At 45.2% G+C, this 144,179-nt stretch overlaps 1 long non-coding RNA gene across 1 annotated transcript; it reads left to right on the top strand.

Moving 5' to 3' along the window:
* Positions 1-50,683: 50,683 nt before the first annotated feature.
* Positions 50,684-117,686, top strand: LOC138283800 (uncharacterized). The gene is made up of 3 exons (XR_011201307.1): positions 50,684-50,854; positions 57,189-57,252; positions 116,920-117,686. It is a non-coding gene; the product is annotated as an uncharacterized lncRNA (long non-coding RNA).
* Positions 117,687-144,179: the final 26,493 nt, after the last annotated feature.

Here is a 144,179-nt window from a genome sequence, read left to right as displayed (position 1 = left end):
TAGAGCTACCACACAATGAGAACGGTGGCCATTTATAAATGGCGATCATATATCGTGTATCATTCTTACACATGCCTCTAGTGCAGAATGCCATTGAAGCAATAAGATTCCGAATTGGTGAAAAGATACAAATTAGATCTATTTGATGCATTCTAAGTGCCTCGATCATACTCCAAAAAAAAAAAATATATATATATATATATATATATATATTTTTTTTTAATTAATTAACAGCAAAAACAAACTTATGCCTATCCATTAGAACCACGGCAGCCATTTTGGAGTGGTTCGTATTCGGTAAGAGCTACCACATAATAAGAGCAGCGGCTATTTAAAAGATGATTATCATATATCGTGTATTATTCTGACATATACCATTTTTGCAGAAAGCTATTAAAGTAAAGAAATTTGGACTTTGTAAATAACTATAACTTAGATCTATTTGCCAACAAAAAAACAGGAAAGATAAAATTGTCACCCGTCCAGTGTCCTGATGACAACGAAATTCTTAACCCAAATATGTACAAAAATATATCACATAAGTAAACATGCAAAGCAAAGAGGTACCCCCAGCATGTAGAGAATACAGCAAAGAAAAGTAAGACCCCTCCAATCTGTAACAGATTAGGGTATGAGATGTCTGTCAACAAAATTAGTAACCAATCTCATATACGTATTATTCTTCATCCATAATGTGCCAAGTAAATACATTCAAAGGAAATGGTACAATTCGTCATCCAAATTCATACCCATTTCGATTGTTCTTAATTTAATGATCCATTTTGCTTCATTTTTACGCAAATCCAATGTTCTATTACCACCCCTAGCATTCGTTGGGATATGATTTATACCCATGTATTTTACTAATGGTACCTCCATTTCTGGATGTTTGTCTTTAACATGCCGTACTAGCGGTGATGCTGTGTCATGATTTCTTAGGGCTCTGATATGTTCTTGAATACGTTCCTTCAAGGGCCTTATTGTACTGCCCACATATATCTGGCCACATATACATTCCAATAAATATACCACAAATTTCGTATTGCAGTTGATAAAAGTGGAAATTATATACTTATCACTACCATTATAGCAGAATTCAGTAGTTTTATGCATTGCCATACTGCACATATTGCAATTCCCACACTTATAAAAACCCGCAATTTTATTAGGAAGCCATGTTGTTTTGCTTTCCATCAACGGCGGTAGAAAACTCTTGCAAACTTCATTTCTAATAGTTCTACCTCTTTTGTGGATCATTTTAGGTTTTTTAGGAAGAAGAGCAGCAAGTGTCTCATCTGTCTGTAGAACATTCCAGTGTTTACAAAGAATGCAATATATATTGGGACTGTTCTGACTATATGTAGTACAAAAACTCATTCCTCTATATGAAGAGCTGTCTTGCATCTTCGTCTTTTGACCCAATAGGGTAGTTCTACATGTTTGATCAATCTTTTTCCTAGATGTGTTAATGATACGTTTGGAATAGCCTCTTTGTGCAAACCTGTTTTCCAATTTGTTTAGTTCTATGTTACATACATTTGGATCGCTACACTTTCTTTTCAGTCTAGTCATTTCCCCAAAGGGAATAGCTGAAATTTGACTTTTGGGGTGCGCACTTTCCGCATGTAATACAGAATTACAGGCTGTTGGTTTGCGGTAGACTTTTGTATGGATCAGATTGTCTGTGATGGATATCTCTAGATCCAAGAAACAGACTTTGTTCTTGCTAAATTCATACGTCATTTGAATATTAAAGATATTACAATTGATATATTCATAGAATTCCATTATTAGTTGTTCAGATCCAGTCCAAATCATTAAGACATCATCAATATATCTTCCCCAGAAGAAAATGTTATCGGTAAATATAGCAGGGCCCTTCTTCCAAACATGTATTGCTTCAAAGAAACCCATATATATATTTGCATATGATGGAGAGAACCGTGAGCCCATGGCTACTCCTTGTGCTTGCTTGAACCATTGTCCCTCATGTAAAAATACATTATTTTCCAATGTAAATTCAATCATACACAGTATCATATCCGTGTGTTCCAAATGAGATGCTGATCTTCCAGACAAAAAATGCCGCACTGCTTGTAAACCTTTGTCTTTGGGGATACATGTATAAAGAGAAGATACATCTAGGGTGACCAACATCATGTCTGGAGTCCAATTCACGTCCTCCAGCTTGCGAAGAACATCCTTCGTATCCTGTAGATATGAAGGAATGTTTTTCACAACCGGCTGTAAATAGCTATCGATGAACTCGGAAAGTCTTTCCGTAGGCGCTCCTATCCCCGATATTATGGGTCTGCCTGGTGGTGAAGTGGCATTTTTATGTAATTTGGGTAAAATATATTTACATGGTGATGTAGGATAAGGATTGAAGATATATTTGAATTCCAAATCGGAAATTAAACCATGATTACACCATAAGGATAACAATTTCTCCAGTTCATCAACGATCATTTTAATGGGGTTACATTGCAATTTTACATATGCACTACTGTCCGCCAATTGTCTATCTATTTCTTGAACATAGTTAGCTCTATCCAGGATCACAATGTTTCCCCCCTTGTCTGCCTCTATGATCACTATATCATGATTACTTCCCAGTTCCTTTAAAGCCAATCTCTGTTTTTTAGTTATATTGAATGATTTGTGAAAGTTGCCACACTTGATTTGTTTTTGAAGTTTAGACAAATCTTCTTTCACCAATCTCCCAAACACTTCTATGGCATTATTACTAGGTAACTTGGGGGTAAAACTAGATTTAGGTTTGAAGCCACTGTTTAAAGATGTATCCTGAACAATTTTAAGGTCATTTAATAAGTCTAACCTATCCATGTTATTATAGTTCATATTTTCCAAGGTAAGTAAAAGCTCAATGTCTCCAATATCTTTGATGGTGTAATTACTAAGTATAGTCTTCATTGTGGTATCGGGTATTGCTTCTGTATGTACTTCAGTCTTATCTGCAAAATATTTTTTAAGTTTCAGTTGTCGAAGAAATTTTAAAAAAAAATCAATATGTACTTGTGTCATATCACAAAGATTAGACACACAGAAGCCCAATCCTTTCCCTAACACCTTTAGTTGTTCTTCAGTGAGAATATGTTTGGATAGATTCACAATTGAGATGCTGCTACACTCCTGTGCAGCATTTGTTGACTCTTTATTAGATGCAGTTAATTGTTCTTGATTTTGTTCCTTGCTGCTCTGGTCTGCATCCCTATGGCTGGCTGATTTTTGGCTTCCTCTTCTCCTTTTGCCTCTATGTGTTTTGGCCCTACTTTTTGAAAGGGCTGGTTGTAAGCATACCTCTTGTTTCCTAATCTGTACCTTTTTGCTTCATGTAAAAAACTATTAGTGGGTATTTGGTCATCATTGGGATTTGAGTTGGTATTGTCACTAGATATACTCGTGCTATCTGATTCATCTGATGTAATTGAGAAATCTGATTCATGGGTCATAACTCCCAATGTGCCCTTCATATTTGTAACTTGTCCTTTGTAAATGAGATTATCAAATCTCCTGGCGAACGTATATATTCTGCCACTTTCGTAATCTCTATCATCTCTTCGTAATTTTGACAATTTTTTATTCTTGATATACATTTGATGTTTGTCAAGCATTTCTTTCAAAATCTTATCATTTTTTGTCTTGACATCTGACAAATTTAGAGCCTTAATTTCATTTTCCAATTCCTGTATATCTTTTAGTAGTTTTTCCCTTTTTTCCTCCGCATGTTGTATTAAAATTGTCATCATACCCTTCGAAGTCTCAAAGAGCAATTGTTCCCACTCCAGCATGTGTTGTACTGATAAATCGTCAAAAGTGGGAAATATAATTACTCTCAGGCCTCGAGGAACCTTTTTTTCTGTGATATATTTTTTTTAAACCGTGGCATCCCACCATCGGGATAATTCCTGTTTTTTAAGTTTTTCTAAACGTAGGTATTTAGATTTCATACCTTCTGGACAGTTGCCTGTACCTTGGGAAACATTACTAGTATTTGGATTATGTGAAAACATCGCATGAAAGATCTTATCTCTCTCATCTTCAAACATCGCCATTTTTTGGAGTGCTTATTCAGCAACCCCTACAATATTGAACTAGTCCTTGTCGAAGTGCAAATAGTCAATATGAACATATACAATCAACAACAAATGGCAACTCATTACTTGAAATTGTGGTGCTCCACTATGGAAATAGGCCCAAAGGTCCCCTTACGCCTGCCCTGACCCAGGCTTTAAAAAATGGGGAAAAGCAAGCTTTTCCCCACTTTTTGACCCCTCCTACCTCCCTTGCACCATTTTTGCATGGGAGTATAAATATGGCGTTAAGGCCATAGACTCATTTTTTGCACGGGAACGCCTACCTTGCATCTCATTAAGGCAAGGTAGGATTCGACTTCCAAAAAATGTCTTTCATTCCATAAATTTGGCGCTAGACGGGTCTAGCACCAATGTATAAATATGGAGTTAGTTTTGCACCGAATTAGAGTTTTAAAAAATGACGCTAATTCAGTGCAAACAGAGTATAAATATGCCCCTTAGCGTCAAAATATGACGCTAATCTGGTTAGAGTAATTTATTTTGACTCTAACCTGCCTAACATCATTTTTTTTTACGCTAGCCTACCCTTTGCACCGGCTTGCACCATTCCATAAATATGGTGCCCAGCTGGTGCTAAAAAATGGTGCAAGCTGGTGCAAAACATTTTGGTGCAAAACTGCGTTAGTGCAGTTTTGCACCAAAAATTATAAATAGGGCCCCTAGTCTGTTAATATTATTTAATTTTCTAAGTAGTCGCAGATCCCCTGAGTAGGCTTTGCGGACCCCTGGGGGTTCCCAGACCACAGCTTGGGAACCACTGCTCTACACTGTTCTGTCCTCGATCATCTTTACATGTGCCCACAAAGAGCACCTTCTCAATCTATCTCAATGACCAGCACGGCTGATGTTCCTCCCTTCACCCAACACCTGGCCATGGAAACTTCCAGCTGCAATACCAAAATATAATCATCAGGGTATTTTACTGTTCATTTTGCCACCATTTTAGCTATAAAAAAAAAGCATACATATCAGGCAGAAAGTGTATCCTTGACTACGGGAGGGGCTTGAATGGGGCACAGTGATTTGTAGGCTTGTTTCTGTCTGGGTGGCGGGGGGGGGGGAGAGGGAGGGTGGACATAGGCCAGGCAATGCTGCTTCCTTCAGCCTTCGTCCTGCAGCCAGTGGTGTAAAGCAAAATGATGGGGAACCTTGCGGAATGTGATGAGGGGCCCTGAGTATCCCATATCTCACAGGTATTGATTTTTTGCTCAATGGGAGCCCTCTAAAGGGGAAGAGGGCCTCCTAACACAGTTCCCTGCTGCAGCGCAGGGCTGCAGGGAACTGTGTTAGGCCCCCTGTCTGCAGCAGTTCTTGGAGGTCTGGTTATCTGAGTTTTCAAACTCGCGAATTCTGGGCCCTGACACCCTTATCACTTCGCCCTGCTTTGTTTCACCTGTGAAATAACACAGCCAGTAAGAAGGACCACAGTGAACCCGTCCTCTGTGTAAAAGGTGCGCTTTTATGGAAATATATTTAAAGGCCGAGCCCCATAGACCTGGGACCTTAAGCCTGGCTGCAATAAAGTTTTGCAGATAATACCGACATCCCGTAATCGTGGAGATAAGGTGCGCGCGCGCCCCCGCAGCGGGGCCAGCGCTTTTCTTCTTCTGCCAGCCGTGCACTGTAATAACAAAAATGCCCTCATAAAACACAATTACTACATGATAACACGGAGCATAGAACACTCCGCAGATGCTAATTTGATGAAAGCCACAAAGGAACCGATCTGTGGTGCATCTGAGCAAAATATATGGTAATCTCCTGCTTTTAAATGTAAGTGCAGCCTTTCAGCTTGTAATTTAAACCCGCGCGCTCAGTTAAGTGTTTGTGGGTTTTTTGTCCCGACATCGGAATCAGCTCTGCATTTCATGTCATCTGGAAGGATGTTGCCAGGGAGGCGAGTGGAATACGCTAGTGGCGGACCAAAGATCCCTTAGGCCTGAAGGGGCAGCTGCTACCCGGGGGCTTTGTCATGGGCACACTGTTGGCAGTGTGGATTCAAGGCTCGCTGAAACCAGCAGGCCCCAATGATCTCATGCCATTGTGGCCGGGGCGAAGATTTACTGCGCAGAGCAGGGCGCCCATGCCACCGGAGCGGTCTCCTGCCACCTCCCGATTCACATGCACAACAAACAGCGCTTTCAGCGTGCTGTCACTTCCAGTCCCTGGGCATCGGCCTGACAATGGCCCCCGCTCCGCGCGCCACCGAGCCCGCGTGCCTCGTGCTCGCAGGCCCCCTTTGATCGTCGTCAAGCGCAACCTACAGCAGAGCTTGCTGGGCCCCCGTGTTAACCCGTGCCTGCTGTTAGGCCTGGCTTACATTGTCTACACGTGCAACCTGCCTGGGCCTGCTGTAATGTCCAGCTATATACATCATCATCAAACGCAACCCACGGCAGAGCTTGCTGCGTTCCTTGTTGAGCCTTGGTTATTTCATGCCTGTTGTTAGGTCTGCCTATACATTGTCTTTAAGCACAACCTACCTCTGCCTGCTGCAATGTTCTGGCTATGCGTCATCATCAAGGGCAACCTGCCTGGGCCTGCTGTAATGTTGGGCTAGGTGCAACCTAATGTCCAGGTATACATCATTGCCAAGCGGTACATGCCTGTGCCTGACATCATCATCAAGGGCAACCTACGTCAGAGCTTACTGGATTCCTTGCTGAGCCTTTGTTAACTCATGTCTGCTGTTAGGTCTGCTCTACATTGTCTCTAAGCACAACCTACCTCTGCCTGCTGCAATGTTTGGCTATACATCATCATCAAGGGAAACCTGCCTGGGCCGGCTGTGATGTCAAGCTATACATTATCATCAAACGTAACCCACGGCAGAGCTTGCTGCGTTCCTTGTTGAGCCTTGGTTATTTCATGCCTGTTGTTAGGTCTGCCTATACATTGTCTTTAAGCACAACCTACCTCTGCCTGCTGCAATGTCTGGCTATGCGTCATCATCAAGGGCAACCTGCCTGAGCCTGCTGTAATGTTGGGCTAGGTGCAACCTAATGTCCAGATATACATCATTGTCAAGCGGTACATGCCTGTGCCTGACATCATCATCAAGGGCAACCTACGTCAGAGCTTACTGGATTCCTTGCTGAGCCTTTGTTAACTCATGTCTGCTGTTAGGTCTGCTCTACATTGTCTCTAAGCACAACCTACCTCTGCCTGCTGCAATGTTTGGCTATACATCATCATCAAGGGAAACCTGCCTGGGCCGGCTGTGATGTCAAGCTATACATTATCATCAAACGCAACCTACGTCAGAGCTTGCTGGGTTCCCTGTTGACCCTTGGTTAATTCATGCCTGCTGTTAGGTCTGCCTATACATTGTCTTTAAGCACAACCTACCTCTGCCTGCTGCAATATCTGGCTATACATGATCATCAAGGGCAACCTGCCTGGGCCTGCTGTAATGCCCAGCTATACATCATCATCAAGGGCAACCACCTGCCTGTGTCTGCTGTAATATCCAGCTATACATCATCTTCAAGCACAACCTACCTGGGCCTGCTGTAATGTCCAGATATACATCATCATCAAACGTAAGCTACATCAGAGGTTGTTAGGCTCCCATGTTTACCCGTGCCCCCTGTAAGGTCTGGCTGTACATTGTCTTCAAGCGCAGCCTACCTCTGCCTGCTGCAAAGTCTGGCTATACATCATCATCAAGCACAACCTACCTGGGCCTGCTGTGATGTCCAGATATACATCATCATCAAACGCAAGCTACATCAGAGGTTGTTACGCTCCCATGCTAACCAGTGCCCGCTGTAAGGTCTGGCTGTACATTGTCTTCAAGTGCAGCCTCCCTCTGCCTGCTGCAATGTCTGGCTATACATCATCATCAAGCGCAAACTACCTGTGCCTGCTGTAATGTCTGACTATACATTGTCTCCAGGTGCAACCTACTGTGCCTGCTGTAATGTCCAGATATACATAATTGTCAAGCGGTACATGCCTGTGCCTGACATCATCATCAAGGGCAACCTACATCAGAACTTGCTGGGTTCCCTGCTGAGCCTTGGTTAACTCATGCCTGCTCTAAGGTCTGGCTGTACATTGTCTATACGTGCAGCCCACCTGGGTCTGCTGTAATGTTCAGATATACATCATCATCAAGCGCAACCTATAGCAGAGCTTGCTGGGCTCCCATGTTAACCCGTGCCTGATGTTAGGTCCGGTCGTACATTGTCTTCAAACGCTACCTAGCTGTGTCTGCTACTGTAACCAGCTATACGTCATTATCAAGCGCAACCTATGTCAGAGCTTGCTGGGTGCCCTGTTGAGCCTTGGCTCACCTTTGCCTCCTGTAAGGTCTGTCTGTACACTGTCTTGAAGCGCAACTTACCTGTACCTGCGGCAGTAACCACCTATACATAGTTCTCAAGCACTACCAATGGCAGTACTTGCTGGGCTCCCCTTTGAGTCGATGTAAACATGTGCCTGCAACAGTGTCTGGCAGTCCATCACTGTGAAACAGAGCCTACAACACTGCTTGCTGGCTGCCTGTTGAGCCCATGTTCCCACGCCTGTCGTAAGATCTGGCTATACATGGTCTCCAAGCAAACCTACCGGTGCCTTCTATAATGTCTGCTATATATTGCATCATCATCAATGCTGGTTATGACAGAGCTTGCTGGACTCTGGGTTGAACCCATGCTAACCTGTGCCTGGTGTAATATCTGACAATACATCACCATCAAGTGCAACCTTCCCGTGTCTGCTGCAGTCCATCATTCTTTTGTGTTGTTAATGTCGCCCTAAGTGGGAAGGGTATGCCCAGACGTGGGTCCCGTGCTTCCCATGCCACTGGATTCAAGCTAGCCTGGCTGATGAGGGGTGAAACCCCGAAACCGGTCCCAGGATGCTTGTTTCCAGTCCAGGGAAGACCTGGCCTGGCAGTTCGGGCTGGACTGTTCCCATGGGGAACAGGGTCAAGACTGATTTGCATATGGCTGGGTCCAAACTGGAATGGCATGGGCAGCAAAAAAACGATGGATTAAACCCAGATCTGTGACTGGGGGAGAGTGTTTGCATTGTCAGCCCTCCGTCCATCATTCTTTTGTGTTGTTAATGCTGCAGTGTCCAGCCATACATTATTATCAAGTGCAACCTACCCGTGTCTCCTGCAGTGTCCAGCTATACATTATTATCAAGTGCAACCTACCCATGTCTGCTGTAGTGTCCAGCCATACATTATTATTGAGTGCAACCTACCCGTGTCTACTGCAGTGTCCAGACATACATTAATATCGAGTGCAACCTACCCGTGTCTGCTGCAGTGTCCAGCCATACATTATTATCGAGTGCAACCTACCCGTGTCTGCTGCAGTGTCCAGCCATACATTATTATCGAGTGCAACCTACCTGTGTCTGCTGCAGTGTCCAGCCATACATTATTATCGAGTGCAACCTACCCGTGTCTGCTGCAGTGTCCAGCCATACATTATTATCGAGTGCAACCTACCCGTGTCTGCTGCAGTGTCCAGCCATACATTATTATCGAGTGCAACCTACCCGTGTCTGCTGCAGTGTCCAGCCATACATTATTATCGAGTGCAACCTACCCGTGTCTGCTGCAGTGTCCAGCCATACATTATTATCGAGTGCAACCTACCCATGTCTGCTGCAGTGTCCAGCTATACATTATTATCGAGTGCAACCTACCCGTGTCTGCTGCAGTGTCCAGCTATACATTATTATCAAGTGCAACCTACCCGTGTCTGCTGCAGTGTCCAGCCAAACATTATTATCAAGTGCAACCTACCCGTGTCTGCTGCAGTGTCCAGCCATACATTATTATTAAGTGCAACCTACCCGTGTCTGCTGCAGTGTCCAGCCAAACATTATTATCAAGTGCAACCTACCCGTGTTTGCTGCAATGTCCAGCCATACATTATTATCAAGTGCAACCTACATGTGTCTGCTGCAGTGTCCAGCCATACATTATTATCAAGTGCAACCTACCAGTTTGCTGCAGTGTCCAGCCATACATTATTATCAAGTGCAACCTACCTGTGTCTGCTGAAATGTCCAGCCATACATTATTATCAAGTGCAACCTACCTGTGTCTGCTGCAGTGTCCAGCCATACATTATTATCAAGAGCAACCTACCCGTGTCTGCTGCAGTGTCCAGCTGTACATTATTATCAAGTGCAACCTACCCGTCTCTGCTGCAGTGTCCAGCTATACATTATTATCAAGTGCAACCTACCAGTGTATGCTGCAGTGCCCAGCCATACATTATTGTCAAGTGCAACCTACCCGTGTCTGCTGCAATGTCCAGCCATACATTATTATCAAGTGCAACCTACCCGTGTCTGCTGCAGTGTCCAGCCATACATTATTATCAAGTGCAATCTACCTGTGTCTGCTGCAATGTCCAGCTATACATTATTATTAAGCACAACCTACCTGTGTCTGCTGCAATGTCCAACCATACATTATTATCAAGCGCAACCTACCTATGTCTGCTGCAGTGTCCAGCCATACATTATTATCAAATACAAACCTACCCGTGTCTGCTGCAGTGTCCAGCCGTACATTATTATCGAGTGCAACCTACCCGTGTCTGCTGCAGTGTCCAGCCGTACATTATTATCGAGTGCAACCTACCCGTGTCTGCTGCAGTGTCCAGCTATACATTATTATCGAGTGCAACCTACCCGTGTCTGCTGCAGTGTCCAGCTATACATTATTATCAAGTGCAACCTACCAGTGTCTGCTGCAGTGTCCAGCCATACATTATTATCATGTGCAACCTACCCGTGTCTGCTGCAGTGTCCAGCTATACATTAATATCAAGTGCAAACTACCAGTGTCTGCTGAAATGTCCAGCCATACATTATTATCAAGTGCAACCTACCAGTTTGCTGCAGTGTCCAGCCATACATTATTATCAAGTGCAATCTACCTGTGTCTGCTGCAATGTCCAGCTATACATTATTATTAAGCGCAACCTACCTGTGTCTGCTGCAATGTCCAGCCATACATTATTATCGAGTGCAACCTACCCGTGTCTGCTGCAGGGTCCAGCCGTACATTATTATCGAGTGCAACCTACCCGTGTCTGCTGCAGTGTCCAGCCCTACATTATTATCGAGTGCAACCTACCCGTGTCTGCTGCAGTGCCCAGCTATACATTATTATCAAGTGCAACCTACCCGTGTCTGCTGCAGTGTCCAGCCATACATTATTATTGAGTGCAACCTACCCGTGTCTGCTGCAGTGTCCAGCTATACATTATTATCAAGTGCAACCTACCCGTGTCTGCTGCAGTGTCCAGCCATACGTTATTATTGAGTGCAACCTACCCGTGTCTGCTGCAGTATCCAGCCATACATTATTATCAAGTGCAACCTACCTGTGTCTGCTGTAGTGTCCAGCCATACATTATTATCGAGTGCAACCTACCCGTGTCTGCTGCAGTGTCCAGCTATACATTATCAAGTGCAACCTACCAGTGTCTGCTGCAGTGTCCAGCCATACATTATTATCAAGTGCAACCTACCCGTGTCTGCTGCAGTGTCCAGCCATACATTATTATCAAGTGCAATCTACCCGTGTCTGCTGCAGTGTCCAGCCATACATTATTATCAAGTGCAATCTACCCGTGTCTGCTGCAATGTCCAGCTATACATTATTATTAAGCGCAACCTACCTGTGTCTGCTGTAATGTCCAGCCATACATTATTATCAAGCGCAACCTACCTATGTCTGCTGCAGTGTCCAGCCATACATTATTATCAAATACAAACCTACCCGTGTCTGCTGCAATGTCCAGCCATTCATTATTATCAAGTGCAACCTACCCGTGTCTGCTGCAGTGTCCAGCCATACATTATTATCAAGTGCAACCTACCCGTGTCTGCTGCAGTGTCCAGCCGTACATTATTATTGAGTGCAACCTACCCGTGTCTGCTGCAGTGTCCAACCGTACATTATTATCGAGTGCAACCTACCCGTGTCTGCTGCAGTGTCCAGCTGTACATTATTATCGAGTGCAACCTACCCGTGTCTGCTGCAGTGTCCAGCTATACATTATTATCGAGTGCAACCTACCCGTGTCTGCTGCAGTGTCCAGCTATACATTATTATCAAGTGCAACCTACCTGTGTCTGCTGTAGTGTCCAGCCATACATTATTATCAAGTGCAACCTACCCGTGTCTGCTGCAGTGTCCAGCCATACATTATTATCATGTGCAACCTACCCGTGTCTGCTGCAGTGTCCAGCCATACATTATTATCAAGTGCAATCTACCCGTGTCTGCTGTAGTGTCCAGCCATACATTATTATCATGTGCAACCTACCCGTGTCTGCTACAGTGTCCAGCTATACATTATTATCAAGTGCAAACTACCGGTGTCTGCTGAAATGTCCAGCCATACATTATTATCAAGTGCAACCTACCAGTTTGCTGCAGTTTCCAGCCATACATTATTATCAAGTGCAAACTACCGGTGTCTGCTGAAATGTCCAGCCATACATTATTATCAAGTGCAACCTACCAGTTTGCTGCAGTTTCCAGCCATACATTATTATCAAGTGCAACCTACCCGTGTCTGCTGCAGTGTCCAGCCATACATTATTATCATGTGCAACCTACCAGTGTCTGCTGCAGTGTCCAGCCATACATTATTATCAAGTGCAACCTACCCGTGTCTGCTGCAGTGTCCAGCCATACATTATTATCAAGTGCAATCTACCCGTGTCTGCTGCAATGTCCAGCTATACATTATTATTAAGCGCAACCTACCTGTGTCTGCTGTAATGTCCAGCCAATAATTATTATCAAGCGCAACCTACCTATGTCTGCTGCAGTGTCCAGCCATACATTATTATCAAATACAAACCTACCCGTGTCTGCTGCAATGTCCAGCCATTCATTATTATCAAGTGCAACCTACCCGTGTCTGCTGCAGTGTCCAGCCATACATTATTATCAAGTGCAACCTACCCGTGTCTGCTGCAGTGTCCAGCCGTACATTATTATTGAGTGCAACCTACCCGTGTCTGCTGCAGTGTCCAACCGTACATTATTATCGAGTGCAACCTACCCGTGTCTGCTGCAGTGTCCAGCTCTACATTATTATCGAGTGCAACCTACCCGTGTCTGCTGCAGTGTCTAGCTATACATTATTATCGAGTGCAACCTACCCGTGTCTGTTGCAGTGTCCAGCTATACATTATTATCAAGTGCAACCTACCTGTGTCTGCTGCAGTGTCCAGCTATACATTATTATCAAGTGCAACCTACCTGTGCCTGCTGCAATGTCCAGCCATATATTATTATTAAGTGCAACCTACACGTGTCTGCTGCAGTGTCCAGCCATACATTATTGTCGAATGCAACCTACCCGTGTCTGCTGCAGTGTCCAGCCATACATTATTATCGAGTGCAACCTACCCGTGTCTGCTGCAGTGTCCAGCTATACATTATTATCGAGTGCAACCTACCCGTGTCTGCTCCAGTGTCCAGCTATACATTATTATCAAGTGCAACCTACCTGTGTCTGCTGCAGTGTCCAGCCGTACATTATTATCAAGTGCAACCTACCAGTGTCTGCTGCAGTGTCCAGCCATACATTGTTATCATGTGCAACCTACCCGTGTCTGCTGCAGTGTCCAGCTATACATTATTATCAAGTGCAAACTACCGGTGTCTGCTGAAATGTCCAGCCATACATTGTTATCAAGTGCAACCTACCCCTGTCTGCTGCACTGTCCAGCCATACATTATTATCAAGTGCAACCTACCAGTTTGCTGCAGTGTCCAGCCATACATTATTATCAAGTGCAACCTACCTGTGTCTATCAAGTGCAACCTACCCGTGTCTGCTGCAGTGTCCAGCCATACATTATTATCGAGTGCAACCTACCCGTGTCTGCTGCAGTGTCCAGCTATACATTATTATCCAGTGCAACCTACCCGTGTCTGCTGCAGTGTCCAGCTATACATTATTATCAAGTGCAACCTACCTGTGTCTGCTGTAGTGTCCAGCCGTACATTATTATCAAGTGCAACCTACCAGTGTCTGCTGCAGTGTCCAGCCATACATTATTATCATGTGCAACCTACCCGTGTCTGCTGCAGTGTCCAGCTATACATTATTATCAAGTGCAAACTACCGGTGTCTGCTGAAATGTCCAGCCATACATTGTTATCAAGTGCAACCTACCCCTGTCTGCTGCAGTGTCCAGCCATACATTATTATCAAGTGCAACCTACCAGTTTGCTGCAGTGTCCAGCCATACATTATTATCAAGTGCAACCTACCTGTGTCTGCTGCAGTGTCCAGCCATACATTATTATCATGTGCAACCTACCCGTGTCTGCTGCAGTGTCCCGCTATACATTATTATCAAGTGCAACCTACCTGTGTCTGCTGCAGTGTCCAGCTATACATTATTATCAAGTGCAACCTACCTGTGCCTGCTGCAATGTCCAGCCATATATTATTATTAAGTGCAACCTACCTGTGTCTGCTGCAATGTCCAGCCATACATTATTATCAAGTGCAACCTGCCTGTGTATGCTGCAGTGTCCAGCTATACATTATTATCAAGTGCAACCTACCAGTGTCTGCTGCAGTGTCCAGCCATACATTATTATCAAGTGCAACCTACCCGTGTCTGCTGCAATGTCCAGCCATACATTATTATGGATTGCAACCTACCCGTGTCTGCTGCAGTGTCCAGCCATACATTATTATCAAGTGCAACCTACCTGTGTCTGCTGCAGTGTCCAGCTATACATTATAATCAAGTGCAACCTACCTGTGCCTGCTGCAATGTCCAGCCATATATTATTATTAAGTGCAACCTACCTGTGTCTGCTGCAATGTCTAGCCATACATTATTATCAAGTGCAACCTGCCTGTGTCTGCTGCAGTGTCCAGCTATACATTATTATCAAGTGCAACCTACCAGTGTCTGCTGCAGTGTCCAGCCATACATTATTATCAAGTGCAACCTACCAGTTTGCTGCAGTTTCCAGCCATACATTATTATCAAGTGCAACCTACCCGTGTCTGCTGCAGTGTCCAGCCATACATTATTATCATGTGCAACCTACCCGTGTCTGTTGCAGTGTCCAGCTATACATTATTATCAAGTGCAACCTACCTGTGCCTGCTGCAATGTCCAGCCATATATTATTATTAAGTGCAACCTACCTGTGTCTGCTGCAATGTCCAGCCATACATTATTATCAAGTGCAACCTGCCTGTGTCTGCTGCAGTGTCCAGCTATACATTATTATCAAGTGCAACCTACCAGTGTCTGCTGCAGTGTCCAGCCATACATTATTATCAAGTGCAACCTACCAGTTTGCTGCAGTTTCCAGCCATACATTATTATCAAGTGCAACCTACCTGTGTCTGCTGCAGTGTCCAGCTATACATTATTATCAAGTGCAACCTACCTGTGCCTGCTGCAATGTCCAGCCATATATTATTATTAAGTGCAACCTACACGTGTCTGCTGCAGTGTCCAGCCATACATTATTATCAAGTGTAACCTACCTGTGTCTGCTGCAGTATCCAGCTATACATTATTATCAAGTGCAACCTACCTGTGCCTGCTGCAATGTCCAGCCATATATTATTATTAAGTGCAACCTACCTGTGTCTGCTGCAATGTCCAGCCATTCATTATTATCAAGTGCAACCTGCCTGTATCTGCTGCAGTGTCCAGCTATACATTATTATCAAGTGCAACCTACCAGTGTCTGCTGCAGTGTCCAGCCATACATTATTATCAAGTGCAACCTACCCGTGTCTGTTGCAATGTCCAGCCATACATTATTATGGATTGCAACCTATCCGTGTCTGCTGCAGTGTCCAGCCATACATTATTATCAAGTGCAATCTACCTGTGTCTACTGCAATGTCCAGCTATACATTATTATTAAGCGCAACCTACCAGTGTCTGCTGCAATGTCCAGCCATACATTATTATCAAGCGCAACCTACCTATGTCTGCTGCAGTGTCCAGCCATACATTATTATCAAATACAAACCTACCCCTGTCTGCTGCAATGTCCAGCCATACATTATTATCGAGTGCAACCTACCCGTGTCTGCTGTAGTGTCCAGCCATACATTATTATCGAGTGCCACCTACCCGTGTCTGCTGCAGTGTCCAGCCATACATTATTATCGAGTGCAACCTACCCGTGTCTGCTGCAGTGTCCAGCCATACATTATTATCGAGTGCAACCTACCCGTGTCTGCTGCAGTGTCCAGCCATACATTATTGTCGAGTGCAACCTACCCGTGTGTGCTGCAGTGTCGAGCCATACATTATTATTGAGTGCAACCTACCCGTGTCTGCTGCAGTGTCCAGCTATAAATTATTATCGAGTGCAACCTACCCGTGTCTGCTGCAGTGTCCAGCTATACATTATTATCAAGTGCAACCTACCTGTGTCTGCTGCAGTGTCCAGCCGTTCATTATTATCAAGTGCAACCTACCAGTGTCTGCTGCAGTGTCCAGCCATACATTGTTATCATGTGCAACCTACCCGTGTCTGCTGCAGTGTCCAGCTATACATTATTATCAAGTGCAAACTACCGGTGTCTGCTGAAATGTCCAGCCATACATTGTTATCAAGTGCAACCTACCCCTGTCTGCTACAGTGTCCAGCCATACATTATTATCAAGTGCAACCTACCAGTTTGCTGCAGTGTCCAGCCATACATTATTATCAAGTGCAACCTACCTGTGTCTGCTGCAGTGTCCAGCCATACATTATTATCATGTGCAACCTACCCGTGTCTGCTGCAGTGTCCAGCTATACATTATTATCAAGTGCAACCTACCCGTGTCTGCTGCAGTGTCCAGCCATACATTATTATCAAGTGCAACCTACCCGTGTCTGCTGCAGTGTCCAGCCATACATTATTATCAAGTGCAACCTACCCGTGTCTGCTGCAGTGTCCAGCCATACATTATTATCGAGTGCAACCTACCCGTGTCTGCTGCAGTGTCCAGCCATACATTATTGTCGAGTGCAACCTACCCGTGTCTGCTGCAGTGTCCAGCCATACATTATTATCGAGTGCAACCTACCCGTGTCTGCTGCAGTGTCCAGCTATACATTATTATCAAGTGCAAACTACCGGTGTCTGCTGAAATGTCCAGCCATACATTGTTATCAAGTGCAACCTACCCCTGTCTGCTGCACTGTCCAGCCATACATTATTATCAAGTGCAACCTACCAGTTTGCTGCAGTGTCCAGCCATACATTATTATCAAGTGCAACCTACCTGTGTCTATCAAGTGCAACCTACCCGTGTCTGCTGCAGTGTCCAGCCATACATTATTATCGAGTGCAACCTACCCGTGTCTGCTGCAGTGTCCAGCTATACATTATTATCCAGTGCAACCTACCCGTGTCTGCTGCAGTGTCCAGCTATACATTATTATCAAGTGCAACCTACCTGTGTCTGCTGCAGTGTCCAGCCGTACATTATTATCAAGTGCAACCTACCAGTGTCTGCTGCAGTGTCCAGCCATACATTATTATCATGTGCAACCTACCCGTGTCTGCTGCAGTGTCCAGCTATACATTATTATCAAGTGCAAACTACCGGTGTCTGCTGAAATGTCCAGCCATACATTGTTATCAAGTGCAACCTACCCCTGTCTGCTGCAGTGTCCAGCCATACATTATTATCAAGTGCAACCTACCAGTTTGCTGCAGTGTCCAGCAATACATTATTATCAAATGCAACCTACCTGTGTCTGCTGCAGTGTCCAGCCATACATTATTATCATGTGCAACCTACCCGTGTCTGCTGCAGTGTCCCGCTATACATTATTATCAAGTGCAACCTACCTGTGTCTGCTGCAGTGTCCAGCTATACATTATTATCAAGTGCAACCTACCTGTGCCTGCTGCAATGTCCAGCCATATATTATTATTAAGTGCAACCTACCTGTGTCTGCTGCAATGTCCAGCCATACATTATTATCAAGTGCAACCTGCCTGTGTCTGCTGCAGTGTCCAGCTATACATTATTATCAAGTGCAACCTACCAGTGTCTGCTGCAGTGTCCAGCCATACATTATTATCAAGTGCAACCTACCCGTGTCTGCTGCAATGTCCAGCCATACATTATTATGGATTGCAACCTACCCGTGTCTGCTGCAGTGTCCAGCATACATTATTATCAAGTGCAACCTACCTGTGTCTGCTGCAGTGTCCAGCTATACATTATTATCAAGTGCAACCTACCTGTGCCTGCTGCAATGTCCAGCCATATATTATTATTAAGTGCAACCTACCTGTGTCTGCTGCAATGTCTAGCCATACATTATTATCAAGTGCAACCTGCCTGTGTCTGCTGCAGTGTCCAGCTATACATTATTATCAAGTGCAACCTACCAGTGTCTGCTGCAGTGTCCAGCCATACATTATTATCAAGTGCAACCTACCAGTTTGCTGCAGTTTCCAGCCATACATTATTATCAAGTGCAACCTACCCGTGTCTGCTGCAGTGTCCAGCCATACATTATTATCATGTGCAACCTACCCGTGTCTGTTGCAGTGTCCAGCTATACATTATTATCAAGTGCAACCTACCTGTGCCTGCTGCAGTATCCAGCCATACATTATTATCAAGTGCAACCTACCAGTTTGCTGCAGTTTCCAGCCATACATTATTATCAAGTGCAACCTACCCGTGTCTGCTGCAGTGTCCAGCCATACATTATTATCATGTGCAACCTACCCGTGTCTGTTGCAGTGTCCAGCTATACATTATTATCAAGTGCAACCTACCTGTGCCTGCTGCAATGTCCAGCCATATATTATTATTAAGTGCAACCTACCTGTGTCTGCTGCAATGTCCAGCCATACATTATTATCAAGTACAACCTGCCTGTGTCTGCTGCAGTGTCCAGCTATACATTATTATCAAGTGCAACCTACCAGTGTCTGCTGCAGTGTCCAGCCATACATTATTATTAAGTGCAACCTACCAGTTTGCTGCAGTTTCCAGCCATACATTATTATTAAGTGCAACCTACCTGTGTCTGCTGCAGTGTCCAGCTATACATTATTATCAAGTGCAACCTACCTGTGCCTGCTGCAATGTCCAGCCATATATTATTATTAAGTGCAACCTACACGTGTCTGCTGCAGTGTCCAGCCATACATTATTATCAAGTGTAACCTACCTGTGTCTGCTGCAGTATCCAGCTATACATTATTATCAAGTGCAACCTACCTGTGCCTGCTGCAATGTCCAGCCATATATTATTATTAAGTGCAACCTACCTGTGTCTGCTGCAATGTCCAGCCATTCATTATTATCAAGTGCAACCTGCCTGTATCTGCTGCAGTGTCCAGCTATACATTATTATCAAGTGCAACCTACCAGTGTCTGCTGCAGTGTCCAGCCATACATTATTATCAAGTGCAACCTACCCGTGTCTGCTGCAATGTCCAGCCATACATTATTATGGATTGCAACCTATCCGTGTCTGCTGCAGTGTCCAGCCATACATTATTATCAAGTGCAATCTACCTGTGTCTACTGCAATGTCCAGCTATACATTATTATTAAGCGCAACCTACCTGTGTCTGCTGCAATGTCCAGCCATACATTATTATCAAGCGCAACCTACCTATGTCTGCTGCAGTGTCCAGCCATACATTATTATCAAATACAAACCTACCCCTGTCTGCTGCAATGTCCAGCCATACATTATTATCGAGTGCAACCTACCCGTGTCTGCTGTAGTGTCCAGCCATACATTATTATCGAGTGCCACCTACCCGTGTCTGCTGCAGTGTCCAGCCATACATTATTATCGAGTGCAACCTACCCGTGTCTGCTGCAGTGTCCAGCCATACATTATTATCGAGTGCAACCTACCCGTGTCTGCTGCAGTGTCCAGCCATACATTATTGTCGAGTGCAACCTACCCGTGTCTGCTGCAGTGTCCAGCCATACATTATTATTGAGTGCAACCTACCCGTGTCTGCTGCAGTGTCCAGCTATAAATTATTATCGAGTGCAACCTACCCGTGTCTGCTGCAGTGTCCAGCTATACATTATTATCAAGTGCAACCTACCTGTGTCTGCTGCAGTGTCCAGCCGTACATTATTATCAAGTGCAACCTACCAGTGTCTGCTGCAGTGTCCAGCCATACATTGTTATCATGTGCAACCTACCCGTGTCTGCTGCAGTGTCCAGCTATACATTATTATCCAGTGCAACCTACCCGTGTCTGCTGCAGTGTCCAGCTATACATTATTATCAAGTGCAACCTACCTGTGTCTGCTGCAGTGTCCAGCCGTACATTATTATCAAGTGCAACCTACCAGTGTCTGCTGCAGTGTCCAGCCATACATTGTTATCATGTGCAACCTACCCGTGTCTGCTGCAGTGTCCAGCTATACATTATTATCAAGTGCAAACTACCGGTGTCTGCTGAAATGTCCAGCCATACATTGTTATCAAGTGCAACCTACCCCTGTCTGCTGCAGTGTCCAGCCATACATTATTATCAAGTGCAACCTACCAGTTTGCTGCAGTGTCCAGCCATACATTATTATCAAGTGCAACCTACCTGTGTCTGCTGCAGTGTCCAGCCATACATTATTATCATGTGCAACCTACCCGTGTCTGCTGCAGTGTCCAGCTATACATTATTATCAAGTGCAACCTACCCATGTCTGCTGCAGTGTCCAGCCATACATTATTATCAAGTGCAACCTACCCGTGTCTGCTGCAGTGTCCAGCCATACATTATTATCGAGTGCAACCTACCCGTGTCTGCTGCAGTGTCCAGCCATACATTATTGTCGAGTGCAACCTACCCGTGTCTGCTGCAGTGTCCAGCCATACATTATTATCGAGTGCAACCTACCCGTGTCTGCTGCAGTGTCCAGCTATACATTATTATCCAGTGCAACCTACCCGTGTCTGCTGCAGTGTCCAGCTATACATTATTATCAAGTGCAACCTACCTGTGTCTGCTGCAGTGTCCAGCCATACATTATTATCAAGTGCAACCTACCAGTGTCTGCTGCAGTGTCCAGCCATACATTATTATCATGTGCAACCTACCCGTGTCTGCTGCAGTGTCCAGCTATACATTATTATCAAGTGCAAACTACCGGTGTCTGCTGAAATGTCCAGCCATACATTGTTATCAAGTGCAACCTACCCCTGTCTGCTGCAGTGTCCAGCCATACATTATTATCAAGTGCAACCTACCAGTTTGCTGCAGTGTCCAGCCATACATTATTATCAAGTGCAACCTACCTGTGTCTGCTGCAGTGTCCAGCCATACATTATTATCATGTGCAACCTACCCGTGTCTGCTGCAGTGTCCAGCTATACATTATTATCAAGTGCAACCTACCTGTGTCTGCTGCAGTGTCCAGCTATACATTATTATCAAGTGCAACCTACCTGTGCCTGCTGCAATGTCCAGCCATATATTATTATTAAGTGCAACCTACCTGTGTCTGCTGCAATGTCCAGCCATACATTATTATCAAGTGCAACCTGCCTGTGTCTGCTGCAGTGTCCAGCTATACATTATTATCAAGTGCAACCTACCAGTGTCTGCTGCAGTGTCCAGCCATACATTATTATCAAGTGCAACCTACCCGTGTCTGCTGCAATGTCCAGCCATACATTATTATGGATTGCAACCTACCCGTGTCTGCTGCAGTGTCCAGCCATACATTATTATCAAGTGCAATCTACCTGTGTCTACTGCAATGTCCAGCTATACATTATTATTAAGCGCAACCTACCTGTGTCTGCTGCAATGTCCAGCCATACATTATTATCAAGCGCAACCTACCTATGTCTGCTGCAGTGTCCAGCCATACATTATTATCAAATACAAACCTACCCCTGTCTGCTGCAATGTCCAGCCATACATTATTATCGAGTGCAACCTACCTGTGTCTGCTGTAGTGTCCAGCCATACATTATTATCGAGTGCCACCTACCCGTGTCTGCTGCAGTGTCCAGCCATACATTATTATCGAGTGCAACCTACCCGTGTCTGCTGCAGTGTCCAGCCATACATTATTATCGAGTGCAACCTACCCGTGTCTGCTGCAGTGTCCAGCCATACATTATTATCGAGTGCAACCTACCCGTGTCTGCTGCAGTGTCCAGCCATACATTATTGTCGAGTGCAACCTACCCGTGTCTGCTTCAGTGTCCAGCCATACATTATTATTGAGTGCAACCTACCCGTGTCTGCTGCAGTGTCCAGCTATACATTATTATCGAGTGCAACCTACCCGTGTCTGCTGCAGTGTCCAGCTATACATTATTATCAAGTGCAACCTACCTGTGTCTGCTGCAGTGTCCAGCCGTACATTATTATCAAGTGCAACCTACCAGTGTCTGCTGCAGTGTCCAGCCATACATTATTATCATGTGCAACCTACCCGTGTCTGCTGCAGTGTCCAGCTATACATTATTATCAAGTGCAAACTACCGGTGTCTGCTGAAATGTCAAGCCATACATTGTTATCAAGTGCAACCTACCCCTGTCTGCTGCAGTGTCCAGCCATACATTATTATCAAGTGCAACCTACCAGTTTGCTGCAGTGTCCAGCCATACATTATTATCAAGTGCAACCTACCTCTGTCTGCTGCAGTGTCCAGCCATACATTATTATCATGTGCAACCTACCCGTGTCTGCTGCAGTGTCCAGCTATACATTATTATCAAGTGCAACCTACGAGTGTCTGCTGCAGTGTCCAGCCATACATTATTATCAAGTGCAACCTACCCGTGTCTGCTGCAGTGTCCAGCCATACATTATTATCAAGTGCAACCTACCCGTGTCTGCTGCAGTGTCCAGCCATACATTATTATCAAGTGCAATCTACCTGCGTCTGCTGCAATGTCCAGCCATACATTATTATCAAGCGCAACCTACCTATGTCTGCTGCAGTGTCCAGCCATACATTATTATCAAATACAAACCTACCCGTGTCTGCTGCACTGTCCAGCCATTCATTATTATTGAGTGCAACCTACCCGTGTCTGCTGCAGTGTCCAGCCATACATTATTATCAAGTGCAACCTACCCGTGTCTGCTGCAGTGTCCAGCCATACATTATTATCGAGTGCAACCTACCCGTGTCTGCTGCAGTGTCCAGCCGTACATTATTATTGAGTGCAACCTACCCGTGTCTGCTGCAGTGTCCAGCCGTACATTATTATCGAGTGCAACCTGCCCGTGTCTGCTGCAGTGTCCAGCTATACATTATTATCGAGTCCAACCTACCCGTGTCTGCTGCAGTGTCCAGCTATACATTATTGTCGAGTGCAACCTACCCGTGTCTGCTGCAGTGTCCAGCTATACATTATTATCAAGTGCAACCTACCTGTGTCTGCTGCAGTGTCCAGCCATACATTATTATCAAGTGCAACCTACCCGTGTCTGCTGCAGTGTCCAGCCATACATTATTATCATGTGCAACCTACCCGTGCCTGCTGCAGTGTCCAGCTATACATTATTATCAAGTGCAAACTACCGGTGTCTGCTGAAATGTCCAGCCATACATTATTATCAAGTGCAACCTACCAGTTTGCTGCAGTGTCCAGCCATACATTATTATCAAGTGCAACCTACCCGTGTCTGCTGCAGTGTCCAGCCATACATTATTATCATGTGCAACCTACCCGTGTCTGTTGCAGTGTCCAGCTATACATTATTATCAAGTGCAACCTACCTGTTTCTGCTGCAGTGTCCAGCTATACATTATTATCAAGTGCAACCTACCTGTGCCTGCTGCAATGTCCAGCCATATATTATTATTAAGTGCAACCTAGACGTGTCTGCTGCAGTGTCCAGCCATACATTATTATCAAGTGTAACCTACCTGTGTCTGCTGCAGTGTCCAGCTATACATTATTATCAAGTGCAACCTACCTGTGCCTGCTGCAATGTCCAGCCATATATTATTATTAAGTGCAACCTACGTGTGTCTGCTGCAGTGTCCAGCTATACATTATTATCAAGTGCAACCTACCAGTGTCTGCTGCAGTGTCCAGCCATACATTATTATGGATTGCAACCTACCCGTGTCTGCTGCAGTGTCCAGCCATACATTATTATCATGTGCAATCTACCTGTGTCTACTGCAATGTCCAGCTATACATTATTATTAAGCGCAACCTACCTGTGTCTGCTGCAATGTCCAGCCATACATTATTATCAAGCGCAACCTACCTATGTCTGCTGCAGTGTCCAGCCATACATTATTATCAAATACAAACCTACCCCTGTCTGCTGCAATGTCCAGCCATACATTATTATCGAGTGCAACCTACCCGTGTCTGCTGTAGTGTCCAGCCATACATTATTATCGAGTGCAACCTACCCGTGTCTGCTGCAGTGTCCAGCCATACATTATTATCGAGTGCAACCTACCCGTGTCTGCTGCAGTGTCCAGCCATACATTATTATCGAGTGCAACCTACCCGTGTCTGCTGCAGTGTCCAGCCATACATTATTATCGAGTGCAACCTACCCGTGTCTGCTGCAGTGTCCAGCTATACATTATTGTCGAGTGCAACCTACCCGTGTCTGCTGCAGTGTCCAGCTATACATTATTATCAAGTGCAACCTACCCGTGTCTGCTGCAGTGTCCAGCCATACATTATTATCAAGTGCAACCTACCAGTGTCTGCTGCAGTGTCCAGCCATACATTATTATCATGTGCAACCTACCCGTGTCTGCTGCAGTGTCCAGCTATACATTATTATCAAGTGCAAACTACCGGTGTCTGCTGAAATGTCCAGCCATACATTGTTATCAAGTGCAACCTACCACTGTCTGCTGCAGTGTCCAGCCATACATTATTATCAAGTGCAACCTACCAGTTTGCTGCAGTGTCCAGCCATACATTATTATCAAGTGCAACCTACCTGTGTCTGCTGCAGTGTCCAGCCATACATTATTATCATGTGCAACCTACCCGTGTCTGCTGCAGTGTCCATCTATACATTATTATCAAGTGCAACCTACCAGTTTGCTGCAATGTCCAGCCATACATTATTATCAAGTGCAACCTACCCGTGTCTGCTGCAGTGTCCAGCCATACATTATTATCAAGTGCAACCTACCCGTGTCTGCTGCAGTGTCCAGCTATACATTATTATCAAGTGCAAACTACCGGTGTCTGCTGAAATGTCCAGCCATACATTATTATCAAGTGCAACCTACCAGTTTGCTGCAGTGTCCAGCCATACATTATTATCAAGTGCAACCTACCCGTGTCTGCTGCAGTGTCCAGCCATACATTATTATCATGTGCAACCTACCCGTGTCTGTTGCAGTGTCCAGCTATACATTATTATCAAGTGCAACCTACCTGTTTCTGCTGCAGTGTCCAGCTATACATTATTATCAAGTGCAACCTACCTGTGCCTGCTGCAATGTCCAGCCATATATTATTATTAAGTGCAACCTAGACGTGTCTGCTGCAGTGTCCAGCCATACATTATTATCAAGTGTAACCTACCTGTGTCTGCTGCAGTGTCCAGCTATACATTATTATCAAGTGCAACCTACCTGTGCCTGCTGCAATGTCCAGCCATATATTATTATTAAGTGCAACCTACGTGTGTCTGCTGCAGTGTCCAGCTATACATTATTATCAAGTGCAACCTACCAGTGTCTGCTGCAGTGTCCAGCCATACATTATTATGGATTGCAACCTACCCGTGTCTGCTGCAGTGTCCAGCCATACATTATTATCATGTGCAATCTACCTGTGTCTACTGCAATGTCCAGCTATACATTATTATTAAGCGCAACCTACCTGTGTCTGCTGCAATGTCCAGCCATACATTATTATCAAGCGCAACCTACCTATGTCTGCTGCAGTGTCCAGCCATACATTCTTATCAAATACAAACCTACCCCTGTCTGCTGCAATGTCCAGCCATACATTATTATCGAGTGCAACCTACCCGTGTCTGCTGTAGTGTCCAGCCATACATTATTATCGAGTGCAACCTACCCGTGTCTGCTGCAGTGTCCAGCCATACATTATTATCGAGTGCAACCTACCCGTGTCTGCTGCAGTGTCCAGCCATACATTATTATCGAGTGCAACCTACCCGTGTCTGCTGCAGTGTCCAGCCATACATTATTGTCGAGTGCAACCTACCCGTGTCTGCTGCAGTGTCCAGCTATACATTATTGTCGAGTGCAACCTACCCGTGTCTGCTGCAGTGTCCAGCTATACATTATTATCAAGTGCAACCTACCCGTGTCTGCTGCAGTGTCCAGCCATACATTATTATCAAGTACAACCTACCAGTGTCTGCTGCAGTGTCCAGCCATACATTATTATCATGTGCAACCTACCCGTGTCTGCTGCAGTGTCCAGCTATACATTATTATCAAGTGCAAACTACCGGTGTCTGCTGAAATGTCCAGCCATACATTGTTATCAAGTGCAACCTACCACTGTCTGCTGCAGTGTCCAGCCATACATTATTATCAAGTGCAACCTACCAGTTTGCTGCAGTGTCCAGCCATACATTATTATCAAGTGCAACCTACCTGTGTCTGCTGCAGTGTCCAGCCATACATTATTATCATGTGCAACCTACCCGTGTCTGCTGCAGTGTCCATCTATACATTATTATCAAGTGCAACCTACCAGTTTGCTGCAATGTCCAGCCATACATTATTATCAAGTGCAACCTACCCGTGTCTGCTGCAGTGTCCAGCCATACATTATTATCATGTGCAACCTACCCGTGTCTGCTGCAGTGTCCAGCTATACATTATTATCAAGTGCAACCTACCTGTGTCTGCTGCAGTGTCCAGCTATAAATTATTATCAAGTGCAACCTACCTGTGCCTGCTGCAATGTCCAGCCATATATTATTATTAAGTGCAACCTACATGTGTCTGCTGCAGTGTCCAGCCATACATTATTATCAAGTGTAACCTACCTGTGTCTGCTGCAGTGTCCAGCTATACATTATTATCAAGTGCAACCTACCTGTGCCTGCTGCAATGTCCAGCCATATATTATTATTAAGTGCAACCTGCCTGTGTCTGCTGCAATGTCCAGCCATACATTATTATCAAGTGCAACCTGCCTGTGTCTGCTGTATCGAGTGCAACCTACCCGTGTCTGCTGCAGTGTCCAGCTATACATTATTATCAAGTGCAACCTACCCGTGTCTGCTGCAGTGTCCAGCTATACATTATTATCAAGTGCAACCTACCCGTGTCTGCTGCAGTGTCCAGCCATACATTATTATCATGTGCAACCTACCCGTGTCTGCTGCAGTGTCCAGCTATACATTATTATCAGGTGCAACCTACCCGTGTCTGCTGCAGTGTCCAGATATACATTATTATTATGTGCAACCTACCTGTGTCTGCTGCAGTGTCCAGCTATACATTATTATCATGTGCAACCTACCCGTGTCTGCTGCAGTGTCCAGCTATACATTATTATCAAGTGCAACCTACCTGTGTCTGCTGCAGTGTCCAGCTCTACATTATTATTAAGTGTTACATATGGCAGAGCTTGCTGGACTACCTGTTGAACCCTTGCTAACCTGTGATTGGAGCAATGTCTAGCCATAGATCATCATCATTAAGTGTAACCTACACCTCTCAGCTGCAGTGCCCACCTATATATGCATCATCATCAGTCACAGCCTATGGCACAGCTTGCTGGGCTGCCTGTAAAGCCCATGCTAACATGTGCCTCATGCAAAGCGCAGCTATACATATGTTTTAACTGCAACCTAAGACCGCTTGTTGGACTCCCTGTTGAGGCCATGTTAACCTGTGACCGCTGCAAAGTCTGACTATACATCATGGTCAAGGGCACCCTATCTGTGTCCGCTGCAGTGTCCAGCTATACATTCAGGGCTACCTGTGGTTGGACTTGCTGGACTCTCTGTTGAGGTCTTGTTAACATGTGCCTGCTGCAATGTCCTGGTATATATTTCAGGGCTTAATTTGTAAACAAAAACGTGCCAGTGCTCAAAGCCCTCTTTTTAAACACACGGCTTCTGTAATTAAGGGCCAGATGTAGCAAGAAACCAAATTGCGACTTGCAATTTGCGAGTCCGTGCGACTCGCAAATTGCAAGTCGCAATTTGGTATGCAGAAAGGTGTCTCAGACACTTTCTGCAACTCGCAATGGAGTCGCAAAGACCCACCTCATTAATATTAATGAGGTGGGTCGCAGTTTGCGACCCCATTGCGAGTATGGGCACTCACGGGGATGGTGGCCTGCTGGAGTCAGCAGACCACCATGTCCGTGACTGCTTTTTACTAAGGCTTTTTTTTTTTTCCATCTGCAGCCCGTTTTCCTTAAAGGAAAACAAGCTGCACTTGGAAAAAAAAAACGAAACCTTTAGTTTCGGTTTTTTTCAGGGCAGGCAGTGGTCCATTGGACCACTGCCTGCCCTGAATGTCTTTTTTTTTTTTCAATCACAAAGGGGAAGGGGTCCCATGGGGACCCCTTCCCGTTTGCGACTGGGTTACCATCCACTTAAAGTGGATGGTAACTGCGATTCCATTTGCGACCGTTTTCGTGGTCGCAAATGAAATTGAATCACATTGCGAGTCGCAAATAGGAAGGGAACACCCCTTCCTATTTGCGAGTCGGAAATGCATTTTGCGAGTCGGATCCGACTCGCAAAATGCATTTCTGCATAGCAAAGAGGCTTTTGCGCCTCGCAAACGGCGTTTTTCGCTGTTTGCGAGGCGCAAACCCTTTGCTACATCTGGCCCTAAATGTGGGAACACGGAATACTGAGGCAGCGTAATCCTGAAGCCACCCCGGGCCTCTTCAATCTACATAAAGCCACTCCCTGCCCCTTCAGCTCATTCTAGCAGCTTTCTGTTTTCTCCCTTTGTGAGGCTTTATCTATTTTTCCCTTCCTCCGTCTTTCCCATATGTGTCTTTTGCTCGCAGCAAATTCTTGAGGCAGAAGAATAAGCCCCAGCCCGCAAAAATAAGTGCCGGTGCTCAGCACCGGATACAACAAGCACAAATTAAGCACGGATATATTGTTGTTAAGCGCTATATATAGCAGACCTTGCTGGTCTCCCTTTTGGGGCCATGTTAACCTGTGACCGCTGCAAAGTCTGACTATACATCATGGTCAAGGGCACCCTATCTGTGTCCGCTGCAGTGTCCAGCTATACATTCAGAGCTATCTGTGGCTGGACTTGCTGGACTCTCTGTTGACGTCTTGTTAACATGTGCCTGCTGCAATGTCCTGGTATATATTGCAGTGCTTAATTTGTAAACAAAAACATGCCAGTGCTCAAAGCCCTCCTTTTAAACACACGGCTTCTGTAATTAAATGTGGGAACACGGAATACTGAGGCAGCTTAATCCTGAAGCCACCCCGGGCCTCTTCAATCTATGTAAAGCCACTCCCTGCCCCTTCAGCTCACTCTAGCAGCTTTTTGTTTTCTCCCTCTGTGACGCTTTATCTATTTTTCCCTTCCTCCGTCTTTCCCATATGTGTCTTTTGCTCGCAGCAAATGCTTGAAGCAGAAGAATAAGCCCCAGCCTGCAAAAATAAGTGCCGGTGCTCAGCACCGGATACAACAAGCACAAATTAAGCACGGATATATTGTTGTTAAGCGCTATCTATAGCAGACCTTGCTGGTCTCCCTTTTGGGGCCATGTTAACATGAGCTTACTGCAGAGTCCTGCTGTACATCGTCGTCAAGCGCTTCCTATGGAAGAGCTAGCTGGACTCCCTGTTGAGCCCAGGCTAACCTGTGATTGGTGCAATGTCTGGCCATACATCATTGTTAAGTTGCATTGTTCAGTTGCAGTTGTCAGTTGCATTGACTAGCTATACATCATCATCAAGCGCATCATCAAGCGCAACCTGTGAACTTAAGTTGACCCATGCTGGACTCAAGCTGAGGCCATGAACCACGCTGGACTCAAGCTGTGACCATGCAGCTAACCTGTAGCTGTGTAATGTCTAGCTATACATCATCATCGAGCATTTCCAAATGCAGAGGTTGCTGGACTTCCTCTTGAGCTCATGCTAACCTATGTCTGCTGCAAAGTCCAGCTACATTCTCATCAGGTGCAACCGCAGCAGATCTTGCCGGACTCCCTGTTGAGCCTGGGTTAACCTGTGCCTGCCGCTCTGTCTGGCTATACATCATCGTCAAGAGCAAGCTACAGCTTGATGGACTCCCTGTTGTGCCCAATTTAACCTGTGCTTATTGCACTGTAGACCTCTATATAAGGGCAGCCTACCTGTGCCTGCTGCTGTGTCCAGCTGTATCTCCAGGGTACGGTGAGATCTCATCCAGTTCTTTGAGTTCTAATCATCCTACTTGCAGGCAGGATGAAGGCAACCAGCTAGCGGCTGCTGTGCTGAGACAGACCCATGGTCTCTCAAGTACTGAAAAACCAAAGACGCAATGGCAGTCCATGTTTCTTGGCTTTATGTCATCACAGTTTGCAAGGAGTACCAGGCAAAGGACTTGCTTGTTGACTTATTATTGGTCGGAAATAGGCTTTTTGTTGTGCTTAGCATATTATACATGAACAGTTGGTACCACCTTGGAGGAAGCCAACATCCAGCACTAAATACCAAAGAACAAGAGCACAATTTTACTTAAATTGGGTAGTTCTGGGCCGGTTCTCTTCTAGATCCAGGAATAGTCTCAATATTTACCTGGGCCTAGTAGTTTTAATTAGGTCTTGCATGATCTCTCATGTGTACAATTCAAGTTTCCTCACATATTTACAGTAGGTATTTCATTTAGAAACAAAGCCTGAAAGTGAGGCACTTGAGGATGCTTTTTTGGGGTCATAAAGTAGAATCTGTAAGAGAGAACTCCTCCAGCGAATCCCATCAGGCCTTTCTGATGAAGGGGCACGTGAAATTCAGCAGTAAATTATGAAAATAAGGTACGTGTGAATGTGGTGGGAGGCAAAGACACAGAGGGGGTCATTCTGACTCCCGCCGGCCGCGGTAACCGCAGGGCCGGCGGGAGCCGCCAGAATACCGCTGCGCGGTCAGAAGACCGCCGCGGTTATTCCGAGTTTCCCGCTGGGCGGGCGGGCGACCGCCAGAAGGCCGCCCGCCCGCCCAGCGGGAAACCCCCTTCCACGAGGATGCCGGGTCCGAATGGAGCCGGCGGAGTGGAAAGGGTGCGACAGGTGCAGTTGCACCCGTCGCGATTTTCAGTGTCTGCATGGCAGACACTGAAAATCTTGGTGGGGTCCTGTTACGGGGGCCCCACGACACCCCTTACCGCCATCCTGTTCCTGGCGGCCGAAACCGCCAGGAACAGGATGGCGGTAAGGGGGTCGGAATCCCCATGGCGGCGCAGCAAGCTGCGCCGCCTTGGAGGATTCCCCAGGGCAGCGGGAAACCGGCGGTACACCGCCGGTTTCCCGTTTCTGACCGCGGCTGTACCGCCGCGGTCAGAATGCCCAGGGATGCACCGCCAGCCTGTTGACGGTGCATCCGCGGTCCCCGGCCCTGGCGGATTTTACCGCCAGGGTCGGAATGACCCCCAGAATTTCTTTAAAGAGTCAATGCTGAGTAGAGTAAAAGATCAGTCCCTTAGTAGTCCTGCATCTCTGACAATAGTTATTCCAGAATGTTGTTTTGTGTAATGACGTCCGCTTGGGTTTTGAGATCACTTGTGACATCATTCACCGGATGCCCCCTTTAAAAAAGTTAATTGTCAATGGACAGTGTCTGTTGAGAGGCAACCACGGTAAAGTCAGCGGCAGAATGGAGTTTCCAGGTGCTACAAAATAAGTACAAAATTGTCTTCTTTCAGCCACATTTTGCTGGGTGTGCATGTGTCCGTACATGTATATGCAATGTTGACCCATTTTGGTGGTCAACGGAATCCATGTGTTTGTGTTGTGACAATGGAATAACAGTATGGATAAAACAGGTGAATAAGGCCATCTACTCTCTTGTGAGCAAAGAGGTTGACATTTGTGGTTTTCTGGGCACACTAGTGGGTCCTGAACCCTCTCAGGGGGACCAATTTTAAGCCGGACTGAGGCCATCCAATGATCAAGAAGAAGTTATATCTGCCAAGAGTGGGCTACTCACTGAGGCAAGGTTGGTAAATCAGCTACTGTAATGTACTGGCAATCTGACTGATGTAAATAAGGTTAGCGTTAGTTCCTTATAAGGCCAAAAAATGGGATAGACATAATAACTTCAGTCATCTCATTATTCATAAGCAATGCACTTAAATCTTTACAGGTAATGTACCAAATAAATCGTATTGTTATTGTTGCTTTTATTGAAACACCAGATATTCACAGCCAACCATACAGTTGTATTTCCGTGGTAAGGTTTTCTGTTACACAAGTATACTATGTGTAGAAGCACATTACAAGCATATGGTGGGTGCCCACCGCCTTGTGCAAACCAAGTACCCAAGTGTGACAAAAACCTTATAATATATATTTGTGTGAAACTCAAGATTGGACTTTCCTTTAGGTGTTAGGAGTAGTTTATTAAGCTACATGGATGAGGGTAGAGCTAAGGATTTCAATATAAAAGAATCTTATAATTTCAAAAATATCTTACGGTACCATTTGTTGATCACTCTCTTGGTAAAGTTTGCTGACGCTATGTGGTTGAATTCCATAATGACTACTATTCACTTTATGTTCACTAGGATATTACTTGATTTTCCTGATGTCCCTGATCTCCCAGTATATTTGAGTGTGCCTTTTCATTATGAAAGAGGGCTTGGATTCCACAAACTATCACTGTGATATCTCATATTTTTATCTGAAAAGCCTCCTATTAACATAGTGCTCAGTGGGTTGTCTGGTGGTTGCAGTCCAATTGGCTTTCTCTTTCGCTTTGGCGCTTTGACAGAGTTCTTAGTGTCAGGGGGTCTAGAAAATGTCTTCTTGGGCAGTGTTCTGGAATTATCCTGAAAAGGTATCTCACCACTTTTTGTTGCCCAGGTATGGATCCCATGCTTATTGTGCCACCGTAATCAAGCTATACCTCACTACTCCTGAGGAGATGCTCTGCTCCTCTTATTTTTATCCATGATCCTCCTTCCTAGTGGTGTTCCAGGCCACATGCCTGCCTATCTTTGGTGACTTACACACTCAGTTGAATGCAAAAACAACAGATAATGGACAGAATGCAGAACAAATCAAACATTCACCCAGATTCACTGATTTAGGATTAATCCATCAGTTTTTTTTGTCTGCCATGTCATTCCAGTTTGGACCCAGCCATATGCAAATTAGTCTTGACCCTGTTTCCCATGAGAACAGTCCAGCCCAAACTGCCAGGCCAAGTCATCCCTGGACCAGAAACAAGCATCCTGGGGCCGGTTTTAGGGTATCACCCATCCTCTGCCAGGCAATATGGCTAGGTCCAAATTGGGGTGGCATGATGAGGAAAAAAATGTATGTGTTAAACCCAGATCTGTGACTGGGAGTGAATGTTTGATTGGTTCCGCATTCCGTCCATCATTTGTGTTTGTTTGCTTTTGTCGCCCTAAGTGCGCCAGGTATGCCCAGACATGGATCCCGGGCTCACTGTGCCACTGGATTCAAGCTAGCCTGGCTGATGAAGGGTGATACCCTGAAACCAGTCCAAGGATTCTTGTGTCCGGTCCAGGGAGGACTTGGCCTGCCAGTTTGGGCTGGACTGTTCCCATGGGGAACAGGGTCAAGACGGATTTGCATATGGCTAGGTCCAAACTGAGGTGGCATGGTGAGCAAAATAATTGATGGATTAAACCCAGAACTGTGACTGAGGATGAATGTTTGGGATGTTCCGCATTCCATCCATCATTTGTGTTTGTTTACACTCAGTCGAGACATGACAGACTGGCTCTTGGAGGTGCTGTCAGATGGTGGGTGTAATAAACAGTGTCAGTACCACTCAGGGCTGGCTTCAGCGCTGTTGGTGCTCAGTGCAACAATCTTTTTTGTGCCCCCACCCATTACCTTGTCCTCAGATTTTTTAGATAACTTTCCCAGTAATACGCAGTGAGGTGCAGACAATTAACACATTTTCAGCTTCAATTGTGTTTAACAGTATTGTAAATAATTAAGCTCGTTTTTGAAAATTATCTAATGAGATTTAATTGATATGAATTGTAAAGTTTAGTATTATGTGTCTATGCGTTGCTGTTGACTATATATGTGATTTTTTCCTTCTCGTTTTTGGTTCTTCCTAGTTTTTGCCCCTCTTCTCCCCTCCCCCCCCATTTTGAACAGCTACATAAATTCTAATACCCATTTAAGCACTAAAGACCCATCCAGGTCATGCTGTAGGCATCAAACACAGCTTGGAAGCCACCTCACTAAGATGCGTTCTCCTTCACTTCCTTCGATGAAGGGTGGATGGCACTGCCTTGAGCAGCTACAAAATGTCTGCCTATGGAAGTGGTGGTTGTCAGTGTGCCATGGTGTAACCTCTTCCATTTATACAAATATTGGTTCTGATGTGAACACCCATGACATTGCGGTGTGGTGCGTGAATGGGCATGGGGGTTTCTGTTTAGGGTGGAGAAGTGTGGCACAATGGTTAGAGCAGCAGACCCTGATGCAGAGATCTGGCCCAGGACCAGGGTTCAAGCCCCGCCTTGGTGGGTCTTGGGCTCAATTCCTTTGAACCAGCTAATTCTCGCCTCGGTGCCTAATCTAATTAATGGGTCCCACTCTGTAACTCTGGGCAATAGCTTGCTTAATCTCCACAACGGTCCTCACAGCACTTGGATGCCTGGCTTCACCCTGGAGCTGTCCAGGAGTGAGCACCTCACAGGGAAAAAGCCAGGAGGGGTTCCACAGCGGTATGCATAGAGTGCCTTGAGACCCTAACAGGTGAGTAGTGCGCTATACAAGTGCGAAGTTTACAGTGTACCACCTGGGAAAAGTAACCCTCATCTCTCCATGGGCCCTCTCTTACATACATGCCATTTGTTTTAAAGCACTGGTAAAGTCTGGCTTTACTAATCCACTCTGCTATCCACATAGAATACAGATCAGTTGTTTGCAGCAGGCGTAATAACCCTCTGAACTACATTATGGTGAGTCAAAGTGCACCTAAACAAAAGTCAGATATCTCTGTCTAGCAGGAACATTAATCACAAGAGTTATATGCAAATGTATTGCTGCCTGAAAGCTAGACGCACAAGTGTCTACGTTTTAAATTGTAAGTTATTGGTAAACACCCAGGCCAGTGACCCCCCCTCCAGGTCAACACCCAGTGGGTCGCACCAGTCGCACCGCCCCTAAAGCCCTCCTTACAAGGCTCATCAGTACTTCCCTCAGGTGTGGGAAGGTGTCCTGGGATCTTTAACACAACGCTGCGGTCATTCCTTTTCACTTCTGGCTCCCACACTTTGATACCCTCTTCCATCCCAGATATGGAAGGTATCTTCTCTGCTCCTGTATAGCATAGGACTCAAAAGCTTACCTGTAAGCTTAATTCCCCTCAAGTCTAGAAGTACTTATTACTAGAAGTACTTAATCATAGATATGTTGTTCATATGCCACTTTTATCAAACCACTTCACCTATGTACAATTATAAGCACCCAATCGAAATTAATCCTCATTTTATTAAAGTTGGAAAACTAAGTTTCAGAGTCAGCTGCACCAGGGTTGAGAATTGTGCTGTGTAGATCACACACGTCAGCAGTGAGAGATGAAGGTGGCAACAGAAAATCATCTGATTTGTGGAGGAAGATTCAAGCCCAGAAGTAGAATTTCCTCCATCAGACTATGGGTCATGGTGCTGTAAATCACTGTATTATTCCCTACATTTATATAACAATTACAGCACTACCAGGACCTTGCACGCTTACCTATATAATGCATTTCTGTTCTTATAGGGTGTTTACAGAAAGGCACCATGTGTCATATGTAGCATAACATGTAGCTGCTAACCTTACAGATATTCATCAGAGAGTTACTGGGTTTTATGCTTTGACTCCAAGATCAAATACTTAATGACTAGGGTATGTGCACGAGTGAATGGGACATGTTTGTGTTGGACGGTGGTGCCAGGGAGCCACATACCTTTCACGCTCAGAACGTCCCACTGTGGCCCTTTAACAACTCACGCGCCCCCTCTGTATCCAGACCCTTCTGTTGTGCGCATTTTATTTGTCACGAATTTGATATCACCTTGTCTGTGACAGACAGGGGGGCTGACGTGTCTTGTAACACTTACCTAATGAAATAAAAGCTTTTCCTTGGCACGGGTGGTGGTGTTTAGTTAACCTTGCCGCCACACGTGCACTTTGCACTGAACACTTGTTTTTTTGGCTGAAGTCGAAAATTAATCATTTCAGTTTGCGCTACTTTTTCATTGTGTATTTAAATGTGCACTATATACGCTGTATTTAATATATTATTTCTGTCTAGGTGTGGACATGCTATCAGGCTGCACAGTTATACTCCGGAGCAAAGCTCTGAACAATTAAAATAACCCCAAATGAGTTACGAAAATAAATATATTTATATATGTTTGCAGAGGCTTGAACTGGGCGTGGTCTTTTTTTCGCTTACAAGTTTTATAATGTTCGCCCTTTTCGCATGTTGAACTGCCACGATATTTGCATATTTGCATCTTAGCTCTGTTTTGGAAAAATATACATAAATGCGTTTTTCTCTGCAAATCTACATTCTGCCAAGATGGTCTATTCTTAGTAGCATTGTGGAGGAAAATAATGCCCTGCCCTTAATTCCACATCTTGCAATTAACCAGCAGAAAAACAAGAATACTGATATACCATTACTATATGGTAAAACAGTCTGTGAAAACATTAGTTTGTGGAAAAATCACATCTAGGTATATCTTTGCTTCTGTACTCAGAATTATTACATGCAGGTTACTGTATGCAAAATTAGTACAAACTCAAATTTCGCAACCCCCAATATCTCATTTAGTAAAATAACATGCGGATTGAACAGCTAGAAATTACATCTCCAAACTTTAGGGTGCTAGGAAAGTGTGTTTTTGGCTACAACCGTGCTGTGCTTAATTTGTAAATAACAATATGCCGGTGCTCAAAGCCCTCCTCTTAAACACGCGGCTGCTGCAATTAAATGTGTAAACACAGAATATTGAGGTAGTGTAATCCTGAAGCCATCTCGGGCCTCTTTAATCCATTCAAGGCCACTCCCTGCCCCTTCAGCTCACTCTTTCAGCTTTCTGCTTTCTCCCTTTGTGACGCTTTTTCGTGTTTCTCTTTCTCCGTCTTTCCCATCCGTGCTCAGCTCAGCACCGGAAACAACAGGCACAAATTAAGCCCTGCAACCGTGAGAGATGAGCACTTCAGAACAACCCACGGCCGATTTTGTGTGGAGGATTTACAATGCAACATCAAAACCACATGCATTGATGCCCTTGCACACCGGCCTCCCACGATGGATTTTCAACCCCTTGCCACTACATCTGCCTATTCCACCAGAAGACAAAGAAAATGAAGGTTTATGACCAGAAGTTGGGGTGCGCAGAATTACAAACCTCGAAATATGTTTCCTAAACGTTCGCATACTTGAATATGAACTTCTAAAAAAAGGTGAAGGGAGGTTCAACCTCCCCTAGTCCATGTCCAACCCACTCCTTGCATCCCAGAGGCGAAGTCTGGTGCAGGTGATGCTCCGCAAACCACTCAGCAGCCACAGCCTCATTCTCAGCTGCTCACCACCCAAGGTTCAGGAAAAGGTACCACTGGCCTCCAATGCCCCTGCCCCACCACAGGCCCCAGGCCACCATCTGGACATCCAGTAACAACTAACCATCAAATGGCAATTTACTGTTTCTAGATGGCCCAACCAGAGGACTTCTTGCAGTAGGAATACATCTTTTGTTGCTCACTGACTTCGCATCTGTGAAACACGCAAAGTCAAGACGCTATTTTCTCACAGAGATGACACTTTAAAGACTCTCTCTTAGGAAGTGAAGAAATAACTCACCCTTCCCTCACCAAGAGTGGAGGCACTGGTAGAGCAGATCCACCACCCCCAAAGGTGCAACTAATGCTGTGGCACAACGTCCCTCTATCCCAAGAAGTGGACATGTTGAAAAAGGGATGTAATGACCACAAGAGTGGGTGAGGGACATCATCTCTGGACATGCGTGTGGGACCTTTGCTGCCATTTGTGGTATTTCTCAATGGATACATTATCAACCTTGGGAGGAGCATGTTCTCTTCATCCTCAACACTGTAAGCCTGAATGGTGTCACCAGAGAGGTTGAGCTGGAGAAACCCCCCAGCCGTCAGGTAGGTGTAGTGTCCATGCACACCATCCTTCCGTCATGCAAATTTGACTCAGTAATGGACTAAGGGAGGCAGATGTTTCTGAAGCAGTTAGGGTGGGTTGCAGGGTGGCACTTCCAGGACACAGGAGTTTTGGAGTCAGAGTGGGTGGTAGGAAAGTGCATGCTGAGGTTTTGACAGTTTGTGGGTGGTGGAATGAGGCTCTCGTTCATGGTTTTGGGTGTTGGCATGTGCACCCTGAGGATTGGGGTTAGAGTGGGTGCTGGAATTAATCTCTCTTATCACAGGAGGATTTGGGGTCATTGTTAGTATATTGCAGCCATGAGATGGTCTAGCTGGGGTTAAGGTGGGTGGCGTGGTGCAGGAGGTGTTGAAGTTAGGGTGGGTGATTTGCTAGTGCAGTCAAGGGATCGGTCAATCGTGGAGGGATCAGTGGAAAGATGGAGCTGCTACTGCTGGGGGGGGGGGGGCATGTTAAAACAGTGGTTCCCAACCTGTGGTCCGGGGACCCATGGGGGTCCGTGAAGCCTTCTCAGGGGGTCCGCAACAGCTTAGAAAATTAAAAACTATTAACAAATATTGACAAATTAGGTCCCAAGCATCCAGTAATGACTCAGTGGGGGGGTCCCCAGATTCCAATGATGATTCAGTGGGGGTCCCTGTGTTCCATTAATGATAAAGTGGGGTCCACAGAAGTCAAAAGGTTGAGAACCACTGTGTTAAAAGATAAATGATTAATTCTTCATCTTAGCAATGTGCTGTTTATATGTAAAATGTTACAGTGTTCTGTGTACAGTATCAGTGACATCAGCATTATGTTGATGTTGAACATGTCTCACTTCAGCATCATTGCCACTTGTTTAAGTGTCTCCTACTCTAAATATCGACTCACTGCAATGCTGTACATATTAGTGCATATTACTAGTGGGGGCCACACTTTAGTTGGTCATACATTAGTTCACCACCGGTGCTGTGCAGATGCTGTAAACAACCTTTTGCTATTCAGAATACACCCTTAGTTCTTTTTCATGTTGTGTGTGTGCCCTGTAGGACACGTGTCTTTGAACAGTTGATAGTTCTTATGAATGGGCTATGAGCCATGCTTTCAGTAGATGTCAAAGTCACCTGCATAGGATGCATAGATAGGTAAGCAGCAATGCTCACAATATGCATCCATTTGCTAGGGTACACATTCACATGCTAAGATCTGAGAACACCCCTAAATTCATATATGGGTACAGCCATTTGACACTTGAGATGGTACCCGGGTACTCATGAACTGCTGATGCTTATTGGATAACCTATGCAGATATGCATCATTGCATGCCATTCACCAAAATATTTAATCAATGCACAATGACAATTCCAGGGCTCGTAGGGGGTCATGACGCTCTTACACACCAGCCATGTCCTGGACAGGTGACACGTCGCCATGGCCTAAGGGATGGATGCCGCTCTGGATCATGGAGTCATAGCGGGAATCGTGAAATTTGGCATACCAATGCACATTAATGGTAACAGCAATTGTGGTAAACATGCTCCTTGTCACTGGAATTAACTAGTGGTTTGCAAGAGTAATGAACAGCCCCTCACATGTTAGGAAAAAACACTATTGCATAGACATATGTCTACAGAGCATTCACTGTCTTCATGTCTGTGGGAATATGATGTGGTGGTGGACACAAGTAGTTACAGTGTTCTGTGTCATTATCTCGGGTGTGTTCTAGGAAGAATCAGATGCTGCAAGTAATTTGATGAGTCCTAGGTATCTCCTATGGGATGCAGCATGTAGTCCAAGGTCTCCTCATCAAGGTGCTATGTTGTGAAGATGTGAGACTCGGACATGATTAAGAGTTCAGTTCTTGACCTGGGAATCCCGAACCCTCCACTCCATCCAGGGATTGCTGCTGACCAGTGGCGTAGCGTGGGTTGTCAGCACCCGGGGCAAGGCAAGTAATTTGCGCCCCCTAACCCGGGGCAAGGCAAGTAATTTGCGCCCCCTAACCCATGGATTTAGTCTCTTCCAAGATGTTGCGCCTGGTGCGGCCGGCCCCCCCGCACCTCCCACGCTACGCCACTGCTGCTGACCTCAGGTAACCTGCAGCCTGCTCCTCTTCCTCGAGCTGCGCGACCTACTGGATCATCCCAATGATCTGGGAAACTGCAATTAATTGCCAGAGTCACGCTGATGCTTGCAGGTGTGAGAGATTGTGAGGGCTGTTTTCATGCTGATGCTTCCAGGTGCGGGAGATTGCAAGGGCTGCATTCTTGCTGAAGCTTGCAGGTGTAGCAGATTGTGAGGGCTGCTTTTGTGCTAATGCTTGCAGTGGTGTGGGAGATTGTGGGGCTGCATTTATGTGGATGCTTGCAGGTGTGGGAGAGTGTTAGAGATGCATGTATGTCGATACTTGCAGGTGTGAGAGATTGTGAGGGCTGCATTTGTGCTGATGCTTGCAGGTGTGAGAGATTGTGAGGGCTGCTCTCATGCGGATGCTTCCAGGTGCGGGAGATTGCAAGGGCTGCATTCTTGCTGATGCTTGCAGGTGTAGCAGATTGTGAGGGCTGCTTTCATGCTGATGCTTGCAGTGGTGTGGGAGATCGTGAGGGCTGCAGTCATGCTGATGCTTGCACTTGTGGGAGATTGTGAGGGCTGCATACATGCTGATGCTTGCAGGTGTGGAGGATTGTGAGGGCTGCAGTCATGCTGATGCCTGCAGTGGTGTGGGAGATTGTGAGGGCTGCATTTATGTTGATGCTTGCAGGTGTGGGAGAGTGTTGGAGATGCATTTATGTTGCTACTTGCAGGTGTGAGAGATTGTGAGGGCTGCATTTGTGCTGATGCTTGCAGGTGTGGGAGATTGTGAGGGCTGCATTCATGCTGATACTTGCAATTGCGGGAGATTATGAGGGATGCATTCATGCAGATGCTTGCAGGTGTGGGAGATTGTGAGGGCTGCAATCGTCCTGATGCTTGCAGGTGTGGGAGATTGTAAGAGGCACAAGCGTGATGATGCTTGCAGGTGTGGGAGATTGTGTGGGCTGCGTGCATGCTGATGCTTGCAGGTGCTGGAGGGTGTGAGGGCTGCATTCATGCTGATTCTTGCAGGTGTGAGAGATTGTGAGTGCTGCAGTCATGCTGATGTATGCAGTGGTGTGGAAGATTGTGAGGGCTGCATTTATGCTGATGCTCACTGTCCTGGGATATTGTGAGGGCTGAATTCATGCTGATGCTAGCAGGTGTGGGAAATTGTGAGAGCTGCATTCATGCTGATGCTTGCATGGGAGTGGGAGATTGTGAGAGCTGCATTCATGCTGATGCTTGCAGGTCTATGGGAGATTGTGTGAGCTGCATTTATGCTGATGCTTGCAGATGTGTGGGAGATTGTGAGAGCTGCATTCATGGTGATGCTTGCAGTGGTGTGGGACATTGTGAGAGCTGCTTTCATGCTGATGCTTGCAGATGTGTGGGAGATTGTGAGAGCTGCATTCATGCTGATGCTTGCAGATGTGTGGGAGATTGTGAGAGCTGCATTCATGCTTATACTTACGGGTGTGGGAGATTGAGAGATCTGCATTCCTGTGTGGCTCATTAGCACTTCCTGTGGGTAGGCAGTGTTCAAGGTGCTCCTTACTTCAGTCATTTTGGCAATGAGGTACATTGATGCACTTTAGGACTGTGCTGATCCCTTGCATTATTGATGAGTTATTATGAGATTTTGTGTAGTTTTGAAATCACTTACCACCTGAATTTATTTGGCAGACGTTTTTCTGGGTTATTTTCACAGGTTGTTCTGTTGCCCATCCAGTTTGGGACAGCTGAGGTTTGTTCTAACTCTCACAGACATACCGTATGCAAGTTCAAATCATGTGAAAACACTGCAAGCCATAATATCGCATACAGACAATTCACTTTTGGGCTTGCAATCGAGTCACAAATTGTATTGGAGATCTCAGCCCAATGCATTATATTACCATATTAACTGGAACAAGGGCCTACCTGCCTTCTGTTAAGTATAGCTGGAAAACTCTTTCTTTAACTAATGAAGAAGCCACGCAACATACTTTTTCCTACATACAAGCAATTTACACTCCAACGTCCTGAAGAAAAACATTTTGCAAACTAAGTAACGTTGAGATGTTTTCCACTGAATGTTGCAAAACAGAATAGCACACTGTGCCTCATGCCTTAATCTAGTGAGTGCCTGCATGTTCTGCATACATTGAAACTACCACTCCTTAATTTGAGCCGGTGGTTTCCGGTGCTCGGCACCGGCACTTAATTCTTAGCACCAGAGCTTGTGACAGTCTGCCACATGGTGGGACTGTCTGCCAAATTTGAATATGAGCACAACAGCTGTTTATTAATATAACACTCACTAATAATCACTAATTTGTGCCACCCAAGCCATTATTATGGTGTGATGGTTAGTAATTGTGTTGGTAGTGTAATTTGCAGAGCGGGCCGGGGCTATGGATGGTGCAAGCTGCCATGTCCACCTGACGAGGGGCCTGGCACTTCCTGTTTTACAAATTAACCACTGAAAAGTCCATTAGACAACCCAACTGGAATGCAACAGCTCAGGTTCCCTGCAAATTACGATGAATGATCCATGATCAGGTACAACTTGGGTTGCATGCATGGCTTTCTATGGAGGAGAAACAGAAGGATCTCATAAAAAATGTCTGGAAAATGCAAGGTTCTCAATGTAAGTAAAGTGCAAAGGAAACAACATGAAGTGGCGGGAACCAGGGCCTTCAGGATCCATGCGTGGGTGTGCACGGACGGAGGAAGCTGTGCACGCTTGCTAGTGTTGGTTTTACACGAATGAACAGCACCAAGGACCACAGCCAAGAACAAGGCAGTCAGCTGGCGGAATTCCATGCAGCACTGATGCCTTGTGGATCAGGTTTCCATCTGAGCTTCACAAAATAATATCCTTGTGGACTGGGTGGTCATATGGTTTGCCTCAGGGAAATTCTAACTCACCAGTTTCAAATGGAACATACTGGATCCAGTTGCATTTTGTGGGTTTTCAGTGCACCGCGCTGTCCTACTGAAAAAACATCCTAGGTCCTCCTGGTTAGATATGAAAAGAACTAAAACCACCAGACACTACTAGTCACCCGTTTCAAGTGCCAGGAATTATGTGGAATCAACAAGACGTTTCTCAATGGCCGACGAGTGGAGGTCTGTAAACGCAGAGGCAAGTAGCTGGTAGAAACCATGTGTACCTGGTAAACTGGAAACTTCACCAGAGTAGCAGGCCTTGGCCTTGTCCCTGGAAAGAGTTGTGCTCTATTGACTAAGCTGCTGCTTATGAGACTTGGAGACCTAAGTTCCATTGCTCACTTCAGCAGAACTGAGCTTTGGAAGATCACTTAGACTGTCTCTCAGTTGCTTTTATATACCCATATGTAGGTGTTTAGAGGTAGATGGGTGACATAAAGAAGGAATCTATACAAAAGGGGTGTCCAACGTAGGCTCGGGAGAGCCAGATCTATGCCACATTTTAATGATAAGTAAAGACTACAGGAATAGATTCCAATTATATTCACGGGACCTAAATGCATTCTATATGGAAATCCTGCAATCCAGCCATCTCCGGCCTACTTTGGACACACTTCATATACAAATTGTACATTTACACGTTTATGATGCTGCGGAAAGTCTGGCCTATCTCGAAAGGCAGTGCCTTTGGGCAGCGTGAGGGATGTTGTGTGGCGGCAGGGACTTTCAGTAGCTTTCAAGAGTACTAAATTCATAGTGCCTAGAGTTGCTTCACTTTCCAGTGTGCGCTTTACTAGAACATGCATTCCCTCTTTGCCTAGGGATAGGCGTGGTCCATTGGGGCCTGGTTTAATCTGACGCAGACAAGACCCAACACGCACGCCATTGCTTCTTGAGAAGTGGCACCGACTGGCGCAGGAAGGAGTGCGGTTTACACCAGCAGAGGGACGGGGGAGGAATGGGGGAGGGGGGCCTGCAAGCAGGCGATAAGTCCTCTGAGGAGGGTGCTGAAGATAAGTGCGGTGTTGAGCCTGTAGCTGCAGATCTCAGGGGAGGGTGGGCCGCCGATCAAGGCACCCTATTGTGTATGCATGATGCATAACGAAACATGAGCCCCCCCTTGCAAAGTACATGGAGGGGCCCCCTTTCGTACTCACGCAGGAACTGTGACGCCAAGGTACTGAGCTGAGGGGACATCCTGGAGCTCGCCCCCTTCCCCCCTCATGCGGGGGCTGCGGGAACCTTTGTTACACCACTGGTATGCCTCTGCGGCACAAGAAGGAGTCATTTTAAATGCATTATTAATAGACCTCACTAGGGTGACAAAAATGCAAAAAAAGCACCTATAATAATATGAAAATTAACAATGCTGCGGAAATAACAGCGATATGAATATTGATAATATTCACGGCGATATGATTCCAGTATCGACACCAGTAGCAACTTAAGACGATCTAAAATTTGAAAGGTCATTAGTGATATTTGAACAGATAAAAACAACTATATGACTAAGATTCCTCATCATCATCAAAAAGGCAAACATATTAATAATTTTAGTAATTATGTTACAGGTGACTATATAAATGTACCTCTAAATGTACAGTATAAATCTAATGATATTTCAAGTCCCTGTGGAATTCCATGATCATTCACAGACATGCGGCCCCAGATAACTGCCTACAGGGCCCCCTGTAGCGCTGGCGGTGACCTGTGCAACAGTCCTTTTTGGCACCCCCACCCCATGACCACCTCCTCCGATTCACTCACTACTACCTGGCATATGTGCCCCGCATCTCTCCATAGCCCCTCTTTCACATGCATTAATTTGTTTTAAAGTGATTGAATGGCTGGCTTCATTAATCCACTCAGCTAACCACATAAAATATAGTTCTGTTCTTTGCGGCAGGCATATTAACCCTCTGTGCTACTTTATGGCGAGTCTAAGCTGCCGCTCGACAAAACTCCCATCTCTCTCCCTAAGGATGGACGCACAAGGAACGTTTCAGCAGGTGTTTTTAAATCGCAAGTTTCGTAACTCATTGGTAAACACAGTGTCCCCCTGAGGTCAGCGCCCCCTCACCCCAGGTCAGCACCCGGTGCGGCCGCACCACTCGCACCACCCTAAAGCCGGCCCTGACTGCCTATATATGGGCATAGAACTTTTAGGGAACTTATTATATATCCTTATAACAGCTCGAGTTTGAGGTGTAGTATCCCATGTTTAGGTCTTACCTAGAAAGTGCATGCTCTGTCTCTGAGACCTTTTGTTTTCTATCAGTGGGCTTAGATACTGCCCATTGTTTACTAATGATTGGCTTCATTGTCACCCTCATTTGCTTGCTTATTATTGGTTGGCTGTCATAGGCTTCCTTCCTTTTCATGCGTTTGTTCCTCATCTGAAGCATTGATGCATTACGTGTATCCTTTCACTCTTCATTTTTTTAAGCGCTACTTTTTTCTTTGGATTCAAGCACTCTACCAGAACACGTTTTTAAGTTTCGTCTGCATGTGCGCTTGCATGCATGCTTGCAAAATCTTCTGTTGGTAAAAAAACTTAAAATGGGCTTGGAACCAGCCCCTTACCTACCTGAACTTACCACTGACTTACTTCAACGTCTCTTTGATTTACCTGCTTCGGATCGGCCAGCTCGTCATCTTCACACCACTTCCTGTCACTGTCTTTGCCCTCTTCGCCGATCTTGCTGTTGAGTTGCCTGTGGACATAGTACTCCTTCTGGTCACTTCCTATTGGACACTGGCCAGTGTCCTTCCTGCTGACTGTTTTTTTCTTTTTGCCTGCTGTCTTTTTTCTTTGCTGACGTCTTCCTTCTCGCTACCGTCTTCTCTCTCTTCTTTCTTCATTGTTGTCTTCTTGCTTCTTCCTGCATGCCGTCTTCTTACTTCACTGATGTCTTCTTTCTTCGATGCCTCTCTGTCTTCTTTCTTCATAGCCGTCTGTCTTCTTTTTTCTTTCTGGATACTTTTTTCTCTCTTCGCTGTCTTCTTTACCGCATGCCGTCGTCTCACGACTTCTGTCTTCTCTCTTCTCCTGTCTTCTCTCTTCTTCTGTCTTCTGTCTTCGCACGCCTTCTCTCTTCCTCCATCTTCTCCCGTCTTCTCTCTTCTTCCATCTTCTCTTTTCTTCTGTCTTCTCTCTTCTTCCGTCTTCTTCCATCTTCTATCTTCATCCATCTTCTCTTTTCTTCTATGTTCCCTCTCCTCCCATCTTCTCTCTTCTGTCTTCTGTCTTCTTCCGTCTTCTGTCTTCGCACGCCTTCTCTCTTCTTCCGTCTTCTCCCGTCTTCTCTCTTCTTCTATCTTCTCTCTTCTTCTGTCTTCCCTCTTCTTCCATCTTCTATCTTCATCCATCTTCTATTTTCTTCTGTCTTCTCTCTTCTTCTGTCTTTTTTCTTCTGCCGTCTTCTGTCTTCTTCCATGTTCTGCTGACTTCTGTCTTCCTCTGTGCTCTGCCGTCTTCTTCCGTCTTTCCCGCATGCAAATACGTTTCGCCTTTGTCTTTTTTTCTATGTAACTGAGGTACAAATATTAGAAAGTTGTTATAATAATAATTCTTTTTAATTTAATAAAACAAAAATTATTGTAACATTTTTCAACTATTTGTAAGCCAGTTACATTGCAAAAAAAAACAAAGGCAAAACCTATTGGCTTTGTCAATGCTTGTTTTTTAGCTGGCTCACTCGTGCACCTCTCTCCTATCTGTTTTCCTTCCCCGCTGATCTGCTTACCTCCACATGCCATCTGTACTGGTTTGGCACCAACTTCCCCGCCTCCCTCCAATCATTGTCCACGCTGGCTTGCCCCCACAATCTCTCCATCCGTTCACTTTCTGTGCTGGCTTACCCCACCCCCACTTGCCATCTCCTTTTGTTTTCTATGTTGCCCTGCCCCCTCTGTTGTCTGTGGTGCCCCACCCACTCACTATAACAAAAAAAATCACTATGACATGAACACAGCTGTCCACTTCATAGTGCTTTTTTCCCCACACCCTCTGCGTTGCCTCCCTCCATGTTGCCTTCCCCCCACCCTCTCCCACTGCCAGGAATAATAACAATTTAAAAAAAGTTAAGACGCAGCCAGTGCTGGCCGCTTCATAGCACTTTAAAAAAAAACTTTCAGTCATGCAGCACAGCAGCTATGCTGCTGTACAATAACACTAAAAAAACATTAACAAAGCTAATGGCTTGCATAAGCAAGACCTACTGGCTTTGCCAATGCTTGTTGGACATTGTTGCAGCTGACCTGTCTTAAACATTTGCTTAATTTCAGAGGCCGCTCATTCTGCGACTCTAAAGCCATCACTCAATTCCCTCTACATAGGCTCTACCCTCTCCATCTTCAAAGATGGGCAACATGGAAAACAGAAGGAGGAGGGGATGTGGGCATAAGCAGATCCTTCCTAAGAGGCTGTGAAGGGCATAGCTTCAGGCGGGTGTTTAACCCCCAATAAATGTATTTTCGTTGAATCATTGGCCACAAATACTTTCAATAGGTATGGCGAAGTGTCTGTCGGATTTCACCAGGGATTTTTAGATATATGCAGACAAAAACGCACACACACTCTCCCTCTCTCTATTTTGTATCTCTTCAAAAATGTTGCTTATTTTACAAAATATTGTGTTTTCCTTAGTACCCCCACCTTTCCCTTTCTGCTGCCCCTTAAGCCCCTACCATGCACCCTCCTTATTGTATAAAATATTTTAACATTATATGCCTGGGTGATTGTTGGGAAATCTGAAGCTTATTCCTCCCAAGTCTTACTGGCCAAGCTGCACCCCTGAGGCTGAGCCTTGCAGACACACAACCAGCAGCAGGCGCCTTCCCCAACACAATAATGTTCTCCATTTCTTTTGCCTATGATGCACTGCTTTTCTGTGAAACTAGCCTCTCTTTGCCTACAGGCTGGATTATGGAAGGATGCTGTCACATATCACTACTTGCATGTAGTAAGTTATTATATGCAAGTAGTGACATAATTTTCTTCTTACAGTACAGATATGTTCTGGTGTCAGATGCAACTGTCATAATAACCTAATCTATGGCGCTGATAAGTATATTACCCTGTACTATTTGGTCTGTGATGAAATAATAAAAACAATGTTGTCTTATTTTAATCGAAATATAGGCTTTTGCTAAAAGGCTTTTATTTAAGAATTACATTTAGGGCTTGATTTACAGTTTGGTAGACAAGCACTTTTTGTCAAATGTGATGGATATCCCATCAGCTTTATTACATAACGCACTTGTAACAATGATGACGGATATCTGTCATGTCTGTGATGGGGTACTCATCTGACAAACTTTAAGTCATACCCTTACTTTTTGTTGTCAATTCCACTGAACATTGTACAGCTCAGCTGCAAAATCCTTCGTATATGCAGACAAAGGGCTGGATTTAGGGTTTTACAGAGGTTATAGTGTCCATCAGGATGGCAGAAGGCATTACCTCCAGGGTCATAGCGGTTCCTTTCAATGTAGAAAACTGTTTAGTGGAATCCCGCCATCGATTATGTTTTTCTGAAAAATTGGGGGGTTGTTTCTGAATTACAAAAAAAAACTAAGGACCCCTACACTCTCAGGGTGTGGGGGTCATTATTGTTTATTTTCCTGTCCCTTGTAGCCATGGTTTCCTGACATTAACAAAAAGGAAACAAGCATTTGCAATCATCTTTTAACAACAGCGCCCACGAGCAAAAAAAAAAAAAAAAAAAAAAAAAAAAAACATGAGTGGAAACTGAGAAAAGACTAATCAACAAAATAAAATAAAGTTAGTTTTAAAAAATAAAACTTAGCAATTTTTATTTGTGCTGCTGGGCACGTTGTTGCCAGTCACAAGCCTTCTGTTTGCAGGGCACTCGAAGTTAGATCAAAAGAGTACCTCAATCACGTCAGGAGCCGCGGACGGGCACTAATTGAGTTGAAATTAATTAGTGCTTGATCTCTGCTCCACACAGAGAAACGGAAGTGATGCCAGGCGTGCCTTGATGAATTACGAGGCTGTAAAGAAGAGTGCCACGCAAATCAACAAATGGTGAGCGACAGGCGGGCTCCAAGCCCTTTACTGATCATAACAGGGTCTCGCATACGAGGCGCATGCGCGAGCGCATGCACTCGCAGGCTCGACCTTAAAAAAGATATTACATTGTCTACCATAAATAGGGAGGAAGGTATAATATCCTTCCTTCGGCGGTCCCTGTTTCATGGGACGACCTCAGGAAGTACACCGCCTACAGAGCCAACAAGCCTCTATCGACAGAATACTTAAGGTCATCTCATCTCTAATTGGGTCAGGCGGTCCGAGGGTTTGGTGGACATGGTACTCCGTCGCATTTGCGAATACGCCAAACTCTAAATCAGGCCCTAACTATTTAGTTTAACAGCATAAGTTGATCAAACTAATTTTTTAGGGTTTCAGCTAGATGAGGTCCATCCTTCAAGGATATGATGTAATTACTGTGAGTTGTGGAAAATAATTCCCATATACAGCTACTGCAAAGCGTGTAATTTATGCATAAATCTATATTCCGTGAAAAAATAATTCAATGTAGATTATGTCCTTTTTTCTCCTATGATATCAATTTATGTTTTAAAAACCCCTCAAAAATTCCTTTAAAAACAGAAAGTGATTTTAGTAGTACTAACACCGAAACCCCTCTCTGAATTTGGCCAGACATACAGAACCAAAACTTGCACCTCAAAAGCAATTCTCATGAACTCTCCTTCAAGGATAACAAAATGAGGGCAATTCGTTGTTTTAATTGTACCTTTCATTTAAGCACCGCAGGAAATTCGGTCTGTTACATTGCAAGGAAGATGGAGCTAGAAACAGGCTGAGAATGGTCTGTGATTTCTGAACACCTTTGAGAGATACTCTGTATACAGAGGTGCTTTTAAAGTGACAGTACCTTCAAATGGGGTCACTTGTGTGCCCTTTACTGGAAAGCCACTGAAAAAAACAAAGCGGGGGCTGCATTTGATGACTCAAACTCACAACTTCGGTTATGCATTGATTGATTCAGTGGGGAACTCACCCGGTACAGGAAATAATACCGCCGAGTGTCACTGCGGATTTATATTTCGCACTGAAGATTACCTGAGATGTGTACTGCCCTGTAAAGCAAGGAGTGCGTTTCCTTTAATACAGACGTATTGTTTTGACAGACTCACTGGGGTAGTGCCTGGCGGCCAGCAAAATACACTTCCTCCCACACATTCTAGGAAGGTAGTCCTCGGCTAAATACATTTTCGTGCCCAGTAGATGGCGCCATTGGGTCTTGCTGGAGACGAGCGAAGGCCACAGGAAGACGCCGAGCTGCGAGGAGCCGGAGGGATGTCAACCCTGTGTGTGAAGTGAATCGGAAACATCTGAAAGGGCCGTCTCGGGGGACAGGATGCAATGAATTGGAGCCTGGCCTTCCGTTAACATGCAGGCAAAGGTAAATATAGCCCAGGCAGCTCGCGGCATGGAAGTGACAGGCGCGAGGACCGAGGGGCGCAGCACAGCCCGTTCGACCCGGCAGCTTCCCACGGCTCTCGGAGCGCATGCCTGGGTGTGCGTCCAGCTCACAGCACCTGACAGCACCTGACAGCACCGGACCGGAAGCACTCAGTGCTTGCACCGACTGCTGACACTGGCTGCTGTGAATCTACCACTTTCACTGGCTGTATCCTGGGGTCAGGGCTTTAACTGAGATTGAAAAAGTGTGTAAGTGTGGGTGGGGGTCAGTGCTCCAAACGTAGGCCCGTATTTATACTTTTTGTGCGCCGCATTTGCGTCGTTTTTTGACGCAAAAACGGCGCACACTTGCAAAATACCATTGTATTTTGTAGGTTTGCGCCGTTTTGCGTCAAAAAGCGGCGCAAATGCGGCGCTAAAAAAAAGTATAAATACGGGCCGTAGTGTGGCCAGAGGTGTAACCTGTAGCTCATGGCGTGGCTTAAAACATGCAGACTTAAATTCACCAGAATGCCAGGTGTAGCGGATGTGACATCACGCGCCCTTAGACCTACACATTCACACATACACACAAATTCACACTGGTGCGCACACTCTCTCTCACATAAACACACTCTCACCCACAAGCATTTTTTACTTATCTCGGCTGCCATGGAAAGGCATATTCCAACTAATTGTACCCCATTTTTATTACACTAATAGTCAATAATTTGTTATTGTCCACTATTATTGTAATAAAAAATTGACAGGAAACAAAGAGAGTGGAGTCCCAACTTTGGTCCATAAGGACGAGCTGCCACTGTGTTCCTAGCACTGAATCTGCCACCTCTGAGGCCAGGGGTCGCAAAGGCAGTGCCAGGGATACCAAAGGGTATGCGTCAGAAGAGCGCCAAACTATGCAGAAGGGTTAAGTACAATATGCAGCAAGAAAAGGCAAATTATACGGCATACTGTGGCCATTTTGTAATAGTATTACTTCTTTATTTTGCCATTTTTAGTTTTTGCCTGCACGCGTGCTTGCGCGCACGCTTTCAAAATCTTTTGTTATTAAAAAAACTTTAAAGGGGCTTAGAACCAGCCCCTTACTTACCTGAACTTACCATTGGCTTACTCCGATGTTGCTCTGATGTACGCGGTTCAGATTGGGCAGCACGTTGTCTTCACGTCACTTCCTGTCATCGCCTTCATCTTCTTTGCCGATCTTGCCTTCGCGTTGCCTGTGGACCAAGCACTCCTTCCGGTCACTTCCCATTGTACACTGGCCAGTCTGCTTCCTCTGGCTACAATGCTGAAGGTACTTCTTTTTTCTTCCTGCATGCTGTCTTCTTTCTTCACTGACGTCTTCTTGCTTCACTGCCGTCTTCTCTGTCTTCTTTCTTCGTTGCTGCCTTCTTTTTTCTTCCTGCATGCCGTCTTCTTACTTTGCTGACGTCTTCTTTCTGCATTGCCTTCTTCTCTGTCTTCTTTCTCCATTGCCGCCCGTCTTCCTTTTTATTTCTGCATACCGTCTTCTGTCTTCACTGTCTTCTTTCTTCTTTACTGCATGCCGTCTTCTGTCTTCACTGCCGTCTTCTGACTTTGGTCCTGTCTTCTGTCTTCTTTCTTCACTGTCTTCTTGCTTCATTCTCTCATGCTGTCTTCTGTCTTCGCTGTCTTCTTTCTTCTTTACCGCATGCCGTCTTCATCCTCTTTCTTTGCTCTTCTTTCTTCTTTACCACATGTCTTCTTCTGTCTTCTTTCTTCGCAGTCTTCTTTATTCTTTACCGCATGCCGTCTTCATCCTCTTTCTTTGCTCTTCTTTCTTCTTTACCACATGTCGTCTTCTGTCTTCTTTCTTCGCAGTCTTCTTATTCTTTACTGCATGCCGTCTTCTGTCTTCTTTCTTTGCAGTCTTCTTTCTTCTTTACCACATGCCGTCTTCTGTCTTCTTTCTTTGCTCTTCTTTCTTACTTACCACATGCCGTCTTCTGTCTTCTTTCTTCACTGTCTTCTTGCTTCATTCTCTCATGCTGTCTTCTGTCTTCGCTGTCTTCTTTCTTCTTTACCGCATGCCGTCTTCATCCTCTTTCTTTGCTCTTCTTTCTTCTTTACCACATGTCTTCTTCTGTCTTCTTTCTTCGCAGTCTTCTTTATTCTTTACCGCATGCCGTCTTCATCCTCTTTCTTTGCTCTTCTTTCTTCTTTACCACATGTCGTCTTCTGTCTTCTTTCTTCGCAGCCTTCTTATTCTTTACTGCATGCCGTCTTCTGTCTTCTTTCTTTGCAGTCTTCTTTCTTCTTTACCACATGCCGTCTTCTGTCTTCTTTCTTTGCTCTTCTTTCTTACTTACCACATGCCGTCTTCTGTCTTCTTTCTTCGCAGTCTTCTTTCTTCTTTACCGCATGCTGTCTTCTGTCTTCTTTCTTCGCTGTCTTCTTTACTGCATGCCGTTTTCTTTCTTCACTGCTGACTTCTGACTTTGGTCCTGTCTTCTGTCTTCTTACTTCACTGTCTTCTTGCTTCATTCCCCTATGCCGTCTTCTGTCTTCGCTGTCTTCTTTCTTCTTTACCGCATGCGTCTCCTGTCTTCTTTCTTCGCTGTCTTCTTTCTTCTTTGCTGCATGCTGCCTTTTGACTTCACTGCCTTCTTCTGTCTTCGCTCCCATGTTCTGTCGTTACTTCCGTTTTCTGTCTTCTGTCCCGCATGCCGTCTTCTGTCTTCATTTTTTTAACATGCATGCCAGTAGGTTTTGCCTTTATATTTTTGTTATATCTGACTGGCTAACAAATATTAGAATTTTTTTATAATTATGTCTGTTATATAAAACAAACATTATTATAATATTTTTCAATTATTTTTAAGGCAGTTAGAAAAAAAGACAAAGGCAAAACCTATTGGCTTTGCCAATGCTTGTTAAACATGGTAGCACTGTCTGGGCATTGTTTGCACATTAGTACCAAATTAATAGACAAATATAACAATAAGCAGCAGAAAAGTGACCAATCCAGCTTAGCACATAGCCTTCCATCACGCGACAAAGTGTTGCTGCATTTTATGTAACTTTTGAACCTTTTAAGCTAAAAACATTCTTTTGTTAAAATCTACAGATTATGCGGCAGATGATGGATTATGTGGCAAATGCGACAAATGTCTAATTATGCAAAAATTGCTGCTGACTCACAAATGCATAATTCCAGTGGCCTTGCCTATAGCTCATCACGTGCTCCGGCATGTCTGCTTTCACTTTTATCTCTTTGCCTAAAGAAGACAATCTTCTTTTGAGCCTGAAATGAGGATCACCTAATGATCTCTGAGAATTCTACAACTTGCTCTGGACAGATTGTGCCCTTTCTGTGTTGTCAGAGAAGTTACAGAAGGGATTTTGCCTTCCCTTCTTAAAGTGGGACATCACACCCATACCAAAAAAGCCTAGCATTGACCTGACCCTAAACGCTCCCAAAATATGAGACCGGTTTCCAAACTACCATTCCTTGGAAAAAACTAAGAGAAGCTATTTTCACTCAACCTCTCTCCTATGTATCAAAGAACAGCCTTCAAACTCCTACTAATCTGGATCCTAACCCAAATACAGCACAGAAAATGCATCCCCACAAGTCATCAATAATGCCCAAAGAATGATTAATGAAGGTAAGCCGTGGCTTCTAGTACTACGAGAGTTATCAGCAGCATTCAACACCACAGATCATAAATACCTCAAGGAATTACTTCCCACAATAATGGGATTGAAAGAAACTGTCCTGAAATTGTTCCATTCCTTCGTCGCTTACATATCACAATTTGTTAAAAAAGAGGCAATGTCTGACCACACCCAAAACACTGTCCTGCAGTGTACCTTATGGCTCTACTCTCTCGTATAACATTTGTATGAACATCTAGAACCAGTGGTACCTACAGGATGAATAACAATACACCAGTGCACTGTCAAAACACAAATCTATCTTAAAAATGTAAAATCCATCTGCCATTTCTTCTCAAAAATCCTTTCACAATGGATGAAAAACTTCAAACTTAATTAAACTAAAACTGAATTCCTTCTCCTCCAATTCCTAGTCCACAAACGGCTTCCTATCTTAATCAACCAGGGCATCACTTCTACTTTGACCCCTATTGTGTGATCCACAGATTCACAATCAACCACATATTATCCATGATTTCTCCCACCCCCAAGCTAGCTAAAACCACCATATTTCGACTCCACATTCTCAAAATATACCCAAACTCCCCGTTTCAGCTGAAGACATGAGGTCTACAGTCTACCTTGGTGGTGAAAAATCTATACTCACTGGCCTCTCCAAAACTGCACTTATTCGTCTTAGAACCACCCTCTATATGGCTGCCTCTGTTGTCAAGGAAGCCAAGGAATCAGACCATATTAACCCCATCAAGAGAGTTGTCCACTTACCACACCTAGATGCCAGAATCAACTTTAAGTTAGCCTGCATCAGTCATAAAGCAACATACAAAGGGTACTCTTTTATTTAAAAGGAGAACCATAAACACCATAAAAGATGCACCAGGGACAAACCACATCTCATACTAGAAATCACAAAAGTAAAGAAGACGAAGGCTCAGAACCAGGCTTGTTTCTCCGTGGCTCCAAGCCTGTGGAAAAATCTGCCTGAGGGCCTAAGATTAAGGGCCTGATTATGACCTTGGTGGGTGTGATACTCAGTCACAAACGTGACAGGTATCCCGTCCACTGTATTATAATTTCCATTATATTCTATGGAACTAGTAACATGGCAGGCGGGATATCCGTCATGTTTGTGATGGAGTATCCCATCCGCCAAGGCCGCAATTAGTCCGTAATGCCAGTTAGACTGAAGCCACCCCACATCTCATTGTTACATGAGTGAGATGAGTTCTAGGTAATGATCCTCTGAGATATTATAGGGGTACTTACTGGGACCCAAACCCTCTTTAAAATGGCACACACAACAACACTAGGAAACCAGAAATATACTCTCAAATTGTATTTTAAAATCAAAATTGCATCCTAGCGCATACAATATGAATAGTTACTGTTATAAAAACAAGCATATGCAATGCAATGGATGTCGTCTTTTCTTGAGTTAGATCTATTAGCCTTGTAAATTCCTAACTGGACTTTTCTTGCCACATAAATTGAAAATTAAAATTAAAATATTTGAGATAAGCGAGCCGATTCAAAGCACCAAGGCTGCCATTAGCATGAGCAAGAAGGAGAGAAATAAAAGGAAAAAGAAGTTTGCTTGCAGTCAGACATATTGGCAAAAGTGCAATTATCCATGTAACACGGTCGGTGTCCAAGGCAATAACAAAACTCCCCCAAGGAGGGACAAACATAAAGCATTTACCAATGATAACAAAGGATTTTTTAAAGGCAAGCCCATGAACGCGTGATTGGCTTGCAGTGGGCGTGGTTAAAAGCCCACAGATACATTACAACGTGTCAGAGCACTTGCTCGCTCGACCTAACTAGCAAAATAGTGGCCATGCTACTTATCATGGTAGTGAATACTAAAAAATAATGTAACATTGTTGTTATATCATGAAACATATTCATTTTGATATTCCCCACCTGACTTAATTTGAGCTAACTAAGCCAAACCTATAATCAAAGTAGCCTATTTCGAGATTCAGAAATGGATGACGCCCACATTCCTCACAATAGAACCACTTTTCAGCCAAGTAGCTGCTATTCTTGGCTGCGCTGGTGGGCAAGCAGATCGGCCCACCCAGCGAAGGCTATATTCACAGGAGGAAGGTGATTACAGGTTTGTATGGTCCTTTCCTCTCAACTCTCTGATGTGAAGGTCCTGCCTATTTTATTTCACTGTGTTCTTATTTATAATTTTGTATCCGAACATTGTTGAACATTTTCAGAACAAACAATTTGCAGAAAGCTGTGGTACCCTTTCATTTACTTACATTCTGTGAAACCTTGCCTTTTGTTTAACAACATAAAGGAGAAGTGAAGTTATCAGTTTGTATGAAACCTTATTCATTATTAAAAGCATTCACTATAAAAGAAAATTCTAATTAAAAACATGAGTATATTCAATGGGACTTAATTATCACACTGCAATAAAGAACAATATGATGTGCATTTACATTTGAAACTTATACCTAAATGACCAGCATAAAAAAATCGAGAAGGGGGATACCTACAAGAGAAAATAGATGATAAGTATAACAATTCATAATTATAACAATTCAAAGTGCTGTAGATATTAAGTGTTATTGCTGTGGGGCAGGGTTTTGTGCTCTTGTATGCAGAGGGCTGAACACGATGCTGTAACTGCTTTTAACGTTTTTCTATTGCTATTACAGACATGAAAAACAGACATGAAAAATGCATGGTAATCGTAGCACTCTATTGAACTAATTAATTTGAGTAAGTGCTTCTTAAAGTAGTTACATTTACCAGAGTAAGTAACTTGTGGGTTTCAACAAAGCTTTATAATGTGTGGGAGAATGAAATGGAAGGACAGCAAAAGAAAATTGGTGGTAAACAAATGAGATAAAAGGAATGGCGGGTGGGATATCTGTCACATTTGTGACCAGGTATCCTATCCGCCAAGGTTGTTATCAGGCCCTAAGACTAATCAACCGCCTACTATTTAGAGACTTACCTATTCACAACCAGCTGTACGAATCTCTTCCTTCCCCTTGTTCCATCATGAAAGAATGCCCTCACATTTGAAAAGCAATGAAAAGTCAGTGTATAATGGGACCAAAAACCCGAGCTGGAATATATTGGCCAGTTTTAGAGTAGGTTCCTTGCTGTGTGTAGTTTCTTACTTGGTCACACTAGAATCAATGATATTTCATCATAGGGACTCAGTGGAAATCATTTGTGAAATCTGTAGTCAGTTTTAAGAAATGAATGGTTGAGATTTCTGTTTACTGTAAGTCTTGTATGTTGAAATTTCATGTGTCCCTTTTGCTTTCTTTGTGTCTCTCGCACCTTAATTCATGCTGTGCTTTATATTTTCTGTTGTTTTATTGAATTTTCTCACAATTTTTGTGTTCCTCTGGAAGGTGTTTGACTTTGATTAAATATAGAATACTGACTGTTATTTAAACCTACAAAACTTTTGTTTTAATTACTCAAACATTGTGATTATGGCAAGGCATTTTCTTGGGGTAGTCAATGGTTATTGAACATTATCCTGTGTAGGTACTGTTGTTTCTAAGTGGTGTTGCATAGCCAATATACTGCTCACATCCAAGTGCAAAGCTAAAATACTCCTTTTGGGCACTTAACACTCTTAGGTTAGAAAGGGTGAACAGTAGAATGGAGACAATTTGAAACATATTCAAATCTAATTGGTGGGCAGAGCTTTTTCTCCCATCAACCCAAAGTAGGATTTGTGGGCCCACAGTTCTCGGTCACTGTGTGCTTCAATGAATAATGAAAGAAAGCATGAGGCATCCCCTGACCCCCTGGCTTAGGCTGGTGCATCCCAAAGGCACCACCTGTGATAGAAATGTATGCTCATGGATCCCTGGGCTAGGTTTGAAGCATCCAGCACACCCCTGGAGCCAATGAACACTACTCAAGGGACAGCAGACCCATTGCGAGAGCGGACCCTGCGGGATGTCAAGCATGGGACCATTAACCAGTGAGGGTCTGTGACCCATAAAGCCAGAACCGTGAGCCTTTAAAAAAATGTATTTAAAAAAAAGAAACAGTGCCTTGTCAAAGCCTGTTGCCCATGGCCAAAGGCCATGCGGGGATTGGCTACACGCATGCGGAAGGCTAGGCCCAGGCCGAGCGTTCAACTCCACTGCACATATCTTAATTAATGCAGGTCTGTACCCTTGTTCAGTATTTCATAGTATTTCATAGTATGCAAATATTTACATGTTAATAAATACAATAATTCATCTTTAAATGTGTCTTTGCATATTGCAAAATACATCCACTGCTATGCATTCACAGACATGTATATCTGTGGTTTAAATATTTCATCAGATATGTTTTATATATACATTACATTCATATACTACATAAAGCAAATAACCTACTGCTGCTTTGACTGGAGAAGAGATCATTTCAAATTGACAGATATATTAGGACTGTGAGGTGTTGTGGTGCCTCTGCCTTTAGCATCAATGTACTTGATGGCATTGCACTTTGCCTTGAGCCATATGCGTGGAAATTGATTTTTGTTTTGCTAATAGCTATGACGTCGGTTGATAAATCTTCACAATTAAAATAAAACAACATATAGGAGAGCTTGGTATGGGTACCCTGACCCCTCCCCTTGTGAAGGGGTCATAGAGGGACACCCCTGGGTCAAAGTGAAAAAATAGGGTATTTTCTGTGTCACTGCAGACATCCAGTACTTATGGGTGACCACGCAGTTTCACCGTACGTAGGCCTATAAATACCAGTCAGGTATCAATTTTAGGGTAAACTTGTACACCAGGTGCAGAGCCACTGTCACTTTTGTGATAACTGCACGTCTTATAGCGCTTTAAGAATTGTCATATTTCCCTGGCCCAGTCATTATTGGCCATGTTATTTATTCTGCTGTCCAGCAGGAGGATCAGCAACCTCCCCACACAATAGGGTCATTCATAGTGCTTGGCCTATTTCCTGTGAAAGGAAGGAGTGGGGAAGAAATCTACACCAGCTAATCAACTCTTCACACTGCACCTGGTCTGGGCAAGCCCCCAGAAACAAAGAAGGAAGACCAGATCTCTGAAGCAATTAAGGGAGGAGCTCACCTTTGAAGTTTTAGTGGGAAGCAGTCACAGATCTGTGTCAGTTGAGGACGTGGCTGAGGCTCCTAGGTAAGGTCATACCATATACCAGTTGAATCTGTATGTTCAAATATCCTTGAATTCTGTGCAGGAGAGTTGGGGGCAGAGGTGGTGTAATGATGTGGCACCCTCATATTGGGCAGAACACCCCACCACCAGTTGAAAACCCCTGCATTAGGGAGAGAAACTTGAGAAGACACTGGGCCTGGGGCTGCAACGCCAGAATGATGTCTAGCCAGACGTAGAAGACCCCTGAACTTTTGCAAGGATGTATTTTGGGACTTTGACTTCAGCTGGCAGAGGAGCAGGTGGGGGAATGGACTTTTGGGGGGCCCTGGCAGGTTTCCGAGGTACTTCTGTGGACTGGCCCTTAACTCTCCTGCCACACAGGGGCCCTTGAAGTAGCTATAAAGCTATAAGGCTGTAGGACCTACGAAGAGCAGCAAGGGGGATGTTTTACTTATTGTCTTTGGAGGAACTGTGTAAGACCGCACGGAGCAGGAGAGAAGATCAGGAGCCTAGGCAGAGGACAAGTTAGCAAAGGAGCAGATAAATCAAGCTCCACAATGAAAATTAGAGGCCAGAAGGTCTGAAGAAAATGCTCTTGGGTGCTGGAGCAAGTCCCCAGGAGCAAAGCAATACCAAAATGAAGGGCCAGAGATGTGGGCCTGGAAAGCTTGGTTCGCCGGAGAACTGGGTTGGAAAATGAGCACATAGCACGTCACTGCTGGTTTTCTAATATTCCGCATGGAGGGCCAAGAACCCCAGGTTTGGCATAGCCTCTCATATGCATTTTCAGTGAGGAGAGGGCATACCATGACCCCTGAGACCATATCCCCAGGGGCCCAACACAACGTATATAAGGAGACCCTATCTTTCCAGGACAGGAGAAGTAAAAGGGGAGCACCACTGTGCTCCATGCAGCTGGCTGTGCTGTCTCCCACTCCCCGCACCGTGTCTGGGGTGAGTGGGGAACCGCAGCCCTAAATGGAACTCCCTATAGGGTGGAAAGAGAATATCAGCTCCTTCGCCAGCATAGGAAGGTGTTGGCCACAGAGGTAGCTGGGTGGGCAGCACAGGAGTGAGCTCCCTGTGTTGCCCCAGCCTTAGCACATGCCAGGTGCCCATCAAAGGGGCAGGGGTACTTAGGTTGTAGAATGCACAGCACAGTGAGAAGCCACATGCAAAACAAAAAGAAGATATGGCTCGAGGCCACAAATCAAATAAAAAAATACACTTCATAAACTCTTGCCGAGATAGTGGGCCAGGGCACCACCAACATTATGAAATAGTGTTTGGGGGCTGCAGGTAGTGGTACAGCTCCTCAGGAATGTTTCCCCTTAAGATGCCCTAAGTTTCCCAGAGGATTACATCTGGACATCCCAGGGAAGCTTATCAAGGTTTCGAAGCACTCCTGGAGCCTGTACTATAGTGTATTGGCTGTGGAGTGAGTGGACTTTTGTTGGTTGGTTCATCATAAAGCTGTAATAGGAGCCTAAGAAAGTTAGAAATAAGACTCTGGTGAACATGTTATTCAACACAAAGCTTTATTGACAATGCTGATGGTGACAATGCAAGGTTTTACATTATGAATTAATAGTATTCTGTGTTAGTAATATTCCTGTTGGTTTCAGTGGCGTTGCAATGGTGGATTGTAACATGGTTTCTTTTTTTCTAAATTGGTGAACTACTAACAGATTCAGTAGGCCTGCCTTATTCATACTGCCCCCTCTCCCATTTTGAGTTTTTGCATCAAATACAGGTGGGGGTGTGAATATAGGTTCAGTGCTTGAGGTGTAAACCATTCTGAGAGTGTCACCAAAGGTAGATCATCTACCTGATTATAAATATTTGTAATTAACGCTTAGTATTTAGAAATATGCTTGTAATAAAAGTATTTTTCCTTTTTATGAAAAAAGCACTGAGTGGACAATTATTTATTTAGAGTTGTTGTTCTGTGCCATTGCCCTGGGGGTACCTGCCTTCAACGCCTCCCCCTGAGAAGTACTTGGATTTCTCTGTTTTGCTACCCTGAAAGAGTCAAGTGTTGTCCACTGCAGGAGCTTGACTGCAGGCCTGCTGCATAATTTTTTCTGTGGGTTGTGGCCAGCTAATCAGATTCCCTACTCTTACCCGTCCCACAGTACCGAATGGTCTGATGGGAGAAAAGGCTCTTTCAGCCTCATAGAGGGCTCTATTTTTTTAATTTACAGTGAAAATAAATTAGAGTCACTGTGTTGCTTAAGTTTCCCCCAAACAGGGGAGAAATGAAGATACATATGCATACCACTTCACCACACTGTAGTGTCACAGCTAAACTATAGGCTTAGATAACCCCTCTCTTGGTTCTGGTTATTTGGGAATGTAGTTGTGGCTAGGAATCCATGTGAGCCAATGGGGAGAAACAACTACTAGGTATGGGATGGACAAAAGATAATGAGGTTGAGTTGGAGTGACTTTACATTAAGGATGTTTCTTATTTCAGCTTGTTCTATATGCTTACATTATTGTTTTCTTTGTGGCTGTATTTTTATGTGATCTTAGGTTGTTGTTTTAATTTATCTTGTATAGCAGTTTTCTTTTCAATACTGTTCGTCTGACCTGCCTGGTGGTGGGTATGGCTTCTTTCCACTCCTACTGTTTTTTGTAAACAGATTTTATTAAGTTTTGGTGAACAAAAACAGATATTCATAGCAAGAGCAGGAATAGTGTACACTGTGTAACAGTGTCTCCATGTCTCAAGGCAGCATGGGCTTCCTTGGTCTTGCTCCCACTACCCACCCCTTGCCCGAGTCTGAAATCCGAAGCCGCCTAGGTCTAGTGTGAGTTTTGTGTCTGTATTCTCCAGTGGGTAAAGACATTTTCCAGGGTTCTTGTGTTTGGTTACAAACCAAAAGTGGAAGCTTCACTCTAAGTAAGGGAAGCGTGTAGTCACCGGGGGTTAATGATGATGGCGCTGTGGTGAGGGTTCCCGGGGTGGGGAGGACATTGGGGAGGCCTCCTGTGAGGAATAGGGTGTTTTAGATTGTCAACCAAAGCTCTCAATGCGTGGGCAGTGTATAGGTTGCCACTGCCTTGCCACACTTCCCGTAATAGGAGTGTCTCCTCACAATCTGCCCACCTTTCTAGTTGTTTGCACCATGTCATTAGCCAGGGGCCCGTCCGGTCCTACCAGTGGGGGATGAGCTCATGTTTGGATAATATCAGCCCCAAATCTTGAAACTTACTAGTCACCTTGGGTTTTGAGGAGTGGGGGAACTAGTGAAGTAGGCAGTGGCCCGGGGACAGAGGGACCTCTCTGTCTGTCAATTCTGCAAGTGTGCGGGTGACTCCCTCCCAGTAGACAGTCAAGTGGGGGCACGCCCATACCATTTGGAAAAAGTTGGCACCTACCTCCCTCACATGTAGAGCATGAATCATCATTCACTCCAAAGTACCTGTTACTTCTGTCTGAGGTAAGGTATGCCCTATGTAGTAGGTAAAAGCTAATCAGTTTAAATTGTGCATTCCTGGACACCACAATGATGCATTCTAATATGGTGTATCCGATTGTAAAGATCAATATAGACATGTGATGGCTTTATATGTACCAGTCGAGAGTGCTATATACCGGCAACAGTGGTGTGCTTTAGGTTCAGTGCGTCCTGATTTCCATTGTTGCCGTATGGCCACTGCCATGACCCATGAAGCAAAATGTGGTCTTGGGTTAGGTCGAAGTCTGTCCAGAAATCCTCAAAAGGAAGCAAGGTCAATTCCCCGAACAGGTCTCCGATCTTGTCATCCCCCGCAGTTGCCCATTCCTTTAGACACCCCACCAAGATCTCCCCTTGCGGTAGTGAGTGCAGCATTTTAAGGGGTAAATCTGGAGAATACAGAACCTGAGTGTGTGTTTTCTGCAAGCAGCGGGCCCAGCACTTCTGGATAACCGTGTATTCCCCCAGTCATTTACTGGGGTACCTCCAATCTTTAGAATCGTTTCTATCGATCTTCTAAGTGTGGCACAAGAGGGGCCAAAGTCCTGCCAGGGTCTGTCTGCCAGCAACCCATTGGGTGAACCATAGCAGTTGGGCCACTAAGAAATATGATTCAAAATCAGGGGCTGCCAGCCCCCCCAGGGTGTGGGGCATTGTAGTGTAGTGAGAGCTACCTGTCAGCGTCCAGTTCCCCCGATGAAAGTCATTATGATGGAGTTGAGTTCTGTAAAAACCAATGTGGGTATCCAAAGGGGAAGCACCACCAAAAAGTATAGAAATCTAGGTGATATAATCAATTTTGGGATACCTAGCCATCCAGCCACTGATAGCGGGAGTGTGCTCCGCAAGTCTTTATGCGCCTTCACGTTTCTAGTTGCGAGCGCCAAGTTCCCAGCAAATATGTCAGATTCATCATGGTAGACTTTGACTCTCAGGTAGAAGAGACAGTGTGGTTCCCAGAGGAGTTGACCCAGTGGTTCAGGGGCTCAAACACCCATCTTAGTAGGAAAGACACTGGTTTTCTGCCAGTTCACTTTCAGACCTGAATGAATACCAAAATTATCCAATAGAGTAGGAGATCGCCGGCATAGAGTGCTATTATCTGGGTAGTGGAGCCGACTTGGAGGCCTCTGTAGCCGATTGCATCAAACTCACAAAAAATTCCATTGTTATGCAAAAATAAGAGGTGACAGCGGTCACCTCTGCCATGTGCCCCTTTCAACTGTATAACTGTCTGATTTGATGTGTCCCATGTGGACTTGAGTGGTGGGGTCAGTGTATAGGAGGCTCGTCCAGTCCACAAAGGTTTGCCCCGTATGGAGCATGACAGTATATAAATAATCCCACTCCAGGCTGTCAAAGGCCTTCTTGATATCTGCAGCCAAAAAGCTGCAGTTTCCGTTTCATATGTAGTGGCCTCGAGTAGCATCAATAAATGCTGCACGTTAACAGCAGTACTCCATCCCGGGATAAAGCCCGCTTGATCAGGGTGAATTAACTTGGTCATGAGCGGGAGTAGTCTATTAGCCAGGATTTTGCTCAGAAGTTTATAGTCTATATTTAGCTTTGATAGCGGTCGGTAGGCTTTAACGTCCGTAGTGGTCTCCCTGGTTTAAAGAGGGGCACAACTAGTGTTTCCCTGGTTGTCTGTGGGAGTCCCCCGAAGTCTCTTGCAGCTTTGTAGAGGTCGACTAGCTTGGGGGCACGTTCCGTTGCATAGGTGGCGTAGAATTCAGCCAGCAATCTATCAGATCGCAGAACTTTATACCTTGCCAACCCTTTAATTTTCCACAGTATTTTGAGCAGTGTAATGTTCGCTGCCAAGCCTCCTTGTCCGTAAAATGGGGAAGGTTTACAGTTGCGAGGAAGTCCTGTAGGCCAGAGGTATCTTGGGGGCTTCTGCTCATGTATAGCTTTTGATAATATTGCGCCAATCATTTGTTTATTTCAGATTGTGAGTAAAGCGCACCTCTTGTATGAGAGGTTAGCTCCACTATGGTCGCCACTCTTCTGGTGGGATTAGCTAGCCATGCTAAGAGACGGCCAGTACGGTCACGTTCTGCGTGTCAGCTCTCCATATAGGCCCTATAAATGAACAAACGTAGTCACTCATTTTGAGCTGCAACTCACTCTTTGGTCTCCAACAACATTTGGGGGGTTATTTTGACATTGGCGGTAACCACCGCTTACCGCCGCGATGACTGCCGCCAAGTACCGCCGGGGAGGCGACCATCGGTCCGCCAGATGATGAGCACTGCCTGACTTCTGCCACAATAAGGGTGGAAATGAGTCAGTGTTCATGCTGGCAGACGGTGGTGACCTGGTGCTGGTAACACTAGCACCGCCCAGCCAGTAGAACGCCACCAGCCGTATTTTGACCAGGAATACGGCCTGGCGGTGTTCTTCTGGTGGGGCGGTGCTGGTGTTACCGCTCCCCTTCACATTCCCTGCCGGACGACCTCCTCACCGGACAAGGAAAGTTGGGCATCCGACAGGGGAGGGGGGTGTTGTGAGTGTGTGTATAAATGTGTGAGTGCGTGTCTGCATGTCAGTGTGTATGCATGCCTGAGTGCGTGTCTGGATGTCTGTATTGATGCATGAATGCATGCGTGTTGGTATGTATGAGTGAATGCGTGAATAGCTGTGGGGGATGGGGCAGTTGTGTGGTGGGTGCGTGTCTGCTTGTGCATGAATGGGTGTTGTGTGAGTGTGTGCGTGTATGAGGTGGAGGAGGGATCAGTGTATGGTTTGGGGGTGGAGGGGTCAGTGTATGGATCGAGGGTGGGGGGCTGGTGTTTGTAGGGGGGTCAGGTGCTTGCTGGTGGGGGTGGGAGACCCGCCTACCGGTGACAGGGAAAAAATTCCCTGTCACCTGTAGCCCTACCGTCATGGTTTTCATGGCGGTGCTGCCGCCGCGGAAAACATAGCGGTAGGCTGGGTCAAAATACTGCTGGTGATACTCTGTGGGCCGCTAGGTCGGAGATGAAGATCTCCAGCCTGGCGGTTCATATCGCTGCGGCGGTATGTGTGGTGTTGTGGCGGGTTGCCATCAGCGAACCTGCCATGGTCATAATGTGGCGGTAAACACCACCAGCCTTTTGGCGGTGATACCGACACATTTACTCTGACCGCCAGGGTCAAAATGACCCCCCCGAAAAGGTGTGATTCTGGGTGACTGGGTGATGCAGTTCCGCCTCCCTGAGGGTTTTTTCAGTGTCAGAAATGTCTCAGAGCAGTGTGTTTCAGGCACCCATTGATTCTGGCATACAATGGCCATGGAGTACTGCTTTAACTGCATTCTACTCCGCTTGTGGGGTGGATGCTGTTTCAGAGTTCTCAGTGAAGAAGTCTTGTATCTTCTTTCCTGAAACTGCGGGTCTTCTAATTATTCAAGTTTGAGTCGTCAGGTGGGAATCTTGGAATATGGTCTATTCCATCCCAGGCCTAAGAAGACTGGATTATGATCAGATATGGTGCGGGTGAGATATTCCACATTATGGACCAATGAGTGTGTATCTGTTGAACAGAAAAAAGTGTCAAGCTGTAAGTTTAGGTCATGTAAGTGGGAGAAGAAGGAATAGTCTTGGTTTTGCGGGTTCCTACTGCACCAGGAATCCATAAGATTCCAATTCCCTTGCCATTCTGTAAAAGCGAGGGCAGAGCAGTGAGTGGGGGACTTGCATAGAGGGGGATTGGACCAATCAAGCGTGGGGTCAGCAATGCAATTGAAATCTCCCCCTATTATGTCATTGCTAGCTAGGAATGGGGACAGTCATGCAGATACCCTGATCTGGAATGCCTTTTGATCTGTATTAGTTTCATGAATGTTCTCTATGTTGATATCCCTCCCATTGAGCCTAGCCGCTACTGCCCACAACGGCCTTCCGGGTCAACTAAAGAGCTGGTATTCTGAAATGGGAGTCCTGCTCTAACCCAGACCTGTCCCCTCCAGCAGCACTGAAACGCCACCCCCTCTTTGGCTGTTGAGTGCGCCTCTTGGAGAAGAGCAATGCGTACCCCCATCAAGCTAAGTATGAGAATACATTGTATCTTGTAGACATGGTGCATATTCCAGGATATTAAGTTATATGTTGCATTGTTTGCCATGACAGTGAAGTGTATAGGTCAGTGTGCTGGCCATCATGAAGTAGAAACCATTTCACCCTAGGAGCTTCAGGTATTCATTGGAAAAATAGTATTAAAGACAGTTTCTGACTCAGGGAATCCCATAATAAGTATAGCATAAACGTCAGAAAAAACAATCCCCAACGTCCCTTCCCCAGGACACGAAATAGAACCTCTCCCAGCCAAACAGTTAATTTAATCTAACCACTCTAAACAAGCTCTGGGGAGTGCAATACAGCCAGCCACCAGGTCCAATCGACCAGGCACCCATCCAACATCGGAATTCAATATAATCACCACATAATACTGAAGATCAAAGCTGTACAGTAACCAGCCCTTAGGGAACAAGAGGTAACTGTGTTGCACAAGCCCACCCCTCCATCATCAGAGTTCAGTACAAGGCCTGAAAGTTCTAGATTGATTTGTCCGCAGTCCTGGGAGTCACCTCCAGAGGTAGGATGCTGGGTGTCTCCGACATGGAGGAGTTGCGATCCAAATCTGACCTTCTCGTCTGGCTCCCAGAGCGGGGAGGACTGTCCAGAGCCATAGCCACTCAGGGATGCCAACACCTCCATGACTCTCTGTCTCTCTTGTCTTATCCGAGGCTGCTGGTCTACCCAGCATTAGATGCCCAGTGGTGACTGGAAGAATTTAGCACCATCAGGAGTAACCACTCGCAATTAAGTGGGGAATTGCCTCAAGTACAGGATTCCAATCTCTCGTATCTTTTTTTTCATCTCCAGGAATGACGCCCATTGCCGTTGGACTTCACGGGAGAAGTCCGGGAAAATCATCACTTTACTTTTTTCTACAGCAAGGGTCCCTTGTTGTTGGGCTTGTCTCAGGATGTGGTCCCGGTCTTTGTAGTAGAGTAGCCGTGGCACTACTGGGTATGGATGGGCCCCTGGGGTTAATAATCTCATTGGCACTCTGTGGGCGTGTTCCAGTGCGAAAAATGGGGACAGTCCTTCAGAAGCCACCGCTGTTCAAAGCCATCTCTCCAAACATGCCACTATGTCAGCTACCTCAATCTTCTCAGGAAGTCCAATGATGTGGATATTATTGCGGTGCTCCCTGTTTTGTGTATTCTGCTCAGGCTTCCAGGACCTTCAGTCATGATTACACAGTAGTGAGTTGTCCGTTTACTGTATGCAGTGTAGGGGAAACATCTGCAAGATGCCTTTCGGTGGCTGTCACTCGTTCTGCTAGTCACCAGTGGTCATCTCGCAAGAGACCGAGATCTGTACCAAGAGTGTCTATTTTAGTTTGGAGTGCTTTCCGTGAGGAGATGATGGCTTGTGGGATGTCATGCAGTGTAGGGGTCAACAAGGGGCTCCAGGGGCTAGTGCGGTCACCTCCTAGTTGGAGGGGAGGGGCACCCCTGACACCAAGGGAGGTCAAAGGAATATCTCGGAAATAAGGGAGGCGCATGTGTTAATTTGAACAGTTGCCTACAAGCATCTGTGGTTCCTCAGTATAGCCCAGAAGTATTGGGGACACAACACCATGGAATCCCCAAGTGCCCAGCCATAAATGCCCAAAGACAACTTGCCATGGGTGAGGTCCAGGCAGTGAGGGATAGTCTTCTCTGGGCTACTGGGTAGAGTTTCTCCTGTCCCTCGAGATAGTAAAGTCTTTACACTGTGATTCCCTTCGCTGTCACGCTGTTATATATCCGTTAATAGGGGCTCTCTTTGCCGGGTGCCAACTCACAGCAGGGCAGGAGTTTATAGTTCCCAGTGATCTAATATGTAGGCAGCCTTCTGGAGGTTATTGCTAGCTCTCAAAGTCCTAACATAGGGTGCAGGCTGGGGGTATATCCCTGTGGCGCTTAAGGGCATGTTTGTGTTCATGGCCCTTAGTTGAAGGCAGAGGGAGGGGTGATGGCAGAGGGCTTCGTTTGTGCCACCGCCCTCATCTTGAGGACTGACACCTCAAATTGCAGCACCCAGGGTACCACAGGCATGGGGAGGAGGGCTGCCCCTGCTCCTCCAGCCCTCTACGCCTGCTCACTTCAGTCCATGGATAGCTTTGATTATGTGGGTGGGAGTGGTGGGCACCCCACCACCAACTGCCACCCGTATGCCCCCCCACTGCCAATCCGTAGACTCTGCAGATGTGGCAGGTAGAGCAAGCAGACCAGCCTCCTCCTGCCACGTGCTTGTAATTATTTCAGACCCGGGTGGAGGCCCCTGAGTCTCTGCAGCCGCATTAAGTTTTGCAGTGGGCACCCTACAACTGACTGCAGCCCATGGGCCCGCTGCCACCTGGAGGCCCCTTAGTTCCTTCAGCGGCTGAAGGAGAGGCCAGGACTTGAAGCAGTAGGTTCCGCCTGAGTACAGAGCCCTCAGGGAGCGATATCTGCTAGGCAGGGGAGGGGATGGGGCACCTGGATGTCGGCCAGTATCACTTTTCTCGTTGGGCCTGCCTTGTCCACAGCATGTGCCTCACCTCAATGGGCCCCATGGGCCCTGTAGCTCATGTGCACGGCCTACTTCAGCCATGATGCTTGCAGTGAATCAGTAGTGTGTGATCCCCTGTGGAGACTTCAGTTTTCAGATAGCACTGCAGGGTCAGGCAACTTGCACTGCTGCCACACCAAGGAGTTAATTTGCCGTCCATTACGGGCAGGGGTCTCACCACTAGGCGGCCCGTCTAGTGGCGTGAGTCACCGCCATGGGCACGAGTACATCTCTGGCTCTGACTTTTGCTGTGGTGGCCCAATTGTCCCCGTAAAGGGCGCTCTGGAGTCGGAGGTGTCAGGGCATTGATGTCCGTGATGTTGGGGGTTGCAATTTACAAGCAGGATGGGGTCAGATGGGACTTGGCACACCGAAGCGGTCGGTGATGCCTCTCACTCCATGCACTGCTGACCACATCCTTTGCACTCCTACTTGTGGAGCCAATTTGTGGCTTGAACTAAAATGGCAGATTCTAGCCAGCTAGGCAGCAGAGGCCCCTAAGTGAAGCCCGTCTGCGCTTGTATATGACTGCCCAGGACCCGAGCCCAGCCATGCTGTCCATCGTTACTGTAAATAGCCTGTAAGTGGGCTCTCCTCATCCTATAAACTAAGTAACTAGATTAAATTTATCCTTTAAGCTGAAAATCGAATCCATTCTGTACTCATTGATTAACCAGGGCACGATGTACAAATCCAATTTGCAATCACAAACCCTGTGATTTGCAAAATCATAGGCTTTGCGATCACAGAATGGCTTTTATAGGGTTGAGCGAACAAGTTCTCTGTCCCTATTGTAATCTCTCTTTGGGCTTTTAACCAGGCCCATGTCACACCTGTCACTTTCATTGGTTCGTGGGCTTGCCTTTTAAAATCCGCTTGATTTCATTAGTGAAAGGCATGCATACGTCATGCCTTTTCCAGTGTTTAGCCCTCCTCAAGCGCACCGGCCAACTACTGAAAACATACGAGGCTTCATGTTATCAGCATGGTTTCCGGACTACTTTATCTTTTTATTTTCCATGCAGCTGGGTTTTAGATAGCGCGATTGTGCTCGGTTTTTTGGTTTTCAATTTCAGCACGATTGCGCTGGGTTTTCCATAGCTCAATCGCGCTGGGTTTTCCATAGCGCAATCACACTTGTTTTTTTTCTTTCAATTTGTGTGGCAAGAAAAGTCCGTTTAGCAAACTCGAGCAAATGCGAGACCCGTTGCATTGCAAATGCTCTGTACTTAACCAATTTTGTTAGTTGGCAAAGCGTTTCTGACTCACAAAATTGATTTTGCAAACCATTCTGAATGACAAATAGGACGTGATGCGAAAGTGGTACCCCTTCTTAATTGTGAGTCGCAAAGGTACGCTTCAACTGTTTGTGTCTGCAGTTGGTGTCACAAACCATTAATCAGTTACCAGCACCTCGAAGGAGGTTGTAACTGATTCACAAAGGGAAGGGTGTCCATTTGTGACACCTTCCCCTTTGGTGAATCCTGCAGAACAACCTTTGGGGAAGAAGGCAGTGGCCCAGGTAGGCCACTGCCCGGTCATCCCGATGAAGCCCCAAATGGGATTCTTTTTTCTTAAAGCAGCACTTGTTCTTTATTGGAAGATAAGCTGCTATGAAAAAAAGTTTACCGTTTCAAAAAAACAGATGCAGGAATAGTGGTCTGATGTTTCTTGCTGACCACCATCACCATGTTTGCAGCTTATCACACAGGGGCACAAATTAATTAATATCCATTAGGCAGGTCGTTCTGCAACCAGATGACTAGAACTTTTGTTATGCAACATCATTAGTAAATGTCATATCACAGAAGGTTTCAGGAAGTGGATGCATAATTTGCGACAGTTTTTGCAACCTGGCTCTTAGTGCATCGGGTCCATAGTTTCTCATTTTAGGTGGAAGATTACCCTAAATGCTTTATTATTATCCATTTCTGTTGCTTTAATCAACGCCCCGTCAGTGGTAGATTGACATGTAGTCTCTCGGGTAGATAGTGGGGAAGGCGGGACGATGACTCAACCCTTTTATCAGTTCCTATTCCCCCAATTGTAAGGTTATAAAACAAGGCTGAGATTTTAGAAAAGGTGGTAGTGTGATGTTTATCTACGGCAAAGACTTAGGCCTGATTTAGATCTCGGTGGAGGGGAATATCCTGTCACAGATGTGACGGATATGCTGTCCGCCATAGCACGATCCAACTTTATTCTATGGAGATCGAAATTGGGGGGACGGGATAATCTTCACGTTTGTGATGGAGTATTCCATCTGCCGAGATGTAAATCAGGCCCTATAACATGAAGACGGTTGGCCTTCCCTGTTATAATATTATATAGATGTAAGGTGTAAATCTAATGATAATAAAATTCTGCAATATCAATATTGTTCTAATCTACAGCTCTCCCAAGAGACATTGGGCCTGATTTAGAGTTTGGCAGACAAGTTACTTCATCACAAATGTGACGGATATCCCGTCCACCACATTACGATGTCCACAGGACATAATGGAATTGTAATAAAGCAGACGGGATATCCGTCACATTTGTGACGGAGTAGCCCAGTCCTACAAACTGTAAATCAGGTCCTTAGACAGGTCTTGCAATGGCTGTAAGATATGTTAATTCACCTGGCAACTGGGTTTGGTGAACCTCTAGTTCTCTGTGATTTTGAACAATATGCAGAAGATGCTTTCTGTCTTTAGTTTAAGGCCCTAAACCTCTCTATGGAATCTCTTGATCTCTCACAGTTGGTTGAAGATCCATCCCACATGGCTGGGCACACCATTGATTTCATTGTCATGGCAATCAATATAATTTATATTAAGTTAGTCACACCTCTAACATGGTCAGAGCAACAACTCATCCTATTCTTTATGTATCGATATGTTAACTCCAGAGCACATACATGATCCCTTGCACCTTGGAAGCAATGGTTGAGGCCCTGGAGCAAACTCTGAAGCTTCCATCTTGTCTCTGCTTTTGAGAGCAAAAGTAAAGAGCAACCTTCCCCGCCAATGTCCCACTGATCCTGCTCTAAGTGCATATCTCATTATCCCTGACCCAGCAATTCAACGCCATCTCCTCCTCCTGCTTCAACAACCTCTGCATGCTCCGAAAGATCTACAAATGGATACCGACCAAAACCAGAAGAACAGTCACCCAAGCCCTCATAAGCAGCAAACTGGACTACAGCAATGCCATCTACGCAGGAACCACGGCCAAACTGTAGAATAGGCTGCAATGCATCCAGAACGCCTAAGTCGCGATAAGTTGGTCTTCAGTGACCTTGTTCCAACTGCGGTGGGGGATCCGTTGTGGGTGGTGGTGTGTTGTGGATTTCTTAAAGGAGAAGTGGATGCAGAGGCGGTCAGTCCAGTGGAGTTCGGTGGTGTGGCTGAAAGAGACGTGAATGCTGGAGGAGAAAATAGGGTTGAGTGTGTGTCCTGCGGAGTGGGTTGGTGTCATGACGAGCCGTTTGAGGCCGAGGTTGGGGAGGTTGTCGAGCAGGATGGCGGTGTTGTTGTGGTTGGTGTTCTCGAGGTGGAAGTTTAAGTCTCCGAGGAGTATGTAGTCAGTGGATGCGAGAGCGTGCGTGCTGACGATGTTGGTAATGGAGTTGCTGAACTGCTGTCGTGGGCCGGGGGGCCTGTAGATGAGGGTCCCTCGAAGGGTGGTGTTTGGGTCAGTGTGGATTTGGAAGTGCAGGAGTTCGGCTGTGCTGAGGGTGTCTTCGATGTTGGTCATGATCCTGAGGGTGTTCTTGTGGATGATGGCGATGCCTCCTCCTGGTTTGTTGGAGTGGTCACTGCGGGTGATCTTGTAGTCGTCCGGGATGGCTATGGCAATGTCAGGCGCTGAGGAGGGGTTCATCCAGGTCTCGGTCAGGAAGTCGACGTCTGGGGAGGCTGAGTCGAGTAGATTCCATAGCTCTACTGCGTGCTTGTGGACGGAGCGGGTGTTGAGGAGGATACATCTCAGATAGTTGCGTCCTGCCTTGGTGGGTGTGACGCTGGCGTGGAGGCTGGTGAAGGTGCAGTTCCGGCAGGAGAAGGGTCTGCGGGTGGTCTGCGGGGAGGCTTGAAGGCAGGCGGGAGAGCGGCCGGTGTTGAGGGCGCAGAGGGTGGCGGTGTCGTAGTGAAGACGTGTGTGGTGGTGGAGAAGGGACGGGAGCCAGGGCTTCTGGCGCTGGGCGCAGTCATGGCGCGGACGGACGCAGATGGGCTTGCTGCGTCCGCTGCATGGCCGCTATTAAATAGGGAGGGTGGAAAAGGGGGTGGAGCTGAAAAAGTGGTGGGGCAGAGCAGAGTGACAGAGAAACAAGGAGAAGGAACACTAAGGGACAGTAGTGGAGCAGAGAGCAAAGCAAAAGGAGGAGAGAGGCAGAAGGTAGCCTAGTAGGAAAGCAGAACTCTCCCCCTAGACACCAGGGATGAGGCGCAGGTAGAAGCCTGTGGGTGGAGGAGGGCCTCGAGCTCCTGACAGGGGTCAGGAGTTCAGAGGAGCCAGGGAAAAGGCTCTACTTAGATGGTGGAGCCACAGGAGGCAGAGCAATGTACTGACCAGCCCCCACCTCTGCCACATCACAGACCACCTGAGAAAAATGCACTGGCTCCCAGACAGCAAGAGAATCACCTTCAAACTCCTCACCCACGCTCACAAAGCACTGCACAACACAGGACCAGAATACCTCAACAGACGGCTCTCCTTCTACACCCTGACCCGGCATCCCTGCTCCGCCGACCTCGCCCTCGCCCTCGCAACCATCCCACACGTCTGCAGAACTAAAACTGCGGTAGATCATTCTCTCACCTCGCCGCCAAAACATGGAACACTCTTCCCACCAACATGCGCCAGACCAAGGACCTCCTTTCTTTCAGGAAACTTCTCAAGACCTGGCTGTTCGAGCAGTAGCAGCTTCCCCCCACCCCTTCACCCCTCCTCAGTGCCTTGAGACCCTCACGGGTGAGTAGTGCACTTTACAAATTCCTGATTGATTGATTAGAACACTTTAAAGATGTAATGAGCTCTATTTTTGTTGATCTACTACGGAAAGAATGTAAAATGCTAAAGGACAAACATTTCCAAATGGCTTATCCTGTCCTTAAAGCAGAAAAAAAGTCATTTGATGCCACTTCATGCTTCCTGGAACACTGCTGGAGGACATCCTACGATGAAGAAGCTAAAACAATGTATATACACCAGCTGCACAAGCACTATTACCTAGCCAGGAAGGCTAAAAGTATATAGTACTCTTCTAAGACAAAGCAGCCTCGTCATCTATGACATGTTTATATGAAGGTGCTCAAGACCTGGTTTCAGAGGCCACGGAGTCCAAGAAAGTGATACTGATGCAGTTTTTAGCTGACCTAGTGGCTGACTTCCTCATTCATTAGGTGAGAGATATTAGAGAAGAAATGCAGTGAAGTATCAAGCTGGGGTATGAATTACTCCATCCCACCAGTAACACCCCTAAGGGGATTATACTCTAACTCCTTTTTTCATTAGTCAACTCTTCTCTGGTTTCAGCCATTATACTCTCCACTTAAATACAAATTGTAAAAAGCCCTTGTTAGATCATACTGAGCCAGTAAGTTTTATGCCTATTTCGTTGCTGCCTTACATCTCAAATCTTATTGAAACTACAATCACTGGTCAATTTAAAGTCTTTGTTGAAGATTTTGTTGAATCTAACAACATTTACTCTTCCTGTTCCGAAAGGGTCTTAGTACCGAACTGTCATTGTCTCAGTTTTAAATGGGGCCCTGATACTATCGGATCTGTTGGGGGTGTTTGAGATGTGCCTTCCTTTTGGTGGAAAAAGGATTAACATTTGTCATATATGCAGAGGAACTTACAGATCCTCTTGACATGAGCCAAGGCAGCTCATAGTGTACTGTTTTACTCCTGCAAGTCCTGAAACTATTAGAAAGATGGATGTATCTTATTAAAGACCATTCTATTAACTTGCACTCCAATCAATTTGCCTGAGGCTATTTTATGTTCACCTATCATGGGCCGCAGCCACGAGCCACTATCATTAGTAAAAAACGTGGGTATTCTCAACAAATAAGAGTTATCCTTATATTAGGTGTCCAATGTTTCCAAATTATCTATTTATCATCTAAAATTACTATGCAGAACAATATTTTATTCTTACTATCCCACCAACACGTGTAGTAATCAACGCAGTTATTCATTCCCGGATTGACTACTACAATATATAGGGCCTGATTACAACTTTGGCGGAGGGAGTTAATCCGTACCAAATGTGACGGATATCCCGCCCGCCGTATTACGAGTCGATTATATCCTATGGAACTCGTAATACAGTGGGCGGGATATCTGTCACATTTGGGACGGATTAACCCCTTCCGCCAAAGTTGTAATCAGGCCCATAGTCTTCCTGGGTTTTCCCCAAAAAATCTAAACAGATTTCAACACATCGAGAAGGCTGCAGCACACTTGATTTTTGAGCCGAGAAAATCTGACTTTGTCCACTTCACTTAAATTACTCCACTGTCGGCCCCTGGCCAAGCATATTATTTTCAAAGCTCTCTGCTCGATACTTAAGATCTATGTCACCTCTCCTCCTAGTTTTGCATCTAAATTTACAGTGCACCTTTCTTTTCTGCAGCTGCCGTCTGCACATAACTACCTTCTGACTGCCCCCATATTTAGGAGAGACAAATGTTTCAGAGTAATTGGGGCAAAATGGAGGAACGCATTCTGCATCACCTCTAAAACCGCGTCTAACATATTAATTTAGAAAGTAGCTCAAAACCTGGCTATTTGATCTATCCACATGATGTGAGTCTGGGTTGTTTTCACATTTCGGTTTTTACCAATCTTTTCTCAATGGCAATCCAGACCATGACACTTCTACTCAAGGTGTAGTCCGTGTCCTACACTTATCCAGATAGATAGATAGATAGATAGATAGATAGATAGATAAACAGATTAGATAGATAGATAGCTAGCTAGATTTTAGTTATAAAGGTGACTCCTACCCACCTTTTGGAGGGCTTGGTTAGCTTAGTTGGAGACCAAGGATGGAGTCAGCATTTTATGTGTGCCCAGGATTTAACTAGGAACAAAAGTTAAGATTAATTTGGCGATGGTGTGATTTATCCTCCCTTCCTCTCCTCCCACATCCCCCTTCCTCAGCTCATTGTCTAATCATAGGCCCATTCTGGGACCAACCAAACTATCTCTGTTATATGTCTGCACTCGTTGAATTGTTTTTCTTCGACTCATTTTGATGTAAGTTGAGCGCTGATGCCAGAGGGCCAGTGTGTTATATTAGAAGCTGTACATAAATAAATAGAGCGGGGCACAGCTTGCACCTAGGTTTGGGAATTATAGTGGTAGGGCCCAAATCACAGATGACAATGAGAAATGGGCATCAGGGACCATAAGATGCTGAATATTCTTATTCTAATACTTTTCAAAGTACAGTGAGTGAATATGGTCCACGTGGCTTGCTTCTTTCCTTAAATCTATTGCATTTTCCATAATCAAAAAACTGCATTCTCGCCCCAGAGGCAACGTGGGAGAGACAGGACCTTAACATCCCCGGTGTTGGCCACACACGTTCAGAAGCGTGATATAACGCAGAATGTAAAAAAAAAAAAAAAAATCTGTCCTTTTATAAGTCATTCACGATTCTGCTTCCGGTCTGCCCATTCCTTCACAGTTTATCATAAGCTTCATTGCCCTACCACACTCCTTCCAGGTGCCAAGCTACAGTCCCAGTATGCACAGCGCACAAGCCAAGCCAATCAGAAGACGAACCTCCACGCCCACTCCTAGGCCTTGGGAGAGGTGCTGGTCTTTTTCGCGGCAGGCGCCGTCATTCAGCACAGCCACAATTGTCTGACGCTTTCCAAAGTAGAGAGACATTATACCCCGCCCATCCAAATGTTTAAGATCGAACATCTTTGTACAACAATTGTAAGGCTAATTTCAATCCGTGTTCTGACTCAGATCTTTGTTCAGCCCTGATACCGAGGCAGGGTAATTAGGTTATCAGTGTTCCGTCCTAATTAGCTGCGGGGCCGGACAGGCCTTCGGGCTGTTCTTTTAGACAGCTCAGTTCAGCCGTTTCAGTGCTTGGATATATATACTCACTACTGCCCCGTTAAACATTTCGCGACCTCCTTAACATTGAGGTAAAAAACACGGGACGTAGATTTTACCTTTATCATTTAGGCGACATTATGAGCGAAGCAGTGCTTAATTTGTAAATAAAAACGTGCTGGTGCCCAAAGCTCTCTTCTTAAACACGCGGCTGCTCCAATTAAAAGTGCGAACTCGGAATATTGAGCCAGCTTAATTCTAACGCCATCTCGGGCCTCTTCAATCCATTTACTCCCACTCCCTGCCCCTTCAGCTCACTCTTGCAGCTTTCTGCTTTCTCCCTGTGTGACGCGTTTTTGTTTTCGTTTTCCCTTCCTCGGTCTTTCTCATATGTGTCTTTTGCTCGCAGTAGATGTTTGAGGCAGAAAATAAAAGCCGGCAGTCAAAAATAAGTGCTGATGCTCCACACGGAAACAACAAGCACATTTAAGCTGTGGAGCGAAAGGGATAAGGCAGATGTGGATGGTAATGTAAGACATTCACAGCTGGAACGGGGGCAGTCATAAGTGGATGATACGGATGGGCCAGGCGTTCAAACTGCAGTCGTGTAAGACCTTCTGCTCTTGTGCTGTTAAGAATGACATACTGCATTGTGGTTAGACTGAGTACATAAGGAGGCAGTCAGAAGCATTGGCAAAGCCAATAGGTATGGGATTAAACTGCTAGTGCATGCCGTGTTAGCACTTTAAAGCGATGAACTCGAGTGGGAGCCAGGAAGTTCCTGATTTGAACTGGTGGCTACAGATTTTTTGGGGAACTGGATGCATTTTTCCTCATCAGACTTTGATGCGAGAGAGAGAGAGAGCACGAGAGAGAAAAACACAAAAAGAGAAAAGAAAGATAGGAAAACAGTGACAGAAAGAAAGCAGGGATGAAAAATAACTTTAAAGACTGAGATGGAGGGGGGAGGGAGTGTCTGGTGATGAACGTAACAGGCATGACGTGGAATCAAGACCACGCAGCCTTGGAATTCTGCACCCCTGACATTGGATAGTGCCAACCACAGATTTCTGAGGAACCCTTCCAACCCTGGCACCACTTCTTCTACAAATTAAGCCCTGGAGCCAACAGTGGTGGATAGAGAGGGATCGAGGTGTAAAGTAGTCCCTAGTGCAGTTCACTACAAGCCTTGAGGCGAGGCTGAATGATACGCCCCAGCAGCCACCAGCACGAGATCAGACACGTGCACTGCAGTGGACGGAGCCAATGCCTGATTGACAGTGTCTCAAGCCAGCAGCTGAAAGCAGCTGCTCAAAAATAAAAAGCCGAATACTGAAAGGGGCGGACCCAAAGCCCATTCTTCGTACATTGTTAGCAATAGGCCTGCTTAACAGCTGCGCTGTGAAAACTGACACCATAAAAGTGGAATATCACGCTTGACTGTAGGCAAGACCTGGAAATTGTCACACTGATCAAGGTCATTCATTTCAGGTGCTACAATCCAGTCACATTTGTTCTAATCTACCTTCACTTGCAAGTTGTGTCCATCTACAAAGGAGCATTTAATACACAATTTTAGAATCTCCCACAAGCGGGGGCCCCACTGGTAAACTACGTCTTGTTACGAATTGCTGGTACCAAATGTAAAATTAAAGTCATAATTTCATCATCTTGTTGAGGCCGAATTGGCGTTGCCAATGCTTGTGTTAATTGCTGTAAGATATGAATTACGTTTTTCAGCTTTTGGTGACACCGTGCATTTGTGTTTGTTTCGGGTTGTATTGTCTTCCATTCCAGTGGGAGCAGTACATTTGTTACCTAAGCTAATGGTTGTGCTAAACATTTTTTTTTACCTTTTCTAGCTGCAGATGAACGAAAGGGGATAATAATAATGATGGATGGTTTAGTATTTGTGACCAGTCGACAGCTACTTCTCTCTTTTTAGGATCTGTGTCAGTGTTGCAAAGGTAGTGTACATCACAGATACCATTTCTGCGGAATTTTGAACACCCCACCCAGAACTATTGTTACTGCAGGGTAGGTCATTCCTGGCAATGCCGACTGCCAATGTTTAAATAGTATGGCGGCGTGGTCTCTTAGGTCCACAGGCATCATCACAACTTATCATGACCTAAACTCGGGCTCGCCTCATATATAACACACAAAAAACCCTTCTAGGGAAATTGGGGACAGATGTGGAAAACTGTTGTACGGAAGAAAATCATGTTTTCTCTTTTTTTTCTGGAGTCTCTAGTGATCTACACATGGAATCAGGATTCTTTGTTATTTTTTTTACACAGAATCACAAATGTGTCTTATTTCTTCTACTGCACAATTAATAATTTAAGGATGGAATTTTAAGGACTACTTATGTCGAAAACAAAGCATGTAGTTTTAATTTTTGCATTTGAGAAATTTTGAAACGAGCATGATTTATAATTGTGCCTGTATTTACAATAAACTATGCAACAAAGAGTTTAATATTTGTCATAAGCTGCGTCGTATTCCGCTCTCTACTGAAAGAGAGTGCGAACTGGTCTCCTTTATTCCAATGCAGTGCAAGGGTCCTTTGCCATTCTACTGGAAAAAAACATGAGGTGTATATTGATGACTATGGACTACAGTTGCTGATTGGCTGGAAGATAACAGCTCATAATCATTATTGCAGGGGGGGGGGGCACCTTCAATTCTTTACCGCCTTCATTGTTGCTCTGGACACGTCACCCAGGGGTTTTCCAGGCATTTTCTTTATTCTAGCAGCTAATAAATATTTGCCAACCAGGGTAACTCATATCATGTCAGTGTTTCAGAGTGAACGACTTATGCCCCTTGGATCTAATTGTATAATGACTAAAATGGGTTTACCCTGCGTTAGTTTTGAAAGGCCGGCCATTGTACGCTCCCCAGAAATCTAGTCTCTCCTCTGAGAGGAGAAGCGAAAGCAAGGTGTGGTGAATTCTTTTCAGCATCAAACACTGCACTCAGTTGTTTTCTGACATCTGGTGATTATCTGCTTAACTTGCTTCCACCCTTACCCAAGCTGGGCAGAATACAAAGCTGCAGTCAGGTGGCGGAGAATTCCTTTCAGTTTTCACCCACCCACCACCTGCCCCACTTAAGCATTAAATATCCCACTTATTACCTTCATTGACAAACCACCCACGTAGGGCCTGGTTGGTAATTGATGCCTACAAGGTGGCTCTGCCCTGCTCAATACAAGGGGACTATGTCCCCAGGCAACGAGGGGCTGATCAACAGAGACCCTATAATTTGGGGAATTGTAAACACAGCCACTCCCTGGCGAGATCTCCAGTGTGGCTATTCGTGCTGTATTACTACCGGCCCCGGTTCTTTTGCTGCTGTGAAAAGTCCAAGTGGTGTTAAAAACAATTTAATGAATACAAAACAAATACTTCTGTAATTTGTTTCATCATAGACCCTAAACGTAAACTTTGCACTTGTATAGCGCACTACTTACCAGTTAGGGTCTCAAGGTGCTGTAGGCATACCGCTGTGGAACCCCTCCTGGCTTTTCCCTGTGAGGTGCCCACTCCTGGGCAGCCCCCAGGGTGAAGCCAGGCATCCAAGCACTGTCGGGGCCATTGTGGAGATTAAGCAAGCTATTGCCCAGAGTTACAGAGAGGGACCCATTAGTTAGATTAGGTACCAAGGTGAGAATTATCTGGTCCAAGGGAATTGAGCCCAAAACCCACCGAGGCGGGAATTGAGCCCAAGACCCACCGAGGCAGGAATTGAACCCTGGTCCCGGGCCAGATCTCTGCATCAGGGTCTGCAGCTCTAACCATTGTGCAACACTTCTCCACCCTAAACAGAAACCCCCATGCCCATTCATGCACCACACCGCAATGTCATGGGTGTTCACATCAGAACCAATATTTGTATAAACGGAAGAGGTTACACCATGGCACACTGACAACCACCACTTCCATAGGCAGACATTTTGTAGCTGCTCAAGGCAGTGCCACCCACCCTTCATCGAAGGAAATGCAAGGAGAACGCATCTTAGTGAGGTGGCTTCCAAGCTGTGTTTGCTGCCTACAGCATGACCTGGATGGGTCTTTAGTGCCTAAATGGGTATTAGAACTTATGTAGCTGTTCAAAAGGGGAGAGAAAAGGGGCAAAAACTAGGAAGAACCAAAAACGAGAAGGAAAAAACCACATATATAGTCAACAGCAACGCATAGACACATAATACTAAACTTTACAATTCATATCAATTGAATCTCATTAGGTAATCTTCAAACATGAGCTTAATTGTTTACAATACTGTTAAACACAACTGAAGCTGAAAATGTGTTAATTGTCTGCACCTAATTGCGTATTACTGGGCAAGTTATCTAAAAGCCAGAACTGCACATTGCAGCCACAGTCACATGATGTTTGCTCTAATCAGTCACATCTCTGTTTTTGATCGCACTTTTATTCAATAAGGAGGCATTCAGTTTGTCTTGAATCTAATCGGTTGTTATCAATAGTGCAGCAGGTGCAGTGGAGTGGGGCATTGGGTTTTTAAGGTCCCACTGCACCCAAATTCTGGATACTTGTTTATCTCAAACAAAGATATTGGGGAGGAGGGGAACTTCCTTGGTTTTAAGAGGGCATATCGCACTCTTGCTACATCCCCACCCAGAGCTACAGAGAGAAAGCAGAAAAGGGTGAAAAAATTAGAGAGACAAAGATAGGAAACAGTCACAAAGGGAGAAATCAGAGATGAATGAAACCCACAAGAGTGCGATAAAGAGAGAGGAAGTTAAGGATGGTGGAAGAAAGTGGCAAGAGGTGAAATCAAGACTAGACTGCCATGGTATTGGGTAACCCGCGTACTCTGCAGTGCTGGAGCCCCCTGCACTTTCCTCTCATACAAATCAAGAACTATGGGGCATATTTAAAAGAAATTGGTGCATCAGTGCCGATAGGCCAGTTTTCTTGCGTCGCACCTGCCCCACATAATGACACAGTGGATGCGCCATATTTGCAATACAGCACACCATGGTGCACGCTGGCCAATAGTAGCAAAATATTTGACGCTATTGTCGCACTTTGCTGCACTAACGTAAAAAACGTATTGATGCTAATGCAGCAAAGTGCAAGGAGGCCCATTGATTAAAATCAGTGCGTCACTTTAATGCCTCCTTTGAGCAGCCATTAAAAATGACACCAAAAATGGTGCACTAAAATCTTGTAGATTTCACTGTGCCATTTTTGCGGGCCTCCTAACGAATGCCGGAACACCCCCCCCTTACATAGATTATGCCTGACACAGGCATAATGTGGCGCAAGGGGTCGCAAAGTGTAAATATAGCATGGGGAAAATTGCCTCCTTGAGCCACATTAGCATTAAAAAAAATGACTCTACTGTGGCGCTAGGAGGTGCTAGGGCCTTGTAAATCTGGCCCTGAATCTGTTTCACCCACACTCGCTGTGTTGCATGCTCTTTATTAATTGATATGGAGGGAGTTTCTTGGTGAAACAAACACTTAAACATCTAAATGAAAGAAAAGCAGCCACTTCATTTAAGCATTGATGCTCATTGATGTCACTGTATCCGAATAATATAATTTCAGACCCTAAAATCTTCATTAGTTTTGTATCAAGCCCTGTATTTAAAAAAAAAAAAAAAATCTCAGTGATGCACAAATGCAATCACTTTTAATAAATAGGCATTCCTACGTAATAGACATGACAATTCCATAATGGTCTAATTTAACTGTTGCAAACCTATCAGATGTCCACAGTGCTATTTAAATATTGTGCAAAAAATGTCAAAAATATTAGGAGAAAATATCAAAAATAGACTAAAAATATCAAATATCCAAATTCATAACCAAAAAAAAAAAAATAACACATATTGCATGCATATCAAAACTAAGAGAAATAAAATCATGGAAACCAAACTATCGAGCACTAGAAAATTGATATAATTCTAATTAAAATAAACTATATTACGTTAAATATATACAAACATATAGATATGAGTCAACATAAAATGTATATACATTAAAAATGTAACGAAAACACTAATTTGTGTTTGCTATATTTTGGGGGAATAAATGAAGCTCAAAAAAAGCAAACAAATAAAACATTTTTCCAATTAGAAAAGCAGCATAAGAAAGCCACAGAAATGCCCAACAAAATTCTCCCTGAAGAACAGTTACATCAGGACAGCGCCACTCTGCCGGATTGCAAACCTACAAAAGAATACTTCAACACTTCACTGAGCCACTAAATACTACAAACAAAGTAACTTTGACAAAAAATGAAAGCTAACAAAAGTAATAAATAACTGAAACTATGGCAAGATAACAAATAATTTAAACTCTGCTGCATATTTATTTCTCCAAAATATAGGTGTGTCCTCTGCAAAAAAACTTTAAAAAATGCTAAATACAAAAAAGACCATGTCAAGAGTAAGTATTGTAACCAAAGCACAACACTAAAATTAAAGTTAAAAAAGCTTTAAAATATTAAAAAATATATTAAAACAAACTACTAACTAAATGTTAAATAAAAAAATAAACTAACACAGCTATCAAATCTCTTTCCCTTAGAATACTAAAACAAGAACAAAACTGAGCCAAACACAACACCAAACAAGCCTGCAAAGCAAAAATGCACAACTCAAACAAAGTAAAGACAATATCCAGAACATAAGGTAAAACGTGCACCTCTAATGTAAAAATAGGAAAATAAACTTATTATCAGTAATCGTTCTTTAAAAAAAAAATACATATTTACTGTACTCTCAAATGTCAGAAACAGCAAAATACATCAAATATGGGGAGCTGTTATTAAATAATAGAGAATATATTTGTAATAAGAAGAATCCCACCAATGATAAACACAGTGGAAAAGCACCATATATTATTCAAACACATGATATGGCAGGGCTACCACTGAAAATTAAATAAATGAAAGCATTCAGGAACATAATTGCCTTTCTAATGTTACTGATATAGAAGAATTTTACAGGACCTGAAGGAGAATAGAAGGAGCTCACAAGAACCAACAGGAACAACACTTAAAAATATTACAGCAAACATTGGTGAGCATGTAACATGCCAACTCCCTGGCGCATCAACCCTAAAACAATTAATTACAAGAACTCTTAGAACAGTCAAGGAAACACCAGTGGTGCCTAAGAAATATGAACTTATAGACATACTTCAGCACTTACTAATCACATATAAAAGCACTTTCTTACTATATGACAGCCTCAGTAATAAAAACATGTATATTGTATGCTATCAACAGCAATTTACTAACCTTAAAGCAATGTAACACCTTATGTCATGCCTCCCAATGTTCATTCAAATGTACACAATACACAAACATCCTATTAGCGCATGCACTTTCCCCTAACAAAATGCAACATATCATGAAATGCAAACACATATAAAACAACAAATTAACAATTATTACCCACAGAAAATCATCATAGATTTTAAAAAGGCAACAATCTTGACCATACTTAAAAATTACCCACATACTGCAGTTCAGGCCAGAACATAATCTGTTCAAGAGCTTTTAAAAATGCAATTGTATTTGGATATCGTTGCTTGGAAGCACTGGAGGACTCTAACTGTAACTTTTGAAGATCTTGGACTCAAATTATGTGCCCTGAAGAAGTCCTATCATCTTTGGGATGAAACACATATGCTGTGTCCATGGTTTATTTGAACTTGTCAAGATGAAAATAAATAATGCAAGTTTTAACAGACAAGAGGAGTTGGCTATTTTGAGGACTTGAGGGATTGATACATTTCACTACATTTCTTTTGCTGAGAGCATTCTGAATGCTGTGATTTGACTTACTCAGTGCTTCTCCCACTCTGTTTTGTACAAAAAAAGTAGAAAAAGTGGAGAGAAGGAACAAAGAGGAGGAGGAGGAGGGGAAACAATGAATCAGAAGCAATGAAGGGGCAATAGAGAGGGGGATAAGCAACAAGGATGGGGAAGCAAGAGAAGGGGTATGCGAAGCATCATGAGGGTGAGGGTGGGGGAAGTAACATGGAGCGTGCAGGGGAAGCACATTGGCAGTGAGAGGGAAAGACATTCATGAGGGAGACAGCTGAAACCTCACACACTTTTGGAGAGTGCTTCAACAAAAACAAAAAAGTAGTTTTTGAAAACAGAGTGGAAGGGTCAAGTAATAGGTCCATGGTCCAGGGGAGGGACAAACCCAAGAAGAGGAAGCAAAACCCACATGCGCTTATGAATTAGAAGCAAGCAAATGATACCAAGTTCACCTATTGTAAGTAAGGAGCAGACTTTAAGCCCACTGTAAGCTATCAAAATGTCTCACAACATACAGCGTGCGCTGCCTCAGGCAACATCTAAAAATGAAGGGAAACTCTAAAGTGACAAAGGGAACAATTAAAGGGATGTTAGCATTTCACAGATGGTCTTGCAGTTTCGTTCTTGGAGTTTGAACAAAGTTGACTTCAAATCTTTACAGAAACTGTTTTGTGTTTTGAAAAGGTTTCAGAGAACTGAAATGATCCTTGGCTGGCCATCAAAACTCTGAAACGTAACAGATTGAAACAGGGCACTTATAGAAGATAAACACTGGAAGATCTCAAGGGGCTGTTGGATGGATATGTACTTAATGGTCAAGCCTGGTGTATTTTGGATCTTCTTCCAGCAATGGCCAAAGTACTATGCAGACGATCCTGAACTGCCCTGGGTTCTTTATTGGTCAATCAATGGATGCTCAGGATACGCTTGCTTTTGATGTGTAGCACCGTTGATCAGTGTGGCTGCTATGCTTGGGGTTGCTGGCAGCCTCTTCCGAATGCCCTGTAGAGACCAATGCACAACACCTTTTTTACAGTCTCATTGCAAGAAAACAATAGCTCTAACCAGCTATGCCCAGTTGCTTTGAGACAGGAAAGGTCTACTGGGGCTCATTTGTGGCTGAACATCACTCACCTTAGATTGAAATAGAAATTGGAAATGTAGTGCACAACATCAATTAGAGTTTACCTTTTACTCCTACTGGTGAAACCTTTGAGTCCTCGGGCTCAAACTTTTTAAAGGAAAGACTTAGGAACACAACTCCACAACACTCTTACTGAGTTGACTCTACATTCGGTACTTTTAAACCCATTGCCCATGCTGCAGGAGGCTGTGAATGGGCAAAGGTATAGGGCAGGCACCCCTTTTTCTTTCCTTATTCCCTCTCTAGCCTTCTATTTTCTGTGGAGAACCTTGGGGAGCAAAAGTGCTGGACGTTGTTCACCCCCTCTTTGTTGTCATGTTGACATTGGAGAGGGGGGAGCATGCTGCCAAGATATCCTTCTTCCATTAGAGGACCACCTGGTAATTCCAACTGTACTTCTGCCACTTTAAGAGACAACAGGAGGCCTGTAGTGGAATATTCTCCATCCAGAGTGGTGGGCCCATCATGGCCCCACTCTCTCACCTACACAAAGAGTAGGATGTGGGTTCGCACGCACAATGATGATGGCTTCTTTTGGGGTAGGGCAAAGACTGATCAGCATATGTCTGTTCCCTTCTCTACAGAAAAACGATGAAATGGAATGCTTCCTAGAAGACCTTCCCCTGTTTAAGATTAGTTCAAAGATTTCCAGGAACCACAAATGCTTCCTGGATGAATGTAACATCTCTCAGTATCAGTTATGATCATTACTCCTTCGGTCTGTAAGGGCCTAGAAAAAATGGACCCCTGTTGCTTCTCCACCTGTGCCAGGATAGTTTTAAGTCTCTGAAGCCAATGATTTGGTCCCTTCCTGTTGAACCGTACTAAGCTACACACACACACAGGACACACTAAGCAATATATTATTGATATTATTCATTTGAAGAAGGAGAGGGTAGATGAATGAGTGAATAAGTAGGTTGTCTTCTACAGCTCTAAGTGCAAAATGTATTACATGTGAGTGAACCACGATATGATAATTAGTTATTCATCCGTCTGGGACTGACCATGTTGCAGTGCGCTTCGAATCCCATGTGCACAGCTATTGCGTATCACTTGATTTCATGATATTGCTCACACTGGGCGAATGTATTTGCTCACTAGTGAAATGTGTACATTATTAACCATTTTTCATATATTTATATAACTGCTCTAAATTAATTCAAAAATATCCCATTTATTCTAGAAGAGACGAATTTAGTGTTTACAAATTCTTTAGTGGCATAATTAAAAAATAAAATTGCGAAAAAATAATTCCTTTTTAAAGAAATCAAACTGATTTTTCAAAACAACAAAATTAATTTTACACAGCAGCATTGGTTTGTTAAAAAAAAATAAACAAATGGAATTAAAAAACACACTACAATCAGCTCATAAACTCTCATAATTATCTTACTGGAGAAATAAACAATATTCTTCCTTTACCTTTCCCCAGCTCAATCAGTGATCTCACGAAACATAAAGTGGCCCCCCTGCAGAGTACCTGTAGAGGGTCCCCTTTCCCTTGGACACAGTCGGGGGTCTACCGCGTGTGCACAGTGTACTGTGCCGAGGGAGCCCCCTGGAGCTCGGGCCACCCGCCGCACCTTGGTGGCTGCGGGGTCCTTTGTTACGCCCCTGAATTCAATTGGTAATTCGCTATTTGTGGATCAAACGTGAAAATTCACCCCCCCTGCGAGAAATGCAAAGGTTTCAGTTGGATTCTTCGGTTGCATCTCCTCAGTATTTTCAAAATACCTTTAATTGCCATAAATCTACTGATAGTGATTCTGGAATATACCCTGCCATATTATCGAGTACTCTGACTTCACCGTCCTCTAGCCGCTGTGGGAGCCTCGTTATCCTCCCCCTCGACCCGCCTCCATCCAGGCAGACCTGCGGTTCATCAACCAAGTCTGAACCGAACTTACTTCATTTTGGCACCTTCCATTGCATTCCTTTGCCAATACCTGGATCATACCAAGTGATTGAACTGCAGAGGTTGGATATGGATCAAACACTCCCCTTAAGAATCCTTGGGTGACTTCAAAACCGCCTTCCGAAGTAGATAATGAGTGTTTGTGTATCAGGGATGAGAAGAGGAAGGATCCTTTTTTTTCGCTCAAGGGAATTTCCCATTCCTTGTGGATGTGTTTTCAAGCAACTGCCTTTTGTTAAGCACATACACACTTATTGAGATTTAAAGATGATGATATACATAATATATATATATATAATAATATACTTATACTATATAGGTAGTTATAATTAGGACCATGTTTCCATAGAAAAAGTGTTTTTGACTTGCCTATATCTTTGGCACCGTTTGACGAATCTTCACAAAATTTTCCCAAGAAAGTGCCCCAGTGATTCCTGTTGCGCACAGAAAGTTTTGGGGTGAACCCTCAAGTAGGGGCCGAGAAAAAGGGGGGTCAACAAAGCTGCGTATTCCATGTTACTTCCCATAGGACTTTTAACCACGACTACAGCCCGAACCACTGGACAGAATTACACCAAGTTTGGCAGAAAGCTAGTTTTCGATACATACATTATGCTTTCACTTATTTGGTATGAATTCGTTCAGTAGTTTTTGAGATATTAAAGGGAAAATAAACTTGTATATCTAGGAACGTGGATCCTTGGTGATGTATTCGCAAATAATGACAAGCTTGTACAGGAAAATGCACAGCTCTGATTGGCTGCCAACACTTCAAACCAGGAAGTGTTGGTAGCCATCTTGGGGCTCGGCTTCAGACAAGTCCCACTAAAAAATGTGAAAAAAAGGAAAACGGGCCAGGGTAGGGAAACCCTCACCCCTTAGCTCTGGTGGGCTAAAAAGCATTTTGTAATTGTTTTTTTAGTGAATCAGCGAATTTGCTGCAAAACATTTTTTTTAAAACCAAGCACGTGCTGTAGTGCTTTGTTTCTGTGAGTCCCCCGGGTGGGCCAGGTCCCACCTGTATTTAATTTTTGAATGTAGGGGGGTGTAGGAGGCTGGACTGGCTTGTAGTGAGTACCAAGGGGTACTTGCACCTTGCACCAGGCCCAGTTATCCCTTATTAGTGTATAGGGTGTCTAGCAGCTTAGGCTGATAGATAATGGTAGCTTAGCAGAGCAGTTTAGGCTGAACTAGGAGACGTGTGAAGCTACTACAGTACCACTTAGTGTCATATGCACAATATCATAAGAAAACACAATACACAGTTATACTAAAAATAAAGGTACTTTATTTTTATGACAATATGCCAAAGTATCTTAGAGTGTACCCTCAGTGAGAGGATAGGAAATATACACAAGATATATATACACAATAGCAAAAATATGCAGTATAGTCTTAGAAAACAGTGCAAACAATGTATAGTTACAATAGGATGCAATGGGGAAACATAGGGATAGGGGCAACACAAACCATATACTCCAGAAGTGGAATGCGAACCACGAATGGACCCCAAACCTATGTGACCTTGTAGAGGGTCGCTGGGACTAAATAGTGAGAGTTAGCAAAATAACCCTCCCCAAGACCCTGAAAAGTGAGTGCAAAGTGCACCAAAGTTCCCCTAAGGACAAAATAGTCGTGTTAGAGGGAAAATGCAAGGAAAACACAAATCAGCAATGCAACAACGATGGATTCCTGACTGAGGGTACCTGTGGAACAAGGGGACCAAGTCCAAAAGTCACAAGCAGCTCGGAGATGGGCAGATGCCCAAGAAATGCCAGCGGTTGGTGCAAAGAAGCTCTTACTAGGCTGAAGAACTGTGAATACTGCAGGAACGACAAGGGCTAGAGACTTCCCCTTTGGAGGATGGATCCCCCACGCCTTGGAGAGTCGTGCAGAAGTGTTTTCCCGCCGGATGGACGCCAACAAGCCTTGCTACACGCAAATCGTGCGTTTGGCGTTTTTGGACACTGCTGGGGCCCAGAAGGGACCAGGAGGTCGCAAATTGGACCTGCAGAGAGAGGGGACGTCGAGCAAGACAAAGAGCTCTCACTGAAGCAGGTAGCACCCGGAGAAGTGCCAGAAACAGGCACTACGAGGATGCGTGAAACAGTGCTTGCCGAAGTTGCACAAAGGAGTCCCACGTCGCCGGAGACCAACTTAGAAAGTCGTGCAATGCAGGTTAGAGTGCCGTGGACCCAGGCTTGGCTGTGCACGAAGGATTTCCGCCGGAAGTGCACAGGGGCCGGAGTAGCTTGCAAAGTCGCGGTTCCCAGCAATGCAGCCCAGCGAGGTGAGGCAAGGACTTACCTCCACCAAACTTGGGCTGAAGAGTCACTGGACTGTGGGGGTCACTTGGACGGTGTCGCTGGATTCGAGGGACCTCGCTCGTCGTGCTGAGAGGAGACCCAAGGGACCGGTAATGCAGCTTTTTGGTGCCTGCGGTTGCAGGGGGAAGATTCCGTCGACCCATGGGAGATTTCTTCGGAGCTTCTGGTGCAGAGAGGAGGCAGACTACCCCCACAGCATGCACAAGCAGGAAAACAGTCGAGAAGGCGGCAGGATCAGCGTTACAGAGTTGCAGTAGTCGTCTTTGCTACTATGTTGCAGGTTTGCAGGCTTCCAGCGCGGTCAGCGGTCGATTCCTTATCAGAAGGTGAAGAGGGAGATGCAGAGGAACTCGGCTGAGCTCATGCATTCGTTATCTAAAGTTTCCCCAGAGACAGAGACCCTAAATAGCCAGAAAAGAGGGTTTGGCTACCTAGGAGAGAGGAAAGGCTACTAACACCTGAAGGAGCCTATCACAAGGAGTCTCTGACGTCACCTGGTGGCACTGGCCACTCAGAGCAGTCCAGTGTGCCAGCAGCACCTCTGTTTCCAAGATGGCAGAGGTCTGGAGCACACTGGAGGAGCTCTGGACACCTCCCAGGGGAGGTGCAGGTCAGGGGAGTGGTCACTCCCCTTTCCTTTGTCCAGTTTCGCGCCAGAGCAGGGGCTAAGGGGTCCCTGAACCGGTGTAGACTGGCTTATGCAGAATTGGGCACATCTGTGCCCAACAAAGCATTTCCAGAGGCTGGGGGAGGCTACTCCTCCCCTGCCTTCACACCATTTTCCAAAGGGAGAGGGTGTCACACCCTCTCTCAGAGGAAGTTCTTTGTTCTGCCATCCTGGGCCAGGCCTGGCTGGACCCCAGGAGGGCAGCTGCCTGTCTGAGGGGTTGGCAGCAGCAGCAGCTGCAGAGAAACCCCAGGAAGGGCAGTCTGGCAGTACCAGGGTCTGTGCTACAGACCACTGGGATCATGGAATTGTACCAACAATGCCAGGATGGCATAGAGGGGGCAATTCCATGATCATAGACATGTTACATGGCCATATTCGGAGTTACCATGGTGAAGCTACATATAGGTAGTGACCTATATGTAGTGCACGCGTGTAATGGTGTCCCCGCACTCACAAAGTTCAGTGAATTGGCTCTGAACAATGTGGGGGCACCTTGGCTAGTGCCAGGGTGCCCTCACACTAAGTAACTTTGCACCTAACCTTTACCAGGTAAAGGTTAGACATATAGGTGACTTATAAGTTACTTAAGTGCAGTGTAAAATGGCTGTGAAATAACGTGGACGTTATTTCACTCAGGCTGCAGTGGCAGGCCTGTGTAAGAATTGTCAGAGCTCCGTATGGGTGGCAAAAGAAATGCTGCAGCCCATAGGGATCTCCTGGAACCCCAATACCCTGGGTACCCCAGTACCATATACTAGGGAATTATAAGGGTGTTCCAGTAAGCCAATGTAAATTGGTAAAAATGGTCACTAGCCTGTCAGTGACAATTTGGAAAGAAATGAGAGAGCATAACCACTGAGGTTCTGATTAGCAGAGCCTCAGTGAGACAGTTAGTCACTACACAGGTAACACATTCAGGCACACTTATGAGCACTGGGGCCCTGGGTTACCAGGGTCCCAGTGACACATACAACTAAAACAACATATATACAGTGAAAAATGGGGGTAACATGCCAGGCAAGATGGTACTTTCCTACACAACCCCCCCCCAAACGAAGGACAATAAGACTAGCCATTACCTGATGAGTCTTCATTGTCTAAGTGGAAATATCTGGAGAGTCCATCTGCATTGGAGTGGCTACTCCCAGGTCTATGTTCCACTGTATAGTCCATTCCCTGTAGGGATATGGACCACCTCAACAATTTAGGATTTTCACCTTTCATTTGTTTTAGCCAAAGTAGAGGTTTGTGGTCTGTCTGAACAATGAAGTGAGTGCCAAACAGGTATGGCCTCAACTTCTTCAGAGCCCAGACCACAGCAAAGGCCTCCCTCTCAATGGCAGACCAACGCTTTTCTCTAGGGGTCAACCTCCTACTAATAAAAGCAACAGGTTGATCCTGGCCCTCAGAATTAAGTTGTGATAGGACTGCCCCTACTCCTAATTCAGATGCATCAGCTTGGACATAGAATTTTTTAGAGTAACAAGGGCTTTTCAGGACAGGTGCAGAGCACATGGCCTGCTTCAGCTCCTCAAAAGCTTTCTGACAGTTTGCTGTCCATAATACCTTTTTAGGCATTTTCTTGGATGTGAGGTCATTAAGAGGGGCTGCAATGGAGCCATAGTTCTTAATGAACCTCCTGTAATACCCAGTGAGGCCTAGGAAGGCTCTCACCTGAGTCTGAGTGGTAGGGGGAACCCAATCAATAATAGTTTGGATTTTCCCCTGAAGTGGTGCAATCTGTTCCCCACCAACAAGGTGTCCCAGATAAACCACCTTACCCTGCCCTATCTGGCACTTTGAAGCCTTGATAGTGAGGCCTGCCTTTTGCAGGGCCTCCAAAACTTTCCATAGGTGGACCAGGTGATCATCCCAGCTGGAGCTAAATACAGCTATATCATCCAAATATGCTGCACTGAAAGCTTCCAGCCCTTGCAGGACTGTGTTCACCAACCTCTGAAAAGTGGCAGGTGCATTTTTCAAACCAAAAGGCATTACAGTAAACTGGTAATGTCCTCCAATGGTAGAAAATGCAGTCTTAGGTTTAGCATCTTCTGACAATTTGATCTGCCAATACCCTGCAGTCAAATCAAAAGTGCTTAGATACTTGGCAGATGCCAGTGTATCTATTAGCTCATCTGCCCTGGGTATAGGGTGAGCATCAGTTTTGGTTACCAAGTTGAGACCTCTATAGTCTACACAAAACCGCATTTCCTTCTTTCCATCTTTAGAATTGGGTTTTGGTACCAGTACCACAGGAGAAGCCCATGGACTGTCAGAGTGCTCAACCACTCCTAGTTCCAACATTTTCTGAACTTCTTGCTTTATGCAGTCCCTGACATGGTCAGGCTGCCTATAGATCTTACTTTTGACAGGTAAACTGTCTCCAGTATCTATAGTGTGCTCACACCAAGAAGTGGTGCCTGGCACAATGGAGAAGAGTTCTGAAAATTGTCCTAGGAGATTTATGCAATTATCTTTCTGCTCAGCAGTAAGACAATCAGCCAAAACTACACCTTCCACAAGAGCATCTTGTTCTGTGGAAGAGAAGAGATCAGGTAGAAGATCACTGTCTTCTTCCTGTCCCTCATCTGTTGCCATGAGCAGGGTGAGATCAGCCCTGTCATAGTAGGGTTTCAGGCGGTTGACATGGAGCACCCTAAGGGGACTCCTGGCAGTGCCTAAGTCAACCAAGTAGGTGACTTCACCCTTCTTTTCAACAATTGTGTGGGGTCCACTCCATTTATCTTGGAGTGCTCTTGGGGCCACAGGCTCCAAGACCCACACTTTCTGCCCTGGTTGGTACTGAACCAAAACAGCCTTCTGATCATGCCATTGCTTCTGGAGCTCTTGGCTGGCCTGAAGGTTTTTACTGGCCTTTTTCATGTACTCAGCCATCCTTGATCTGAGGCCAAGTACATAATCCACAATATCCTGTTTAGGAGCTTTTAAAGGTTGTTCCCAACCCTCCTTTACAAGTGTGAGTGGACCCCTAACAGGGTGTCCAAAAAGAAGTTCAAAGGGGCTGAAGCCCACTCCTTTCTGGGGTACCTCCCTGTAGGCAAAAAGGAGGCATGGTAGAAGGATATCCCATCTCCTGCGGAGTTTTTCAGGGAGTCCCATAATCATGCCTTTGAGAGTTTTATTAAATCTCTCCACCAGTCCATTTGTTTGTGGATGATAGGGTGTTGTGAACTTGTAAGTTACACCACACTCCTTCCACATGGCCTTTAAGTATGCAGACATGAAATTGCTTCCCCTGTCTGATACTACTTCCTTTGGGAAGCCCACCCTGGAAAATATTCCCAGGAGGGCCTTTGCCACTGCAGGAGCTGTAGTGGTCCTTAAAGGAATAGCTTCAGGATATCTTGTGGCATGGTCCACTACCACCAAGATAAACCTATTGCCTGAAGCAGTAGGAGGGTCAAGGGGGCCAACTATGTCAACCCCTACCCTTTCAAAGGGAACCCCAACCACAGGCAGTGGGATAAGGGGTGCCTTTGGAGTGCCACCTGTCTTGCCACTGGCTTGACAGGTTTCACAGGACTTACAAAATTCTTTTGTGTCCTCAGACATCCTAGGCCAATGAAACAATGGTACCAATCTGTCCCAAGTTTTCATTTGACCCAGGTGCCCAGCTAAGGGAATGTCATGTGCCAGTGTTAGGAGGAACTTTCTGTACTCCTGAGGAATCACTAATCTCCTGGCAGCTCCAGGTTTAGGATCCCTATGCTCAGTGTACAAGAGGTTGTCCTCCCAGTAAACTCTGTGAGAGTCACTGACATCCCCATTAGCCTGTTTGACAGCTTGCTGTCTGAGACCCTCTAATGTGGGACAGGTTTGCTGTGCCACACTCAGCTCCTCTCTGGCAGGCCCCCCTTCACCCAAAAGCTCAGCAGTGTCTGCTTCCAGCTCCTCTGGTGTAGGTTCTGCACAGGGAGGGAATTCTTCTTCCTCAGAAGTAGAATCCACTGTAGAGGGAGGGGTAGTAGGAAGTGGTTTGCTTCTACTAGCCCTAGCTTTAGGGAGCACTTGGTCCATTGTTCCAGGATCCAAGCTTCCCTGTCCTTTTTGCTTTTTGGCCTGAGCCCTTGTCAAAGCAAAAATATGCCCTGGGATGCCCAGCATTGCTGCATGGGCCTCCAACTCCACATCTGACCAAGCTGATGTCTCCAAATCATTCCCTAATAGACAGTCTACAGGTAAATCTGAAGCTACCACAACTTTCTTTGGACCAGTTACCCCCCCCCCAGTTGAGATTTACAACAGCCATGGGGTGGCTTTGTGTTATGTTGTGAGCATCGGTTACTTGGTGTCCAAGTATGTGTTGTTCAGGGTGCACCAGTTTCTCAATCACCATTGTGACACTGGCACCTGTGTCCCTGTAGGCCTGGACCTCAACACCATTTATTAGGGTTAGTTGCTTGTACTTCTCCAAGTTATGGGGGCAAGCAACCAAAGTGGCTAAGTCAATAGCCCCTTCAGAGACTAAAGTAGCCTCTGTGGTCTCCCTAATCAGACCAACCCCAACTAAATTACCAAAAGTGAGCCCAGCTACTCCCTTGGATTGGCTATTAGTAGGTTTGCTCCCACCACCACTGCTATTAGTAGGGACACTAGGTGTAGCAGTAGGGGTTGTAGTGGTAGGAGCTGTGGTGCCTTTCTTTGGACAACTGGGATCTGTTGTCCAATGGCCTTTTATTTTACATAAATAGCACCATGGTTTCTTTTCCTTGTTCTGATTAAAGGAGGATTTGGACCCACCACCCCCACCAGAGTGTTTTTGTGGGCCTGATGAAGACTCATTTTTAGATTTGTCCCCACCCTTGTCAGAAGACTTACCATCCTTCTTTTTGTTGCCATCTTTGTCACCCCCTGTATGAACTTTTCTGTTCACTCTTGTTCTGACCCATTTGTCTGCCTTCTTTCCCAATTCTTGGGGAGAGGTCAGATCAGAGTCCACCAAGTACTGGTGCAACAAATCAGACACACAATTATTAAGAATATGCTCTCTCAGGATCAAGTTATACAGGCTGTCATAATCAGTAACTTTACTGCCATGTAACCACCCCTCCAAGGCCTTCACTGCCTGTTCAATGAAATCAACCCAGTCTTGTGAAGACTCCTTTTTGGTATCTCTGAACTTTATCCTGTACTGTTCAGTGGTTAAGCCATAACCATCCAGGAGTGCATTCTTAAGAACTTGGAAATTGTTAGCATCATTTTCTTTTACAGTAAGGAGCCTATCCCTACCTTTTCCAGTAAATGATAGCCATAGGATAGCAGCCCACTGCTTTTGAGGGACATCCTGTACAGCACAGGCCCTCTCAAGTGCAGCAAACCACTTGTTAATGTCATCCCCCTCCTTATAAGGGGGAACTATCTTGTGCAGATTCCTGGAATCATGCTCTTTTGCAGGAAGACTATGGGGAATACTGCTGCTGCCACCATGGGTATCTAAACCCATCTTCTGTCTTTCCCTCTCTATTTCTAAAGACTGTCTATCCAAATCCAGCTGTTGCTTCTTGAGCTTCAGTCTGGTTTGTTCCACTCTCAATCTATTGAGCTCCCTTTCTAACAATCTGTCATCAGGGTGGGTGGGAGGGACATTTCTAGATACAGAGGTATGATGGGAATGAACAGAAGGAGACCTGTCCCTTACAGAGGGCACCCTAACAGCTTGGCTACCAGCATAATGTGAGAGCACATCATCAGTATGATGTGATTCAACCTCTGTACCAACTATGCTAGACTGTCTAGTAATGGGCAGGCTGAGAAGTTTCTTTCCTGAACCTTTTCCTGGGGGAGTCCCTGGATCAGATTGAGAACCATTAGCTACTTTTTCTACAGATTGGGCACTTATGGCCTTATCCTGTACTCTAAGCATATTAATTAACAGTTCTAAGGAAGGATTCTTCCCTACACTCAAACCTCTCTCTATGCAGAGACTCCTTGCTCCTTTCCAGCTAAGGTGATCATATGCAAGTTTGGACAGTTCAATATTTTTTCCTGTGCCAGACATTTTTTAGAGAGAGTTAAAGTGATAGCAAAAGAGAAAAAAGTTTTCAGAACTTTTTGGAAAGACAGAAAAAAAACTTTTTAAACTTTTAAGAACTTTTTGAAAGTTTAGAAGTACTTTTCAGCACTTAGAAAAGAGTGAAAAGAGGAAATGCAAAACTTTTTGGCTATGTGTATATACACTGACCTTGTTTTGTATATTTTTCTCTTATGAAAAGTACAATGACAAGAGTGGTAAGTAGTCTCAAAGCACTTATCCCACCGCTGCACAACCAATGTAGGAGGCTGGACTGGCTTGTAGTGAGTACCAAGGGGTACTTGCACCTTGCACCAGGCCCAGTTATCCCTTATTAGTGTATAGGGTGTCTAGCAGCTTAGGCTGATAGATAATGGTAGCTTAGCAGAGCAGCTTAGGCTGAACTAGGAGACGTGTGAAGCTACTACAGTACCACTTAGTGTCATATGCACAATATCATAAGAAAACACAATACACAGTTATACTAAAAATAAAGGTACTTTATTTTTATGACAATATGCCAAAGTATCTTAGAGTGTACCCTCAGTGAGAGGATAGGAAATATACACAAGATATATATACACAATAGCAAAAATATGCAGTATAGTCTTAGAAAACAGTGCAAACAATGTATAGTTACAATAGGATGCAATGGGGAAACATAGGGATAGGGGCAACACAAACCATATACTCCAGAAGTGGAATGCGAACCACGAATGGACCCCAAACCTATGTGACCTTGTAGAGGGTCGCTGGGACTATTAGAAAATAGTGAGAGTTAGCAAAATAACCCTCCCCAAGACCCTGAAAAGTGAGTGCAAAGTGCACCAAAGTTCCCCTAAGGACAAAATAGTCGTGTTAGAGGGAAAATGCAAGGAAAACACAAATCAGCAATGCAACAACGATGGATTCCTGACTGAGGGTACCTGTGGAACAAGGGGACCAAGTCCAAAAGTCACAAGCAGCTCGGAGATGGGCAGATGCCCAAGAAATGCCAGCGGTTGGTGCAAAGAAGCTCTTACTAGGCTGAAGAACTGTGAATACTGCAGGAACGACAAGGGCTAGAGACTTCCCCTTTGGAGGATGGATCCCCCACGCCTTGGAGAGTCGTGCAGAAGTGTTTTCCCGCCGGATGGACGCCAACAAGCCTTGCTACACGCAAATCGTGCGTTTGGCGTTTTTGGACACTGCTGGGGCCCAGAAGGGACCAGGAGGTCGCAAATTGGACCTGCAGAGAGAGGGGACGTCGAGCAAGACAAAGAGCCCTTACTGAAGCAGGTAGCACCCGGAGAAGTGCCAGAAACAGGCACTACGAGGATGCGTGAAACGGTGCTCGCCGAAGTTGCACAAAGGAGTCCCACGTCGCCGGAGACCAACTTAGAAAGTCGTGCAATGCAGGTTAGAGTGCCGTGGACCCAGGCTTGGCTGTGCACGAAGGATTTCCGCCGGAAGTGCACAGGGGCCGGAGTAGCTTGCAAAGTCGCGGTTCCCAGCAATGCAGCCCAGCGAGGTGAGGCAAGGACTTACCTCCACCAAACTTGGGCTGAAGAGTCACTGGACTGTGGGGGTCACTTGGACGGTGTCGCTGGATTCGAGGGACCTCGCTCGTCGTGCTGAGAGGAGACCCAAGGGACCGGTAATGCAGCTTTTTGGTGCCTGCGGTTGCAGGGGGAAGATTCCGTCGACCCACGGGAGATTTCTTCGGAGCTTCTGGTGCAGAGAGGAGGCAGACTACCCCCACAGCATGCACAAGCAGGAAAACAGTCGAGAAGGCGGCAGGATTAGCGTTACAGAGTTGCAGTAGTCGTCTTTGGTACTATGTTGCAGGTTTGCAGGCTTCCAGCGCGGTCAGCGGTCGATTCCTTATCAGAAGGTGAAGAGGGAGATGCAGAGGAACTCGGCTGAGCTCATGCATTCGTTATCTAAAGTTTCCCCAGAGACAGAGACCCTAAATAGCCAGAAAAGAGGGTTTGGCTACCTAGGAGAGAGGAAAGGCTACTAACACCTGAAGGAGCCTATCACAAGGAGTCTCTGACGTCACCTGGTGGCACTGGCCACTCAGAGCAGTCCAGTGTGCCAGCAGCACCTCTGTTTCCAAGATGGCAGAGGTCTGGAGCACACTGGAGGAGCTCTGGACACCTCCCAGGGGAGGTGCAGGTCAGGGGAGTGGTCACTCCCCTTTCCTTTGTCCAGTTTCGCCCCAGAGCAGGGGCTAAGGGGTCCCTGAACCGGTGTAGACTGGCTTATGCAGAATTGGGCACATCTGTGCCCAACAAAGCATTTCCAGAGGCTGGGGGAGGCTACTCCTCCCCTGCCTTCACACCATTTTCCAAAGGGAGAGGGTGTCACACCCTCTCTCAGAGGAAGTTCTTTGTTCTGCCATCCTGGGCCAGGCCTGGCTGGACCCCAGGAGGGCAGCTGCCTGTCTGAGGGGTTGGCAGCAGCAGCAGCTGCAGAGAAACCCCAGGAAGGGCAGTCTGGCAGTACCAGGGTCTGTGCTACAGACCACTGGGATCATGGAATTGTACCAACAATGCCAGGATGGCATAGAGGGGGCAATTCCATGATCATAGACATGTTACATGGCCATATTCGGAGTTACCATGGTGAAGCTACATATAGGTAGTGACCTATATGTAGTGCACGCGTGTAATGGTGTCCCCGCACTCACAAAGTTCAGTGAATTGGCTCTGAACAATGTGGGGGCACCTTGGCTAGTGCCAGGGTGCCCTCACACTAAGTAACTTTGCACCTAACCTTTACCAGGTAAAGGTTAGACATATAGGTGACTTATAAGTTACTTAAGTGCAGTGTAAAATGGCTGTGAAATAACGTGGACGTTATTTCACTCAGGCTGCAGTGGCAGGCCTGTGTAAGAATTGTCAGAGCTCCGTATGGGTGGCAAAAGAAATGCTGCAGCCCATAGGGATCTCCTGGAACCCCAATACCCTGGGTACCTCAGTACCATATACTAGGGAATTATAAGGGTGTTCCAGTAAGCCAATGTAAATTGGTAAAAATGGTCACTAGCCTGTCAGTGACAATTTGGAAAGAAATGAGAGAGCATAACCACTGAGGTTCTGATTAGCAGAGCCTCAGTGAGACAGTTAGTCACTACACAGGTAACACATTCAGGCACACTTATGAGCACTGGGGCCCTGGGTTACCAGGGTCCCAGTGACACATACAACTAAAACAACATATATACAGTGAAAAATGGGGGTAACATGCCAGGCAAGATGGTACTTTCCTACAGGGGGCCCTCTGGTCCCCCAGCAGCCCCAGGGACCACCACTTCCCTGGGGCAAATATTAAATAAAGAAAAGGGTGTCGGTTTCTGACCACTGCAGCCCTGGGGACCACCACCTCCCCGGAGCTAAATAGATTGTTGGAGGGGGCCCCGCAGCCCCCTCTCAAGGAGCCAATGATGGGAAGGGGGACCGCCATGCCCCAGGGTTGGCTCCTGCTATGTCTCTGGGTGCCCACCCTCGGGATATTGCTGTGGCTTGGCAGCAGCTATCAAAACTACAGCAAAGCTACAGAAAACACTCTGCTCACAGCGGGGGATAGCTGTCAAACAGCCCTCCCTTGCTGCAAGCAGAGGTTTCCTCTGTCTACCTGCCCGTGGAGATGCAGGCAGGAAGACAGAGGAAACTGCTGTCACAGAGAGGCAGCTGCTTTAGCAGCTCATTCTGTGTTACAGCAATGCTGGCTCCCATAGGAGGGGCTGAGCCAGCTTTGACTGTGGGGACCTTTAGGCTCCCCCCACAGTCCCCAACATTGTGACTTGGTGCCCTGGGTGGCACCTAGCTCGGCCATGGATATGGGGTCCCTGGCACCGAGCTTGCCCCTGGGGAGGGATGCCACACAGCCCCACTCCACCCAAAATAAAAATAAATAGATGACCCTGGAGCCAAGATCAGCGTGGCGAGGGGGACCCATGAAATGCCTCCTGTGTAGCGCCCTACTGCCAGGCTACTTCTTATATTCCTTAAATAATCGATCGCCGATCTTGGCATCACCATCGGGCTCATGTTGATGCCATGAGGGATCATGGGACATGTAGTTTAAGTGCACTAGTGTGTGGAAGTACCCATTGGATCACATGACATTTGCAGGAGTTTTATTACCACTACCCATATGGCAAATAATCTGCACCTGAAATTATCTTCCTAAGCCTATGTGTTCTGAGAAAACTCTTGAACAAAACATTTTTGGAACCCAATTGGTTGAACACATTCAATTTTGTGCAAACTACATCACATACAATGGCAATTGCAAAACTTTATTCAATTCTAAACACATGGGCTTCTGTAGAGTCTTAAATCGTCATTGCTGGATACAGCACTTCTTATAAACAAGGTTCATTACTGGAACATGAGAACCCAACCTCCCTACTCTGAACAATCCATTGTTTCATAAAAAAAAAGTTTGTAGATTTGTTAAGCCATATATTCTGCAGTTCGGTCATCTCATTCAAACCATTTGTCACTGTGAGTAAAAGATGTGCTTCTTTTTGTTTTAGGGCTTTTCCCAGGTCTCCTCCTCTAGAGTCTGGTTGTACTGTTGCCAGCACTGTCCACTTGAGCTCCGTCTCTACATGCTGCACTAGTGGAGCAGTTAAAACCATGTACCAAATCTGCGATTTATGTTGAGTTATTCTGTGCCTAATCTCTTGATTGGTCTACCCTGTATACAATTTTCTGCATGGGCACACAATTCCATACACCAAATTTTTAGTTTTCCAACTTGTGATTGCTTTGTGTTGCCAAGCGATATTGTCATATGTAAATTCCATACCTTTGACAGTGAGATTGCAGCAAAAACTGACCCCTCACTTATGGTGTACTTGAATCGATGTTCAATTCCATATTTCCCTTAAATTACTTTTCAATCTTCATGGTGGCGTGTAGGCTCTAATGATCTGATTGCCAATGCTACGATCTTTTTCAAGGGCGAACAAAGGACATTCAAAGGATTTGTCCAATTTGGAGAGCAGGTGCCAATTTTGCTAAATGATTTTTTTAAGTGATTAGTTTGCGGACAAAATGTTGTCACACAAACCAAGCGGTCGAATTCTGATTTCTCTTTCTGTCAGAATACCACAGTTGATTAAACTGACAAGAGGTAAATCAATAAATACAATCACTCCTAAGGAACCATTCCAGGTCCATACCAAACGAAAAGTTGCGTGTTGGAGATTATATTGAAATCTTAGAAATTCAAAGATGGCCACCGCAGTTACATCCTCTGGTTTGCATTCTAGTGTTGCAAATGAAGAGGCATCTACAGAACGTCCAGCGTTCGAATCTTTTTGTCCTGTCCAAATACAAAAATGTAATTAATGAATCTTACCCAATTGGAGATTTGATGAGAAAAATGGTTGCTATGATAAGTAAAGTGTTCTTCAAATTGGGCAATGTACAGCACAGCCCGCTCTAGGGCAAAAGAACAACCCATCGCCGTCCCTTTAATTTGCACAAAAAAATTCATCACCAAATTTGAAATAATTATTTTTGAGAGCTTACTTGGCCAAATGTTATGTTATTTGAATTTATAGAGCGCCGGAACTTCCCGGAGGTCTCGCAGTGCTGTAGGACCACTATAAAAGCCAGAGGCGGGAACTAGAGTTTAAAAAGCCAGGTTTTAATTGCTTTCCGAAAGCTCAGTTTGTGACTAATTAGTCGGATATTAAGGGGGAGGGAGTTCCATAGTATAGCTCCCCGATATTCCATAGTGGCACCACCCCATCTAGCTTTCTTAACCTTGGGGAGTACGGCTAAGGCTGTGGATGCTGATCTAAGGGCTCTAGCTGGTTTGTAGAAAGTTGCCAAAGACTTTAACAGATGAGGTCCTCTATTATGTAGTGATCTGTGGATGATGCAAAGAGTCTTAAAGTTCACACGCTGTTCCACTGGAAGCCAGTGGAGTGCGGACAAAGCCCGTTTAACCGAACTATACCTTGGAATGTCAAGCCGGAGACGAGCTGCTGCATTCTGAACCACCTGCAATTTGTTGACCACGTATCTAGGGGAACCGAGAAATAGACTATTACAATAGTCGAGTCGAGACAGAATGATCGCTTGTACAGTAAGTCGTCTCGCCAATGGGGGGAGTGTTCCTAATACCTTTCTCAAAAGTCTTAATGATCCAAATCAGGCAGCAGCAATTTTCTTGGTCTGATATTCCAGAGTGAGAAAGGGGTTGAGCCAAATCCATGACAAATTTTGTTGGCACTCGATGTGGCTTTGGTCTGCTTTCCAAATATATTTGGATGGCCTCTAGTTCATCATCTTGTGATATCTGAGTGCACAGTGATGCCACATCCAAAGTCACTAACCTTTATGACACTTAGGCCAGTTAGAAAGAACTGTATCAGCACCCTCTGGAGTTTGGCTCAGTATGTAAAGGGTCACACATTAAATCTCAAATTAGTGAAACCCTTTTGAGCATATAAATAAAGAACTGGGTCATACTCTTTATATGTTTTGTGGAAATGTATTTCAATTCTCTCTACAGCAGTCATTTTTTTGTTTTATGTTTTATGTGGATAATCTATTGCCAATGTTTGGATGTAAAACTAGTAGTTCTCTTTGTGTGTTGTCCCTTGATGTATGACATGCTAAGATAAAATACTTCATTCATTTAAAAAGAGTTCTTTAAATAACTGTAAGCCAAATAAAAGATGATCACAGTAATTCAAGGTTGTGATCACGAAGGTAAAAAACATTTTGATTTAAATTCATTTCAGCATTGGCATCTGTTGTTTCTTTCTTTTTCACTTTTAGAAAGTTGGCATTTTCCTCCTTCTGCAGCCTGTCTCCAATACGCATCTGGGTTGGAAGGACAGCTGTTTCCTGCCTTGCTTCTAGACAGCCACACAAAAAGGAAGGGTAGGTGTGACTCAGTGGCCATCTGTATGTTGGTTGGTCATCCTGGGCAGGACTGGATGGTGGAGCTGACACTTACACCTGAATAGGCAGTGTCTTGCTCCCACACAAAGGACTGCTTAAACCCCTTTAGTAAGTCTGAAGCCAGGGCAGGAAGGGGGTGGGGTCCTCTGTGCCCTTTAAAGACCCCTCTTTGAAGTCACCCCCACTTCAAAGGCACAACTTGGTATAAGTACTGGACCTCTGACCCTACCAAATCAGTACACTTCTGGACCTGTGAAGAACTTTGCTAGGAAGAAGGATTGCTATCCTCCTACAAGGACTGCTACTGTGGACCGCTGCCCTAAAAGAACTACTTTTCTGCTTTGCTGCCATGCTTTTCTCTGCTTTGCTGAGGAAGGATTGGACCCATCTCACTTGAACCCAGAGTGACTTCAAGGGCTTGCTGGCTTGCCTTCTGTTCTTCTGAAGTCTCAGGGACACAAAAGACTTTAACCCACCATCACCTACAGCACCTGGTCTTTGTTTGCAGCAAGTCTTGCCCTGCCAAGTGGTGCCAATCCAGTCCTGACCCCTTGGAAGTGGGTATAAAGTGCTGCAACTGGCAAAATCCACGCATCATAGACATTGCGCTGGTCAGAAGTTATGCATGTCCTTTGCTGCTGGTGCATCACTGTTTGAGAGCTTCTCATCAACGGCATGACGACGACGCATCTACTTCATCGTAAAGGGTTTGCTGACGATGGATCTTGGACTGCCTGGATCAGAACCAACGTATCACCTGCATCCAAAGGGATCAATGCTACATCGTATCTTCGATGTCCATGCATCCTCCTCCAAAGGTACTTTTTCAGCTGTACAATTTTGGTCCCTGTGTCCAACCTGCGCTTCATTGTGGTTAGCCTCAGCTTTCAGATTTGACTCAGTCAAGCATGACTAGATAGCCCCAGTTCAGGCTTTGTGTTTGCAGATATTCTTTAAAAATTCATATCTCGACTTCTACTTATTGGATTTTTATCACTACCACATTGCCGCCCTGGTCTTCCTGATTCTCAGCTTTTTATACCACGGGGTCACCCTCGAGCAATTTAAAATGTTCCCTTGTTCCTTTCCCCTCCCTTGGCATTATCCTCCTCTCTCTCCTTCTTCCTCCACTCCCCTCCCCGTCCATGACCCGGTAAAGGGTATCTTCCCTCCCCTCTTCCCACCTACACCCTTTTTTCTTTTTTTTTCTTTCTCTTCTTATTGGAAAATTGTCTCACACATTTGGTCCTTCACTGTCATATCCATACCCCCTTATTTTGCTTTTCTTTCCTTTTCCTTTCTTTATTCTCTTTTTGACTATTGTTGGGCCTGTTGGCCTTTGGTACTTACAATAAGACAATATTGAATGGAGCATCACCATAGACCAGCCTATGCCTCATAACCCTCTTGGAGCTCTACTCCGGGGGACCTAGACAGGTGACACACGCTGAACACACACACCTCTTGCACCTTGAGATGCCATATAAGGATGTGGGGCTTGTCTTGTTTATAACGCTCAAATGTACCACAATGCTCTTACTGAACTGTCAGAAGTATATATTATTGATGCAACCTGGTCACTGCTCAGTGACTGTACTACTAGTTATGCTGTGGTTAATGACACCTACACCATGACTGTAGAGGCATTGGGTATGCAACGCTTTTCAAATGTACTACTATCACTTTGCACAAGCTGTTTGTATCATAATGATCAGCATTTGTATGCTTTGATTCTTACTGGGTCATCTGACACACCGTAGCGGTGGTGGAGTTTCCAAAGGGTCTTTCTGTTGACTGGTAAATGCCTTCTAATAGTCGATGAAGTAGACAGAGAGGGGGGAGTTTCATTTCATTGACTGCTCAATGATGATGTGCACTGTAGCAGTCTGCTGGCCTTGCAACTGAACTGTTCTTTCAATCTGTTCAGGATGGCTCTGTTGAACAATTTGCTAGGGGTTGACTGAAGAATTTAGGGCCAGATGTAGCAAAGAGATTGCGCCTCGCAAATAGCGAAAATCGCCATTTGCGAGGCGCAAATGCCTCTTTGCTATGTAGAAATGCATTTTGCGAGTCGGATCCGACTCGCAAAATGCATTTCCGACTCACAAATAGGAAGGGGTGTTCCCTTCCTATTTGTGACTCGCAATGCTATGCAATTCCATTTGCCACCACGTAAGCCCCATGGGACCCCTTCCCCTTTGTGACTGGACAAAAAAATATTTTTTCAGAGCAGGCAGTGGTCCAAGGGAAAAATCTGAAACAACAGGTTTCGTTTTTTTTTTTTCAAAGTGCAGCTCGTTTTCCTTAAAGGACATGGTGGTCTGCTCTCTCCAGCAGGCCACTATCCCTGTGAATGCCCCTACTCGCAATGGGGTAGCAAACTGCGACCCACCTCATTAATATTAATGAGGTGGGTCTTTGCGACCCCATTGCGAGTTGCAGAAGATGTTTGAGACACCTTTCTGCATTCCAAATTGCGACTTGCAATTTGCGAGTCGCAGGGACTCGCAAATTGCAAGTCGCAATTTGGAGTTTTGGTACATCTGGCCCTTTCCCTCTTAATTCTGCACAATTACTCAAGTCACCTTTCTTGGTGATCTTGATGAGATATCCCTCATTCACGTCTGATGGTACATTTTCCTCTTTATATATCCTTCCAAATATAGGATCTACTAATGTTTCAATGTCTGCCTTCAGTGCCTCTGAGGGAATGTTTTCAGCGTTTGCTGCCTTCCCATTTCTTAAATGTTTGATGGCTTGCCATGTTTCTATCTTGTTTGGTTTGCTGCAGTTGATTAGCAAGTCCTTGTTAGCTGGCTGTATGCCTGATTGAGATTGCATGATGGGCTGGTTGAGCAGTTCTTCAAAGTGCTCCAACCATCTTCATTGTCGGCCTTTGTTACTTATGATTGTCTTCCCAACTTTGGGCCTAATTTGGATCTTGTATGTAACAGTCCAGCCATCGATTTTTTTTTAATGGAAAACCCATCCGCTTGATGGCGGTCCACCTGCCTGAATTACATGTTGGCGGGACCATAGCCGATAACCCACCCAAGTCCCGCAGACTCCGCCAGGACTTCCCAACTGCATTGACGGCACCATAGGAAAAAGCGAGTGACGGCAGGACTCCATACAGTCTTTTCGCCATGCAGATTTTGATGTGCCTTTCCGCCAAACCAACTGCGGCTACCTACACACCTGAGTTGGCTGGTTGGAGAGGACATGGGGTAAATACCTACCTTTTTTCCCGATTCCACTTTCCTTTTTGACTGGACACGACTGGACAAGATCTTCCATCATTGCTGCTGCTGGACCACGGACGGCACATAACCCCCGTTGTCAGACTCTAAGGTAGAGTGTGGTCACTGCAAATGAACTCAGGACCACTGCAATCATATACATGTTACAATATTTTTTTTTAATTTTGTGACATGCATATGTCGGGAACACATTTGTGTCAGACATCGGTGGAGGCACACTGATACAAGTCACATATCACACACATACACAAATGTCATTTTGGTGTCAGTATCCATTGCCAAATGAATGCTGGCAGCACAATTACATTGCAATCACACTTGTCAGCTATATCCATGTGTGCACACTACAAAGGGGCCTGTAACTGTAATTGTGTACTTCCAGTTGTGTATGTGAGTCAGTTTGTGTATGTGTGGGTGAGATGGGGTTGGCTGGTTGAGGTGGAGAGTGCTAGAATGGGTGATGTGGTTGTGTCAGTATGTGTGCCACTTGCATATGGGTTTGGTGCTGTTGTGTATGTTTGGTTGTGTGTTGTGTTTAACACTCAGGTGAGTGCTGTTGTGTGGTGGTTGTTGTCATGATGTGTGCAGTTGTGCCTTTGTATTGTGTTTGTGTAGATAAGTGTGTAGTTGTGTTGGTTGTTGTGGTTGTGTCATGTGTGGGTGTAGTATCAAAAGCGTGAGTATGTTGTGTCATGGATGTATTGCAATGTTTGTTATCGGCATGTAGTTGTTGTGTTGTGGTGGAATGGCAATAGATAATGTGTATGTAGTGCACTATGTTGTGCAGGTCGACACATATGACTAAGGTACAGTTTGTGTGTGTGTGCGTGTGTGTCTGTGTGTGTGTGAGACTTACCTCTAATTCCATAGCCTACTTCAAACACAAAGAACTGTTTCTGAACTAAAAAAAAAGGTGGCCTGATTATAAACGCGGGACATGCGGACCAGATGAGGACCAGACGAACAGGAGGAGTTAGACCCATTAGAGGAGCAGGTGGCGTTACTTACCCCAACGTAGCCGGACAGGACAGCGCAGCCATTGAGGACCAGGGTGATCTACAGGGTAAGTGCCATCAATAAACAATATGGTTAAGAGTGTCATCTTGTGCAGTGCAGAAACACACTTTGCTTTGCTGCACTGTGCTGTTTCTAAGGGAAAGGGCAGGAATGTCTAACAAGTCAACCCAGGACAGGCTCAGTGTTTGGTGTTGGCCCTGGGGTTGGACTTCATCCCCTAGCCTTCACCTGAATTTTTCACACAACTAAGGGCCATTGCAGTGTTGCAGAACAGAGGAGAGAAGACCTATACTACTGGCTGCACAGCCTTCGGTGCGGGACGCATCTGGGCGCATATACAGACAAAGACCTGGCAAAGAGCGGCCCATCTGAGCCCTCCCACATCCGAATGAAGCTAGACTGTGACAGGAGAACAAATTGCAGACAAAGTGGTGTGTCCCTCCTTTTTTTCTTCTTATTCTCCAAGATGGGCAAGCGCAAGATGACAGGATGCACTGGCCCCATACAAAAACACACACACAAGCCTACTAGTATTGACATCATGCTGGAGCATTCAATAGAGGCGGTGTCCAATGAAATTGCTTTAACTGAACCCAGATTATCTTTGGGGCATGGGAGTAGCCTTGGCAGCCTAACAAATGGCTTCAGCATAGTTGAAATAATAATTCCATGGAGGAGGATGAAGATAGAGGTGATAGGGTAACAGCGTCCCCCCATGGCTCTTCTATCCTACCAGGAACTACAATCGTACAACAAGCCCCAGCACCTCCTTAGACCTTATAAGGCCTAGCAGTCCAACTTCCCACATTGATCCTGCAAACAAACAAAAAAAAAATGAGTGCCCGTGCTTTACGGGTGAAACCCCAGTCTGGCCATTCAACAGCTAGAAAGGACTTAAGTTCACTACCCACAGACAATGTGAATACCAAGGAGATCTTCAATAGGTTTTTACTCATTCTGGAAGCCCAATTAAACCCAACAAAAGAGCGCCCGGAGGCAATTGAAACCTGCATAGCAACCGCCCTTGAGCCCACAACCCATACAGGAAGATTTTTTATATGAGTACTGTGGATCATGCATCTAGCTTATCTAGAGGGAGCCTTCGGAATGAGAAGCTGAAAGCTACCCGCAGGGAGGGGTAACCCCTCAGGCCACCTCTGCTATACAGAGTGTCACAGCCAGGGCCAATAAGGACTCATCTAGGACTAATCATGAAGCAGGGGGTGTTGGTGATGAACCCTTGCCAATCGCAGCGGGCAGTCAAAGTCACACAGGTATGAAATACAGTAAAGGTAGCCAAGCTCTTCAATCTTAAATCTAACTCCAGAGAACTGTCCTTGTGTTCTGATAATCGTGGATGTTCTGAAACACAATCAGGCTGAGACGTGGGCAGAGCTACGCAGTAAGATGAGACACTGGCTTAGTGCGCATAGAAACTTTAACCCTGCAAGAAGCTAAGAAATTATAATGGTACGGAGGTTTGGCTGGATTGCTTCTTCTAACATAAGCATAGCTGGGGACTGTATTGTTAACTTTAGGCACCCTCATAGTGTCAGGAACGTATTGTGCATTGGAGGCAACAGTTGGATCCAAGATTGTGACTCTACCCTTGGGTTACATTTATAAGCTACCCAAGAAAATACTACGAACGACTCTCCCTGACTGCTGTCCCCAGCCTTTTCGGGGACTAAATGCAGCAATAGATTTGCAGCATTAGCTGACCTAGGAAATTGATCCTATAGCTTTTGAAGATTTTATGTGTTTTAGTTTACCAGCTCTGCCATCTTGTTCTGGCAGCGCCTCAGGTGGACTGTCTATTTGTATTAACTTACTACTTGGGGGCCATGCAAGGTCAGTGAAAACTCCTGGAAGTGACTATCAGGACGTTCTTTATAAGGGACCCCTGCGTTTATTCTTTATTTATTTTTATAACAGTGATTTTCTCACTGTGCCCAATCAGACGTTTCCAGGGTTATTTGATATTTCAGCCACCGTGGAGAGTGGACAGCAACTGTACCTTTGTTTAGCGGGGGATTTTAATGTCAGGCTACTTTGCTATAGAGTAGGGATAGAGCCATCAGCCCACACGAGATCCGATGTGAGAGGTAAAGAGCTGGAGGCCCCTTTAGCCTCATCTGATTTGCATAATGTTTGGATGGGGAAGGGATTGGTACGCTGGGGCTTCCCACTTATAGGAGAAGGAATGCTTCCACAGTTATTGATTATATTTTTAACTCCTGAAACTTGGTGAACTTATTGTTACATGGCACAATTATCAACACAAATTTTGGGGATCATAATCTGAGTCAAAGGACCCTACAAATGCCTCCTAGGGGGATCCCACAAGGTACTCCTCGTTTTGGTAAATTAGTGACAACTACGGATAATCTTGGATTAAGTTGGAAATTGCCTGACCCTTCAAAGTTTCTTAGCAAGGTGTTAGCCGAGAACATGCAGCTAGTTATGGGATGACTAGTAGAGGCCACTGACAAAGGGGCAACTATCATCTCTTTTGGGCACTCTGTGCCCTCAAACCAGCATTGATCATGAATGCTTACTGGCCAATCGCCTTTGGCAGAGAGCTTTAAATGTGTGCCCTTGCGATCGCACATCTGTAGTGACCCAGAGTAAGCTCTATAAATCTGTCACCAGTAAGAGGAGGAAGATGGTAATTCCTCATCAGTGGGCCATTATAACAGATACAGCCCGGACTAAAGATAGCAAGACCTTTTGGAGGGCTGTATCTTGTATGCGCTCCTTAGATCATGGTGCTTGTCCATCAGTTGTCACATAAATGGGGTGGAATAAGTGACACATTTTGAGAAAATCAATGCAGCTAGGGACCCCACCCATATGCAACTCTCTTCTTGGGACTCTTTAGCTTTTCCTCCAGTTTCTCTGCAAGAGCAGGAAGTCAAGGTGACCATCCAGGAGAGCGCAAGGAGAGGAAGCACCAGGGAAGGATGGCATCCCTATTTTTAGGTGTAATATGAATCTTTGGTCACCCTTCTTGATAAATGTTCATAACAACTTACGCCCTTCCTCAATTCCAAACTCTTGGGCGACCTCTGTTATTGTCCTAATTTTCAAGAAAGAGAACTGTGCAAAACCCAAATGTTACCCCCCTATATCCCTGATGGATATTTCCACTAAAATCCTCTGTAGAGGGCTGCATATTAATACATTTGAATGGACCAGCAATAATAATATCCTACATTCATGTCAGTCTGGTTTTCCCGGTGGAGTAGAAACGGTGGAACAATGCCTCAACCTTCATCTGATTATTGGGAAATATACTGCGGCAAAGCAGTCCACATTATATCTTGCTTTCATGGACTTGTTGATGGCTTTCAACTGGTCAAAGCCTTGGCAACTCTTTATTAAGCTAGGAATGGAGCTGCAGTGGATCTCAAATTGGATTCATAATCCCGGGTCGGCGGAAGCTTCCTGGCTGGTAACCCGACTCCGGGGAGTCCCTCTGCTTGAGTGGCTCATGAACAAGCAAACTAAAAGCACACACGTAAATCCATTGATGGCAGCAGCACATCCATACTGGAAGAAGTATATTCAAAAGGATGCCCAAAAACTTCCCTACTCACCTCTCATACCACTAGAACGAATCCCCGGATGGGTGGCAACTGGATCTCACTCATCCGCAACCTGGATAGATGCGGGCATAAGCACGGTAGGAGAATGCTTCGAGGAAGGAAAACTAATGTCCTTTGAAGACATACAGGCCCTCACAGAGATCAGCTCAGGGCAATTTCTGACATACCACGCTATATGCCATGCAATTAGGGGTACATGGGGGTCCGGGGATGCTGAGCCAGACACCTCAACTAACCTACACCATATGCTGAGTTACGACACTCGTGAAAAAGTAGTCTCAAATACGTACAAACTTCTAAATAAGCCCCCGGAGGCTAATCTGCAGAAAGCGCGAGAGAGGTGGAATGCCGCACTGCCTGACCCGATTTCAGAGACAGAATGGCCAAAAGCCCTGAGTCACACACGCGAGGTCTCAAGAAACCCCAGATTCCGATACACACAGTTTAACTACTTACATCAGACATATTTAGCGCCAGCCAGAATAAAACGTATGTTCCCTGGTTCGGAACCAACTTTCCCCAGATGCAAAACCCCAGCAGCACAGTTTTATCATATGGTCTGGGAGTGCCCGCAGGTGAGGGGGGAGTGGACCGTGTTGACCACTGCACTGTCGGAAATGACGGGCCTGGGCCTGGACGCGAATCCCAAATCCTGTCTACTTGGCCTCAGGACAAGAACAAAAAGAAGCAAATATATGCATAGATTCGTAGACCTGGCTTATGCAATGTACAAAAGACTAATAGCCATGAACTGGAAGGCCTCCAAGGCACCTGACCATGGAGCTTGGCTCGCCCTCACGCTTCGCTGGACACGTGCTGAATATCAGGTACTAACGAAACTGGCGCGAGGTGGTCCTCGACACTCGGGCTGTGAAACCTGGGGTACATTGGTCTCCAAACTAGAAACAAAGAATGACGAAAAAAAACCCTGAACAGCAGATAGATGTGATTACCCAGATAATTGCAGGTTTCGCCCCGGCTGCAATACGACAGTAAATCATGAGAAGGGCACATGCCTGCCAACAGCGCCTAGGCACTGATATCAATACCATACACCCCCAAACACACACAAGTCAAATAACACACACAGACCACCATCCCCAATTAGTAAATACAGGTTCTGCAGAAGCCAAGCTACCCCTTCCATCGACCCCACCCCACCTCTATTTTAGGGGTCGCCATCAACTAGAACCCTTACCGGCAACGAAACCTCCGCACGAAAGAAAGCTTCAAATGCGCGAACTAGCAATGCCTGTAAGAATAGACATAATAGCGCGGATCTAGTGGTGTATTAAAGTTATTGGTTGTTTGCAAAGTTCAATAAACAAGCGTCCAGCAAATTACTGTAACTGTCAGCATCCTATCACTGTTGCTAAATGGACGCATCGAAATGTATGATTCTATTGAAAATTCAATAAAAATATGTTAAAAAAAAAAAAAACATAAAAAAGCTAGGAATGGACCAGGCACTTATACATCTATTGGTCTGTTTGCACACAGGTACCAAAGCATGTGTTTGGTTTGGTAATAAGGGGGAAGTGTCAGATGCTTTCAGCATTCAATGAGGGGGTTGCCAAGGGTGTGTGCTTGCCCTCGTCCTATTCATTTTGTACTTAGATGATCTTAGCACACAGCTTACCAAGCGCACCCCCACTGTACTAATGATAAGAAGGGCCCCCCTCCTGCCCTACTTTATGCAGATCTTAATGACTTGTGGGTCGAAGCATGTGCCGCTTTTATTTATTAAAGTGTGCCCGAACACTCTATCGAGCACTATCGCCTTTCCCTAATTGGGGGTTACCTTTAGCTCTGCTGGCTCATAGTCCCCACATATTGCACAGAATAGGGTCAAGTTTTCAGGGGCCATAGTCTCTCTTCTCAGTTTACCATCCCCAAAGGGAGGGAGGGCACTTTTACCCCTGTTTCAAATATATTCTGCTCATTGCGTACCAATTGCTACATATGGGGAAGGGATCTAGGGAATATGAGACCCAATAAATCTTCAGAGGGAAGAAAATCACTTTTGCAAAAGAGTATTATCTGCCCTAGTATGGACCTCCCATTTTATCTGTCATAAACAGCTAGGCTTAACTTACCTGAAGATTTCATTCGTACTCGCCCACCCCTTTTGTGGCTATCTGGCACGCAGTAGAGGCATCTCTAACTAGGAACATAGGGGGTTATTACAACTTTGGAGGAGGTGTTAATCCGTCCCAAAAGTGACGGTAAAGTGACGAATATACCACCAGCCGTATTACGAGTTCCATAGGATATAATGGACTCGTAATACGGCTGGTGGTATATCCGTCACTTTACCGTCACTTTTGGGACGGATTAACACCTCCTCCAAAGTTGTAATAACCCCCATAATCTCTGATTGCCTGTTGGGTGACAAGGGTCCTTCTATTCCGCGGCTGGCTTTTTTAAAAAGATTACTGGAAGGGATCGGTTTTACCAATATTTTTGCAGCCACTACGTCACGCACCGCTCACGTAGAAAGCAGGTCCAAGCCTTATTACTAGAGCATGTACAAGCAGAGAGGCTATAAGTAGAAGGTCGGAATTCAACTGCTTTGAGCTATTTGCACCTTACTCCTGAGGCCCCCTTCACAAGTTACCTGTGGAGCACCTGCAGGAGTTGTGACCAGCCTTTAATGTTTCATTTTAGGGCTCATACAATGCAATATTCTTTATACTTCCTGCTGGGATTCGATCATACGCTTAATTCCAAAATTTGCTCATGTAATAACCAGTCTAAACAATCCATAATTCATTAGATCTTTTTTTGTGGTTATTACAAATTTTATACCAAAACATTTTAGTATCCCTTATGAGGCTTTGGCATTGTGTCCAGGCCTATCACTCTGCAAGATTTAGTGGACAAGGTAACTTGTTACTATGTAACTCTGCAGCAGTACACTCTAGAAGCACTATGCAATCTGAATAGCTGATGTTACTATGCCTGGCTGCTTATTCGTGCAGCTGTACATTTTTGCAGTAAATGTAATTTAGACCAATTTTATGTATGCTGGTTTTATTTCAGATATTTGTTTTGAATGATTTGACGATTTTATGAAATTTTACATATGTGATTTACATTTTATAATGGATCTTTGTATTTACTTGTATACTTTTATGGCTGTTCTTCAGCCAAAAAAAGTTGTTTTGTCTGTCCGTCAAGTCAACCCATACATCAGAAATGTTAGTCAGTTTTCCAAGTGACAGTTTGGCTAGTCCAGTCCAGCTCAGCCAGTTTCTCATGTTCATGCATGATGTGCTGCCCCATTCCAGGTTGTCCTTTCAATGCTTCAACTTGTGGTCTAATGTTTTACATGAGTGACCAGGACTACAAGTTCCACAATACACAGAAAGAAAACCTAGAATGGAGCAGCACATCATGCATGGACATGAGAAAACTGCACAGCCTGTTACAATACAGGCCCCCTGCACTCTGAGGCAAATGTGTTTGTCTTGGGGCTACAGCAGCCAAAGGTAGAGTGTGAAGTAATGGAATGGAATGGGGTTGCCAGAGGATCAACCTTTCACCTGAGAGGTGATCCCGTTCAGTATGTGGAGTATCCGCAAGTAGGATCATGTGAACAGCCATGTGAACAGTCACTAGAATGGAACCTCAATGCACGTCCTGATGTGCTGAGTCAGATCTCACAGCTGTCATCTGCCATGTTAGAAACAACACTACCGCCTGTCTAGTACAAATGGTTATTGGGGGTTAATCCAAGTGATGCACACCAGAGGTCCGGGAGAGTTTATTGGAAGCATAGATTATGTTAGGCCTTGGTGCTTCCTTGCTAGTGTGGTGCCTTGTCGGTGTGGCAGAGCGCATTGAACCTCCAGTGAGTCTGAATGGGGAGCCATTGGATCTCAAGGAGACGAGGGGTGATGTATATGTGGCAAGGTAGCCTGAGTGAAAGTCATGCACTGTTTATTTTTGATAGTGCTGCACATGTGTAGTAACTGGGAAGTGATGCTATAGAAGAGGGCGTTAGTGCACTATACTTGGCATGTGATGTGGGCCTGGCATAAGGTGTTGCAGGTGTCAGGAGGAAAGTGTAAGCACACAAGCCAGGAGGCTGTTAAACAAGAAAGTGTGAAGTGAAAGGATGAGTCAGTTGTCCATGATGATGGCTAGTTTTGGGGATGGTTGGAGCGTGAACTGTCTGGGCCTAGTCGTGTTGGCCATCAGGCTAGGTAAATGTTACAGATTTTCATTGCTATTCTCTTGTGAGGTTTGCCAGGCATACAGGATAGACATGTTGGCCACATGTTTTTTGTACCTAATGTTGGTTGTGTTGGCTTCATTCATTTGTAGTAACACATGTTCAACACATTTTTGTGTAACATAAAGTAAATGTTAATCAAGTATGAATGGCGTTTAACATACTATAGACAAAATCTATAATAGGGGAATAAAACAATATATCTTTAATTGCAGTTGGACAATCAACACCTCCTGCACAGCAGCCTTTCCTGGATGACCCGCCTGTTGGTGATGAGCTCTTGCCCCACATGCATGATGACACTTTCCAGAAACTCCTCGATTACATAGAATCTCCTCCGGATCTGGCAAGGAATGGCAGCTTAGCAGGTTCTCCAGATGAACCACCACCCACAGAAAATGCCCCATCTGCCAAGCACAGCTGTGGATGCTGAAGACCTCCAAGTTGTCTTCCAATGGTGAGTCGTAGGAGTCCAGTAGCGGATGGTTGATGAGGTGCGTGGCAGGATGGAGAATATAGGGGGTACCCTAGAAGAAGTCAGAAGGCACCTCAGTCCAAATAAGGATTCGTCTGAGGCTATAAAAGACACCTACACTTGCCTCCATAGTATGGGTCGGTCCCTATGGGAGGCACAACACTCATCAGATGGTGAATATGTGGATTTCTCCAATCGGAGAGCTGCCAGATAACAGTTGTCTGTGTTCCCCAGACAGATACCCATTGGTCCAGTGACTATCATCATGCTACCTCTTTTGTTACCCAGAACTGTCACGTTTTGTTTGTGCACCTGTTAATCTGATCTATCTGTGGACTTGTGAAGTGGCCTACCTTACCTAATGGCAATATGTATCTCCTCATTGAAATGCTCAAGAACTCTACATGTCTCATTGCATGTCTCCCAAATGGACTCTGTCTAGACATCCTTTGCTCACGCTCATGTTTTGTGTTATTGCCTCAAAGAATAAATGCTCATAGTCAACAACCCACACATCTAAATCAATTCACTCCTATAAACCTAGGTATTGGATCTCTGTTCCAGAAAGGCTACTTGTACGATGGTATATGTGTACCTACAGGACCAAAATTTTAGCATCTCAAGGAGAATGAGCTACAGTCACTATCACCTATTCTTGTTGTATATGCCCAAATATTATGTACATCCACTGCCATTGCATTATGTGGAATGTCTTGTCTACCAATTGAAGGTCATGGTGAGAAACTATCCTTCAGTTACTGGACTAGCATACAGTGAAAATGCCTGACTAAACACACAAATGTTTACATTGTTCAAATTAGGCCGGTAAGGCATGTGAGCCAATGAATATGTTGCACTCATCTGCAAATTGCAAGCTCTGGAAACATGAAAACCTCAATAAGCACATCTGATAGCCTCAATGCTTACACCTAAGAGACCCTAAACATCTGTTATTATGCTAGCACTGATACTCATGGCCACACTCCCTCAGGTTAACATCAAGCTATGCTGCACAAGGATATACAAGGTACATCAAACACCTTGGATGTCAGTATGGATAAAATGCAACTTCAAATTATTACAGGTCTATTTAATAATGATTAATGCTGTTGAATACATAAGATTAATGTGTCCTTCTCATGGGCGTCAATTCACCAAAATGCCAGGGGTAGCGGAAATTACATCACGCACCCTTTGACCTTCTCTTCACACACAGACACATACTTAACACACATACACAAATTCACACTTACTGACACAGACTTTCACATAAATACACTCTCACCCGCAAGCACGCACACAACATACATTTAAAAGCATTTGTACTTACCTCAGCTGCCATGGGATGGTATATTCAAATTTTTATTATACTAACAGTAAACAATGTTTTATTATTCACTGTTAGTGTAATAGAAAATTTACAGAAAACAAAGAGAGTGGAGCCCCAATAGACGTCCGTAAGGACCAGCTGCCACTGTGCTCCTGGCACTGAATTTGCAACTTTTGAAGCCAGGGGTCGCAAAGGCAGTGCCAGAGGTCGCAAATGGCAAGCCAGGAGTTGCAGCTGCGACCACTGGCAACCCCAAAATGACGTCCATGGTCCCTCAGTCCCTGACAGGCCTCATATGTATTGAGTGTGAGTGTAACCACACATGGCATCAATTGCACAATATACATACATGTTACTGATTTGGAGCCAGGTCACAAACCCAGGAACAAAGTAACACCGTCCCAGGCTAAGAGGAAGTGGGAGACGCATGTTTTAGAAACATTGCAAGTTGTTGCACAAAGTTAGATGCGTGTAGTGTCACACTTAGCAAGTACATAATGCCAAGGGTTATTGAGGTTCTCCAGGCAGGTGGGGGGCACAGACATGAGTTGGAACCAGCCAACAACAAGTACCTACGTGTTAAATTGTACAAGGGTGTGTTTGTCAGTGGCATGTACCGGGGTGTCCCAACATAGCCCGTATCCTGAAATATGTTGTAACAAAAAACATCCAAACGATACATGTGTATCTCTTTCACACACAGTGCTACAGTGTGTGAGTATCTGTTTTGGCCCTTTACAATGAATTAAGATTTCCAAACAGTCCTTAAGTGACTTATATGTGATATACACTACCTGTTGACCGCAGTCCTCTTACAAAATCACATACACATTTAAAGACAGCAGGGCAATAGCAGTATCATGTACTCAACATAGTCTATGTTAGAAACTCACACTGATGCAATAATTATGGGGTTGTGAAAGTAGAAAAATATTTACTAAATATATCTTAATGTAAAAAAAAAACTATACTACCTAACCTAAACACTAACTAAAATAACTACACTTATCCTTAGCTAACTACAAATACATATCCTAAAGTACCAATCCTAAACACTACCTAAAACTAACTTATCTCACAGTAACAACTAAGCACAAATGACATTTTAAACATCAGCCCCCAACCCCCTTAACACACATACAGTAACACTATACAAACATAACTACAACTATACGTAAACTAACTATACATTAAAATCTAAACAAATATATATATTTTTGGTATATTTTGTATTTGTTTTTAACCATTATCCCCCACCCATTAAAACCTTATAAACATTGAAATATATAAAAACAATAACCTATAACATATCATAAAAATCTTAACCCTATCTTATCTAAACCTATCCTATCACCTAACAGCTTAACTATTAAAATAGTACCAAATAAAAATATAATAAAACATAATAAATATAATGTTCAGACTAGTTGGGAGAGCTGCTCCATTGCCTCCACAAGGTTGGTCATCCGCAAACTTGCCTGTCCTTCCCGAATATCATTCAACTTTCTGTTGACATTTCTTAGTTCTTGTATTATGATGTAGTGGAAGACTGATTCCCTTCCGTGAGGCCTCCTGGCCCGTGTGGGTCTCTGCTGTGTGGCCGAAGGGTTAGCCGGTGGAATTGGTGGCTGGCGTGCCTTTTGGTGGCTTGGCCCTATTCTGTCCTGGCAACTAGCAGATGTGGGCATTACAGGGGTTGTTGGTCGAGGAACATCCCAGGATCCCATTGCCTTTACACTTTCATATAATTTGTACATTTTCCTGTATGCCTTGGATATATTTCTTACATGGCAGAAACGTTTACGCCACATCTCAAATGTACGGTTTTCGCCAGCTGTCATGTTGTCTAGGGTGAAAATGAAAAAAATATTTACCACATGCTGTACATGATGTGTGTGAGAAATAGTCTGATATTGTAACACAGTAATTTGGCTCTGATCAAACCAAAACCAGCAATAGATATGAATATATGGACAATAAATTGTCACTACATAGACACCCACTACTTGATCCAGGAAAACTTAGTCAGGTGCCATTTGTGTGGGTGCACGGAATGTAACATTAGTCACAATTACATAAATCCCATATCATTCAGAACTAAAAATCACATTCACATTGATGTCCATATTAAAAATTGGACACTTTGGCCTGTTTTACCAAATTTGAAATTTAGAGTTGCCTCATGCAAATGTGATGATCATTGATCATCAACATAAGTGTAAGTGGATATGGAGATAGAGTCCAGGCACTGTGGCTTTGCCGTGCATACCGCATATGGACTATCACAAGTCTGTATCAACAAAGAGAGGGATAGGGAGGTTAAAGGTCCAGTCTATGTTCTCCCAGTAAGACTAGTCAATAACAAAAGGGTACACTGTTCCATGCATCTAGGGGGACATTAAGGGGGTCATTACGTAGTGCCGCGGTTGCACCGCCGGGGCCGGCGATTTCCCGCCGTTTTAGCCCCGGCGGTGATAATCAATTTTAATCTATCTACCCTCCTGCTATAACGAGTGTCTGACCATTACGACCATAACGGCAGCCACCTCTAAATAATCTCCGGTAAAGAGCCCCCGAAAGGGGAACCCGTCAGATATTGCACCGCCATTCTGACGAGGAGCTTCCCGATGATGAAGCATGACATCCATCTGGATGTGTGAGGGCTCTTGCTCCTGAACATTTAATGTCCCCCCAGATGCATGGAACACTATCACAAGTCTGCACACATTGATGGCTTCACTTACTCTGTGTCCGATAGTAAATAAATAGATAGGGGGTTGTCATGCACCTACTGTAGACCATGATTGGGGAACATTACTAACAGAGGGCCTACAAAGGGAGAGGGGCTGCCCCACGGACTCTAGCTATAGTCCCTTGGACGCAATCATTGAGATATACACTTACTTTTCAATATTAATTTCTCAAAATCTACTGAATGGATTTAAATAAAATCACAAAAAGCATAATCTATGGACCAAGATCTAGCCTCCTGCCAAATTTGGTCTAATTCTGCTCAGCAGTTTTTACAGTAGTGCTTCTTAAAGAAGTCTATGGAACATGCATGGGGATTTTGTGTTTTGGAACCCCTTTTTTAGGGTCGAGCCTGCGTTGCATGCGCTCGCGCATGCGTATCGCAGCGAGACGCTTTAGTTCTTAGAAAAGGGCTCAGAGCCCTGTCGACGTCACGTCAGTATGTTTGATTGGTTCGTGGGCTTGCCTAGTAAAATCTGCTTGCTTTCATTAGTGGAAGGCATGTACACGTCATGCCTTTTCCGGTGGTTAGCCCACCTCAAGCACAGTGACCAAGTACAGAAAACATGCGAGGCTCGCTGTTTTCTGTCGGATCGTGGACTACTTTTTCTCTATTTTCCTAACGCGATTTCGCTTGGCAGAAGTCGAGCGCTTTACACAGTTAATTTAACTTTTTCGGGTTACGAACATAAAAGCACTTTTGCTGATAGATGAAAAGTCGGGATAGGAGTTCACAACACGATCAGCTCTAACATGAGCAAACGCGAGACCCGTTGCATTGTAAGTGCTTGTTTCTTTTGTTGCTTGACAGATCACCCCGAAGCTTTAAATGCAAAAACTAGTCAAAACTTTGCTAGCACCTTTTCAGAACGTTTTGTGGAGAGTCATCAAATGGGGTCAAAGTTATTAGCAATACAAAAAAAAATTTCCTATGGAACTGCTGACCTAATTATAACTATCAAGTAGCGACAGTCACTGGGTAATATATACCACTCCACACCACCGCAAAAGCCACTTACAATCTGCCAAGTCCTTTGGGAGTGCCGCGAGGCATCAGGAGCAGACTGATAGTATTTGCATCATCCCAAACGCTTCTAAATATTCAGCGAACACTCAAACTCACCAGAGGGATTTCAATACCTCATACAAGAAATCAGTCATGAAGAAGAAGAACCTCTCGACTTAAGCGGATGTAATTTACAAAAGCAGCAATCAGCTGTACCGTTGATTGTATCCTGAGCACCAATTACATATATCAACAGACTCTCAAACGTAACTCCAGCAACAATGCGCTAGGAAACAAAATGTCATACTCTATCTACTCTGTGACGGAGATGCGGTAGACCATGGCAACGTCTTCTATCCTGGTGAATGCTTGAGACCTTGATGGGTAAACTGAGAGACAGATTCACAAGGAACAATGGGTGAACCCTCGTGGTTTGTGTTGTGAATGAGGGTTATTATATTTTAAGTGATTTGTGCGGCACCCAATACCATCACCATATTAGAGATGACGTATGCTCACAATGGATATTTTCTAGTCATGAGACGACGGTCAGTGGTTGTGGTAATCAAAATAGGCCATCCAGGAGATGGATGGAAGGCTCCTCAACAGAAAGTATTAGCATACTTTGTCTTCATATGCTAGGCCTGTTGGAGCTACCTGGAAGATGGTACAACCCTTGGCTTGTTTCAAGGTGTTCTTTAAGAAAAAAATATCTTCTCACTGTGGTCCGTAGAACCAAAACATTTCGAAAAAATAAGTATTAGTATGTCTTACTGAGTTTAGATCCACCAAATAATTGGTGTACTTTCTCTAAAGACTTTGGGCCTGAGTTAGATTTTGGCGCACAGGGTACTCCATCACAACAGAGACGGATAGCTCTTTCGCTAAAATGTAAATACCCATTGCATCCTATGGGAGCTATATTTTGGCGGACGGGCTATCCGTCACTGTTGTGATGAAGTAAACCATCTGCAAAAATCTAAATCTTGCTCTTTGTCTTTATTCAAATAGGAGGAACGCTTCCTTTGGTTTTCACCCCTATTGACTCCCTGCCCTTGAAGATGTCATGAGGTGGTAAAACCTCCTTTTCTAAGCAGCAAAGCTGTTGAATTCCCTCTAACAAAGCAAGGAACTCAATTCACCTAAATCCGTGGGGCAACAAAAGTGACATCACACACCCTTTGACCCTAATGACATCAAAGGAAGTGACATCACATGACCATTGAACCTGAATATTCCCAGGACATGATCTCACTCGAACTTAACCCTGATGATCTTGCTATAACTTACATTGCTGAAATTACATAATAACTTTGTGATTAATGTAAAAGCACAACACAAATGGCATGTGGATACACAAATATTAGGGTGCAGACATGGTGGTGGGGTGTAATGCAATACTTTCCCTACATTGCCCTAATTTCCTGACAAGTCACCCAGGACCTGCAGAACTCATCTGACTTGATCCTCATTTGGAGCCAATAAGTGGATGACCAGGAAGTCAGAGGTTGGGCTTACCTAGATGTCCTACCAAGGGAATATCATAAGCCAGCATTTTAGCACTTGGGGACTACCAACACTTTAGTTGACCCAGGTTACGGACCTTAGCCGCACTATATAGGAGACAATTCTCCCAATAGATGAAATAATTAGCCCTTAGGTCAGCCTCCCCCCGGACCGTAGAAACGTCTGGGGCTTGTTTTCTATGGCCCTGCCCCTTTGCATTCTGGGAGGGACCTGGGCACTGATTAAGGGTCCAGGTCCTTCTGACCCCCAAGAAGGACTGCCATGGACCATCTGGTCATGAGCACCCAGTGAGTCAATCCCACATTTCCTGATGAGAGCTCAGCTGCAACTCCTTGTAGATGGCATGCTCCAGGTCACTCCATAGCGGTCAGTCTTCAGTCATAGCTGGACTCTCAGCTGTTCTCAGAGAACCTAAAACACCGTCTCTCTCCAGGGGAACCAAAACCATGGGATTGTGACTTACCTTGTTGTCAGTTGTCACAACCCTGGTGGACTACATCAGGCACCAACTGCTCAGAAGGCACCAGATTACCTTGCAGTAGTTATACTTGTGTCTCTCAAAGCCCCCACACTCTGCCCATAGATTGTAAGCTATTGTATGTACCTTTTAGTGGTATCGGGCATGTGAACTTTGGATACCATCGCTCTATCACCCAGTAACCCTAGAGTAATCTCTGCACCTTTTCCAAACCTAACTAGGACAATTTTCTCCTCCAGTGCTAGACTGGAACTACCTGGTGCACGCCCACCAGGGGGGTTACTTCTTCTTGTGGCAGATGGCATCTCTCTTTTAGTGCCCTAAATGGAGAGAGTGATAGCATTGGGGCTGGTAAGGCCCATGTGTTTCTTCTCACTAAAAGCCTCCCTTCTAGGGTCAAAAGAGGAAAAGGACTTCTCTGGTAACTCATTTGATGGCCTTAAGAGAACTCCTTGTGGTTTTGTTTGTTCCCCCCCTTCAATTGCTGGTCGGGACCCGGTCGACCGTTCTTGAGGTTTCATCAAGATACCTTCTTGAGCTCTCTGGTAGCTATCCAGGGGAAAGCCTCCTCCCCAAACTGTATGGGCACAGCGAGCCTGGAGTCCAACAGGTGCTGGAGCAACTCTGTATAGCAATTACTTAAAAAAGTGCCCTTTCATCATCAAATTGTACAGCCCATCATAAATATTTAGTGCCCTGCCTATACCCAGCCATCCGCAGCCCTACTGGAAGAATCCACAAAATATACCCTTGACTGGGGGACTGCTTCTGGCTATCTCTGAGCCTTTGACGATACTTCTGAGGGATCACACCAAACTTTGTGATAAGGGCTTCCTTCATGGGGGCATTTTTCATCTGGACAGCTACTCCAAGGACCAATAGGGTATCCCTCCTTGCAATATGCGTGTGCTCTCAAAGACAGGTCTCGGGACTCAGCGCATTATTTGGCAGAACATTTTCCCATATTTTCGAATTGGGCTATGAAGGCATCTTTAGCACCTCTTCCAAAGGTCCAGAAATGGAGGAGCACCACTTGGAGCATCAGGACTCACTCAGTCTGAGTTCAGGTGCGAGTTCAGGCTGGTTGGAGCCTTTTCTGTCCCTGAGGCTCTGATCAAGCGGCCAGCCAGCTAGAACATGGAGTCACTCTGTAACTCTTGGGTTCAAGCAGGAAAGCAGGTCTCAATCAGCAGGGCAGTCCTCTGAGGGCAGAGCACAAGCTTGAGGCAGCAGGACAGCCCTCTTGGTGCAGCAGGGCACCCTCTGAAGTACACAGCGGACCACAGTCAGCAGAGCAGTCCTCTGAGATTCCTTCCCAAGGTCCAGAAGTGAACTGAAGAGTGAGTCTGAGAACCCTATGTTTATACCTGCTGCCCCTTTTAAAGTGGGAGAAAACCTCTCAACAGAAGAGTATGAAATCTCCTGCCCTGGACCCAATCATCCTGTAGGCACAATAGGCTAGTGTGATGTTCTTTGTGTGTGAGGTGAGGCAATGCCTTTGCAGTCCAAGTAGGGCTGTGCACAGCTCCGCCCTCCACCCTGCCTTGTATTGTCCATCCTGCTAATACCCAGTCTCTCTACTGTGTGGCCGCCTGGGAGCAATGCACAAAAGCAAATTACCAACTACACCTAGTCATGTGACCCACAATCAATCAATCAATCAATCAATCACAATATTTATAAAGCGCGCTATGTACCCATCAGGGTTTCGAGGCGCTGAGGGGAGGGGGGGGGGGCGTGGTGCGCTGCTGTTTAGCGGTCGAAGAGCCAGGTCTTGAGGAGCCTTCTGAATGCGAGGAGGTCCTGGGTCTGGCGTAGAGGTGTGGGGAGAGAGTTCCAGGTCTTGACGGCGAGGAAGGAGAAGGATCTGCCGCCGGAGGTCTTGCGCTGGATTCGGGGTACGATGGCGAGGGCGAGGTTGGCGGATCGGAGTTGACGAGTTGGAGTGTAGAAGTTAAGTCTGGTGTTGAGGTAGGAGGGTCCGGTGTTGTGAAGCGCCTTGTGAGCGTGGGTGAGGAGTTTGAAGGTGATCCTCTTGTCTACCGGGAGCCAGTGGAGTTCCTTCAGGTGAGGGGAGATGTGACATCGGCGGGGTATGTCGAGAATCAGTCGGGCGGAGGCATTTTGGATACGTTGGAGTCGTTTGATGTCTTTGGTTGGGATGCCTGTGTAGAGTGCGTTGCCGTAGTCAAGTCTGCTGCTGACGAGGGCCTGGGTCACCGTCTTTCTGGTTTCTGTTGGAATCCACTTGAAGATTCTGCGGAGCATTCGAAGGGTGTTGAAACAGGAGGAGGAGACGGCGCTGACCTGTTTGGACATGGTGAGGGCGGAGTCCAGGATGAAGCCGAGGTTTCTTGCGTGGTTGGCAGGGGTGGGCGGGGGTCCGAGGTCGGAGGGCCACCATGAGTCGTTCCAGGCCGAGGGAGTGCGCCCGAGGATGAGGACTTCCGTCTTGTCGGAGTTGAGTTTCAGGCGACTGTTGTTCATCCAATCGGCGATGGCTTTTAGTCCCTCGTGGAGGTTTGTTTTGGCGGTGAGCGGGTCTTTGGTCAGGGAGAGGACGAGCTGGGTGTCGTCGGCGTAGGAGATGATGCTGAGATGGTGTTGGCGGGCCAGTTTAGCGAGGGGGGCCATGTAGACGTTGAACAACGTAGGGCTGAGGGAGGATCCTTGGGGGACGCCGCAGATGAGGTTGGTGGCTTTGGAGCGGAAAGGGGAGAGACGGACTCTCTGAGTTCTGTCGGAGAGGAAGGATGAGATCCAGTGGAGGGCTTTATCTTGGATGCCGGCTTCCTGGAGGCGGGTCAGTAGGGTGCGGTGGCAGACTGTGTCAAAGGCGGCTGATAGGTCGAGGAGGATGAGGGCTGAGGTTTCGCCATTGTCCATTTGATGTCTGATGTCATCTGTGGCGGTGAGGAGAGCAGTCTCAGTGCTGTGGTTTCGTCTGAATCCGGATTGTGAGGGGTCCAGGATGGAATTGTCTTCGAGGAAGTGGGTGAGCTGAGTGTTGACGATCTTCTCGATGACTTTAGCTGGAAAAGGGAGGAGAGAGATCGGACGGAAGTTTTTGAGATCGTTGGGGTCGGCCTTGGGTTTCTTGAGGACGGGTTGTATTTCTGCGTGTTTCCAGCTGTCCCGGAAAGTTGCGGAAGTGAGGGAGAGGTTGATGATCTTGCGGAGTTCGGGGGAGATGGTGGCGTTGGCTGAGTTGAATACGTGATGAGGGCAAGGGTCCGTAGGGGAGCCTGAGTGGATGGTGTTCATGGTTGTTATGGTTTCTGCATCGTCCACGTTGGTCCAGGCGGTGAGGCGGCGGTCGTGGGAGGAGACGTCGGGGTGGGGTCTGGCGGTGGACCGATGTTGAAGCTGTTGTGGATGGTGGCGATTTTCTGGTGGAAGAAGGTGGAGAGGTCGTCGCAGAGTTTCTGGGAGGGCGGGATGTCGTTGGAGTTGGCTTTTGGATTGGAGAGTTCCTTCACGATGCCGAAGAGTTCTTTGCAGTCGTGGGCGTTGTTGTTGATGCGTTCGGTGAAGTGGGCGCGCTTGGCGAGGCGGATCCGTTAGTGGTGTTAACGGTTGGCGTCCTAACCCACAAGGTTAGGACTGGAAAATGCCAACTTTCTACAAGTGGCATTTTCAGACAGCAACTTTAAATCCGACTTTACCATTAAGGAGAATTCTAAATTACAGTTCCTACATACCAAACATGACTTTTTTTAAGGTAACCTGATGTTATCCTACTGGAGAGGTAGGCACAGTAGTGAATAGCGAATTTGTGAGTTTTTCACTACCAGAACATGCAAAACTTAAAGTACATGTCCAATTTTGTAATTACAATGCCCCCTGCCCTGTGGGCTATCTAGGACCTACCTTAGGTGTGATTTATATGTAATAAAAATGGAGTTTTAGGCATTGCAATGGGTTTATTTTGCCATGCGCATTTACCATCCATGGAGATATGTATACAACTTTAGAAGGGACTTAAAAGTAAGTTTAATAGGCAATCAGGTATAAGCTAATGTAACCTTGTTTTAGGGAGTGAGTGCAAGCACTTTACCACTGGTTAGCAGTGGTAAAGTGCACAGAATCCTAAAAGCCAACAAAATCAGGTTCCAAAGACAGAATGGGGGAAGGCAAAAGGTTTGGGGCTGACCTTGCAGAGCAGATGAATTCCAACAGAGAGCAATTGCAAATTTAGCTTCCAGGATCCGCAGGCAAGGATAAGATATCTTTCTGAAAGATACTTGTCCTCAATACTTATTAAAAATCTGGCTATTAAAAATAGTTGTGTAATGATTTTTGTAGCTAGCCCCATTCTCAAAATACAGTATTAGGATTTTTAATCCCTACTCTGGTGTTCTACATAGAACAGCTAGGCCTGTCACTATGAACACTTGCTTTTGGGTGCTAGTTGAATATGTTAACATTACATTTCTACATGTTCTAGTTTTAAATACCAAAAAAAGGGATGTTTTGACCTGTAAAAAGGGTTTCTTTTGACAGATTGAATTGCAGACTTTTACACTGCTACAGTCAGGCTGCACTGGTAGGCTTGAAGCCATGTGTGCACTTCCACTGTAGTGAATAGTATAATAGGAGCTGCAGTCCACTGGCAATTGACTTCCAGGCCCTGGGTACACTTTATACCATACAGTAGGAATGTATAAGCATGTTAAATATGGAAAGCAGGTAAATCCAATTCCTTCATATTAAAAGGGGAAGCACAGACAATTTATGGAGTTCTAATGTCATCAAAACAGTTAAGGCAAAAACACCAGAGGTTCATAACACAAAAGATGGTCATTTTCTGCAGTTAAATACACTTAGAACTTTAATGAAACAGTTCAGCTTAAGCTGATGGTTTAACTGCTTGTCTAGTTATTTAGGGGCATAGTTATGCAAAATGACGTAAAACTGTGCAAATGCAGTTTTGAGTCATATTTCTTAATGCCTGATAGCGTCATTGCTTAGCGCCATCCTACTGCCATATTAATGAAATGATGTAGGATGGCATTAAGGAATAGATAGCGGCAAAAAAAGGTGTTAACTGCTGCACAATGCCGTATGTAAAAATGACGTTAATGCTGCAAAAATGTTCCAACACCGTTTTGCGGCACGTAAACATGTCACCAAAGTGCTAGCACCATCTTAACACCCCATTAGCATCAAAATAAAGCACAAAAGCAGGAAATAGTGCAATTGCAACAGAAGATTGAGGGAACATGCCAGGAGAGACCTCAGGGAGACCCCCAACACCCAAGTACCAGCCAGGATGGTGCAGAAGAAAAACATAGGAGGAGAAGAGAAAGTGTAAGTGTCGCTTTAGTGACATCCTAGTCAGGCGACAGAGCGCCAACATCAGCTATTCATCACCTCCAAATTGCCAGTTGGGAAGAGAGATGCAATATGGCAGCAAATAGTGGACAAAATAAACAGTGTAGTTGAGGTGAAGTGAACTGTCACTGAGGTCAAGAAACGCTGGCACGATTGTAAGCGCAGAACTAAGGAGGAAAGTGCCAGGAACCATAAGGCAGCACTGCGGACTGGAGGTGGAAGTTCTGCACCACAGGAGGACCTGGATGAGCTGGAGGAGATGGTTGCAGTGGTCATCCTGGAGGAACTTGTCACTGGAATTGCAGGACAGGTCAGCACAGACTACCAGGAACCACCACAAATGCAGGGTAGGTTGCATGCGGGGATATCAGGAACCCCGCTAATGCCAGAAGGGGGAGGCACATAGGACACACTCACTGCATCAAAAAAGGGTTGCATCCAGACACATAGGCTCTGAGTAAAGATGTAAAATCCTCTCCCAAGCCACATATTTACTGACGCTGTGGTTGTGCTATGCACACCAACATACACACAACGTCAACAAAGGCCAATCACTGTGGCTATACTCCACCATGTAAATATGCACCACATTGCCTGGTAGGCACGTGCAAATAGCATTGCTGTGGCTGTGCCACCACAACATTCATTGCATATAGTCTAAGCCCCTGTACCAACACAATGTAGACATCAGAGACTACGATGGAAGTCAATACCACCCCGGGGGGGCTGTCAGGGTGGTGCATCAGGCCAAAATGCTTCCGTAACTCAATGTTGCATTTCAGCACACATTGAAATGCCATCTCCCCCCCAAATAGCTTGTACACGTGCAGGAAGGGACACCTACCTGCACATGAACAAACCAGCACTTCAAGGCAGCCACCCGTCATCATGCTGCAACATTGCCAGTGTTGGTGCAGGAAGCATTTATCTGTGCAGGCGCAGGGGGAATTGCAGGGCTGTACTGGACACAGGAATAATATGGCACATCACTGCATATTGAAACTGCAACTTGCAGTTGCCCTGAGCCGTGCCAAACCTGTGGAACACAACACATACAGGCTGAACCCTCAACAACTCACACGCAGCCATATGCGTCACATGGGACTGGCCACAGAATAAATGTATACAACACATTGTGCATGTATGGAAATATCATGTGTGAAGCTGTACAAGTGGCTGCATTCTCACCATTTGACAAGTCACAGGGCTAGATCTAACAGAAAATGAAGGTGTGTGCTGCTGTGCAAAATTAGGCAGCATCACGCACGGTCGTATTAAAAATGGCAGGAATGCACCATATACATTACAATACACTGCACCCTGTGTACCTCCCTGCGCAAGTAGTAATCAGATGTTGTGCACCAGTGCAGCCACCCTTGCACCATAGTGTTAGGATGGCTGTGCTGAGGGGGAGAATGTGTCGGTGCTGAAAGGAACTCCGTCCTGCACAATAACAACCTGAAAGTGTGATTTGCTCTCACTCTGTGTGCTGCATAACAGTAAAAGCAAGAAATGCAGTACTAATGTAAGCATCACTCCTAGATCATGACATGAGTAATCCATCTCTGGACTGGTGTTAGATATTGCTCTCGCATCCGGAATACAATTAGTAAAAAATCTGAGGCAGTGTCAAAACGCAATGGGTGTTGCTGTGGTATGCCCACTGCAACACCCATTGCATTTGGGCACTGCCTCAGATTTACGAGTATCAGTGAACATGTGGCAGTGCAAAAATCTAAGCCCATCCCAGGGGTGGTGCCAGCAAGGCCCAACTAGGAGAAATACATGTATTTCCCCTTGTTAATATGTGTATATGTGTGCTGCATTCTGCAGCATACACAGAGGATCCAAATTGCATTGTGTATGTGCAGGAGCAGACACCTTCCCACACAGAAACAATCAAACCTTACAACGCAGATATCCTTGCACGATGGTGCAAGGGTGCCTGTGTTAGATCTAGGCAGCTCTATGTAGTGCCAGTGCAGGGGGCAACACAGGAGTGTCCCGTATGCAAATGAATACTGTGCATCCCTGCGTTGTGCAATGGACGCAGCAGGGCCTTGCTACTCTGAGTGCAGCATTGCGCTCCGTCATATTCCATTACTAGTGTGCTTGACCCATGTACAATGTTACATATAAGTACAACCACAATTTTGGGTCAGTGACATGTCAGTGAGCCTCCAGTGGCAGATACATGATGTCTCATGTCTACAGCCAATGCAATACAATATTGATTTTACACTATCTCATTGCAGAGGATGATGGCTTAGCGCCTGCTGACCTGCCTATCCTGGATTTCCCTGATGACATGAATGACCAACTGCCAACCCTCAATGAACAGACCCTCCAGGATGTCCTAGGAGCACTCTATACACCACCTCTAGTTGCAGGGAGGACACACAGCATTGTGGGGTCTCCAAAGGAACCCCCCAGCCAACAACACACACCACCAACAAGTACACACACAGCCCTGGACTCTGAGGACCCAGAGTTTAGCTTTCAGAGGTCAGTGGTAGGAGTCCAGCGGGAGCTGGCAAAGTAGGTTCGGGTGGGGATGGAGTCCATGACAGGCAACCTAGAGGGATTGCAGCCGTGCCTCAGTCCAAATAAGGACAACTCAGCTGCCATCAGAGGTACCCACTCCCCGTTACGTGGAGTCCAGCAGCCTCTGGCGGACACAGCTGCTGTTATGAAGGTGAGGCTATGACAAATGCCCTCTCAAAATGCCAGTAGCATCCCGAATATACTGGACTCCCTACAGCGAGAAGTGGCCTCCCTCAGGGAGAACTTAGCTGCCCACCACTGTGATGTTGTGGCAGTCTTGAAGAATCAGCAGTTCCTCCTTGCAGCAGTGATGCCTTATGTGTTGCCACAAACAGCAGATACCGGGTCCTTTGACTCCACATCTTTATCCCCTGATGTTTGTGTGGCCCCCTCTACCTCTACAACAGCATCAGCCATGGCACCGGAGGCACCACACACATCAGAGGATGAAGATGTAGAAGGAATAACATTCACAAGGAAAAGCACTCAGTAGTACCAGTCTGTGCCACATGGACAGTTTCTCGTTAGTTCTGGGCTTAAGATCATGCCAGTGTTGTGACAGTATGAAATGTGCCCACTTCACCTACCACAGTAGAAATGTCTTAAATATGCTGTCATTGTCTCTATCATACCAAATGGCAATGTTAGGCACTCCTCACTAATGCACACTACACCTCACCATGTCTCATGACATCTCCCTCAACCCTGGACTCCGACTGCGCTACATATGGCAAATGTTCAATCATGGGATCTATGAAATGGATATTGTATAGAAATCAGTATAACTATTGTACCTGTAATAAAAGCACCTTGTACCCATGTAGCATTTCTACGTTTACTGTGATCCATCTACTCAGCTAAAAGTTTGCATTGTGTCAATCTATGTCAATGTGTACAGAATATCAGCATATGAGTGCCTGACTGTCAGACACTGAGCCACACACTAGGATCCAAACAATAGGAAGCTGAATGATGGTGTTGGGGGCAACAACCATCTGACTGCGAACAATAAATGCTTTGGAACCCATATCCTTTGAAGTAGACATATGACACGTATGGCTCATTACCCCATCATTTATAAGTAACCCATATGGGAGCACCAGTAAAAGTGATTTGGGTGGAACAAGAAAAGCTAACCTAATCAGTGATGGCCACCTGTCAGTGTTGCAGAACACAATTCTAAAATTGAGAGTTGTCAGATATACCACACTTACCAACATTGAAATAGCAGGACCCCACCAATTACAGGTGAAGTACCATGTTTACCTGCCCAAAATAATGATAACATACACATTGTGAATGGCTGGAACAGAGGATGGCAAATGTATGCACTAGTAGACAGTATGTAGCTCCCATTCTGACAGCTCCTTGGTCATGGGGATGCATATGGGAAACCTGGGAAATCAAGACAGTAAGCATACCCTAGGCCATTCCCCCAACTTGGCCAGTGCATTCATGGCACGCCACAGGCCCAATCAGTTAGTTACAAAACTAAATTTGCAAAGATGAACAGTATTTAATATAAAACATCACATTAATTAAAACCTAAAGCCTACCCTAATCTAAACTAACCTATACTAACTATTCTTAACATATTACTACACCTATCTAACCTACGCTAAACTTATCTTACACATGTAACGCCACACCCTAAACATTGCCCCCCCCCACCCCCTTTAAGAGACAAGATACAAGTAGGACAACATAAACTGGGACTACAAATGTACTAACCTAACCTGTGACCTAAACAAATATATATATATATATATATATATATATATATATATATATATATATATATATATATGTATTTTTTTTTTTTAATACACAAATACCCCAACAATGAATTAATGTAGAAAAAAACACCCCCACTATACTTCACCTAACCAATGCCTACCCTACACTAACCTAACACTACACATCTAAAAAAACCATATAAACCATACAAAACTTTAAAAGGGAGGGGAATAAACTGGGATGTTGCACCACAAGTAAATGGTTCGTTTCTTGCTCTTTTATAACTTCTTTTGATGGACTTCAACAACTTGCGGTCCTCCACAGCATCCTGTTCCAATTTTGTGAGTCTTTCCAAAATCTGGCCAATGTCCCTCCTCATGTCCTGCTCAGATTGAGTCAGCACTACTGCTGCAGGTGGCTGTGGTGGTGGCAGCGTTGCCACTGTTTCTGCAGATGTTGAGGGCTGTGGTCCAGCTGGGGCCCCCCTGCACCCCTGATTGATATCTTGTCACCAGTGTCCAGTTGTAACTGTCTTGGAGGTCCCCCATGGGGAAAGGCATGCTATTGCCCTGATGCTTTCTCCCAAAGGAATCTCCTGCCCATTCAGCAGTAGGCATCATCAACCTCCATTATGTGGCATTAACGCTCGGCCCTTCTATGGAAGTCTCGCTTCTGTGTCTCAGTCATGTTGGCAGCTGAAGCAGGCATCAATATCAGCATTGGGTGGAGGTTACACAAACATATAATGTACACTGCAACTGCAGATAACACATACAGTCCAACACACATTCCTCAAAAATGACATACTCCTCATCTATGACTATTTCCTACCAGCCATCATCAGTATCATGCACATGTAACTGGGATGATGGAAATGTACTTGAAACAACAGGGCCCAGAGATGAGTGGACAACATTTTCCATGATCAACATTTGTGTCTTCTAACTTATCGGGATCACGTGCCCCTACAAGTCTGGATTTCCTGTGTCCCTGTGCATAAGGTGGGTTGTGCATGCAATGCATCACCTCAACACACCTGGTGTAACATTAGTGTTTGCCCAGTCATCATGGAGGCAAGGTGTGGGTAATATGATAGGGGGTCTGGTAACTTTCTACCTGCTATTCAAAGGTTTGGTTATTCAACACTAATGTGTCCTGTTGTAAGACCTGACCTGAGCATAAGCAACAAGGGGGCACGCCATTGCCCATGATGTGCCCACATGTACTGATTGAATCTTCCCATAAAGTTTGGCTTTAAGCCTGAGCTGCACCCCAGAGTTGTGAACACATTCCAGAACTAAAGCACCTACTGTGTGCATTGTACTGCTACATGTGATAAATGGCACTCACATGGTTCCTGTATGGGTGCCCTTAGGCCCATGGTGCGTTTGGCACTGCAGTGGGTGCTGTAACAGTATTCAGTAACATTGTACATCATTTGCACATGCATGTTAGACATCATCAAAGTATCAGGTATGCACACATCATATGCATATGTGATGTGACCTACATCACTCACAATTATCATGGTGGCAGGACCATGTTGTGAAAACTGCTTGAGATCTGGTGTGGGAAGAATCATAGACTTTTCACCTAACCATCTGGAGGTTAGTTGTCTACTAAATGTGTACACTACAGATTGTTGTACAACACAAAATGGCTCCTTGCAGTACTACAGACTCATCATATCTGAAGGGTACTGAGGCGCCTGTAGTGTATGTGTCTCCTACATAAGCCCCCTAGAGACCTCTGTATATGTAACCCACATCTGTACTGCCTTGTCAGTAAGTGTAAGCTATGTGTGGGACACAGCATTGACAATGGTGCTGTGACAAAGTGGCGGTAAACAGGCATTCTATGTACATAGACAACTGCCCTGAGACCTATATTGGTAGACACCAATGACTAACTGGCCAGCCATGACAATTCCCGTTTCACACAATTCCATGCCAGCACACATTGCCCATTGAACTACATGCAATCCATTATCATTGCTCATCATTCCAACATACATGATGTCACCATCCATTCTCCAATGATATCACATTATTGGTCAGGCAAAACCGTCTTTTAATGCATTCCACACTACAGACTGACTCACACCGAATCCTGGATTAGCACCCATGATGCACAAGATGACACTTACTTGATGCACCAGGGTCTTCGAATTGTGCAACCTCTCCCATGGTGTAGATGCAGGTCTACCAGCAAGACCTGGATGGAAAACATTGGTTAGTGTGATTTGTACATTACAGTAAATGGACAACATTATATACTGTTAACTTGTTAGGCTGAGTAAGCATCACATCCTAGTGGTAGGGCAGAGCAAGTAACAAACATCTGTGATCAGTCAATCACACATAGTTGCATATAATGGTGCTTCTCACTGCACCATTTAAACATGCCATTGTCATGCAGGTGTCTGTTAGCTCTACACCTCCATGACCATATGGGACTGCTTGACATCTGAGGGGCATTCAACGGTTGTTGCAGTGGCTGTCCCATTGTGACACCCATAGTAATTGTCGCTGACTCAGATGTCGTAGACATCTACCTCATTGTCACAGCACACTGACAAACTACTGCCCAGGGGTTGTGTGTGTATTTCAAGGTGTTGAGGAACAACATGATACATCCTTTAGTGAAATTAGTAATGTGTGTGTGCCATCACAAGGCACACACATGAGCAATAATGTTAAGGGAGTATACTAATGTGAAGACAGTTGTACCTACCTACACATTGACTGATTGAAATCATGGATATCTTGCCAATAGTGTGTGGCCAGACATTGTTGCCATAGGCTATTATTATTTGTCCAGGGAGGGATAAGGACATGACCATAGAATATGCTTCAACACAGAAACACTTACACTGTGGACCAAGGATGCCTTTGTAGCTGCAGGTTACTGAGTGATGTGCCAGTGAAGGAGCACATGCAGGGCCACCCCATACTGTAGGTAAGAAGTGGCAGGCCTGTGGAACTGACTCTGCACATGTGTGTGGTAATAGACATAGTATAGGGTGTATATGGTGCACAAGAAACAGGAACAGGGAAGTGCTAGTAGTCTGGACCCAGTGCATAGTCAAGCTCCCTTACATGGCCTTGGCCAATGACACAAAGAGGCCAATAGAACAACAGGGATGCTGCACCAATTGCATGAATACAGTCCTTGTGGTCATCAGTGCACACCTTACCCCCGCCATGTGTGCCCCTAATGAGAAATAAGGCACAGCATGATGCAGGCAGGTTCCTAATGGATCTATTTCTGTATAGGTAAATGATGTACTCAGCAGGAGTTGCAACAGATCCTCATGACTTCTACTGAGTACATTGGGGGCCCAGCTCATACATTTTCGTCTCCCCATATCACACCTGCTATCAGCAGCCGTTCAAAGAGCCGGCATAATTGTACTCTGGGATTTCCCAAATTACTCAGTGGCTTATACATATACCACCCATACAGGTTTTGGGACCACCTTCCATACATGATGCGTGGTGCAGGCCTAATTTGGTGCTGCTCATCACTTAGTTGTCCTATGCGTTCATCACACTTTGTAATGGTTGTGCAGTGAAAATGGTCAGCATTGCCTTCATGACTGTACATCTGACTTGCAGGCCTAGGGTGGCGCTGGGACTCATCATCCAGGCAGTGTACGACATGTCCACATCCACAGGCATGACATGCAGCACTCAAATGTATCTGCAACTGTCATGCACATGCAAAAGTAAGGACTATGATGGAAATGTGAGACTTACCAACTGCTCCACCAATCTCAATTTCAAGATGGTCCAGCAGATCCTGTTTCCTTGTCACCAGATCTGCCCAACAATGTTTTAGTTGGTGGTCGTTCCTTCCAATGCCTAATATCCTGTTGAGGTGTTGGAGCACTTTGCCCTACCGCAGCTGCTGTGCCTCTGTGGGTTATCCAAGTATTATCCGGCTACCCAGCTGTAGCATGAAAGGGAGGTAGTGTTGTACGAGCCGGATGAACCCCCAGCTCATCCGCAGACATCCACCACATCCTCCCCTATCCAGACATACTGCAATTGCAGTTCACCCTAAACAAACAATGAAAGTAAACCTAACCTGTAAACCAATTACCCCCAATAACAATTCTACCCCAGACAAACACCCCACAATACAGAGACAAAATAAAGTACCATTACACTACAAAATACAAGTTTATTGACAACTAAGGACACAGCACACGTTACACTACAAACACTCCAAAAAGCACCAATCCAACTCCACCAACACCTCCACACACCCTCACTACAGACAATAAAACTGTGAAGTGAAAGTGAACTCACTGTACCATGTTTGGAGGCAGGATGTCCTGTTTCACCACTTCCTGGGCGTGTGCATCAGGTTTTCAGTCATGCATCGTTTTTTTAGACAAGTGACTGTCATGCATCGTTTTTCTCGCCATTAGCTTGAAAAGGGACTAGGCGTCTTTTAGCTTAGGGGTATTGTATGGTATATGTAGATGCGTGAACATTTTTGCCGCATGACTGTCATGCGTGGATTATACACCATGGTACGTTCAGAGGCGTGTGTACGTGTAATTGCCGCTCAGGGCCCAGGCATTATTTTACAAATGTTGCAATGTGTGGTTTATGCATTTACGTCTAACATTTTTGACGCATGACGAATTTGCATGGATTTTGGCATTGTAGGCCTTGAGTGCACCCTGATTAACTTAACCTGTTACATGGGCTGTGCAAGAATGTTGAATATGTGTTATGGCAACATGTGTGTGTATGTCCAGTACTGTAATTGCAGTGACAATGGTATGTGTAAACTATAGGTTTGTTTATGAGTCTCCTGGATGCGACTACTTATACCATGTGCATATGTGCATGTGTAGCTACACTGTATCCACATACATATTGACACATGTGTGCTATGTGTGTACACATGTGTATGTATACTAATTTGTGGGTGGACTACATTGTTATGTCGGAGATACAAATGTACACATACCTACAACACAATATATATGGTGGGCTATGTCCAACACATGGTGAAGAATGTGACAACCATGACAGTTTCCACTCACAGTATTCAGTGGACTTGGATTGCAATGACATCACTTAAACCCTGCCGATTTGCGTGTGCATGAGTGTCCACTCTGTGGTGTGTTGTTGGATTTTACTTTGTGTTGCTCTGCTACACGTGTGCCATTTGGTCTCCCATGCATCCTAGTTGCAGGAGATGTACTGTGCACATGTGTTTGTGAAGAATGGTATTTGCCATGTGTGTGTATTGACATGTGTTTTGTAATATCTGTAACATATGACAACAGTGGTGTGTTCATGGGATGTGAAACGCCATATTACTATCTTCCTGAATGGACACACATTGGCATTTGACAAATGCATGCGTTGTCACATCAGTGCCACCTATGTTTCCGAATGTCGGGACACATGTGAAGGTAATTTCTTGCAGTCACTGATCTTGTGACACCTATGCCCTTACTATAGTGCTAGGTTGCCTTTTGTTCAGAAACCATACAGATTGCCATGCCTGAGCCATTACAGTGGTACATGTGTGCTGTGAAATGTGGCGTGTGTCCATGCCATCAACTGGGCACTCACATTTGTCTACATCATGTTTGTTATGACAGTCACAAACAATGGCATAACACTATGTAACAGTCTTGCTGTCTGGCATAGATGGCAGCCTACTCATCTTCACAACTGTGTGATTTTGTATGGCAACACAAACCCATGGTTGCATGTGAAGGGGAACGTTGATGGAGTTCCAGTTTACTCAGCCCCCTGCGCACATGCATCAGGACCCTGACAATATGATCCTTTTATGTAGAGAGAGCGTTGGTGTGTGGATTTATTGCGCAGGGACCTAGCCTCTTCATCATTGCTACCCAGCAGAGCTATGCACAGTCCCCAGCAGAGAGACACATGCACATTTATGGTCATACAGACCAGGATATCACATTTTCCTTTGCAGTACTTGATGTAAGCTTTACACTTTCATGTACAGAGCTCAGGTGCTTGTATATGTGGGACGTGACATTATTTGATGTCCTTAGCTGTTTCGTTTGGCAGATTGTTGGGCTTATATATCTGTTGTGACTTCAATATTGGAAACGTGCCAGGGTACAGATGGTGTTGTCTGTCATAGCCTCCTGTCATGGTATCATGTGATGGGCAAATACCATAGTATGCTACTGCCCAGCATTACTGGGTTTTACTCTGATCTTCCCACCCTGTCTGTACTTATATGAAATGTTGACATGTAGACATTGATGTGTTGTACAGTTAGTGTTGGTCTATGTGTGTCCTGCACTACTGGTAAGGTAAGTATGTCACCTAGATTGCTCCCAATCTTTAGGCTGCTTGCACTTTGTACACATCTTCTACAACAACATTGTCTGGTCATAGATGGACAGGATGCAACATGTGATTTGTGCAATTGGAAGATGTACACATCTCCTTCTATTGGCTGCTGAAAGTTACGGTTCCATTGACGGTATTTGTGAGATGTCATGAAGTCCACACACACATGACATTACTCCTGCCACAGCACTTGTATTGTTTCCATTTCACCTCCATTGTTGTATTTGCAAGTATCTGTGGTTGTCATGAAGCTGTACATACACAACCTCCATTGAACATGGGTATGCATTTCTTCCAACATGCCACAACCTGGGTAACTTACCATGGCTGAATGATGATGTGGTGTGAAATCATCTCAGTGCTATACAGTGCATATGTCAATTGCTGCATATCTGGCTAGGTCTACTCACACTCAGATTGGTGTTGTGTCACAGACATTTTTCAAAAATGCTGAACATACTAGAACATCCCACACCTGATTGCGATGTTGGAGGCTACAACATGAATGGGACAATTTGTTACTGTTATCATGCGCTTTTTCTGTCATGTGAGTGACAATGAGTGGTGTGTATTGCTTTGTGCTGTGTGATATATATTTATAAACAGAATCCTAGGTATACATGCAGACACGTCATGAATTGTTGCAAACCCGTTGCTGCCTTGGACATATACGCATATATCAGTTTCACATGGTTGCCTGGATTTGCTCTAGGCATGTGTCAAGACAGCATATTGTTTGCCAAGTGTGCACCTCATGTACATTATGAAAATTTTACACTCTGCCTACATTCGACCCAGATAAAGGCCCTCATTACAACATTGACCGCCGTGCAGCCGCCAATGAGGCCGCACTCCCGCGTGGCCATTTCGACATCCCCGCTGGGCCGGCGGGGATGTCGGCTGCCACATGGAAGCCGGCGGTGTTGCAGCGGTGCGACGGGTGCAGTTGCACCCGTCGCGCTTTTCACTGTCTGCTATGCAGACAGTGAAAAGCTTCATGGGGCCGTGCCAGGGGCCCCGCGACTCCCCTTTCCACCAGCCTTTTCATGGCAGTTCCTACCGCCATGAAAAGGATGGCGGGAGGGGGACTCTTAATCCCCTCGGCAAGCAGCGCTGCCCTGGAGGATTAAATCAGCCAGGACCAACGTGGCGGAAAACCGCCGGTCCCGGCAGTGCGACTGCGGCAGGTCGTAATTTCCAAGATTGCACCGCCAGCCTGTTGGTGGTGCAATCGACAAAACAGCGGGTAGCAATGAGGCCCATTATGTTGTTGGTGGATTGTCCCAATAACTTTATGGATCATGACTATGGGTCATGTGTTTGGATAGTGATTCTGCACCTATAGCTGATAATTTAGTCAGTCAACCCATTGCGCACTCCACTGCCAACATGTGTGTGCCATAAGTGAGGTACAGTCCACCATGTGCCAGGATTGTGCCCAATGGCAGTGCCAGGACACATTCCCATGGATACACTGTGCAGGCTCAGCATCGGACATTGGTTACAATCCCTGGACATTTACTGAAGAACCACAGTTAGCAGTGATGTTCCACCCTTGTCACACATGTACCATGCAGGCAAAGTTACTGTCACCATGAGTTATGACAATGACAGTGTTCAGTTCCTACGTAACTTGATATGCATTTGTTGACAGACCCTACCTTATGTGTGCCCCATTTGCATGCATCCTGTCATGCATGGGGTTGTTGTCGTGAATGGGCTAGGTATTTGCACCTTCCCCACTTGACATAAAAGATATGTAGTGGTGCATGGATCTAGACCTTCACGAGTCACATGGCCTCAAATTGCATGTCACTGATATGTGAGATGGTGGCAGTAGACCCACTTACGTCACAAAGCAATGTTGCTACCATACTGCTCACCTTTGTGTTACTTACCTGCTCACTGAGGTTTGAATCACATTCCAATGGTGTATGTATTGGGGAATTAGTAGACCAAGGAGATTCAGATGCAAAGTGATTTATTTGTGCTATTTACAATATGATGTTTAAAGCATGGTGAATATGTGAAGAAGTTCTCCACAATGTGGAATCTCCTGTGTACTCCTATAGCAGTGTTAATCTGTTCCCTCTCCACATTATCTGCTCCGTCGTCATCTTCCTCATCGCTGGGAACATCAACTTGTTCATCCCAGGGGATATTTGTCTGGACACAAATGTTCTGCAGCATTGCACATGCCAGAATGATCTTGCAAACCAGTGGTGGAGAATACAAGAGGCTTCCTCCTTTCAGGACCAGGCACCTGAACAGACCACCGCTACAAATATGGGCCCCACAACACATTTACCTAAATCATTACCATCAATTTGGGATCAACATAAATTTACCCAGGCCCTTTAGTCACTACCCAAGATTGCCATGTCCATCAACACAGTCCAATGAAACCATTTCACAAGAACAGGAACATACATTATAGCACAAGCAAGTCTATGTCACCACTCCAACTAAAAAGTACAACTGCCATGGTATGTCCAAAACCACTATCAGCACTTACCAACACATCTTCTCTCTATCCTTTGCAGCTGATCAAGGGTACGGCATACAACCATGGGTGATGACCCCATTTGCCAATCCCACAACGGTGGAAGAGTGGGCCTACAATGGTGTTCTATTTTGTAGATGGAACTTTCCACCTCCTAGCACCACTATGGTGTCAGATGTAGAAACACCATAGTTGCCCAACAAGGCCGGACGTGCCGTCCATGTTACCATGTGGCACTATGCATGCAGAGTGACACTTTGTGACCGTTTGTGGCAGATGATGGTTGTGCCAGCCATCAAGTATACAAGGGTGTGTATCACACATTCGTAGGATGATGTAATTTGGTGCAGTAGTAGATCCTAGCTTCCAATACATGATTTCTGGCAGACACTTTCTACACATGTACAGTGCAGGCTTTAGGAGGGGGCACAGCTATTTTTAACATGGGTCACTTGGCACGATGCATGTCATTTCAGGTATGTCCTCTATACTCCTGACAAGTCCAACTATGATAGCCATGATTGTTATTGTTGTTTTTACAGACCCAGCACCATGGTGGGCGGTTTCTGGTATTTGCAACGGAACATGGTGTTGTTAGGGGGTATTAGGGGTGCATTTGAAGCTGCACTGGAGTAGGTGCTGCCTCATTTCTCATGATTCAGCCCCGTGGTCTTTAATGGCAGGTAATTTTGTATTTGTATGTGTTCAATGCAATGCAGCAGACAGTTGTATGTGCACACTACAGGTATGTCAGGTATGTGTAGCTGACATATGTACTTGGTTAAAGCGCCACTTGTGTGGCATTTGATATAGGTTCTGCCAGAGGCTTTCAGACCATGGTTTACGTGGGACTCTGCCTATGTGTGACTTCCTCAAAATGACCATAGCCTATGCCATTGACATGCCTGTGCGCTTCCTTTTTTGGTGTAATGTGTATGTGAGATCTGTATGTAGTTGTCAACCTGTGAACACTTGTAGTGGTTTGTGAGCAGCTTCTGTATGCAAAGGGAACTTGGCTCCACCTGTCCACACGTGGTGAGCCAGTAGGGGCGTGGCTGTGTTATGAACATTTGGATGTATGTGTGTTTGGGGCACGCAATGTATGCAGTGTAGTGTGGCATGTTGCATATGTGTTGTTGCCTGTACATCTCTGTGGCCCTGCCCATGTATATTTAGTGTGGTGTTTGTCTTGTCTGTCCTAAATGGTCGGTGTGTTGTGTGTAATGATTGGTATGGTGGCTTATCTATGGTTAGCCCATTGCCATATTGGGCATCCTGGAACCGCTGGTTGATGGTGCAATGACGAAAACTGTATGCGTCATGGACGCTGCCTGGATATTTTGCCAGGATGTTGCTGAAGAGCCCACGGTGGTCTACGATGGCCTGCACATTGATGGAATGTGTGTGCTTGCAGTTCCTATAAAGGTA

Source organism: Pleurodeles waltl, chromosome 3_1 (genome assembly GCF_031143425.1).
Source record: "Pleurodeles waltl isolate 20211129_DDA chromosome 3_1, aPleWal1.hap1.20221129, whole genome shotgun sequence".
Taxonomy (NCBI): domain Eukaryota; kingdom Metazoa; phylum Chordata; class Amphibia; order Caudata; family Salamandridae; genus Pleurodeles; species Pleurodeles waltl.
Note: the sequence above shows the minus strand (reverse complement) of the source record. Positions and strands in the feature narration are given on the sequence as shown.